The 124,125-nt window shown below is 44.8% G+C and overlaps 3 protein-coding genes, 1 non-coding gene and 1 pseudogene across 7 annotated transcripts; 3 read left to right on the top strand and 2 right to left on the bottom strand.

The window, feature by feature from the left end:
* Positions 1 to 7,828: 7,828 nt before the first annotated feature.
* Hacd3 (3-hydroxyacyl-CoA dehydratase 3) lies at positions 7,829 to 45,754 on the top strand. Its single transcript, XM_038321686.2, has 11 exons — positions 7,829 to 8,113; positions 19,318 to 19,360; positions 25,874 to 25,947; positions 26,707 to 26,871; positions 28,763 to 28,814; positions 31,498 to 31,608; positions 35,694 to 35,821; positions 39,133 to 39,245; positions 40,492 to 40,598; positions 41,048 to 41,179; positions 44,232 to 45,754. Exons 1-11 carry the CDS (start codon positions 8,027 to 8,029, stop codon positions 44,306 to 44,308), a joined length of 1,089 nt encoding a protein of 362 aa, XP_038177614.1. The 5' UTR covers positions 7,829 to 8,026; the 3' UTR covers positions 44,309 to 45,754.
* LOC119810861 lies at positions 34,754 to 34,855 on the top strand. The gene has a single exon (XR_005284807.1). It is a non-coding gene; the product is annotated as a U6 spliceosomal RNA (small nuclear RNA).
* A 141-nt stretch (positions 45,755 to 45,895) lies between the features above and the next one.
* On the bottom strand, positions 45,896 to 76,608 carry Ints14 (integrator complex subunit 14). Of its 4 annotated transcripts, none has more exons than XM_038321681.1 (13): positions 76,507 to 76,608; positions 75,278 to 75,550; positions 72,794 to 73,072; positions 70,414 to 70,521; positions 65,847 to 66,002; positions 64,862 to 64,980; positions 64,325 to 64,467; positions 61,244 to 61,336; positions 58,592 to 58,736; positions 56,597 to 56,730; positions 50,743 to 50,861; positions 47,753 to 47,818; positions 45,896 to 46,847 (listed from the first exon to the last, which is right to left on the bottom strand). In XM_038321681.1, exons 3-13 carry the CDS (start codon positions 73,013 to 73,015, stop codon positions 46,596 to 46,598), a joined length of 1,557 nt encoding a protein of 518 aa, XP_038177609.1. In that variant the 5' UTR covers positions 73,016 to 73,072; positions 75,278 to 75,550; positions 76,507 to 76,608; the 3' UTR covers positions 45,896 to 46,595. The 4 variants fall into 4 exon arrangements, with proteins under 4 accessions (XP_038177609.1, XP_038177611.1, XP_038177612.1 ...); XM_038321683.1 differs by lacking the exon at positions 76,507 to 76,608 and adding an exon at positions 76,182 to 76,493; XM_038321684.1 differs by lacking the exon at positions 75,278 to 75,550 and having other exon boundaries at positions 76,507 to 76,585.
* A 5,401-nt stretch (positions 76,609 to 82,009) lies between these two features.
* Positions 82,010 to 82,886, bottom strand: LOC119809402 (annotated as a pseudogene).
* A 6,632-nt stretch (positions 82,887 to 89,518) lies between these two features.
* Slc24a1 (solute carrier family 24 member 1) lies at positions 89,519 to 114,398 on the top strand. Its single transcript, XM_042054722.1, is given in 15 exon segments — positions 89,519 to 91,312; positions 101,623 to 101,676; positions 102,769 to 102,877; positions 106,428 to 106,511; positions 107,441 to 107,532; positions 110,747 to 111,047; positions 111,138 to 111,385; positions 112,094 to 112,169; positions 112,172 to 112,182; positions 112,990 to 113,037; positions 113,039 to 113,087; positions 113,090 to 113,150; positions 114,143 to 114,239; positions 114,241 to 114,357; positions 114,360 to 114,398. Coding segments are annotated over 15 exon segments (3,180 nt in total).
* The last annotated feature ends 9,727 nt before the right edge of the window (positions 114,399 to 124,125 follow it).

Below are 124,125 nucleotides of genomic sequence, written 5' to 3'. Positions count from 1 at the left end.
AAATATTTTACATTGGCATAGATTTTAGTTTATTGATATAAATTTAAGGTTAATTTTGTTATACTGTATATGTATTTTTACTCTTGTTTAAAGTATTGTGTTTATACAGCTCAATTAAAAATTTAAGGTATACTTAAAATGCAAATTTACAAATAAAACAGTTAATCATCTATAATAGTCAAACTTATAGTCATGTTAATTACAATATAGGTTTTCTAGATATACAAATATATATATATATATTTAGATATTCTTTAAACACTTCAAAGACCTACAGAAAATGCCATTTAAAATGTTTTAATAACTTAAACTTTTTATGACAGTGAGACACTCTGCTCCTTGCAGCACCAATGTACTCCAGAGAAAATGATGGGCATCAAAGAAACTCTGGAGTTTATTTTCTTCATGGCAAAACTAGCCATGTGGGCAAAGAAAGTGCCCTTGCTCCAATTGCTGACAGTTACTCTCCAAACTAGACCAGCAGGACTTAAGAAAGGTGACTGCCGAGCTTTGTCAGGACAAGGTAGGACAGTCCTTCAAAATTACCTGCTTCACAAGAAAGTCTTTCAGATATGCTAGGCCTAGTAGGCGAAAGATGGATGCCCCGATATTACAGAGGAACCTTGAGTGACTGCCCAGGCAGCCAGCTGTTTCTGTCATTCATTTCTCACATTTTTTGGAAGTTGCTTGCCTGCACTTACTGCTTGCTTGGGTGATATTATTTCCTCCTTGGGTCTTTGATGGAACTGAAGACTAGATAGGGCTGGAGAGATGGCTCAGTGGTTAAGAGCATTGCCTGCTCTTCCAAAGGTCCTGAGTTCAATTCCCAGCAACCACATGGTGGCTCACAGCCATCTGTAATGGGGTCTGGTGCCCTCTTCTGGTCTGAAGGCATACACACAGACAGAATATTATATACATTATATATATATATGTATATACATATATATATATGGTGGTTTTCTAAGAAGTCTGAAGGGAAAAAAAGACTAGATAGTTATACTTTTTCTTAGTTATGATATACAGGTAAATTAAATATAAAACTTTAGATTCACCAATATGGGATAAATATTTTAATTTTGTCAAATACAAATAAATTAGATATTATAACTGTAATTCTTACTTGATAACTGTTTTATTATTTGTAATTTGCTATGTTATAGTTTAAACCTTCCTTTTTGATTAAATGGAAAGGGGGAAGTATTGTGGGATAACCCTTCTGCACACTGTAAATATATGTTGTTCTTATTGGTTGATAATAAAAGCTGCTTTGGCCTACAGCAAGGTAGAATATAGCTAGGCAGGAAAGCCAAACTGAATTGAGGGAGAGAGGGGACAAAATTGGGAGAAACTTGGGTCAGCTGCCCAAGAGACAAGATACCAGCAGACAGGTAAAGCCAAGACTATGAGACAATACAAAGACAAATAGAAATGGCTTAATTTAAATGCAAAAGCTAGTTAGTAATAAGCCCGAACTACGGTCAAGCAGTTTGCAATCAATATTAAGTTTCTGAGTGATTATTTAGAAGCAGCTGCAGGATGGGGTGGGACAGAGAAACCTCCATTTACAGTTCCCCACTAGATGTCTGGGTTAATACAGTTAATTTCTCTCCCTTAGTGGTTTAGACAGACAAACCTGCTTTTGGTTACTGGTTAGATGATTCATGCCTACATGAGAGAGACCCCAAATAGCTAAATTCAGCACCTCCCTCTGACCCTTTCTTCTTTTCGGTTTCATGCATGGTCTTATGCAGCCCAGGCTAGCCTCAAACTCCATATATGATCTTGAATTCTTGATCCTCCTGCCTCCACCTCCCAAGTGCTAGGATTATATGAGTGGACCACTAGGCCTGGGTTATATGCTTCTGTGGAGTCAAGCTAGGGCTTTGCGTATGCCGGACAAGTAAGCTACATCCCCATCTTCACCAGCTCCTCTCCTTAAAGACCTTCAAGCATTAGAAGAATCTATAAAAAGGTGAACTTCAAGGCCAGTCAGAATCTCTTGCCAACAACAGGAAAGTAGGCTTAGGCCCTGGCATAGCCTTCACTGGTGTCAAGGACAAAGTAAAAGCTTCCTGCAGTAGCGATGACTGATCTCTGAGCAGGGAGACCTGGGCTAAGCAGGGATAAGAAGGTTGTGTCTAGAGGACACTCAAACCATCTTCTTTTTCATTCGATTGACATTATCTTAAAATCTTTAGCCCCATCCCTCCTCAGCTTGGCACTGCCTTCTTATCCCCTCACCCACCCTACCTTCTTGCCCTTTATAGCTACCCTTGGTGTTGCTCTCTCCTCTAATTCCTTCTCCTTTGTTTGTCTGTTTGTTTGCTCTGGATGGCCTTGAACTCAGAATGTAACCAAGGATGACTTTAAACTTCTGAACATCCCAAGTGCTGAGATTACATGTGTTTGCTACTACTCCTGATTTCTGTGGTGAGGGGGGTCAAATTCAGGGCTCTGTACATGCTAGGCAAACATTCTACCAACTAAGTTACAATTCTCTCTACTAAGTGCTCTCTTTGATCCCTTGAATTTTCTGGAAAGATGGGTCCATACTGTAATGGTTTAGATATAGTGGCACAATTCCCCAAGGGGCAGCAGCAGGCCACAAGAGGCAGCGGGGTCCTACCACCTGAGGCCTCTGTGGGTCCCAGGCAGGTGGGAGGCAGCAGGTGAGAGACCTTGAGGGGTTTGCTGGGGCATCTGGTCTCACAAATGATGGAGGACTCTCATTGGTTAATAAAGAAACTGCCTTGGCTTTATGATAGGGCAGGATTTAGATAGATGGAGTAGACAGAACAGAATGCTGGGAAGAAGAGAAGTTAGTCAGACGCCATGCCTCTCCTCAGTGAGAAAGATGCCATGGAGCCAGCTGCCAGGTCAGACATGCTGAATCTTTCCCGGTAAGCCACCACCTAGTGGTGCTACACAGGTTATCAGAAATGGATTAATCAAAATATGAGAATTAGCCAATAAGAGGCTAGAACTAATGGGCCAGGCAGTGTTTATTTTTTTATTTTATTTTATTTTTTTCGTTTTTCGAGACAGGGTTTCTCTGCAGCTTTTAGAGCCTGTCCTGGTCCAGGCAGTGTTTAAATGAATACAGTTTGTGTGTTGTTATTTCCGGGCTAAGCTAGCTATGCAGGAGCCGGGCAAGATGAAAAGCAGGCCTGCTCGCCTCGTCACTACACACAAGGAGCTGCTGCAGCAGGTGAGATGGATAGATGCCATGCAGAGAAAGTGGGTATAGTGAGTCATGGCACCAATGTAACAGCTATGATAAATTGTGGGTGGGAGATCTTAGCAGGTCAGCGGAGCAGCTGGTCCCACAAGGAGCTGCAGATAGATGCTATACAGAGAAAGTGGGTATAGTTTATTTAGTGGGTTATGAAGGGGAAAGGAAAGGGGGAAGGAGAAAATGGGGAAGAAGAGAGGCACAGAGAAAGATGGAGGGGGGAGGAGAGAAATAGAACAGAAGATACCTCTTCAGGAGGGAGATGGAAAGAGAGAGAGGGCAGGCTGGAGGAGGCGGGATATCCGCTTCCCTCAGCAGAAGGGGAGGGGTTAGGAGAGGGCAGGGCTTGTCTCTCAAAGGGATAGGGTACACAGGTGATAGACCAGGCCAGCAGATCATAACACAAACTATGTTGTGAGGCGGCCTGCTGCAACAATACTAGATCTGCTTCTTTGCAGAAAAACTTAGAAACAGATGCTAATACTGCAAAGAGCTGGGGTTGCAGCAGAGTGCCTGTCTCACGTGCACATGGGCCCTTGGGATTGAGCCTCAGCACTGCTGAGATGTAGATGTAGACATAGGAATGATAAGAAGACTGAGAGGAGGAGAAAAATTGAAGAGCAGTATATCCAAGTCTCTTATCAGATGGACACAGAAATTCTGGCCCAGAAGTTATGTTACAGTTATGGCCAATCCAGGATGACTCCGTGCGTTCCATCCCTCCGAGCTTATAAATTAGCTAAAACAAAATGCATTTCATGTTTCAGCAACTTTCACCTTATAGGAAGAGTTCAGCAAATAAGTCATGGGTTTCAAATACGCCAAACTTATTGAAAATACCAAAAAATATGTAACAGGATTTCCAAACATTGGCAATAAATGTAAACTTATTGAAGCTCCATAAAACTGCTCGTCAGTGTTTGTTAAAGCTTACTTTTTACTTGTGACCTAGTAATTCCCATCCTAAGTGTTAGGTATATTTCTTAAGATGACCCTCTCCACTGATGCAAATAATTCCAATCAGACCAAATTAGACCAAATAAAAAATGCCCACATTTAATGCAGTGCTCCTAAACAGCCTGTGGGAGTGGTCCTGACCCTCCCTGGGGAGGGGTCCGTGCTTGGCAAGCTTTCCTGGAGGTGGAGTCTGGACCAAGGCAACTTCCAGGGGGAGTGGGCTTGAAATGGAGCTTTCTGCTCCATTACTGCTCCAAGGATGGGTACCAGGGGCTGGGTTGGTGCTTTCACACACACACTAAGTATTTACCCATGAGAATTGTCTATAATCACCGAAGATAGGCACATAAGTGTTCACAGCAGTGTTATTTATAATAGCTAGAAACTAGAAACAGCACAGATGCCCTTTAAGATGAGCACAGACCCTGTCCTTCCAGCAGCAGGAATTCAGGATCAGCCTGGGAGCTGGGTGTGGCACACACCTTCAGTCACAGCGTTTGTGAGGCAGAGGCGGGCAGCTCTCTGAGTTTGAGACCAATCTGGAGTACATAGTGAGTTCCAGGATAGCCAAAGCTGCCTCAAAAAGCAAATCAAAATACCACCCTGGGCTATATGAGACTCCGTCTCAAAATATCAAAAGAAACGAGAAAAGGAATAGTTTGTGCTACATGCAAACAATTAGTTACCACACAAAAGAAACAATGAACCAACTCACGAACCAACAAATCTTATGTGTGTTACGCTGAATGAAAGTGCCAGATAGAATTTTTAAAGTTTGTTTTATGTGTATAAATGTTTTGCATGCCTGTATATCTGTATAGCGAGAGTTGTCCCAGAGTTCTGCAGCTGGTTTGATTACGGAGCATGAGCTCCTGGCTTTGATCTGCCTTTAGTGACTGCTTTAGTGTCCACTACCTTCTGTTTGAAATATGTAAATCTTATCTGAGAGTTTCCGAGGGGTGCAAAGCCTATGAACTCGGTTGTGGGAGGTGACTCAGAAAACTGAGATGTCCTGTGACCTGGAATTGCTTTGGCGTTTGTTTCTTTGGGGAGCTTCAGATAAGAGGTGTTGGCATGCAGAAATGGACTTGCTAAAGGTGCAGACTGTATAACAATAAAAGCCTTTTGCAGAGCTACAGTCTGTCAGTCAGTCCACCAGAGGCTGAGTCCCCTGCACAGCGAAGTCTAAAATTCATCCTAGAATGACCCTGATTCTTCCTCAGACCCACATGAACCCACAACAGTGTACCATGTGTGTACCTGGTGCCCTCACAGGTCAGAAGAGGGTATCAGATACAGAGGGCATCTGGAACTGGAGTTACAGATGGCTGTGAGCGGCCTTGTGGGTGCAGGGAATAGAACCTAGGTTCTGGAAGAGCAGTTAGTGCTCTTAACTGATGAGCCATCTCTTCAGCCTTAGTAAGGCTTGTTATTTATTTATTTAATATAAGGCTGGGGCGGTAGAAAAAGATTGTTGTACAAGCATTAGAACTGAATTTAGATCCCAGTTCCCATGTGATCCCAGGGCTGGGGAGGCTGAAGTGGCTGGATCTCTGGGGCTTGTTGGGCTGACCTTTAACTCACAGAGATCCACCTGTCTCCATCTCCTGAGTACTGGGATTAAAGGAGTGTGTGCCACCACCGCCTGGCCCCAATACCTCATTTTAAGTCCAAGGTTTACAGGGTTACTGTTGTTCTTATCTTCTACCTGGCAGATTGCATTAACTGCCAACTGGGTTGCGAACTACCAGTTCCTTGGCACAGAGAGGTTCTTTCTGGGAATGTATTTTATGACCCTCTAGTTTAATAAACTCTCGTGGTTCCTGTATGTCTGTAGGATGGAACCAAAGTACTTCTCCAAAGCAAACAAAGAGTTTCCTAGTCTAATCTTTGTGCTTCTCTACGCTCTCCTTCCTCTCCTTCACACGCACGCGCACACACACACACACACACACACACACACACACACACACACACATACCGTTCACGGACCCTTCTTCCCCAGACAGCTTTTACTTTTGCTCCTACAGTTTGGCTCTCAAGGGTGCCAGTCACAGAGGTTACATAGCTGGCCATAGTTCTGTTCTGGCTTCCTCTCTTTGCATATTAACTTCTCTGTGTTTTGTGCTATCCAGTCACTGAGCTAAATGCTTCCTGGGAACAAAGCTCAGCTGGGATAGCAGCACTTCTGCGACAACAATGGAGGGCTGGGGAGATGACATTCAGCAGGTAAAATGCTTGCCACACAAGTATGAGAACATCAGCTTAATCCTCAGTGCCTAAAAGAGCCTGTCCTGGCAAGCTGGATGCCCAGACAGGCAATCCTTGGGACTAGCTGATGAGCCAGCTTGGCAAACCCTGAACCAATGTGCAGCATACAATGGATTCCAGCCCTTTGGAAGCAGGAGGATCAGAAGTTTACAGTAATCCTGCTCTCCAGAAGTTTGGAGGAGGGTCTGGGTTATACGAAACACTGCCTGAAAATAGACAATGTGGGCATTACTGAGGAATGTCGCCTGGGGTTGTCCTCTAGCTCAGCCATGCACGCACAAGCGAGCACACACACACACACACACACACACACACACACACGCATGCACAAGGTGGGAGAGAGAAATGTTTTCTATTTTCTTATTGAAGATTTTGGATGCAGATGAGACATTCAAGAAATTTAGTTGTTTTTTTTTTTTTTTTTCTTTTGGTTTTTTGAGACAGAGTTTCTCTTTGTAGCCCTAGCTGTCCTGAAACTAGTTCTTGTAGACCAGGCTGGCCTCGGACTCACAGAGATCCTCCTGCTTCTACCTCCCAAGTACTGGGATTTAAAGGCATGAGACACTGCCAGGCCATTAGTGTTGCTTTTAGTTCAGGCTTTTCTCTTTCTCTCTCTCGCTCTCCTTCCCTCCCTCCCTCCCTTTCTTCCTTTCTTTCTCCCTCCCTCTCTCTTTCAGTTAATTCTTTTTTCTTTTTTTTTTCGAGACAGGGTTTCTCTGTAGCTTTGGAGCCTGTTCTAAAACTAGCTTTTGTATACCAGGCTGGCTTCAAACTCACAGAGATCCGTCTGCTTCTGCTTCCCAATTGTTGTGATTAAAGGAGTGTGACACCACGCCTGGTCACAGGCTTCATGTTTAAGAAAGCCTTCACTGCCCAACAAACAGACTAGCCATTGGTTATAAACTATTTACATTGTCTAGTAAATAAAATAAAAATCAACTCCTTAGCCTCGCTAGCCACGTTCTGAGCGTTCAACAGCATTCTGTGACTAGTGGCCAACTACTTAAGAGCACAAAGTGCAAACTGTCAATCTTTGCTGAAAGGTGTTTGTTTTATTAGCCGACCTAGGGGTCTGTTCTGTCTATGTGTGGCTTTGAAGCCCAGAGAGGGATTGCACTTTCATCAAATGCTGAGTTCGCCTGCAATAACTTGGAAGGGATCCCTGCACCCAGCCTCTTCCACGCCGCTCTGCCTTGCAGATTAGAGCCACTCGCTTTCACATCCTAGTGCAAGGACCTTCCTGAAGCGCACAGCCAGGAAGCCTCAGATCCCAAGGCCGCCGCGCCCGCCGCTGGTCACGTGGTACTGTCCCTTTCACCCCGCCCCCTCCCCCCACCGTCGCCATCCCGCCCCCGCCCGTGCTCCCACCCGGTTCGCACCGCCCCCCTCCGGTCCTCACTGCGCAAGCGCTGGCCGCGAGCGTGGGGCATCTCGAGGCAGCCTGGTTGCGGGCTGCGGAGCGTGGAGGTTGGCGGCCTGCGTTCTGCCAGCTCCTGCGGCTCACACGCCGAAGTAACGAGGCGCAGCAAGCCGAGCCTCCCCGCTCCTCCGACAGCGTGGGCCATGGAGACTCAGGTGCTGACGCCGCACGTCTACTGGGCTCAGCGCCACCGTGAGCTGTATCTGCGCGTGGAGCTGAGTGACGTGCAGGTAAAGGCCAGGCTGCGGGCTGCACGCGGGATCGCGGCCCCGGGTACCCGCCGTCCTCCCTGCTTGTAAGCGCTCCTGCAGTGCGCCAGTGGAAGCCACGAGTGGGGTGTCCGGCCTCCTCCCAGGGCTGCAGGTGCCTTTGGGGGTCTCGTGCGTGGCCTCCGGCTTCCCCTTTGTTCCAGGCAGGCGCCCTGGGGAGCCGTATCCAGGTCCTGGAGGCACGGCCGCCGGCTCGCTGGTTGCCTGAGGTCCTCAGAGACTCTGTGGGTCTGAGGTGCGGTGTGACAGTGGCCTCCTGGGCCATGACTGGACTCTGAGATCCAGCCAGGGCGGCCCATGGACGTTCTCAAGGCCCGCCGCTGGGCTGGGGGTGGGGGGACAACCCCTCAACCGTTCAGTGGTGGAAATCTACATTCCCTCCTCCAAGGAAATAATTTCCATCCTTTCTCTAAGGCTGTGAGCTCAGCTTTGCATAAAGAAATTATCTTGTTACATTAAGCACAATTTTCATCTCATTTGCCTGCTAATGTGAGCAAATCAAATCCCTGGGAACTTCCGTGTCTCTAACGAGACCATCGAGTATTCTGGTCCTTGTGGAGCTAGTGGTTTTGGTCTGGAATGTTCTTTCTACAGCCATCCTTACTCCCTAGTCTCCTTGACATCCAGGGTAGTCGAACGACCTTTATTCTACTTTTGTTTCCTGCTCATAATTTGACACTTGTCTGTATTCATCAATTCATTTGGCATATTTTCTTTGGGGGTCTAGGTACTGGGTGTCCAGTTGAGTCTAATCTTTGCTTCTGGAATGTAAATTGTTTTCCCTTGTGAACTATGAAGATAATTCTGGCCAGAACGTCTTTGAGTAAGCATTAACATTGCATGAAGTGCCATTTAATGTGTTCAGCTAACCTGAACTGAGCTTTTCTAGAATAGGATGAATACTTCTCTTTGTTTTCTTTCTCTTACAAGATTCTTTGCTAAACCAGAAAAAAAAATTAATTTTTTTAATTTATATTTTGGAGGCAGTCTTCCTACATAGCTCTGTCTGGCCTGCAACTCATGTAGACCAGGCTGGTCTTGAACTCAGGGATTCACCACCTTCTGCCTCCTGAGTGCTGGGATTAAAGGCATGCATTACTATGTCCAGGGATACATGTTTGAAATATGTTAACAGGGAGAGCCGTGAGTGTGAAGGAAAAGGTGGAATTTTCTTTTGGAGAGCAAAGTCTTTTTAAAGAAATTTTTGGAAGAAGTCTCTCACCCCACATGGAGGTTTTATCTTTCTGGGCCTTCACATCTGCTACTCTGAGGCATTTTAAAGCAACATGTCAATACCGTGTGTAAGGTACTACAGGTTTATAGAGGGGTGTCAGACAAGCTCCCCTTTCCCAGGGCACAGACAGCTTTCCCAGGGCATTCTGACTATAAGGAAGCATATTACACAAACCATAAAGGTCTGTTCATGAATATGTCTGTTGGTAATGTTGGGGTTTGGTGTTGAAACAGGTCCCTGGCATTAAAGGAATCCTTTGCCTCTCTTTCATTGGATTGGAGGTGACTTCCAGAAATGGGATGACTTGCTGTCTACTTGTTACTGGGAGAACTTTCCAGAGCGCTCACCTGTAGCTAAAGCCAAGTTCATTGTAACTACTCTCTTCAGAGCCAGGAGTGATAGTGTCTATTAAGAGGGATTGGAGCCTTGGTGCTTGGGAATGCAAATGGAAGAGGGAGCTCACTGTAGCTTAGAGGCTGTGGGTAAACCTGTGGTTCTGAAACAAAAGATGAGGAGAGACCTACCTGAGAATTCAACCGTGGCCGAGAGAGGAGGGTGTCTGGTGTTTTTTGGCGGGCACGTGACCAGGTGTTTGTGCTTGTACAGAATTCTGCACTAGGTTTTGTCTCACTTTGCTGAGGTTCCAGAGTACTCTATTCAGAAGTTATTCTGCAAGATAGTAATGTTCAACAGGAGACTAGTCTGGTCTGGCTGTAAACTTAGTGAATGTCAAGAGCTGCCTGCTTGTTTTCTTGATTAATCTCAGGTTGTGTTGAAATGAGCTTTGGCTCAGGATTTAACTCAAGATGAAGCAATTCATTTGCTCAGTGCAAGCCATTTAAGGATACCCACTCTTGTTGGTCCTTCAGGAAAGGTTCTGGGCTGTGGGGCAGCTCTAATACTGCTTTGCCTCTGATAGCATGTCCTCCAGCTGATGAGTGGGTTTCAAAGCGTTGGGGATGATCAGTTCTGCCCCTCCCCCCAGGACGTTGGACACAGTCCAGTTGTCACATCAGTCTTCGGGTTGCAGGGTCAGTGACTGATGAGAAGCCACTGCTTTTGTGTACAGGAATTGTGTGCAGAAACAGCTTCACAGTGGCATTGTGCTTGAGGTGAGTAATAGCAAAGGGGCAGCAGGGCAGTGGTGGCTTCCATGAAGGGCAGCATCAACGGACAGGTCTGTCTCAGCCACCACAGTTGTTAAAGCCTGTGCTCAGTTAGCAAGATTTCAGTTGTTGTGGACAATGCACAGCTCTGCTTGAAAGATACCATTTTTGTCAGTGTCTGGGAGAGAAGTCATCGAAAGTGTGAGCTTGGGCCCCTTTTCTTCCATTTAATAGCTGGTGTCCACAGAAAGCGAGTTCCAGGACAGCTGGAGCTGTTACACAGAAAAACCCTTTTCTCAAAAACAAAAAACCAAACCAAACCAAACCAAACCAAAACAACAACAAAAAAAGTGATTTGTAAATTCTAGTGTGGCACCCAGGCAGGTGGGGTTATAGGGCTGTGACGCTAAGTCTCAGATGAGAGACAGACAGCAGTGGAGCAGAATGTCACTATTAGCAGGCCTGTCTACATATGAAACCTTATCACACGGTCAAGATGGCTTTTCTGAATAAACCATTCAGAAAATTGGATTAGGAGAACTATTAATCCAAATGGCAGAAAGATAGGATTCGTGTCTGTGTCATTCACAATAATCATCTTCAAGTGGGTTAGTGAACTTCCTGCGTGAAGTGAAGCTGCTGAAGAGAGCTGAGGAGACTGTGGTGTTAGACACAGAAGAGTATCCTAAGAAACCAAAGCCTGAGCCCTAAAGAAAAGGCTTGGTGAGTAAGCTTGTCCACATAGCAAGTTCCAGGTTAGCCAGGTAGCCAGGGCTATCTAGTGAGACCCAGTCTCAAATTAAGGGAAAAAAGTGTGTGTGTGTGTGTGTGTGTGTGTGTGTAAGTACACAGTGCATGTGTGGAGATCAGAGGACAGTGTGCATGGTCAGCTCTCTTCTTCCGTCCAGGGAATAAAACTTGACTGAAAGCTTTCTTGCTCACTGAGATATTCTGGCCCAAATGAGACTTTTGTTACTGTTGTTGTTTTTCCGGCCCTCAGTGAGGCATTTTTAATACAGTTAGTATTCATTGGTAAAATTTTTTTTTGAAAATCAGTTTGGCAGTATCTGGTTGAGTTGAAGATATGCTTAACTAATTACAACCACATTAGTGTGTTTTATTTCCTTTTAAGCCATAAATAGAGCAGAATGTCAGCAGATACTAGTTATGGATGGCAATGTTTGTTACAGTTTTCAGTGTTTGGTTAATTGCTTGAAATATTTCACAATAAAATTTAGAAACTCTAAATTGTTCATAATCACAAAACAAAAATAGTCATAAAGTGGTAAACTCGGTCCTTGGAATTGATTCAGGTACAAGGCCATGTACCTAGGTACTTGATGAAAACATGAAATATGAAGGTGGTATTTTCAGGTTGCTGTGGGCGCACAGGGCATAGCTTGCTGAGTAAAAGCCTTGTCTAGGTGAGTGCCATGGAGGAAATAGAGAGTGCTGAAGTGGTCGGGGCGGTTCTAAATTAAGCAGTCAAGAAAGGCTTTATGGAGCCGGGCGGCGGTGGCGCACGCCTTTAATCCCAGCACTCTGGAGGCAGAGGCAGGCGAATCTCTGTGAGTTCGAGACCAGCCTGGTCTACAAGAGCTAGCTCCAGGACAGGCTCTAAAGCTGCAAAGAAACCCTGTCTCGAAGAAAACCAAAAAAAAAAAAAAAAAAAAAAAAAAAAGGCTTTATGGGGAAATGATGTTTGAACCTAGAGAAACTGGAAGGACAGAGTTATGCAGGAGGCATGGAGTAGGACTGGAGTTGTACTTCAGAGGAAGAATGTGTTCTTTGAATGCTTGAGAGGCCATGGGATTGATCCTTCGTGTCACACACAAAAATAGACAAAGAGGCACAACTGAGGTGGGGGGCAGAAAGAAAAGAAACCCAGAGATACAATATTCTGACAAGTGCCCAGACTTAAACACAGGCCTGGGACTTGGAGGGTTCTGGGGGAACAGAAAGGACATTAGTATGCGCCGGGTGTTGTAAGGAGAAGAGGGAGAGGGGGTTGGAGGTTTAGAGATGTGGGTCATGTAAACTCTTGTTGCCATGACGAGGAGCTTGGCTCTCATTTAACTATTGAGGAGTTTTGAGCAGAAGGATTACTCCCTATGATCTGTGTTTTAAAAATTGCTCAGGGGCTTGCTGGTACAGTTCAGTGGTAGAGTACTTGACAGCCTGTGGCAAGGGCCTGTGTTTGCATCCCAGCACCGTGTGTGTGTGTGTGTGTGTGTGTGTGTGTGTGTGGTTCTCTGCATCTGCTCTGTGGCTTTTAATGGGGCATTATGATGGGAAATTATAAGGGCATCGCCCTTTCTTTCTTTTAGACAGGGTGACCTTAGGCGGGCTCTGTAGCTGAGGATAACCTTGAGCTTCTTTTCCTCCTGCCTCTACCTCTGGGTAGAAGAATTACAGAGCTGGCTTTGGAAGACCATTTTTTTTTTTTTCTTTTTGAAGGTTTATTTTTACTCTATGTGTATGGATTTTTTGTCTGCATGTATGCTTGTGCACCGTGTGCATGCAGTGCCTATGGGAGCTATGGGGGGCATCAGCTCTCCTGAGACTGGAGTTTAGACAGTTTGTGAGCAGCTGTGTGGGTGCTGGGATCAAATACAGGTCTCTGGAAGAGTTGCCAGTGCTCACAACCACTGAGCCGTCTCTCCAGCCCCTGGGAGAGCATTTTAAAAAGGAGGATATTATAATAGTATGGATGAGAAATAAGGTGGCTCATCTAGAGATGACCGTGGAGCTGGAGACTGTGAACACAGCGAGATGTGTGGAGAGAAATACATCCTCAATCAAACAGGAAGGCTTTCATTTTGGGGAGGGAGAGAAAGGAAAGAATCAGCATCTAGCCATAATGCAAGAGTCCCTTTTTGGACATAAACAATTTCCACATATAAACAGTTTTAAAATATGAGCTAGTAGGCCAGGCTGTGGTGGCACACGCCTTTAATCCCAGCACTCAGGAGGCAGAGGCGGGTGGATCTCTGTGAGTTAAAGGCCAGAGCTAGCTTCAGGACAGAATCCAAAGCTGCAGAGAAACCCTGCCTCGAAAAATGAATAATAATAATAAAAAAGCAAGTAGAGTTCAGGACTTTTTAAAATTAGAAATTCATGGTACCTTAGACTTAATTGTTTGCAAAATGCACCAATATTTTATATAGGATGGAAAAGGGATTCTGTTTAAGTACATGCCTCCTCATCCGTTGGAGTGTTCTTTTGTGTTGTTTTAATTGTTGAGATCTCACATCTTCTTAAAGGTGTCTGTCCTTGTCTAGTTAGAGGCTACCAGAAACACACTTGCAACCAAACAGGTGGGGCTTATCTTTGTTTCAGTGAGCATCCCTCTGGGAAATCCTGATGTCTCATAAGAGTTTTGTTGTGTTTGTGTGTTTTTTGAGATAGTTTCTCTGTGTAGCCCTGGCTGTCCTGGAACCCACTCTGTAGAGTAGGCTGGCCTCTAATTCCGAGATCCACCTGCTTCTGCCTCCCACGTTCTGGGATTAAAGGCGTGCACCACAATGGCCCAGAATTTTTTTTTTTTTTTTTAAAGAAGCCATGCAAGGACTGGCAATGCTATGCAGTGGTAAAGTGCCTGGCTAGCCCGTGCAAGGCCCTGGGTTCCATTCCTGGTGCTGGAAAAAAATATGATCCTTGTGAAATTGTGGGATTATTACATGGAGAGAAGAGTTATTGGGAATCCTTCCATGGAAAGCAGTAGCTGGTACATTCAAGACTCCCTCTCAAGACATGGAATAAAGATGGAGAGGAGTCTGAGCTAAGTCATTGTGGGTCATGTCTGGATTCCACCTGCACGGGTCCTTGTCTCTGCGACTTCCTGCAGAACTGCTTCCTGGTTGCAGCTTCAGGCCTGCCGCATCAACTCTTCTGCACAGGTTCTCATCACACACAGGCAAAGCTAAACGTCAGTGATGTGAATGAGAAGGGCAACCCACTGTGTAGAAAGTTCACCAACTCTGCACTGTGTCGGAGGTTAAGAAAGTGGGTGTGTTGCTTTCCTTTGACTTCCTTGAGCATTTACCGAGGCTTAGGGGTATAGAGAGCAAAACATGACCAGGTCCCTGCTGTCGAGCAGCGCAAGTCCAGAGGACCAGAGAAACTAACAAACAATAACTCAGAACAGTGTTGAAAGTACAAAGGTGAGTTCAGGAAGGAAGCTGTTGGAGGTGAGGGGAAGAAGGAGGCATTAAAACTGACATCCTGCAGGCAAGGACACTTAGATGCTGTAAGAGGAGGGAGAAGCTGGTGACGCCTTCAATTCCAGCACCTGGGAGAAGTAAGCGGATCTCTGTGAGCTGGAGGCCAGCCTAGTCTACAGAGCGAGTTCTATGACAGCCAGGATTATTACACAGAGAAACCCTGTCTTGAAGAACCAAAAAAGGAGGAAGAAAACAGTGTGATTGCAAGTGCTTGCTAATGTCAGCACCCTGCGTGTGTTTTTCCAACTTAACGCTCAGTGTAGTCTTGAATGTAAGTGGGGTTTTTGTTCAACTTCCCCCCTCCGTTATTGTGTGTGTGTGTGTGTGTGTGTGTGTGTGCGCGTGCGCACACAAGACACATGTTTAGAGGTCAGGTGATAACCCAAGGAGTTGGTTCTCTTCTACCGTGGGCTTTGGGATGAAACTCAGGTCTTGGCTATAAATATCCTTACCCATAGTGCCATTTCACTGGCCTATGAGAAATCTTCTTTTTCAATTTTTTTTTTGAGACAGGGTTTCTCTGTGTAGCCTTGGCTGTCCTGGAACTCACTCTATAGACCAGGCTAGTCTCAAACTCACTGAGATCAGCCTGCCACTGCTTCCTGAATGCTGGGATTAAAGGCATGCACCACCACCTGGCTAAGTAGTCTCATTATTTTAAAAATTACAGTGGTTGAAGGGTTGTGGATCTGAAGATGAAAGAGAGAGGCAAACTAAAATGATCAAAGTAGGATATGAACCAAGATCTAACTGACTTCAAGGCCATCTTTTGCTCCTTTCTCCAGCCATGTGTCTTTCATAAGCAAAGGCTTATTCATTTTTTAGGAAAAGGCTGGCTTGTGCAAATTGGCCTTTCTATTAAAAACAAAAGCATCAAATAAAAATATCAAAAACTCTCTGGGGCTAGCCTGGTCTACATAGTGAGTTCTAGGCCACTCAGTGTCAGTGGTTAGACCCTGTTTAGAAAGAGGGTGGGGAGATGAACAACAAAAATTCAAGGAGTCAGGAAATAAGTAGGTGTGTAATTGGGAACTCAGATAAAGCTTTTGCCTTGAGTATGTTTGTTCAGTTAAGTGAACTTGAACATCAGTGTTGGCAGCCCAACAAGGTGCAGGGTATTAGAAGTTAAGGTCAGAGTTTAAAATCTCCCCAGGCATGGCATGGAATGTCTCCCCTATAAACTGTCCTTTAGATCAAAACTCAAGCTCTATCAAGGGTGTGATATGCCTCTAGAAGTCTTTCCTACACTTAGGTCAGGCTAACTAGAAGTAAACTCACTTCACCTTCTGTTGTGTGAGGCCACTTGTTTGTTCCTGGCTGCTCAGCCCCAAAATAATCACACAGAAACCATTATATTTGTAATACTGTTTGGCTAATAACTTAAGCATATTTCTGGCTAACTCATATCTTAAATTAACCCATCTCCATTAATCTGTGTATGTCCATGAGGCTGTGGCTTACCAGGTAAAGTTCCGGCATCTGTCTCTGGCTGGGCTAAATGCCTTCTCACTGACTCCACATTCTTTCTCCCAGCATTCAGTTTAGTTTTCCTCACCTAGCTAAGTTCTGCCTTGCTATAGGCCAAAGCAGTTTCTTTATTCATTAACCAATAAAAGCAACACATTAACAGAAGGACCTCCGACATCAATCTTCTTATCCCCAGTTGCTTGGACACTGAACAAAATAGAAGTCCTTAGGAGTTAAAAACTGGCTCGTAAAAGGTGATACTGCCCAGTATCACATGTGAGGGCATCAAGAACATCTCATGACTTCATGTTCAAGTAGCAGGGGCCTTCCGTCCCCAGTAGGAGTAAGTGCAACGGGGTGGTAGTGCATGTCTTTAATCCCAGCACTTGGGAGACAGAAGCAAGTGGATCTCTGTGAGTTTGAGGCCAGCCTGGTCTTCCAAGGATAGTCAGGGCTACATAGATAGACCCTGTGTCAACAAAATCAATCAATCAATCAATCGATCAATCAATTGATCAATCATAAAGAGCAGCCTCCAGCTCTTCTCTAGTGCAGCTATGCTAGTATCATTTGAAACCTTTAGGCAAATTTATTAGCTCATAATGATACATGTTTCAGTGTACCAGGTAGCTATAACAATATTAAAATTCCGTTCACCTAGCAACACAGCCTTCTTCCATGTAAGTTACATCCTCTAAAATTATTACTGTCACAGGGTCTCCCCCCCCCACCCAGTTTTGGATTTGTTTCTGAAATAAGCCTTTTGAATTATTAATTTGTTTTTCAAGACAGAGTTTTACTGTATAGTCATAGTTCTGGCTATCCTGGAACTCACTCTGTAGACCAACCAGGCTGGCCTTACGCTCGAGATACACCTGCCTCTGCTTCGTGCGTGCTGGGATTAAAGGTGTGTGCTATCACACCCAGCTATTTTAAATGTATATGGTTTATGGTATTTTCTCTGTGTGTACATCTACGCACCACATGCACGCCTAGTTCTTGAGGAGGCCAGAAGAGGGCATCAGATCCCTTGGGGCTGGAGTTACAGATGGTTGTGAGTCACCATGTGAGTGCCGGGCATTGAACCAGGGTGCTCTGGAAGAGCAGCTAGTGATCTGACTTGCTGAGCCATCTCTCTAGCCCTGTATAAGCCTTTTGAAAACTGAAAGATGTCCTTCCGTGACCATCACCTTTGAAGAGGTTGAACCTAACATGCACAGTGTGCTGCTGGGCAGGGCCTGCTCTATTTTGGCTGAGTTAGCACCTGAAACCTCTGGCTTACAAACATGTTTAACCACCTACTTAGCTTGTGGTATGGCCAAGTATGTCAGCCTTGCTTGGACATATCTGTCTGCCTGAGGAGAGAAAATCAGGGCACCCAAGCCTCTTTTGGTCCCCTACCCAATGGAATTAGGGCATGTGGAACATAAGGAAAGACCTAGGTTGGAAACTTACCGCTAAGGCATCCCAGAACTATATAGCCTCCATGATAATATTTACATAGAAACCTGTATGTTGGATTGGGGAGTATATATAGCTCAGTGGTAGAGCACCACACCCCAGCATGCACAGGGCTCTGAGTTTGGTCTCCAGCAGTGTGAAAAACCAAATAAATTAAAATGTGCAAAACATGCCTGTTTATCTTACTAATGACCCCCCCCACGATATCCCAGAAATGTAGCCCCCCTTTTCTAATGGTTGACATGAGACTAAAGTCATCCTTGCTATATTTAGTGGAAGAGATTATAGATTTAGTTCAGTTTTCCCTCTGGGACAAATCTTACTTTTCTCTCCTTATCATGTTTTGGAAACACAATACCAGAAGATGAGGGACCCAGTTCCCAACACAGCTCCTAGTGAATTCTTGGGAGTGGGTCTGAAATTAGGATAGAGATTGTTGTCTTGCATAATTCCAACGAGTCAAGGCAGGGTCATCACATGTCCTCAGCATTATGGGTCTGTGTACTGAGCAGATGCCCTGGTTTAAGCTGGGATCTTATGCCGCTCTGCTGGGCTTGCACCTTCAGATTGTCTGGAGATGTAGAATACTGGGTACTGAGGGTGGCTGGGGAGTGGCCAGGGCACAGGAATGCACTTGGAGAGTTGCGTCTTGGTGCTCTGGCGCATGACTGCCTGTATCCTGTCTTGGATGAAGGTATTTAGTTCTGTCTGTCCTCCTGTTGCAGAGACTGCCCAGGTTCTGGCCCCCTGTGTGAAGTTGGACATGCACTCAGTTTTCACTAGGCACAGAGCATGTAGGTGCCCATTGACCTGGTCCACCCGCTCTCCCAACGCCTCCCAGTCTTGGTGGTTTCCTTTGATGAGTGATAGAGTACAGAGAGCTGAGAGTCAAGCAGAAAAATAGAGGTATCAGTTACGATACTGGGACTGCACCACCTCTCACATAGCCACCGTGAATTGTTGGTAGGAGATGAGCTTTTTTATCCACTGGAAAAAGCTTTAGTTTTTCCTCAGGCTGCTGAAGGTGTGCATTAAAGCACTTTCTGGGGACAAACTAGAAATCTGGAAAATTTTGAGCCTGATCCTCCTTTTCAGTTGGAAGTTGAAGGGATGTGGAGCCTGAGGCTGTTCGAACCACAACAGTGTGCTTCGTGTTTGTAGACGCTATTGTGAGCTCAGCTCTGTTGTAATTGTTGTTTTTATTTTGGTACTTCCCACTTTGGTGAAGGTGTTCCCAACCACTCTGTTCCCATTGTGTTTGTGCTCAACTCAAATAACCCTTGACTGCATGTCCATTTTCAGTCTTGTTCTTTACTCTCTTCTCACGGGAAGTGACTCATCACTGGGTGATCAGGGATGCAGCCTCAGAGATTTGTCTGTTCCCCCATCCATCTCACATAGCCTCTTGCCTTCCTAGCCATCCTTCTAATGGACTGACTCACAGCCTAATCATTTTGCAGTTAGAGCAGTTCAGAGTCTTTGGAAGAGGATGTAATCAGTTAGGTGTACCCATAGACACAGAAACCTGCGGAGATGTGAACAGACTCCCCACTCTTAGTGCCGAGGCACAGGGTAGGAGGTCAGTCTCCAGGAGGAGGAGGAGGGGAGGAAGTTTCAGCTTTGTTGTAATTTCTCCACATTAAAATGTCTCGTGTCCCTGGTCTCTTTTCACAGAACCCTGCCATCAGCATCACGGAAAACGTGCTGCATTTCAAAGGTTAGTATCTGGACAGATGACCGCAGCCCTTGGTAGAGATCACAAGGTTTCTCTTTTTAATTTTTTCTAAAAAAATAATTATTTTATCTTTCTGTTTATTATTTTGTTTTTGAAACAGGCTCTCATGTTTCAAGTATGTAACCTTGCATTGCCTGAAACTCAATATGTAGATTAGGCTGGCTTTAAACTCGTAGAGATCCCTACCTGTGCCTCCCAAGTGCTGAGATTAAAGGCACATGTCACCATACTTTGCAAAAACATTTATATTTTAGAAGCGGTGTGTGTGTGTGTGTGTGTGTGTGTGTGTGACCACAAAATTTGGATGAGTGGAACTGGAGTCACATATGGTTGTGAACACACACATGGGTGCTAGGAACTGAACTCTGGCCCTTTGCAAGAGAAGCAAGAGCTGTTTATAACTGCTGAGCTGTTTCTCCAGCCCCAATATTGATTTTTAAAAATCAGAGTTTTGGACCATCTGGATGACTCCCTATAATCAAATATTGCCACACATCAGTGACTGTGTCTGTGACCCAAGCTGACATAGAACCACTGACACAGTGCACAGACAGACATGCAGGTGACACTCATAGACATAAGTAGTTAAATTTTAATTTATCTAGAAAAAATCCAGTTATAATGAAAACAAAGATAGACAACTGTTGTTGCTGGTATTTTTTTATTCTTTATTCTTTTGGTCTTTTTTTTGGAGGGGGGCTGCCACCCAGCTCCCAAATGAATACACAGAGGCTTATTCTTTCTTATAAATGCCTGGCTTTAGCTTGGCTTATTTCTAGCCACATTTCCTTATCTTAAATTATCCTGACTACCTTTTGCCTCTGAACTTCTTTCCTTTTCTTACTTCTGTGTATCTTACTTTCACTCTTACTCCTGACTGACTGGGTGGCTGCCCCTGGAGTCCTCCCCTTGCTCTCTCATCCTTCCTCCTTCTCTGCCTGCCTGCCTGCCAGCCCCGCCTATCCTTTCCCCGCCTCACTATTGGCCATTTAGCTCTTTATTAGAACTTTAAGTGCTTTAGACCAGCAAAGAATCACAGAGTTAAATAAATATAACGTAAAAGATTGCAACACATCTTTGCAGCATTAAAACAATTGTTCCACAGCATAAACAAATGTAACACATCTTAAAATAATAACCTACATTTCTCCCTTTTTGTCTAAATAAAAATGAAAGGTTTTAACTTTTACATAGTAACACTATATACAACAAAAACAGCTATCAGGTCAGAATTACATTTACCATATTCAGTCCATTTGTATTTAACAAATTCAGAGAAAACACTCCCATCCATCCTATCTTAGTGACTCCAAAGTTTTATACCTAACTTATTTTCTATCATAACTAAGGAAAACTATAATTATTTAGTCTTTAACTCCATCAAAGACCCAGAAGGATGTAATATTACCTAACAACAGAGACATCTTGTTACCTGGACAGTCACCCAAAGTTCCTCTTCAATATTAGGATATTTATTTTCATCCTACAGGCCTAGAGTATCTGGCAGACTTTTCAGTGAAGCAGGAAATTTGAAAGGTTGTCATGCCTTGTATTGGCAAAGTTAGTCTCTTTCCTCTGGGTCTGGCAGACTATCTGGCAGACTTTTCTATGAAGCAGGAATTTTGAAGAACTGCCCTGCCTTGCTTTGGCAAATTTCAACAGTCTTTTTCCTATGTGTCCTGCATGTCCAGTCTGCATAGCACATTGTCAGCAGTCAAAAGCAAGAACAGTTTCTTTGCCCAGTGGCTAACCTTGCCACAATGAAAGCAAGATTCTATGGAGTTTCTTCAATGCCCATTATCTCTGAAATAAATTGATACTGCCAGGAGCAGATATTTCTCATTGTAATGAAAAGTCCTAAGTTAACAAAACATTAGAAATTGTATATATACACACACACACACACACACACATATATACATATATATATATATGTCTGTATGATCTAGAAAACATGCCTAAGATATGTACAAATTTGACTGTTATAAGTGACTACTAATAATATGTTTCTGGATTATCCTCAATAGTTTATAATAATAGCTTTCAAAAACTAGAATTTTGGTCAGGTGGTGATGGTACATGCCTTTAATCCCAGTACTTGGGAGTCAGAAGCGGGTAGATCTCTGTAAGTTTGAGGCCAGCCTGGTCTGCAAAGCCAGATACAAAACAGACTCCAAAACTACTAAGAGAAAACCCTGTCCCAAAAAGTAAAAAAACAAAACAACTAAAATTTTACCTTACATTTTTAAACGAACTGCATAGGTACAATACTTTAAACAAGAATAGAAACATATGTACAATATATTGTAAAAATAACTTTAAATTTGTATCAATATACAAAAATCCTTTACACAAAAATAGAAACATATATACATTGTAACAAAATTGACTTTGGATTTGTATCAGTATGCTAAAATTCATGCCAATGCAAGATATCTAAGATGAATAGTCGTCTTTTTATCCTTTATGTCCCTAAATTATAGCAAACATCCATAACCCACCAAATAACCAAAAGCTACTCACAATCCAACTCTTGGGAATGTGGGTATTGTGTGGGTGAAGGCATCTTTAGGGTCTATGAGAAAATTTGAGATAATGGCCAAGTTCTAAGAAGACCAGCCATGACTTTTGTTGAATCACTTGTCGAGTTTCAGGAGGTCTCCCTTGATCAAACCAGGTTCATGTTAATTGGAATGAGCCTCTTATGTCCTGTGTAAACAAAAGCAAAATCACTTCTCCAAAGCATTTTGATTCTGCTTGACAAATACATTTTTTGACTTTTTTTTAAAGTTAAGGCATTCCTAAAGTATATAGGCAGCTTTATTTCAACAGTCCCTTTTTTTTTTTTTTTTCAATTCCAGGTCTCTTAGCCGCTGTTTGCTATGAGCATTCAAAAATTCAAAATCAACACAATCTATAAGATCTAGACTCCTTGTGTATGTCCCATCTTTGCGTGGCTTATTTCTTTCATATTACTTTTACTCTCTCTTTAAAGACTTTATTTTTAAAACTCATTTTTTTCTATGACTAAACCCGTTTTCTTTCTTAAGCCTACACACCTTGAAGAACAACAGTTTCCCATCTGGACCTCTTTCACTGCGTACCTTTTAGGCATTTTTGGCTGTTAGGCTACACCTGGGTTGTCTGTGCAGCTCTGTCCGCCGGCTCCGCCTGCTTCTCAGGTTGGGAAAGCCAAGCCTAGAGCCACAGCTTGGTTGGAGGCTCGTGCCCGAGAACTGCATTAAACCTTTCTAGCTATGGAAGTCAGAATTTGTGTTGCCATAAGCGGCTTTTACTTAGCTTGCCATTTCTAGTTTCTGTTTAGCACTGCTGGCTGAACAGCAGCTCATCTTAAAGGAGCTGTTTCCTTTTTTTTATTTCCTTTTTTTCTCCTATCAGCTTTCTTAGGCCCTGCATGGAAATTCAGCCCCAAATTGGTATGCCAAAATGTTGTTGATTTTTATTTCTTTATTTCTATTTCTTTATTTCTTTATTTTTGGTTTTTTGAGACAGTGTTTCTCTGTGACTTTGGAGCCTGTCCTGGAACTAGCTCTTGTAGACCAGGCTGGTCTCGAACTCACAGAGATCCGCCTGCCTCTGCCTCCTGAGTGCTGGAATTAAAGGCCTGTGCCACCACTGCCCAGCTGATTTTTTTTTTTTTTTTTTTTTTTTTTGGTTTTTCAAGACAGGGTTTCTCTGCAGCTTTTTTTAGAGCCTGTCCTGGACCTAGCTCTTGTAGACCAGGCTGGCCTCGAACTCACAGAGATCCGCCTGCCTCTGCCTCCCGAGTGCTGGGATTAAAGGCGTGCGCCACCACCGCCCGGCTGCCCAGCTGATTTTTATTTTTCTTTGCTTCTTGTTCTTTTTTCTTTTGGGGCTCACCACCCAGCTCCCAAAGAAAACACACAGAGGCTTATTCTTACTTATAAATGCCCAGCTTTAGCTTGGCTTGTTTCTAGCCAGATTTCCTTAGTTTATCCCAACCCCCTTTTGCCTCTGGGCTTTTCCTTTTCTTCTGTGTATCTTACTTTCACTCTGACTCCTGACTGGCTGGGTGGCTGCTCCTGGCGTCCTCCCCTTGCTCTCTCATTTGTTCCTCCTTTTCTGTCTGCCCGCCAGCCCCGCCTATCCTTTCCCCCGCCTCACTATTGGCTGTTTGTTTCTGACTCTTTATTAGAACAACAGGTGTTTTAGACAGGCAAAGAAACACAGCTTCACAGAGTTAAATAAGTGCAGTATAAAAGAATGCGACACATCTTTACATCATTAAAACAAATGTTTCATGGCATAAGCAAATGTAACACATCTTTTTGTTTGTTTGTTTTTGAGACAGGGTTTCCCAGTAGCTATGGAGCCAATCCTGGCACTCACTTTGTAGACCAGGCTGGCCTTGAACTCACAGAGATCCACCTGCCTCCACCTCCTGAGTTCTGGGATTAAGGCGTGTCCCACAACTGCCTGGCAAATGTAACACATCTTAAAATAATATTCTATAATAGACAACTTACTATATGTTTGCTGAGGAATGTGGGGATCAACCCCAGGGCCTCCCACATGCTGAGCATGTGCTCTGCTACTGAACTGTATCTTCAAAACATGTCTTTTTGTCTTTCTTTCTTTCTTTCTTTCTTTCTTTCTTTCTCTCTCTCTCTCTCTCTCTCTCTCTCTCTCTCTCTCTCTCTCTCTCTCTTTTTTTTTTTTTTTTTTTTTTTTTTTTGTTTTTCGAGACAGGGTTTCTCTGCAGCTTTGGAGCCTGTCCTGGAACTAGCTCTTGTAGACCAGGCTGGCCTTGAACTCACAGAGATCCACCTGCCTCTGCCTCCCGAGTGCTGGGATTAAAGGCGTGCGCCACCGCCGCCCGGCTTCTCTCTCTCTTTCTTTCTTTCCTTTTCTTTTTCTTTTTTTTTGAGACATGGTCTTGCTATGTAGTCCAGGATAGCTTTGAACTCTAGATCTTCTTGTCCCAGCTTTCTGAGTGCTGGATTATAGGTCTGAAAATCTCTTGCTGTTCCAGTGGTCTTTGATTCCAAGGATCTAGCCCATGTTTTCTCTGTAGCTCCTGAGCAGGCTTCTTGTTGTGCCCAAGACGATTGGCTGTGTTCACAGGCAGCCAGTGGATGGGTCTCCTTACTTTCTTGCCATTCTAGTTTTTCAGAATTATTGTCTTTTTTTTTTCTTTCCTTTCTTTCTTTTCTCCTTTTAAAGATGGTATCTCTTGTAGCCCAGGCTAGCTACAAACTAAGTAGCTGAGGATGACTGTAAACTCCTCTGATCCTATTGTTTACCTCTCAAATGATGTGACCGCGTGTTTGAGCCTCCATGCCTGGCTTCCTGGGGTTATTGAAAAGTGGAATTTCCGTCTTACCTGCAGTTCCACCCACCCTGGTATACTTTCTTAAAGCCAGACTGACTTTGTTCTGTTTTTCAAGATAGAGTTGTGGCAGCGCAGGCTTTAGGGTTCCGCCTATGTGCTGTTCTTTAAGGAATGTGTGGTCTTAGAGTATAATCGCCACTCAGCAAATATTAGGCAGGTGTACTGAAGGGGCCAGAGGAGGGAAGGGAAACCTGAGGGAGTCAAATGAAGACAGCAGAGAGCAGAAGGGGGGGGGTGTTCCATTGACTTGCTGTGTCTAGTGGTCACCGAACCTGGGCAAAGATCCATGTCCTGGCTCAGGGATGGCACGGCCACCTCAGGGACGGTTCCCGCAGTTCTGCCTCTCCTCTGCCCTGCTAAAGGACAGTCGTCTCTGTTTTCATTTGTGTCCCTGGTTGGGAGGCTATTAGATTAGAGCCGTTCTTGAGATAATTCAGCGTCTACCCTGTAATTCTCTCACTCATCTCTCTCCCCCCCATCTCTCTGTCTCTTTGCTTTTCCTCCCCTCCCCCAACTCTGTCTTTCTACTGGAACTTGATCCCAAGCATTGTGCATACTGGCGTATTCTCATGGACTCCACATTCCAATCCTGCAGCCTGCCTCAACCCAGTCAGGATGGTACACACACTGATTTTTTTTCTGCTCAGGATTTAGAATCAAAGTAAATGTGAAAGTTAAATCTCATCTATGTGCCTCCTTGGAACTTCTTTGTTCTTCTTTCTTCTAACTTCTTCCTTCTTTTCTCCTTCCTCTTCTTCTTCCTCTTCCTCCTTCCTTTTCCCCTGTTATTTTACTGGGTATTCTTCAGACTGTATTACGGTAGCATAAATAGTCCCAAACAAGACCACAAGAAAGCATACAGAATTCAAGTTTGCCCTCGGGATGGCTTATCCGTCTGTCGAATTGCTCTGTCCTCGTGCTCCCCTACTCCCATGCTCCCACAGACAGGTGTGCGTGTTGGGAATTGAACCCCGCTCCTCTGGAAGAGCAGTCAGTGCTCTTAACCACTGAGCCATCTCTCCAGCCCCTTGCCTTCTTTTTCAAAGCAATGTAGCAGGCTGATTTTTGGGTGGCTTTGCTCTGCTCAAATTCACAAAACTCCATATTTCTTTTCTTTGAAGCTCAGGGACATGGTGCCAAAGGAGACAACGACTATGAATTTCACCTGGAGTTCTTTGACCTCGTGAAGCCAGAGGTATGTTCTCTGCTTTCTCATAGCCTTTCCATTTAGGAAGTGCATACTAGCAGTTAAGTGAAAGAAAGGGCAGGGTCTGAGGATGATGAGCAAAGGGGAGAGAGTGGTACCGTTCTGTTTGGAACAGAGCTCTGGTGTTAGCTGCAGAGGGATGGGAAGGCTGGGGGCCTGAGCTGCATCTGCTTTTGGCCATTATTTGTCATGTGAACTTCCATTTGCTCACGTGTTAGATGAAGGCTCCGGTGGAATCTCTAGATCCCTCCCAGTTCTGGCAGGGGAGAGTAGGGTGACAGATGGTTGACGCCCTCCCCGTGAGGTTTTCATGAGACTCTGTCACTCTGGCAGTCAGGATAGCAATGAGCAGAAAGGATGACGGTAGCTGGTCTTGACAGAAAATTCTGGGAGTGTAAAAGCAGTTTCCTTCTTTTAGCCTCAGGAAGCTGATGATTCTGTATTTATATTTCTTGCTTGGGCACTTGGGTTACTGAATCCCTTGTGCAGAGGCTTGTTCTGAGAGAGCTCACATAGCCCTGGCTAGGGCCTGAGCACATGTCATGGGCTGCCATGGAGAGAGAGTGAGAAGCTAGAACAGAATCAGAGAAAGACTTACTCTGCTGTTCTTTGCAACTGCCCTTGCCCTATAATATTCCCCATGTGTCTGTCATGCCTTGCAGAAGCAGAGAAGCTTCTCTGGAGCCACTCCAGCATGGTGCAGTCAGTGCTGGAAGGGAGTTCTGACACTCTCACCTTCCCTCCTAGCCGGTGCACAGGCTGACCCAGAGGCAGGTGAACATCACAGTCCAGAAGAAGGTGAGCCGGTGGTGGGAGAGGCTCACGAAGCAGGAGAAGCGCCCACTGTTTTTGGCCCCTGACTTTGATCGCTGGCTGGATGAATCCGATGCAGAGATGGAACTGAGAGCCAAGGTGAGTAAGCATGCTAAACCATCATTACTGAAGATGGAAATCGCAAGGGTTGATGGGATGGGGACACATTACACACTGGCTGGGAGGCCTGGTGACAGGATCGTAGGGTACTCACCATGGAAGTGTGGGAGGCTGCTTCATTCGGGGTTCCCGTGGTGTTTACTTGAGGGTCAGGTCAAGGTGATAGTTGCTGTGGGAGAGGTAAAATGCCATTCTTATCACATGTCAGAGCACTGCTGGCCAAGGCAATGCTTATCTGGGTCCTCTCCCCACTCTTCGTGGTGTTCTTTGGAAGGAAGTCGCTACGTGGATCACACTTTCAGAGTAGGGAGCTATGTCTCCATATCATTTGTTTGAAAATTCTCTACATGAAAAATTCTCCTGTTCTCATTTCTTATTCAGTCATTTCCATTATTTTATGTTTAGGATTATAATCTAACACTGTTCTCATTGATCAAATCATTCCTGCTGTGGGTATTGGAGGCTCTTTCACGTTGGCCACTCATTCATTTCCCGGCCACTCAGACCTAAAATAATCACACAGAAACTCTGTTAATTGCAATACTGTTTGGTCAATAGCCTAAGCGTATTTCTAGCTAGCTCTTAGATCTGAATCAACTCATTTATATTATTTTATATTTTACCACTAGGTTTGTGGTTTACCTGTACTGGTGCACAGGTGTCTTTCCTCCAGCGGCTACATAGTGTCTCTCTGACTCCGCCTTCTCTCTCTCTATGTTTCTGTTTGGATTTTCCTCCTGGCTTTACTCTGCTAAAAGTACTTTTCTGCCATTGGCCGAAAGCAGCTTCGTTATTAACCATTGGCAACAAAACATATCAACAGCATACAGAGGGGCATCCCACATCATTCACCATTGTAGGGTATTATTTTTATTTTTTCTCTTCTTTCTTTCTTTTTGGCACTCTATATAATCTACCCCAGGTGTAGCTTATATATCCTTTGCTTCAGTCCTAGAATAACCATTTCTTTAAGGAGCTGTTTTTTTCTTTTCATTTCACTTATGTGTATTGGTATTTTGTCTTCATGTAGATCTCTATCCAGAGTCCAGAAGAGGACCTTAGATCCCTTGGAACTGGAGTTGCAAATGGTTTTGAGTCCCTGTGTGGGTGCTGGGGCTCTAACCCAGGCACTCTGGAAGAGCAGCCAGTTCTCTTAACCACTGAGCCATCTCTGTAGTCCAACCTGTTTTATTTTCGGAGAGTGATATTAGCAGCCCAATCAGCTGACAGTGAGGAAATACAGGTGTGCATACTCACGCATACATATACTTAGACATGCAACTTTGTGTCTGTTTGTATATTAAGCTAAACATAAGTTTACACTGAACCTGGACATGGACATGAGCTTAGCTTCTGGGGAAAAAAAAATACACCTTATACTAGAAGTGTTGCTCTTGAAGAGGATCTGAGTTGTGTTCCCAGCCCCCACATCAGGTGGCTTACAACACCCCTCTCACTCCAGTTCCAGGGGATCTGGTGGCCTCCTCTGGCACCTGTACTCACATGGATGGACATACACACACCTAATTAAAATGTAAATAAATAAAATCTCAAAAAAATGAAATGGCACTTCCTGCCTTCAGCTGCTGTTCTTTGTTGCTCTAACAAGTCTACAAAGGGTGTCCTTTACAGCTGTAAGGGTAAGGATTGCCCCAGGCAGTCGTCTAGAAACTAGTCGATTAGCCATAGTTGAGTGAGTATCCTTTGCTCAGATCCAAAGCTGTGATCTGGGACGGTCTCCTCAGCAGAGCATGGAACACAAGGGAAGGAGGTGGCCTGAGGGGTCCGAGCTCTTTCCCTGCACCTGGCCTTTTGTAAGCATACAGGAATTCTAACTTGTATTCTTGGAAAATTTCTGTCTACATTCTAGGAGGAAGAACGGCTAAATAAACTCAGACTAGAAAACGAAGGCTCCCCTGAAAGTAAGTGGCTCCCAGTTACTGTGATGGAGTTGGGGTGGTGGCAGGGCAGGAGAGGGGGAAATTCACACAGAGGAATGCTTGGGTGAGTCTGTGTTAGCTTTTACGATATGCACACACAACAAAGCCTTACCTTTAAAGATGCTTCCTTTCTGTTTAGGACTAGCCTTGTCTGAATAAACCAAGGCTAATGTAGCAGACAAGAACCTCCGTCTCCTGGACGGACTAGGGGCTAGACGGCACCCAAACCTGCAGCCTGGTGTCTCCTCTCTCTTAAGTGTGAAGGGCTGTGCTGTAGATACCTGTGGTTATCGGCTCTCGAAATGGAAAGTGTTTGCATGTGTGTCTTTGTATCACATGCATGTCGGGTACTCAAGGAAGCCAGAAGAAGGTATTGTCTCTCTTGAAACTGGAGTTAAAGCCAGTTGTGAACTTTGATGTAGGTGCTGGGAACCAAACCAGGGTCCTCTGCAATAGCAGCAAGTACTCTTGGCCACTGCGCTGACTCTCTAGCCCCTATTCAGAGTTATTATTGTTATCATTATTGTTGTTGTTGTTATTTTTGAGATAAGGTCTCACTATAATTCCAGCTGGCCTGGAATTCAATACGTAGACCAGGCTGGCCTTGAACTTATAGAGATCCGCCTACCTCTGCCTCCCAAGTGCTGGGATTAAAGACATATGCCTGTTCTGCCCAGCTATTCAGAATCTTAGAAAAAATTTCATTTTATCTAGCCAAATGTTTTTTAGAAAGAAGATCTGTAAGTGAATATATAATATATTTGGTGATGGTACAGCAGCTGCCTGTTACACACGCTGCCTGGAAAGCAGTGGAGCAGCTTTAGTTGTGGGGCTGGGTGAGTTAGTTGTGGGCACTGTCCTCCAGAACTGGGACTCTAATGCCAGGCTCATACTGACTATGGAAAATTGCTTGTGAACAACAGAACGAGATTACTGGATCAAACCTTTGCAAGGGCATTATTTGGCATGCCATAAGTAGGGAAGGAGACAGCTTTAGAGAAGTGGTTTCCAAATTGTGTTCTCTGGTACCTCAAGGGTTTCCAGAAATGCTTTTTTTGGAGGGGTAGGTTGTTCAAGAAGCTCTACTTTAGTTTACATGATCTTGTGTTTTATACATTAAGGTTCTGAGTGTGTGTGTGTGTCATATGTGTGTTGTGTGTTTCAAATGAGTTTTAAAGAAGATTTGAGTGGCCACTAATTTAGAAAAATAGTCTTCAAAGAATAAAAACACAGTTTCGAAAGAGGATTAGTGGAGGCAGGAACAATAAAAGAAGCCAACTTGATGAAGACGCTCACTCTGCAAGAACCTGAATCCAATCTTGGAGCCCACATAAAGGAGGAAGGAGAAAAGTGACTTCATAGAGTTGTCCTCTGACCTCCACACTTGAGCTGTGGCACATGTGCTTGCCCCCTAATAATAATAACATTGGTTTTTTGATTTGTTTTGTTTTTTGTTTGTTTTAATTTTTGAGACAAGGTCTCACAAAATAGCTTTTGGCTGGCCTGGAGCTCACTATATAGACCAGACTGGCCTCAAACTCACAGCTATCCTCCTGCCTCTGCCTCCAAAGTGCTGGGCACCAACACGACTGGCCCAATAATAAAGTTGTTTTTTTAAAGGCCACCTTTGATAGTTACATTAATTTCTTTTTAGTGTTTTAAACTTTAGGTGTAGTAAAAAAAATCTTAAAATACATGAATTTTAGGATGCTAGACAAGGCTTTAGCTGCTTTTTCAAAATTTATAGTTTCCTGATGATAAGGTTCTTCATGTTTGGGAAAGAAGTATACATTTTTGTTTTATGAAGAAAAGTGTTTGGTCTGGTACTTTTTGGCCCTGTAGAATGGGCTCTTTTGTTTGCTCACACTATTAAATGTGTGGTGTGGCCACCAGCCAAGTGTTGATGAGAATTCGATGTCACAGTTGGCATGGAGCAGCCAAAGCTGAATGCCCCGCCTCCTCTCTGCCCCTCTCTTGTGAGGGCTTTATAAGGCCACACCCTTCACAACCCTGCCTGCCTCTGGCTGTATCCTCCTCCTGCTGTCTCTAAAGGCACAGTTGAGATCCTGTTGTATCCACAGAGACCTTCCCGCCGCCTCTTTCCCCTGCCTGATTTCTTTTTTTCTTTTCACCTGTAAATATTCAGAAGATGTTCTTTGAAATTTTGTGACTGTTCAGCCAATTATAAGCTCTTAGCAGCCTTCATGTCCCCATGAGGCTCTCTGTGGTGTCTGGCACACTCTGTTCAGCCAAGACCAAATCTCAGAATTATTATTTTTCAAATGTTGTTTCTATTAGTGAACTAGTTTGGTCTGCACAATCTTAAAACAAAAACAAAAACTCCTAAAACTCCAGAGAAGAGAAACCTGTAGATTATGTTAACTAGAGCAAGAACTGAAGGAACTCTGTTTCCCTACATTTGTTGCCAGGGATGGTACTTTTTCTCCTGAGCTGGCCAAGTCTATGAAAGGAGGCAGGTGGACACACAGGTTGGCAGGCAAAGTTCAACGTATTTTCTTTATGGGAGAGGGAACCCAGGCTAGGAAGACATGGGCCAGATAATTGTGTGGGAGCTTAGAACCACCCAGGTGGAAGAAAGGGTTGGAGTCCAGAGCGTCTCTCTGGGACTGTGCTGAGTAGCTCACTGCTCTACTTGGCTTTTCAGCTTTTACAAGCTTGAAGAAAGGGTACCTGTTCATGTACAACCTCGTGCAGCTTCTGGGCTTCTCCTGGATCTTTGTCAACCTGACGGTGCGCTTCTTTATTTTGGGAAAAGGTAAGTATGAACTTTCTGAGTAGCTCTCTTTGCCTTTGACACAAACAGTCACCCTGCTCTTCCTGCCCTTCCCCGTGTGTCCACAGCACTCATTTCAGTTCCTGGGGAGACAGGCTGATGGGAGCAGCCCGAGAGATTTCACTTCTGCAGATGTGTGTGATGGAGAAGAGCTACAGGCGAAGTTTCTTCAGATGTGACACACATGACATTAAGTTACTCCCCTCGTGTCTTCATCAGTGAGGAACTTCTGTGGAGTATTCACTGGTGTGACATTGTGAAGCATATGGGAAGAGTTAACAATAGCATGGGACAACACTCATGAGAGGCTAAAATTAATGTAGAAATTGTTCTTTTCGGAGGCTGGAGAGATGGCTTAGAGGTTAAGAGCACTGACTGCTCTTCCAGAAGACCTGGGTTCAATTCCCAGCAACCACATGGCAGCTCACAACTGTCTGTAACTCCATTCTAGGGGATCTGACCCCCTTGAATGGACATACCTGCAGGCAAAACACCAATGCACACAAAACAATAATAAATAAATTATAAAAATATTTTTTTAAAAAAGAAATTGTTCTTTTCTTGTTTGAGAGGAAGAAACTAAACCAGCTTGCAAACGAGTACAGTCAAAAAAGTCAGTACAGTTTTCCACTCTCTTGAGTGTGGGTGATCTAAAAGTTGAGTTTCTTTTGTAAAGTATGTGTAGGGAAAATATAACCATAATAGAAAATGTAAGCTGTTTGAGAAGAAAATGGATTCTTGTAGAGCATCCTCTTATTTGGCCCTGAATTGTCCACCTGCGGTTTGTGGCAGTCAAGCTGTTTAGAGGGGGATTTTGTTGAAAGAGGAGGAACTGTGAGTTGTTTTCTCAGCCCCAGCAGTGGGCTTTGCTTTGCATACACAGTGGTAGGCTAGGAAAGCCACACGCCCAAGAGCTTACAGCCGCCTCTGTGTGATCACGTGAGAGAATGAAGAAGTCTCAGGCGCAGTTACTCTCCGGTCTCTCTGCTATTAGCGGGACTTTATCAGAAGCCACACGGAAGGAAAACAGGGACCTTCAGATACATAAATGCTTGCCTCGTTCAACCTAAGATGGTGGGTGAATTCGGAGTGTTCTTGATAAGGCTGCTGGTTACTGGGCTGGCAAGATGGCTCAGAAGGTAAGGGTGCTTGCTGCCAAGCCTGAAAATCTAGCTCCACTACCCACATGGTTGGAGGAGAGAACCTACCTCAGGAATTGTCTTCTGACAACCACATGCATGCCATGGTATGTGTGCAGCAATATACGCGTACATGCATGCATGCTAAATGTCATAAGGAGGATTTTGTTTGTTTGTTTGTTTTGAGACAGGGTTTTTCTGTGTAGCCCTGGCTGTCCTGGAACTCACTTTGTAGATAAGGCTGGCCTCGAACTCAGAGGTTTATAATGGTACTTTTTCATTGGGACTGCCAGCCCACAAATAACGACATGAAGACTTATTATTAATTATGAAATTCCTAACTAGCTCTTATAACTTAAATTTACCTGATTTTCTTTTCTTTTTCTTTCTTTTTTTTGGGGGGGGGGGTTTCAGCACAGACTTTCTCTGTGTAGCTTTGGAACCTGTCCTGAAACTTGCTCTGTAGACCAGGCTGGCCTCTAACTCACATAGATCTCCCTGCCTCTGCCTCACAAGTACTGGGATTAAAGGCATGCACCACCACAGCCTGACTTAATTAACCTGTTTTTATTAATCTGTGTTCGTCTCATGGCTCGGTTACCTCTACTCTACTGTATGTCTGACCTTTTTAGTGTTACCCTGGCGTCTTGCTGATGTAATCTGTGTACCTACATTTCTCCTCCTCTTTCTCCTCAGAAATCCCGCCTGTCCTCTCCTGCCTAGCTATTGGCCATTTAAATCTTTATTACACCAGTCACAGCAATATATATTCCCACAGTGTACAGCTATCCCACAGCAGAGATCCGCCTGCCTCTGCCTCCTGAGTGATGGGACTAACGGTGTGTGCCACCACTGCCTGCTGTCATAAGGAGTTTGAAGGCAGCTAGCCATAGGGCAATTTGGTCCAAAAGCTCTCAAGTTGTCAGGTGTGGTGGAGCAGGCCTGATGATCAATTCTCAACTATTATTTGCTTTTCTATGGACCCTCTTAACTGAGGATTTAGATTACAAATACATGAATAATGATTGTATCTGCCAGTGGCTTTCCTTTTCGTTTTTGTTTTTCAAGACAAGGTTTCTCTTGTATCCCTGACTGTCCTGGAACTACTCACTCCAAAGACTATGCTGGCCTCAAACTCAGAGATCCGCCTGCCTCTGTCTCCTGAGTGCTGGGAGTAAAGGTGTGCACCATCACTGCCTGGCTCTTTCTTTTCTTTTTTGTTGTTGGGGTCTGGTTTTGGTTTTATTGGAGGCATTTGGAGATGTTTGTTGCTGTTGCAGTGATTTAAGGGTGCTATTTGTATTCAGTAGGCAGGGCTAGGAATCCCCCACTTTCTGCAACGTGCAGTACAGAGATGGTCCTGCCTAGGATGTCAGTGGTGCTTAACTGAGAAGTGCTGCAAGGCAGGGTTGGTGTGAGGATGCAGAAGCAGCATGCTCAGGCGGGGTTGGTGTGAGGACTGTAGGAGCAGCATGCTCAGGCAGGGTTGGTGTGAAGACAGGCCTCTCAGAAAGCGCTACCCATGTGCAAGCCTCATGTGAGCACTAGTGGACATTTTGAATTTTTATCAAATAATTTACTCAAGTGTTCTGTACTCTTAGATAACTGGACCATTTTTAGAGTAATGCACTTAGAAATGTTTCAGAGGACAACCTTATATTACTAAGGCCTTTAAAACCATTATTTCTTTTTAGTTAGAATGGATTCTCGAAATTCTAAGAATTAGTAGCCCTAAAGCTACAAACACAGTTAAAGCTTTTGAAACCTAATTTTAAGGATTTTATTTTTAGGGGATGGAGAAATGGTTCAGTGGCTAAGAGCACTGACTGTTCTTCCAAGAGGACCTGGGTTTGATTCCCAACAGCCACATGGCAGCTCACAACTGTCTGTAAGTTCAGTTCCAGGTGATCAGATGCCCTCTTCTGGTCTCCTATGATACCAAGTATATAAATGATGCACAGGAATACATGCAGACCAAGCTACCAAATACATTAGAAAATGGTAGTAATAAAATTGGAACGATACAGAGAAGATTAGCATGGCCCCTGCGCAAGGATGACACGCAAATTCGTGAAGCGTTCCATATTTTTAATATTAAATGATGCTGCTATTCACATATAAATGTCAGCAGAAAATATAGCATTACTTGCTCCTAGATTTGTGTACTTCTCAAACATGCGTTATATGAACTGGGAAAATGTGTCACACTGTATTCTAGGCATTGTTTCCCAAAAAAAAAAAAAAAAAAAAAAAAAAAAAAAAAAAAAAAAAAAAAAAAAAGAAAATGGTAGTAATAATACTAACCAACTTTGAAAGATTTTATTTTTAAAAATGTGTGTGCAAATGAATGTAGGTGCCCTTGGATGCCAGGAAGAGGGAGTAGTTATAAGTGGTTGTGAGCTTCCCTATGTGGTGCAGGGTACCAAAGTCAGGTCTTCTATAAGAGCAATGCGTGCTTCTAACTGCTATTGCTAATTGCAGTAACCTTCCTGAAACCTAATTTTAGGCAATACTTTTACCTTTGCATCTACGTGTAATTGAATTTTTCATTGCCCATATATTATATAGATGATAGAGATTTAGCTTTAAATTAGAACAGGCAATGATCTGAAAAGAGTTACCACTTTGTCTTGTACATCGATTTCTTTTTTCATTAGATAGTAACAGAATGAAAGCTAGGTGTGCCTTTTTTTTTTTCCCCAGGAGAAGAGGACACAGTGTCTTTGTGTTCACTTTCTTGAGATAAAGGGAGCTCACTCTTCTGGGAGTCCTGAAGACTGTCCTGGCTTAGGCTAGAAGCATGAACCTGACTCCATGTCTGTTTTCTCTTCCAAGTTCTTTCCCTGTAAGGCTTGGTCTACCTAGTCTGAGAACTGCCTCTGCTAGAACTCAAGGTGGACTGACCGGTCATGTGTGCTTGTGCCCTAGAGTCCTTCTACGACACGTTCCACACTGTGGCTGACATGATGTATTTCTGCCAGATGCTGGCACTAGTGGAAACCCTCAATGCCGCGATTGGCGTCACGAGCTCCCCGGTGCTGCCTTCTCTTATCCAGGTATCGACGAGTTGAATGTGAGAGTGAGGAACGAAAGAGTTCAGTGTGCATCATAGATGCATAATTTGTAGATGGGTCATAATTTGTCGTGTTTCAGTATTACTTTCTTCTTTTTTTGTTTTTTGTTTGTTTTGTTTTGTTTTTCGAGACAGGGTTTCTCTGTGTAACTTTGGAGCCTGTCCTGGAACTCGCTCTGTAGACCAGGCTGTCCTCGAACTCACAGAGATCCGCCTGCCTCTGCCTCCCGAGTGCTGGGATTGAAGGCTGCGCCACCACCGCCCGCTGCCATGTTTCAGTTATTGGATATGTTTGTCTGCATAGAATGGCGTAATTTATTTCAGCATGGAGGGAAATTTAATTTTTTTAAAGTCAGGGTCTCTCTAGTACTGGCTGTCCTTAAATTTGCTCTGTAGACCAGTTTATCCTTGAACTCAGAGATCCTCCTTCCTCTGTCTCCCGAGTGCTGGTACTAAAGCTATCCCCTACCATACATGGCCTTAGAGGAAAACTGTAAATGTTTTCCAAAGCACATTTTCCCTCTGCTGGCCTGTTTCGTTGTTTCTCACACTTTCATGAAATGACGACGTTATGAAGAACTTTAGGGTTGTTTGATTTTCCAGCAGGAGCAGAGAAGCCTATTTCTTGCTTTGAATAAAGAATTCCTGCCCCCTCCGCTCTTTCTGCAGTGTACGTAGGTGGCTTTAGCTGCTAAAATTCAGCATCTAGGAAGGTTTTTTGTTCCCTCCAATAGTTGTTACCTCAGTCATTTTCAGGAATGGAGCACCAAGGTCTTTGATCCTCCTTGTCCTGCTCCTTAGCGGGTCATGTACTGTGCAGAACATTGCCCAACTGCAGAGGCAAACAGTTGGCTCCGGTTGCTGGTCTCATCTCAGTGCTGATTTTATGTGCACTGTGTGCTTGTCTGCTCTCCCAGCCGTGTGTTCCCACAGGGCAATTGCTTGGCAAGAGAGGTATTAGTTAATGTGGCAAACTTTATTACTTAGGGGTTTTTCTGCCCCTAGGAACAGGCTGTCTGTTTAGTTTAAAAAGTAACAAGAGATAGTGTGTGATACAGTAATGTAGACTTTGCCAGCTGGAAGGGACAGGCTCAGAGTCACCATTATCTAGGAAGTGCCTTCCACATCCCACACGGTGGGTGTGAGCGTGTGCCCTGACAGGGCTTATTTTGATTTATTCGATGGCTGAATTTGCCACAGCAGGTTGACTGGAGCACTTAACATGTATTGTGGGGTTACAGTGCAGAGTGAGGACCCAAACCACCTCAAGTGACAGTTCCTGGATACTGAGCAGGAATAATAAGAAAGCAATGGAGACCAAAAGCCTAGGAAGCAAAGGAGGATGTTCCTTGTTGCTCTTTGAGAAAAGATTAAAAAATCAGGCCCAGTAATTAGCTGAAGTGGTTTAATGGAAAACATTTTCTGTATAAAATAATCATGGATCAGTAGACTAAAATGTGCTTATTGGCTTTGCGAAAATACCGTAGAGAATTCTTTTTGAGGAAACTCAGCAGATTCAATAGTGGATGTGCTCTGCTAATGTAGACAGAGGAAGGAAATACCTACTTAGGTCAGACGACTGAGAGACGAAGTGACTGGGCATGCGGAGCTGGGCTGGACACCCATCTGCAGCACCACAGAACTTACTGCCTTGGTTTAAGGTCTAGGGGTGTGAAGTAGAGAAATGAGAGCTGTCCCTCGTAGAGCAGGGGCTCCAGGGAGCAGTCTGTGAAGGTGAAATAAATAAACCTGCCGCTCCCAGTCTTGTCAGCAAAAACCTTTTGTCTGAAGGGTTGGCCCTTCTAGAGGTGGGATGTACTGTTTATGAGCTGGCATGGTAGCACAAACCTGTAACCCCAGTCTTGGGAAATTAAGACGGGAGGTCTGAGTGCAAGGCCAGCCTAGAGTAGCTGGTGCGACCCCAAGTCCTCCAGAGGGATCTGTGATAGAAATTACAGCGTAATACATACAGCATGAATTCTAAAAAGCTAAACGATAGGCATATAGGGGCCGGAGAGATGGTTCAGAAGTCAAGAGTGCTTGCTGCTCTTTCAGAGGACCTGAGTTTGGTTTCCAATACCCATGTCAGGTAGCTCACAACCATCTAGAGCTCTAGCTCTAGAGTGTTCCAATTCTGCCTTCTGGCTGCCATAGGTACCCACATTACAAGTGGCACACACATACACATAAATGAAAATAAATCTTAAAAAATTTCCGTGAAATAGCATATATGTAGAACACATACACAAGCAATAGTCTGTGCAGACAAGCAGTGGAATGATACGCACAGGACAGCATTGTGTACAGTTCAGCAGTTACTGAATTTGTAATGCTCTCTCCCATACTGTGGGTTATGCAGGCACCAATGTTCATTGGCAGTATCCTTTGTATTGTGCTTGTGTGTATGTATGTGTGCTTTTGATACTGGAGAAACAGTAATAACTCAGTGTTCTAAGGATCTACCAAACGTGCTTAGGAAATGCTTTTGAAAAAAAAAAAAAAGAAATGCTTTTGATACTGGAGAAACAGTAATAACTCAGTGTTCTAAGGATCTACCAAACGTGCTTAGGAAATAATGAGTTGTACAGAGCAGAATTTAGCTAAAGGATGCTCTTGGTTCTCTTGTCAGGAATAGCGTGATTCTGCCAGCAGGCAGGATGACCCTGGGTAACAGCTGTCTGGTAGCAGCCCTGATGTGTCTGGAGACAACTCTGACAGTTGTCTTTTTACATTGGAAATCTCCCCATTTGTCCAAACAACCAAACTTAGGGATTTCTCTCTCTGTGAAACATGTTTAATTGCTCAGAGTGTAACTCGAGTCCCTGAAACTGTAAGTTGGTGGGGTTTCTGCTCAGGGCTGGATCTGTTTTGTGTGTTAGCCAGACTGTTATTAAAGGCTTTTCCTTTATTAATCTCTAATTGGTGGAGTGATTTCTCACTGGGAAGGCATGTATCACTTTAATGTACACATTATGTAGGTGATGTATTTCTATACACAGAAAAGTACCTATTTATTGACAAAGACTGCTTGGATCATTTTTTCCAATACTGTAACAAGGAGCCATGAATGGCTCAGTGGCTAAAAGCTCCAAACTGAGCATCTCCTGTGGTAAGAGAGAACTGAATCCTGCAAGCACACTCATTTCCACCCCCAATAAAACCTTAGCACAGGCTTTAAAAGTGGGCATTTGTAGGAACACGCTTGCATATGCTGCGGACATGCAGACAGATATAGAAGTAGATGTGTACATAGATACGATATGTAAATTTTCTCTTTTGGGTCTTTTTTAACAGTTTCTTGGAAGAAATTTTATTCTATTTATCATCTTCGGTACCATGGAAGAAATGCAAAACAAAGCTGTGGTTTTCTTTGTGTTTTATTCATGGAGCGCAATTGAAATTTTCAGGTGGGTAGAAATACTTGCCCCTCTCTGAAGTGGATGTTGTTGCCTTGACTGGAAGTTTCATTTGGTTTGGGACTAGCATTATACATGTGAGAATTCCAGCTCCATCAGCAAGCTCTGCACCGATTAGAGCCCAGGCTGTAGGTAACAGAGAACTGGAGAATAGAAGACCCGTCTTACTACAACCTCAAGGTCTCACTGTTGGGTTGCAAAGACCCAAGGCCCAACCATGAGGGAAGTACTTGAGAAGGCTCAAGGAGCACAAGGTAGGAGCAGCAATCCGGGTGGAGGGTTAGTTAGTCGCCTTCCTGATGCATGGTAAGCTCTTACTCAGGAGTATTCAAGTCTTGAGCTTAGCTTAGCTATTTTTTTCCCTTTTGAATTTTTATTAAAAAAAATAACTTTTGAAAAATTGATTCAGTGCCCGGTATAGTGGCATACATCTGTAATTCCAGACTCCAAAGGCTGAGGCAGGAAGATTGCCATCAATTTGGGGTCAGCCTGATCTGTAGACAACAGAATCTATCCAGTTGTGTTCCTTTTTAGCCACGCCCTCCAGTGTCTGCTTCCCCAGATTGCCTCCTCAGCTCTAGATGTGAGTAGTGATAGTTTGAGAGTTTATGGTGCACCGGAAAGAGGCAGTGGTGCTTGGCTCATGTCTCAGCTGTGCCTGGGTCTGTACCCTCAGGCATGCTGTATGCACAAGTATGAAACAGATTGAAGGTCCTTGATTTTAACATTTTCTATTTGGGAAGAAATGAATTTCTTGTGATGTTTCTTTTTAAATTTTTTTTTCAGTCAGGGACAGTGTAGCCTTGACTGGCCTTGTTACAGTAGATTGGGCTGTCCTTGAACTCAGACATCTGCCTGACTCTGCCTCCTCTGTGCTGGGACTAAAGGCGTGCACTGCCATGCCTAGGGTGCTGTCTCTTTTAAGGCTGAGCATTTCTGACTCCAGATTAGAAGCTTTTTGAACATTTCAGGACCATCTGTTTATCCAGAGGTAGAGTTTGGCATCTCTACCCACTGGGAACATAGATGAGAACAAAGCCAATTAGGTTCTAAGCATCCAGCGTGTAGCTGAACAAAGAAGGTTCCTTGAAGAAGACACCGAGCCTGCTGTGGAGTTGGAGTGGAGTCTGTTGGGGGTTTGTGAACAGCTGACCCACATGCTGCAGCTGGCAAACCCTTTGGTGTTTGTGAGTGCTCATCCAGGGTCGAATTCAGAACCGAACTCTGTTCCCCATAGGTACCCCTTCTACATGCTGTCCTGCATCGACATGGACTGGACCGTGCTCACGTGGCTCCGTTACACTATGTGGATTCCCTTGTACCCCCTGGGATGCTTGTCAGAAGGTATTTTCAGAAACTTTCTGTCTCATAGTGTAGCTCCCAGGGGTGCCCCAGGGGTTTAAAGGCCATGTCTGCTTCTGCCAGCCTTGGTCTACTCAAGGTGCTGCTGAGACTTTGCAGGGATTTCTTTTGATGGCCTCTTTGCATACTTCTTGTGCTGTTCCAGAGATGTGGGGCTCATTTCACAAGGCTTGGATGAGGGGGCTCAGGAGCTGCATGCTATCCTCAGTATCCCAAAGTGAGATCTTATTTCCTGACAGGCCCATAGCGAGTGGATCAGGCAGGGTCCGCCCATGCGAGGGCTGTTCTCAGCAGTCTAGAGGCAATGTGAGAGGTCGAGGGAGGAGGAAACAGCTCCTGAAGCCTCAGGCTGGACCTGAGGCCTGAGCTGCTGGAGGCTGTTGCTTCATGCACCTGTTCCATTTGCTTCTCATCTGTTTGTTTCCTTCCAGCTGTGGCAGTGATCCAGTCCATTCCAGTATTCAACGAGTCAGGAAGGTTCAGTTTTACTTTGCCATATCCAGTGAAGATGAAAGTCCGCTTTTCCTTCTTCCTTCAGGTTTACCTTGTAATGTTATTCTTAGGTAAGTACTAGCTATACATGCACATTTCTGCCATGTGTTAGACTGGATAGCCAAGCGGTTCTGTTTCCAGCATCCTTGTTGCAGTTCTACTTCTGAAAGAGTGGCGGGGAAGGTTTTCTTGAAAACAGACCGGGTAGGAGTTTGCTGCATGTGGAGATCTTTTCTTTTTGGTCTGAGTAGCTGAACTATGACTTTCTTGGTCACTGGGAGTCTCTCCGAGATATGGATATTGGGGAAACAGCACAGGTTATCTCTTGTTCTAGAGCAGTAGGAGACAGCTATGCTGCCTCTATTCTGACTAGCGTGAGGGCTGAGCCACGGCTGCTTAAGCACAGGAATTTGAGCCCAGTCTCAAAAAAAATTGAGAATATAAGATGGGCAGTCATGCGCACGCCTTTAATCCCAGCACTCCAGAGGCAGAGGCAGGCATATCTTTGTGAGTTCAAGGCCAGCCTGGTCTACAGAGCAAGTTCTAGGACAGGCTCCAAAGCTACAGAGAAACCCTGTTTCAAAAACAAAAACAAACACGTTGAAATAGAGCTCCTGTCACATTTCTTTGAGTGGCACATTAATTCCTCATCCACAGGTTAGGAGGTGGAATTCTAAGCTGGGCAGTAGTGGTGCACACCTTTAGTCCCAGCACTCAGGAGGCAGAGGCAGGAGTGACTTCTAGGACAGCCAGGGCCACACAGAGAATCCCTGTCTCCTGGAGGAAGAAGAGAGAGAGGTGGAAATGCAGCTGGTGGCAAGGGAAGGAGGTAGTGATGGCCTCTTAGGTTGTTGGAAAGCTTCCTGCTGGTCACGACCACCTACTTAGTAATTTAGGTTTGTATAAAACATAAATTCTAGATTAATTCATATAAGTTAAGAACTAATGGGAACAAGAAATAAACCTTAGGGGGGCTGGAGAGATGGCTCAGCAGTTAAGAGCACTGACTGGTCTTAACTCAGAGGGCCTGAGTTCAATTCCCAGCACCATCTGGTGTCTCACAACCATCTATAGTGGGATCTAATGCCCTTTTCTGCATAATGGCATACCTGCAGATAGAGCACTCATATACATTAAATAAATAAATAAATCTTTAAAAAGAAACATATTTTAAAAACCCTTACTTATTTGAAAGGTAACTTAAAGGATTCCGTTTAAATGTCTGTTTAGATTCTTTCTACCTATCTATCTACCTACCTATCATCTATCTATCTATCTGTCTGTCTGTCTACCCACCTACCCACCCACCCACCCACCCATCCATCCACCCACCCACCCACCCATCCATCCACCCACCCATCCATCCACCCACCCACCCATCCACCCACCCATCCACCCACCCACCCATCCATCCATCCATCCATCCATCCATCCATCTATCTATCTGTTATCTTAATTAGGGTTTCTATTGCTGTGAAGACACCATGACCATGACAATTGTTATAAAGAAAACTTTTAATAGAGGTGCCTTGTTTACAGTTTTTGACGTTCAGTCCATTATTGTCACGATGGGGAGCATGGCAGCGTATAGTCAGATGTGGTACTGGAGTAGCTGAGATGCCTACACCCTGTAGGCAAAAAGGAAGTCAGCTGAAAGTCACACTGAGGGAAGGAGAGACCTCAAAGCCCACCTCCACAGTGACACACTTCCTCCAACAAGGTCATACCCACTCCAACAGAGCCACACCTTCAAATAGTGCTACTCCCTATGAGATTATAGGGGCCAATTACATTCAAACTACCACACCTGCTATATTTGGCTTAGTGGATTTAAATAAGCATAGCTGTCTACGTTGCTGGTAACAGCAGGTTCAGCCACTAGCAGCTGAAAAGAAAGTATTTCTTTAAATCATTTAAATCAATTTCTGAGAGCCAGGGAGTGGCCTAGGAGGTGCTTTTGGCTTCAGGTCTCATAGACTTTGAGTCAGAGGCCTGCTGGGGCTGTAACTTCTAGATTAGACCTCATATGCGGGAGCATTACTTACTCTCTATGTGGCTGCTCCTGACATGTCTTTACTGAGAAGAGGGACAGCCAGAAGCCATAGCACCTTCTGTAACCTAATAGCAGAAATGCATGCCATTATCCAGATTGGCAAGGTATGAAATACTGGAGGAGAGGGGTCATAGTGACCATCTTAGAGGCTGCCACTCTGAATGGCAAGAACAGTACCGTACCCTGAGGAGTTAGAAAGCCTAGTGATCTGTCACTTAGTGTGGGAGACCTAACTCCCTTGGGATTCCCCAGGATCTAGTAATGACATCGGAGTCCTGTGTGGCGGCTCATATTTATAACCACAGCAGCAGGGAGACTAAGGCTAGTCTGGGCAATAGAGTAAGGCCATCTCCAAGAAGGGATAGGACTATTTTCATATGCACCGACTCTGTTATCTTTCCTTTGTGTTACTGTTGTTGAATTTGCAAGGTGTGCATCCTTCTTCAGAATGAAGAAAATCCAAAGTCCCAACTTCAAGTCTTAACCAAGTAGTGCATATTCGTAGGTCAAGGAATTTTCTATACCATTTTCTCACAGTAAGTCTATGGAGTGTTTTTATCCCTGTTGTACAAATGAGGGAACTGAAGTGAGACTAAGCTTCAGAACTTACTGGCCAAGTAGAATTGGAACTTGACTCTGAAATCCTGTTTCCTCACTACTGTGTTGTCTAGACTGTTGCTTACTAAATGTGTTCTTTTGAATAGCCTTGCAGGTTTTGATTTGGGCATTTCAATAAACGCTGAAGGAGAAAAACAAGCAAAAAATTTTTGAACTTAATCATTTATGTAAGGATATAAACTATTGATGATTGTATCAATATTAAAATGCCTCAAAAAATGAGATAGGCAGTCAGGTGATCAGATTATAGGAGATAAAGTATGATTGAAAAGTTAAATCTAAGTTGTCCACTATACAGGACTCATCCTTGTCTAAACCTGCACGGCAGAGCATTAGGGGACAGCGCAGTGCAGTACCTCTGGTGGGACCTTAAGATGTATCTATCAATGGAGTGCTCAGAACCTCCACTTCTGGTCACAAAGACATCTAATCAGTGTTTTCTTTTTTTGCAGGGTTATATATTAATTTTCGTCACCTTTATAAACAGCGCAGGCGGCGGTATGGACAAAGAAAGAAAAAGCTCCACTAAAGAGAAATTTGGTAGCTTTGTGCCCATTTGAGCTGAATCTATGATTCTTACCATTTTACCTTCTTGTACTGATGTAAAAGTTATTGTTTTATTATTTTTTAAGTAAGGCTATCTCCTTTCCCCAGTAATACTCCCGAACTTACTGTATTTTATCTTAGTATTGTACTTGCATGACATGGATTTCTGGTATCTGACAACAGGTTCATGCTTCTGTATTTACTGACAGCTAGACTGCCCTACACCTTCACGGCAGTCTGCTCTGCCCTACAGGTACTGTCCATCTTTACAGTTAGGACATGACTACATTTCTCCACTGAAAATGATCAAGTGACCCAGGCAGGACCTAATATATATTATACCCCAAGGGTTACTTGTGTAGGGGGTAGAACTGACTTTTTGAAAATCAGGTAAATTTGGTCATTGATTAAGCATTTTTGAGCCAGAGTAGGGCTGGAGAACACTTTGTATTTGATGTCTTTTACTTAAAGACTTTCATTATTACAGCACTTAGCAGCATGGGCATCGAAGAGGCAGAGTGATTTAAAGAAAGCCATCAGAACCTGGGAACATCATGAATATTTCCTTCCTAGTTAAATCAGAACTGTCTGCAACACTGGAGAAAGAGGGAGCATTACTTTCAAAACACTGATATTATAAGTTCCAAATGTGAACGAATGGCTTCAGGGGTCAGAAGGAAACATATTTGGGAGCTAGACAGGTGTTCTAATGGGAGCCCGTGGCAAATACTACAAATACTAAAGTAGGCCAGACACACCTACCTACAAGCTGTCTGGGCTGCGCACACAGTCAGCCTACAACTCTTTTGGACTAGCTCACTTTCTTGTGTATTTCTTTGAGTGATCGGTGAGACTACCTTTTTGAACTTAAGACTCCTGTTTATTTTTATTTTTTAAAACCTGTGTGCAGTGGGAACTTGAGCTGGGAAATCACCAGGATTCCTGCAGGAAACCCCCCAAAAGGGGAACTGAATAAAACCTAGACCTTAGGGTTGGCCATTGTACAAGATGTCGTCAGGCTCACTACCATATTCCATGTAAACCTAGTGATGAGGTAACACTAGAAACAAGAGCCAAGGGTGGCAGCATCCAGATCTGCCACTCTCACTGTTCTTGGGGAAAGGTGACTTGTGTTGTCTCAATGAGCCTAAAGTGGATTAGCATTAAGCTGGCTGGTCTGACAACTTCATCTCATTGAAGAGTAGTTTCCAGGTTTGCAGCTTCTGTCAGTGCTTGTTGGTAGTGCCTTCTGGGCGTTCCTTCCACTGGCGGTGCGACTGACCAGGCAGGTCAGCTTTGCAGCCAACTGTGGTGCTGCATCCTTGTGCAGAATCCCATGTTCTAGTTGCTGTTAGCATCCCCTTTGTTGCTGTCTGAGAAAGTGAAAGATTGTGTATTTCTATTAAAACATTTACAGTCAAAATCCTAATAATTTGTGTTTAAAGATTATTTAGACTAACAGTTTTCAAATGGATAAAGTCTTTGCGTAGGCAAATATCGCCTAGTACTTCAGCACACCAAACCATAAGCAGCGGGCGACACAGCCTTTGGAAGCCCGACTTGTCAGTGGCTAGGACCTGGCTGAGGTGCAAATCTTGATTGTTGTCAGAAGCTAGGAAGTTATTATAGAACCCAAGAAATGTCAGGACTTAGGAATATGACATTTTGGAAGCTGAATTATATTCAAGGGATAAGATAGAGCAAAACAATGTGTTTCTAAATGAAATCATTTTATAGAAAATCAAATATTTAATTTTCATTTAAAAACATGAACAGGAGTGACTTTACACATATGTGGCTACTGTCTAAAGAGCTGTACCTCGGGACACACCAGACACACCTGTATTTTAACAAGCTCTGAGAAAAATCTTGAAACTTGGTGGCATCGGGTTTGTACTTAGACAAGTTTTAGACATCTGGATTGCTCATTCTAAGCACAGTAGATAAGAATGTCCTTATAACTTTTTGGATGCGGGCAGGCCCTTGCTGGGCGGCTTCCTGAGGGGGGCAGTGGAGCTCTGTCCTCATCTGTCCAAGCTTCTCAGGAGTTGTGCTCAACATGAACCAAAAGCTGTTTCGGACTGAGCCCCACGGAGCTAGTGTGAAAGCCCCAGACAACCACCCTTCGGACCTTTCTCAGACTGTAGTAGAGACATTCAAACTGGCAGTGCTGCTTCTGAGCCAGCTCGAGGTCCTTGGATGGCTATTTGGGGCTGAATGGCTCATTTTCAGACAAAATGAACAGAGAAGGAAAGCTCCAGAGGTTAGCATCACATTCGTTCAGTGCTGCTCCCTGAGAAGTCCGTGTGCAGGGGTGTGATGTTGTGGTCATATGCAGCATACTCAGAGGTGCCGGTGCTGGCCAGCTTGAGCTGCTGGGCAGCGTGGGTGAGTTGGAACGCGGCATCAGGGTGGGCTGTGTCAGGCAGCAAGGTGCACTCCCTCTCCAGCATGTCGGCCACTCCTTTGAGCAGGTCCAGGAAACCAAAGGCTAAGGCAGCTTTTCGTAACCTGTTCAGCTCCTGAAACAGACAGTTTTCTTCATACAATTTCCAAGCACTCTGCTTTAAAGTCAGTTCTTTTTTTACCTCAACTTAGGAAGGATTTCTTTAAATAAGAACCAGGGAGAGCCGTGTGAGGCGTAACTGGCAAGTGGTATCTGCAGCGTGCTCAGCAGTAGTTAGTCAGCAAGCTGATCACCATTAGTGTGCACTTATGCCAAACCCAGGAAGCACCTTTCACACAGCATCCATGCCAACTAGTTTCTGTCTCCTAATCGGGCACGGGAAAGGCTTGCTCCAAGTCTTGGCCTTGTAGCCTGGTGCCTCTCTAACATAGACTTGGAGAGTGAGTGACAGTGAGCACATTTGGGGGCAGACCAGAGAAACACAAAGCACCCCATTAGCCACTAGGGCGAGTTGTGGGCAAGCTGAGGAGCCGCTCTGGTCTCAGGCCTTGTTTTCCCAGGAAGGAGACCCCTATCCTCATCTACTTGAAAACATGAAGCAGCCAGTTGCAGGGGCCCTTTCAGTTTCTCAGACATGGTGCTCGTTATACTGTATTAGGGAAGATGAATGATCACCTAATACCAAGTCTTCCTTCTTGAACTGAACACAAGTAGGACATAGATTGCAGACAGGCTGCAGCTGCGCAGAGACAAGAGCCTGAATGGATCACAGCTTTGGGGGGGGGGTCTGGCTGGCTGAAAAGCTTTCTTATTGAACTCTGATTAAAACTGTATTTTGTCCAGTGCCCCCAGATTGTTAAAGGCAGTAAGATGATACCCAGACAAGGCAGGTGTGATATCCAAGAGCTGCTCACCCGAGGCTACAGGAGCACCTCACTGTAATCACGTGGTGCTCACTCACACTTCTACCCCCGCACTCTAACTACCATGGTTTTTCTACTATAGTTCTGACAGTCTCACCTTATAGAATGTCTGTGTTTTTTCAGGGAGCTTCCTTGCATTTCTTAAGATCTTCTGCACATCTGTCTATGAGGCATAAAAAGAATTCAACGTTAGAATTCTGTGGCTTTAAAGAAAAAAAAGGGGGGCTGGAGAGATGGCTCAGTGGTTAAGAGCACCGCCTCCTGGTTTAAAGGTCCTGAGTTCAATTCCCAGCAACCACATGGTGGCTTACAACCATCTTTAATGAGATCTGGTGCCTTCTTTTGGCCTGTAGGCATGCATGTAGACTGAATATTGTATACACAATAAATAAATAAATCTTTTTTTAAAAAAAGGAAAACCACGGTGGTGGCGCATGCTTTTAATCCCAGCACTCGGGAGGCAGAGGCAGGCGGATCTCTGAGTTCGAGGCCAGCCTGGTCTACAAGAGCTAGTTCCAGGACAGGCTCTAGAAACTACAGGGAAACCCTGTCTCGAAAAACCAAAAAAAAAAAAAAAAAAAAAGGAAAACCAACCCAGTAGCTTATAAGAACAGACTGTCAACATGAAGAGTCCTTCTAAGATGATATTAGTATTCTGCTCAACAATGGCAAAAACACCTTCCTCCTTTAAAAGGCTTGATAGTAATTAAATCAGTCGTCTCATAGAATAGACCCAGTGCACCTACACATCTATGGATAGAACACTGACGGGGAAAGAATAACTTGTTGAAAATTGAATGAGTGCAAAAAAAGAAAAAAGGTGAACCTTTAGTTCACAGGACATTACAAAAAAAGATCAGCTCAAAATGGGGCTGGAGACATGGTTCAATGGTTAAGTGCACAGGAGTTTCCTGTCTAGAACTAGGTGGTGCCAATGACCACCTCACAGTATACACTGCTGAACCTGTATATTTTTAAATGGATGAAATGGTAAATTTAATGTGTATGTTACTAAAGTAAGAAAACAAACAAAAATCCAGGGCTAAAATAGTGATTCAGTCAAAGTAGCTCTGAGTCTCCTGGCCAGGAAGTGCTGGGTCAGGGACAGACAAGGAAGGAACAGAGACAAGGCTACAGCCCTCTTAGTCAAGGCAGGATTGCTTCAGCCTCTAGGGAAAGGTCTCAAGGAGCCAATGCAGTCAACAGAAGCACTTTGTCAGCTGGAATGCCTCTTCTCAGTGCACTGAGCTTAGAGAACCTTTTTTCTTTTTTCAAGACAGGATTTTTCTGTGTAGCTCTGGAGCCTGTCCTGGAACTAGCTCTTGTGGACCAGGCTGGCTTTGAACTCACAGAGATCTGCCTGCTTCTGCCTCCCGAGTGTTGGGATTAAAGGTGTGTGCCACCACTGCCTGGCTAAGGTGCCCAAAGGAAAAGGGAGTTTCCCAAGTGGCTGTTACAATAGAAATAAGTGGCTGTGTCAGTGGAAGGAGAATGGTCCTCAAGTGCCTTGTCTGAATGTGCCATGCTTAGGGAACAATTATAACTCCCTATGGAACTGATTTGTGAATTATAATGTTATGTGGCTGGAGCCCCTAGGAGGGTAGTACCATTTAAGAGAACAGAGGAACCCTGGCTTTTCTCTGGTCTCTGTTTTGCCTCTTGTTTATCTACAAGATAAACAATTTTGCTCCTCTATCAGTTTCTGCCATGATGATATCACAGGGCCAAAGCTCTGGAGACTTCCAAACCCATGAGTCCAAACAAACCTTTTCTGTCTATAAACTGAACACACATACTCTGGCTTGGATTTTACTGTAGGGATAAGAAATAAACACACACATGTGCGCTTGGATTTTACTGTAGGGATAGAAGAAATAACCAGAAGATTTAGGCCTTTTTGAACACTGTGGGGAACTTACCCTTGAGAAGCTCTACCCACACCTGGGTCTATCTGACATTTTGTAACTCTTAAGAGAAGTCCACACTAACCATATGCTCTTAGGCCTGTCTTTCCTCTATGCACACCTCATTCTTGTAACCCTCAGGCCTATATTAAAATTATTAAACTCAAAAAAATTATTAAACTCTAACTCTGCTTCATTAAAAACAAACAAACAAACGTAATGGCCAGGTGTGGTAGTGAAGGCTTTTAATTACAGCACTCAGGAGGCAGAGGCTGGGGGATCTTTATGAGTTTGAGGCCAGCCTGGTCTACATAGCCAGTTCAGGACCACTAAGGCTACAGTGGAGTGAGACCCCGTCTTACCCTGCACTCCAAGAAAAAACCCTACAACTCAGCATGTGAAGACTTTTAAACTCAAGTCCAGTGTTAGCCCATGAGGCCCCACCCCTAACCAAAGCTCTACAGCAACTAATCATCATTTGGTGAGGGAGACTCAGTTTTCCTAAGGGACATGGCCTCTGGTAGGTTACTCATGCTTTGGTGCATGGCTCTACACCCATGTGTGATGTGGGCAGCACTAATTGGATTTGCTAGGTTATTTTAAAAATTAAAAAAATATGAATTTAGGAAGAGGGTACGTTGGGAAGGACCTGGGAGAAGTTGGAAGGGAAAGGGGTGGATGTGATCAAAATACACTGTACTGATGTGCAAAATTCCCAAGAAATAGTTCTAAAAATCCAGTGCTGGGAAACTAGGTGTGACGTCTGTAATCCCAGCACTTAGGAAGTGGATGCAGGAGGATGAGGCATTCAAGTCCAGCCTGGACTGTATGAGACTGCTTCAAAAATACAAAATAAATAAAATAAAATCCAATGCTTCTCTGGAAATGGTGCCATGCATCCTGTTAATAGACAAGAAAAGCTGTACAAGCCATTTGTTGTTTTTTTGGCCATGATAGCAGGAAGCCCAGAACCAAAGTTCTCAAATACAATTACAATTTTTGTTATTGCTCTAAACTTTGTAAAAAATGATTTCGTTATTTATGTCTCACTGTAGGCCATCTCATATCCTTTTGGGAAATAAGGACAGGCATTACAAGTAAGTGAATTACATAGCATCAAAGAAGAGAAAAATCAAATGCTTTCACTGCCCCCAGCGGAAAGCAATGTGAACACTGTCATTACCTGCAGGCCGCTGGGTTTGATCCAGACAGTCACATTCTGGGCATAACTGCGTTTGTTTTTGGGCTGCAGGGGGAATGGACTCTTGTTGTCGTCCTCCCCATAAGGGTTTTCTTTAGCATCTTAAAGAAAAAGACAATTTTGAAAATGACACCTGGAGAACACAATTACATTTCCAATTAGGCAATTAGCTTTTTGAATCACCCATCATTATTCAAGAAATTGCATTAACTCCAGTCATGTTGGAGAACCTGCTCTCAATAGGCAGGTCACTGAATAGGAGAGCTAACAATCAGAGGGGACCTAGCTAGATGAAAACCAGCTTAATGTCCTTAAAGAAATCAGCTTCATATTAGCTTTATACATAAAGGTCAAAGGGGCAAAACAAGCATACACACTGGGAGAACACAATTTAAAGCTACACGCACACAGTTCTAGAGTTTAGCCCAGAACACTTCACCCAAACTTCCCATGGTTCGAGAAACATCACAGCCACCAGTCACTCACTCAACACTTGGCCTAGACCTCAATTTTATATGTTCCTTAATTTTAAATTTAGATAGTCTATGTGGTTAGTGGCTATGGAGTCACACAATATATAGTCAAGGCAGATAAAAAAGCTGGAGTTGTAGTGTAAGACCTTGTTTCAAAACACTAACACAACGCACAGAAATTCTGACAGTCAAATTCTTTAAAGCCACTGCAGTTTTGTAGTATGCAGATCAATGCTTCCTGAGTCAATGGAATCACTATACATTTACAGAACATACACCTAGAGGCTTCCTTTGCCTTTTGTTACCATGGTTTAGGCTGGACAGAGCAGGAGATCTTTCCTACCAGTTCTGGAAGCTGAAGTTCTTTGCCCAAATTACTCATGTTGAAAATTGGAATTAGACCAATTTGTCAAACTGAGCCCAATCCCCCTCCCCCCCCCCCCCCCCCCACACACACACAAGGTTTCTCTGTGTAGTCCTGGCTGTCCTGGAATTTGCTCTATAGACCAGGCTGGCCTCAAATTCAGATATCTGCCCATCTCCACCCCTGCTCTCCCCCCCGCCAGTGATAGAATTAAAAGTGTGGGTCACCATGCCAAGCTGAGCCACAAACTTTGTTTTTAATTCTCATATATTATACCCCAACCACAGTTTCCCCTCCCTTCTCTCCTCCCAGTCCCATCTCCCCCATCTTCCTGGATCCACTCCTCTGTTTCCCTTCAAAAAGGGCAGGCCTCCTGGGATATCAATCAACATGGCATATCAAACTGTGGTAAGACTAGGTACCTCCTCACATATTAAATGAGGAACCCAGTAGGAGAAAAGGATCCTAAAAGCAGGCAAAAGAGTCAAGAGACAGCCTCTGCTCCCACTGTGAGGCCCAAATTATTTTGGATTTGGTCATTAATCAAAACCCCTGCTAACAGTAGCACTCAGGAGACAAAACAGGGCTGCTGTGAACTGAAGCCAGTCTGGGCTGAGTGGACTCAACCTCACAACTGACCAGTCAGCTAAGCAACCCTCTTCTCCACTAAAAGCTTTGCTCCAACTTTTTAGATGTATTTCCATTAGTACTTACCAATATAGAAACCCCTTTAAGCCAGGCCAAGGTCTCCCTAGTCCTGTCTCACACAACATCCTTATTTCTCCGAATTCCTTGTTCCCATTCATGATCATTGCCTGCGTTGCCCAGAATGCTCTCCTGCCTCCATCCATTCATTTATTCATCACCTACAGCAAGATCTCTGTATATAACACACACTGTGCTAGGAATTGTGCCTAGAGAAGATATTTATTTATTTTTGGCTTTAAGGAATACAAAGAATAATTATTTAAAACAAAAGAATTATTATTAAATTCCAATTAGGTGTGTCTCCACAGAGTCACCCAGAAAAGCAATAGCAATAGCTATTAAAAACAAGCAAGGCTCAAAATGGTGGGCATACCCACGGTTTCACAGTGATTCAGTATACTGGTTTCCCACCATTCAATACTGCTGTTCCCTACCTACTCCATTTAACCTGTCTATATTCCAGGACCAGATGCTAATCTACTCACCTGTGACTGGCTCAAGTTTTTCTGACAGTGATTTCTTTGCATCCAGTTATTCTATAGCATTCAAGGTCAGTACCAAATAAGCCTACATCTAGCCAGAGCCTCTGAACTTTGTTTGGAACTTATATATGGTACTTTCATTTGCGGAAACTTGCATTAACAGGAAATACTGCACTTATGAAAGAGAACAAGAAAATCTGAGAAGATATGATAATAGAAATAAAAAAAAAACCATAGGTGCTCGGTAAAGCTGAAGATAGAGACCATAACAAAACAGGTGGGAAAATGAAAGCGGTGCCTACAGCACTGCCCCAGAAGAGGAGCAGAGAGGGAGGAAGGCCAGAGAACTCACGTGCTCAGCACGGCTTCAGGAGATGAATGTAGACAGCAATAGCTACAGCTCTCCTCTGAAAACTCAGAATACCAGAGGTACAAAGGCACTAGCAGGCCAAACTGCCAATCAAGTGTGAGAGAAGAAATGAGATGTTTCCAAATGTGCAAGATTTCAAAATAGACACGTCACTCACAGCCTTCCCTCAGCCAGTCACGAAACAAGAGAGAGCTAAAAAGACATCCTTCAAAAGTCATGTATGTCCCAGCAACATACATACCTACCCCATCGAAAAATACAAAATAAATTAAAACTTAGCTATGTACCTGTGTTGCTTAGGAAGGTAGGTAAAAATACCAAAAGAAACAAATGACTGTCTCTGGGGCAGAACTAGGAAGGATTGATAAAAGCAATGTATTTGTATGTTCTGCTCTGGAAAACAATAAAAACAGCACTTGCAATTATATGCCCACTGTGCATTACACACTTTACGCATATTTTCTGTTGAGGTTTGAATGAGAAATGTCATCTGGGGAACCTTTTGGACAGGACGAAACCAAGAAAGATTGGGCTTTATGGGAAAGAGACTTGAGGGTTACAGGCCAACTCTACCAGCTTCAACTCTTCCTGATCCATGGAGACGAACAAGGTTTGCCTTAAGTCCCCAGGGCCACAGGCAGAGGAACTCCAGCTGTCTCCCTTTCTTCGTCAGCATGGAGGGCATCCTCTAAAACCTGCCTTCCACTGCCTAGTCAGGTCCTCTACCCCAGAGACGAGAGCTACTACACTGCCTCGGCAGCCCTCAGCACAGGCGTTCTTACTGCCATCTCTAACCTTGCCAATCCCAATCTGAAATTAAATAAAATGGTCAATTCTGCAGTTTCTTGCTGTTGCTAAGTCTTTTTTCTGGGGAGCTGTAAACAATGCCTCTTCCTGCCCTGAAGCTCCACATAACAAACCAAGGCACAATTCCACCTAAATTCACCCTGGGTAACTAATAAGTTTACTGATCTTACTTACAGAACATAGGGGAAAGGTTACTTACAGGAATCTAGGTGTTCCCCGGCCCCAAAGGGCCAGTGTCTTTAGCAGCATGTATGGCTTTCTCACAGCTGCACTGATGGCCCCCTTCTTTAGTTCTTTCCTGCTTATATACTCTAGCCTGTCCTAGGAGGTCACATGCAATTAGGGCAGAATTGCATAAACATGGTGTGTATGTGTGTGTGTATGGGGGGGGCAGGTACTCTGATGACAGTCCCGTGACCTTTCTGCCCCTCCTTTTATGAGGGAACAACAGTCATCAAACCCAGCTGGGATGATCTTTTACAAGTGGACACAGCTGAACCTATAAAGAAGTAGTTTGATGGGAGGCCAGTCCTGTACACCACTAGTGCAGTGCTTGACAAGCTGAAGTTCAATAATGTTAGGTTTCTTAGTCCCACTGAAGAGGAGAAAAACCATACCAATACAAAAACAGGCAAAACAAAACAGTCAGCTTGGTGTTTACTGCCTGAATGTAAATCTCTACATGTGGGGCCCAGAAAATAGAATTTCTAGTTTATTTTTATACATAAAAACTCAAAGGGGCTGGAGAGATGGCTCAGTGGTTAAGAGCACTGACTGCTCTTCCAGAGGTCATGAGTTCAATTCCCAGCAACCACTTGGTGGCTCATGGCCACCTGTAATGAGATCTGGTGCCCTCTTCTGGCCTGCAGGCATACATGGAAGGAATGTTGTATACATAATAAATAAATCTTAGCTGGGCGGTGGTGGTGCCCGCCTTTAATCTCAGCACTCGGGAGGCAGAGGCAGGTGGATCTCTGTGAGTTCGAGGCCAGCCTGGTATACAAGAGCTAGTTCTAAGATAGGTACCAAAAACTACAGAGAAACCCTGTCTCAAAAATCTAAAAATAAAACCCTCAAATTTGTGAGCTACCCTTTAAGTAACCCCACTCACTCTCACCCTGTGGCCCAGAGTGATCTGCTGTAACTAAGAGTTCTGTAAGAGTTCTGCTGTAACTGCTGCTTTCCTTACCTGACTCCTGCAGGGACTGCCTCTAGGCACGTCCACCGGTGTTTCCCAGGCTCAAATAAGATGAATAAATGTTTACCCCAAGGCTACTCTCCTATTCACTTTCAATTCATAGACTGTTGTGGTGGTTTCAGTGAGAATGGCCCCAAAGGCTCATATATTTGAATGCTAGGTCCCCAGTTAGTGGAACTGTTTGGGAAGGCTTAGGAGGTGTGACCTTATTGGCCACATCCAGATATATGAGGTACTGAGGATTGAACCCAGAGCTTCATGCATTGCCAGACAAGTATTCTACCAGCACTAGCCCTGGAGTGCAAATTTTATTTGTATCTCTTACCTGTATTAGGGACACCAGCATCTGCACACATCCCCTAACTGCTATCCTGAGTGCTGTCCTAATACCAGAAGGGCTGATCATCCTGCTCAGCTATACTGCCCATTATCTGCAGAATAGTCATTTCAGAGCAGGCCTAGTCAGCTCTAACCACAGCCAATGTCTAACCTACCTTCTGCCCCACCTGATGTGCTCAGAGTGTTACAGCTTCTTCCCTTCCAACAGGTATTCGACAGCCCTTTCTTCATCAGTTCAGCAAACTTTTCAAAACTCAGCCAGTGTGCTTCTGCCCTATGAAGATCTCCCAAGTCACAGACAGCTGATCTGATCACCTTGCCCTGGCTACCCTGACATGCTCTCTGTTGAGTCCAATTCCCATCAGCCTTGGAAAACTCCAGCTACCTTTTATCTACCTGGCACAGAACAGATAGATGTTTCTGAACTGGAAATGGAATCAACAGGGTCAAGGGTAAGAACAGCAAAGTGAGAAGGAGGAACAGTGTAAGTAGTGAGGAGGAGGAGACAGTGGTCTCTGCACATGCTGAGCTTGATGCTGACAATGCAGCTGAGAACTGGAAACACGACATATGGACGTGAGGGACACCAGCTGAGACTCAAGGAGAAGATCTGGGAGTCTGAACCCACTATAGCTGAAGAAAGAACCCAGAAAGAGCACAAACAACAGGAGAAAGCAAAGAACATTTTGGAAATGGAGGCAACAGGAAGACAAGGAGACAAGAAATAGGAAAGCCAGACAAAACCCAGTAGCAACATCTCTCAAGTCAAGAGAAAAGCATTTCCAGAAGGAAGAGGACTCCATGCCCTAAGAATGACTGACTGTACAAAAGAAAAACCGAGTTTTCTATTCAGAGCAGCCAACAACACTACTGCCAATATAAATATCGTCAATACAAATATATATATAATAGTCAATATAAACAAAGATACTTATTTTAGTCAATATAAATATTTGTTTTCCTTGAGCTGAGAAAGTTAGATGCAAGTCTCAAACACTCTGAGGTCCTCTATGTATGCTCCAACAACACCCAAAAACATTCAGAACAGCATAGAGACAACCAAGCCAAGTAAGTAGAATCTGGTCTGGGTTATACCTGAAATGGGACCCAACTGTGCCATTTTCCCAAGCCATGGGAGAGGTTCTGGGCCAGGCTCAAAGAGAGACATCATGAGGTTTGACTTCTTCTTGCTATCAGCTTGCGAGTAGAGCATCCCATGCCATTCAGGACTAGATGGAGAGAAAATGGAAGAGCAGACCATCAAGTCTAGGACTGTCAGGTTAAGAAGTCTAGGTTCTGCCAGACGGTGGTGGCGCACGCCTTTAATCCCAGCACTCGGGAGGCAGAGGCAGGCGGATCTCTGTGAGTTCGAGGCCAGCCTGGTCTACAAGTGCTAGGTCCAGGACAGGCTCTAAAAAAGCTGCAGAGAAACCCTGTCTTGAAAAACCAAAAAAAAAAAAAAAAGAAAAAAGAAGTCTAGGTTCTGCTTTTTGTTGTTGTTGGTCTTATTTATTTTTTTTTGAGACAGAGTTTCTCTGTGGCTTTGGATCCTGTCCTAGAACTAGCTCTTGTAGCCCAGGCTGGCCTTGAACTCACAGAAATCCACCTGCCTCTGCCTCCCAAGTGCTGGGATTAAAGACGTGTGCCACCACTGCCCAGCCCAAAGCCAAATCTTAAACCCCCAAATGCACATAGTATTTCCAACTCTCTGAGACCCATATTAGTTAGACAAAATTGTGTGTGTACAGTGAAAGCAGTTAAAAGAAAAAAAACTTGCAAAGCACAGGAAGCAGCAGTCCAAGCACAGAGGAGTAAGAGCTAAGGCCTCCTGAAGTCACAGCAGTGACACTACAGGCAAGGTCTTCCAACAGTCAGAAAATATCCTAGGCCCCAGCCCCTGAAAGGACCTTAGGTGATTCTCATATCATAAGCCAACAGTAGCTTGGGTGCCAAGAAATAGATCAGGAAACTATTAAGGGCACTTGTACTTGCAGAGGACCAGCACCCATATTTGGCAGCTCATGACCACCTGTAACTCCAGTTCCAGTTTCTGGCCTCCATGAACCTGCACTCGCCTACATTCTCACACACACACACACACACACACACACACACACACACACACACACACACACACACACACACACAAATAAATCTAAGAAAGAAAATAACTATTCTTTTTGGAATTTTCACTTAAGCAGAGATGGAGACATACTTCCTGTGGTTAATCTTAACCTTCTATTCTTTTGTATCTGTCAATCATGGCCAGAGGGCTACCTCCTCTTTTCCAACAGGTAACACAGGAAGAGAAGCAGAAGGCTATGCAGATTTCATGACTGCAGGGAGGATGAAAGCTAGTTCTTTCCTCACAGGGCAGGAAGTCAACAAGGTGGTTGCATGAGTTCTGTAAGAAGCACGTAGGTTAAGAACTCTGGCTCTTCAGTTTATCTTTGTGACCTTGGGTGATTTCCTCTGTCTCTCTAAGCTTCGGTCTTCTCACCTCATGCAGTGCTGAGATGTTAGTTAACATACATGATATACTCAGGAGGAATGCCTGGCACATGGCAAATGCTCAATGTTAGTAGCATCTCTCTATTATAGTTCTATTTTCCCATTTTATAGAGGATGAACCTGAGTGCTAAGGTGTTAAAGTAAGTCACAGAGTCCTATAACCAAAACCCAGGAAAGCCAAACAGGATTTAAAAAGAGGAAAACTTGCCAAGTATGGTTGGTATAACTGCAATCCCAGCACTTTGGAGACTGAGGCAGGTGGATCATGGGTGTGAGACTAGCTTGGGTCATACAGCAAAATCCTCTCTCAAAAAATACAGTAAATATATGAATAAAAAAATTAAGAGGAACACAGAGAAAGCAAAGACCATACAATCAATGTAATTACAAAGGTAGTTTCACACTTTTGGGGATGATAAAGAAGCATAAGATAATGGAAGTAGGAAAGGACAGGGAAAGGGAAGTGGGCAGGGAGAGGAAAAGGTGACCAAGATCTTCCATTTCTTTCATCAATGTCTGTGAAACATTTCACCTTATCGTTCCCTTTGTGTCAACCAAATACAAATGAAATCCTCCTACCCTAGTTGTACAATTGCCACCATTCCTTCCACTTTCAGGCTACCATGGAGCAGCACACAGAAGTTGGGTATTTTGCCAGCGATCTGATTGGCTGAATTTTCATCTTCATTGTCATCAGTGATGCCAGTACCCACCTCATCACCTTCTGTAAGACAGATGAGCAAGAAGAGTTAGCTACAAAACTAAACTCTTGACTGTTTCTTGCCTTGAAGGGAAAAATACATGGAGCTGTAAAGAAATATTACAACAAGTTAGAAAAACACAGTTTTTCAGTAAGTAACCATATAAAGACTTTTCAAATAATGTATTAATCCTATGTATATGAAATATACAGAACAGGCAACCTACAGAGAAAAGGAATATTAGGATCCATGGTTAATAGGGTCTCCTTGGTGGGCGATGAGAAGGTTCAGAAATGGAAGGCGATGATGACTGTACAAATGCTGTAAATATACTCTGAGAAGACACCACGTGGGCTGGGTATGGTGGTGTACACCTCTAATCCCAGCACTTGGGAGGCAGACAGGCAAATCTCGGAAAATTTGGAGCCAGCTTGGTATAAAAAGGACAGTCAGGGTTGTCATATAGAGAAACCCTGTCTTGATAAACAAATAAGATACCACTTAATTATATTTTTCTCTTTTAAAAAAATGCACATGTACACGACCATGTGTGCAGATGCATGTGCATATGTGCACATATGTGTGGAGGCCAGAGGACAATCTCAAGTGTTATTTTCTGAAATTCATCCACTCTGAGCAGGTTTTTAACTGGCTTGGAGCTCACCAATGAGGCTACAAAGGCTGGCCAATGAGCTTCCTCCTGTCTCTTGCCTCTGTAGCCTTGGGATTAAAAGCTTCTGTCATCCTATCTAGATTTTTCTCTTCAAAACATTTGTTTGTTTATTGAGACTGACCTACCCCAGAGTAGCTGGTCTATAAGTTTGTACCCACTCAGTTTACGTAGGTGACCAAACTCAGGTCTTCGTGTCTGCAAGGCAAGTTCTTTAACAACTACACTACTTCCCAGCCCATTTAAAAAACAAACAAACCAACCAACCAACCAACCAACCAACCAACCTTTCTTTCCTTTTTTGGGTGCTGGGTATCAAATTTAGGGCTTTAGATGTGATTGACACGTGCTTTACTACTGAGTTCATGTCTTCACTACAATTATACACACTTTAAATGGAGGACACCTATGGTTTGTGAGTGACAGTCCAGGGACTGTATAGAATGGTTTTGTGCCATTCCTGTGGGGATTCAGTGAGATGCCATCTGGAGGCTTGCGACATCAACTGAACAGAATCAGACAAAGTGTTAAGTGTGGCCTCTGCTGACAGTCCTTATGCACCAGACACAGCTAAGCACGCAATGGTTCCTGTACGAACTTCTTCCCTGAACTTCCCAACTCCAGGTTCTCTCCCATGCTGCTGTAGGGAGTCTTCCTACAGGTAGCGTTCCTCTAGAACAGCCGTCTGCTCTCTTGTTCGGACTCTTCACTGCAACAGGCGGAAACTTCCAGTAGAGATTGGTATTCAACACTCCCTAAAAATACTGCCCTGTTCTGCCTTCCCTTATTTGTCCTTGTTTGTTCCCTGCTCCCAATACTGTGCTTATTTTCTGTCTAGTAATTATATAGGCATACCTGCCATTAGGGCAATCTGGACTTTCTATGAGAACATAAGTTCATAAACTCAATGATTCCAATAAGCTGCTATGCGTGAGTATCAAGATTCTGCTTGTAAACTGGGCATGGGGGCTCATGCCTGCATGCCAGCACTCAGGAGGCTCAGGTAGACACAGTGTTCTGAGTTTGAGGTCAGCCTAAGGTACAGAGTGAGACCTTAGCTCAAAAAACAAACAAAAGAGCCGGGCGGTGGTGGCGCACGCCTTTAATCCCAGCACTCGGGAGGCAGAGGCAGGCGGATCTTTGAGTTCGAGGCCAGCCTGGTCTACAAGAGCTAGATCCAGGACAGGCTCTAGAAACTACAGGGAAACCCTGTCTCGGAAAAAAAAAAAAAAAGAAAAAAAAAGAACACCAAATGATTCTTGCTGTGAATGTGGCTGAGATAACGAGGCAGTAACAGGACATATGATTCAGTAGGTGGAAGTCTGACTTGCTACATATGTTCCTTGAAGAGAGCTGGGAAAAATGGTCAGTTTCGAATACAGAAAATGAACATTTCAAAAAGCTAGAGGTTGGCATATTTCAAAGGGATGCTGAATTTGGGGACATGACTTATAGTTCTTAGAGAGGATGATCTGCAATGACGCCTACAATGGAGGTCACAAGCATTCAATAACATTTTGTATCGTGTTTCCGACATGCTTGGCAGCAGCAGAGCAAAGCAGGTCTGTCCTTTCTCCTTCTCTCTCGGTTCCTAGTAGGAAAGCTTTGGATGGGGACCTAGAACTGTCACCTCTCCACGAGCACACAACCCAGTGCACACTGTAACACCAGGGGTTCCCACAGTGGAGGGCAGCACCTTATCTAGTCTGGTATCCAAGGCAATACTCAATTTCTAAAATTCATTTTATTTCTTTTTCTTTAATTTCCGTACAGTGGGCCAGCTTACCACCTAACACCGCAGAACTGACTTTAGAGAACATGAAGTTTCGTGTGAACAAAAGATACGAGACGAGAACTCACCTTTGTTAAGTGCTATGGGCAAGACCAAATGCCTGGATAAAACTGGGGGGCTGGAAATATCAGCTATGTCAATAAAGCCCACTATTTCCAAGTCTGTAGGGGAGGAATAAACACAGAATTATTCACACTAGGAAACTACATTGCCGTCGATGTGTGAGATTCTATAGACACTGTCTTACGGCAAAGATTTCAAATACGAGACCTGGAAAAATTGTTAAACTTTTCTCAGGATCATGAATAATTTCCATTTTAAGTAGATCAAACAATAATGACTCTTTTATTTAATGAATTCAAGTTTTAAAATAAAACTACGTAAACTTTACTTTTATGAGGCTAGGGCGTTAACCAAAGCAAAAGCTTAAAGGTCAAATTCCTCTGTATAATCAAGGGCAGTGAAAAGGGGTGGAAAATTAAGCACCTACAACACTCTTATTCAGCCTTTGGAAAGTAAAGCCATCACTTTAAGAACACTTCTTTGGGGTGGGGGAGACAGGTCTCACAGTTAAAAGTGCTTGAGCACAAAGACTTCAGTTAGGATCCCCAGCACTTCCATAAATACAAAACCAAAAAACCAGGACATAAAAGATGTGCCTGTAACTCAGGATTGAGGGAGGTCGACAAGAGGAGCCTAGCAGACTGCTGGCAGCCAGCAGAGTTTAGGGAGACCTGTCTCCAGGTGACAAGCACGGAATGATAGAGAAGACCCCAATGTCTTCCTCTGGCCTCTATATATACCTGCATGGACACTGCACCTGCACACTTATGTGTATATATCACAGCCACACTCAAAAAGAACATTTCCTTGAGAAAGAAATACATTCTATACAAAATCAACACGATAATGATTCATGCCCTTTATAGCAGCTATACTATAGTCCCAAATTATTTCCTGAAGACCTAAAATGGATAAAAGTTCATGGGTAGGTGTGGTGGTATACAACTTTAACCCTAGTACCCAGGAGACAGAGATTGGTGGATCTCTGTGAGTTCAAGGCTGGCCTTATTTATATGGTGAGTTCCAGGCCAGTCAGAACTATCTAGTGAGACCATCTCAAAACTAAAATAAAAAATTAAAGTTAAACAGAATTTTTGTTTTGATTTTTTTTTTTTTTTTTGAAACAGGGTTTCATTGTGTAGCCCTGGCTGTCCTGGAACTCACTCTAGACCAGGCTGGCCTCGAACTCAGAGATCTACCTGCCTCTGCCACCCAGTGCTGGGATTCAAGACGTGCACCACCACCACTGGCTGAACCGGACTTTTAATAAAATGTTTGGTTATATAAGCAATTAACACAAAATTATGAAAACACTAAAAATTGTAAAGAAAATACTCACTATTCTTCATAGAAGGAAACCTCTAACAGTATTTGTTGAGTTGTTCTTTTTTTTTTTTTTTTTTTTTTTTGGTTTTTCGAGACAGGGTTTCCCTGTAGTTTCTAGAGCCTGTCCTGGAACTAGCTCTTGTAGACCAGGCTGGCCTCGAACTCAGAGATCCGCCTGCCTCTGCCTCCCGAGTGCTGGGATTAAAGGCGTGCGCCACCACCGCCCGGCCATGTTGAGTTGTTCTTAAATTTTTCTTCTAAGCCTATCAACAGCACAGCCATATTAGCAAAACAATCTAAAATACCAGACCATGCCAAGTGACTACTCTTCTAGTGCACCAGGGTATGTGCTTCCCTGGAGACCTGCTGTCAGCACCTCCAGAGCTAAGATCTAATGCTGACAGCTTTCAACTGAGTAGGAAAGAGCCTGCAACAAACACTTTAGTGATCTAGGTAGGAATTACACAAGTATCTTAAGGCTAAAAGTTTATATTGGAAAGAAAAGAAATATTCAAATAAAGGGCAGGAAGGAAGTATAATTTAATTGGTTTGAAGGCAACAAAACATTAGGTGCGGTTTAATATACTCTGTTACAATTAGACAGCCAAAAGCCAAAGCAAAAAGTCTGCTCACAGGCTTTCATTCTAAAACAAACATTTATTTATTACACACTTATTTTTAATCATTTATTGACTGGGCAATTATCTGTTGAGCATCTAGTAAGTGTCAGACTATAGACCAGTTATCAAGAAGACAGACAGTGGTGATATCCATCCCTAAGAGCTTTGGCATGCACTCATCTCTTTCCTGCCTGCCATTTTTCACAATTCAAGGTTGTTAAATGCAGCTAGGCATGGCGTCAGCAAATATGTACTATATCAAAGCAGGAGGACGCAAAAGCATTTTGTTTTAGTTGTAATACAAGAAGCAGAGCTGGAATGGTTCACTCCATCAGTGACTGACTGCTTCATTCCCTACACTGGGTCAGTAAGGACTGGAAGAAGCAACTTCCAAGGTCACAGCAAAAGTCACAGACAAGTCTACCAGACAACTCTCCAAATACCACCTTAGTTATGATGCTAATTAATCTCAGTATCTTTACTAAGAATCATCTCAGCTGGGTAGTGGTGGCACACACCTTTAATATCAACACTCAGGAGGCAGAGGCAGGTGGACCCCTGTGAGTTCGAGGCCAGCCTAATCTGCAAGAGCTAGTTCCAGGACAGTCTCCAAAGGTACAGAGAAACCCCGTCTCGAACTACCCCCCCCAAACCAAACAAACAAACAAACAAACCAAAAACCAAAAAAGGAATCATTTCAAGTGACTATAACAGCTCACCTGGGAGAACACTAGACTGAAGATACACCTTATCATTTGAAGTCAACCTGGCCATTATTTCTTTTTTTTTTTTTTTTGGTTTTTTGAGACAAGGTTTCTCTGTAGCTCTGGAGCCTGTCCTGGAACTAGCTCTTGTAGACTAGGCTGGTCTCAAACTCACAGAGATCCGCCTGCCTCTGCCTCCCGAGTGCTGGGATTAAAGGCGTGCGCCACACCACCGCCTGGCCATTATTTCTAACCCAGTAATATGTAGTTACAGTGACCAGAGATTGGAGATTAACTCAAGATCTCACCATGAAAGACAATAACCTGCCACCTCTTAGGTAAGATAAAGATAACAGGAAATAGATAATAGAAGGGTAACAGAAACATAATAGAAGGATAACAAAAAGATAATAGAAGGAAGTTTCAAAAAAGTTACCTGTGTTAATGACTTTAGGGATAGGATCAATTTCTTCATCTATAACAAAAGGCTCTGGCCTGGGGAAGACTTGTACATCAGCCGTTAGGTGGCCACACTTGAGAACAGCATGGAAAGGTGTGTACGCCAGATCTATCAGCTTTCTAGAATATGTTATAGGAACAGTGAGACGACACATACACAAGAAATCCTTAGAGATTCAAATTCTGTTATTTTTTCCCATTGATTCTAAGACTAAACTCGAGTATTTGTGACAGAGGATACAAACCGACATTGTGGTAAGACTTCAGTTCAGAGAAGACCCATATACTTTAACCTTTGAAACTGCTGAGCCAATTATAAGTCAGTTCTGCAGGCATTACAGACGTAGTCACGCCTAACTGAAAACAGAGTAAGCTTTTAAACTACTACTTCCGATCACTTTATCTGAGAAAAACTAAATCACACAATCAGCAATAATAAAATAGCTATCCTTTCTGGCTGTCACTTTATAATCTGGCTTAAATAAAAGGTGAAAAGCTTTACACGTATACTCACCCAAACATAGACTGGACATTTTTCAAACACAGGGGGCCATCAATAGTAAAAATTTGCCCCTCACCATTGTTTAAGTCTATAAGTCGTTCAAGGCATTCCAAGGAGTCAGTGCTCTGAAGCTGCAAAGCCAAAGCAATGACCTCTTTAGTGAGGCACAAAGTACCAATTACTCAGTACACCAAGCTAACACCATCATGATACCTGCAGGAAATGACCGCGGTGATTTTAACAGAAATGACAAAGAAATAACTATGATTCGACTCAAAGCTACGAAAGAGTAAAGTAATAAAGACATGATACGAGCAGCACCACTTCAGACAGAGTCAGAGGTTCCAGGAAGCCTGCCAGCCTCTCCTCAGGAAGGTGCTTCTAACATGGTTTGGTAAAACCATCACCTACAGTTTTCCTTTCTCTGCTTTTGAGACAGGGGTTCACTATGTAGCCCTGGCTAGCCTAGAACCTGCTATGAATACTGGGCTGGCTTCAAACTCAGAGATCCATTTGCCTTTCATCTATATTTTACAATAGAAAAAAATTGGAGAAAAGTTACTTTTCTCAAATGGCAAAACCAGGAAGTCTAGCATTTAATAAAACATGTCTGACAATAACATTATTTTAACACCCCCCCCCCCAAATTAAAGCACATAAACTCTTTCAATATTTCTGCTGGGATGGATATAAAAATTCCTGGATAAGAGACATAATTAACACCCCTCAAACAAAACAAAACAAAACAAAACAAAAAACCCACCTGGCTCTTCCACAACCCACCAGCAAGAAGAAAGAGCCCCAGCCATGTTCCCAAGTTGGGTACCTCTGAATGTCAGTGAGCATTTGAGATGCAGTCTTTTATGACCGGCCTCGGGTGAAACCAGTGGGGACAATGTTACGGTGCATATAACGCAGCATTGTCAATCAAATGTACCAACAAAGAGATCAAGTCTAAAATTTAATCAAACTAACAAGAGCTGAGGAAAAGTCTTACCTCCTCCAAGTTGGCCATGCACATGACATACAACTTAGACGGGAAAGGGAAGGGGAGTGGGAATCTGTTGCTCTCGCTCCTTTGATTCTGAGTAGCTAGGGAATGTCGCAGTGACCCTCTGCCAATGCCAAGACAGCCATCAGTCACCAGAACAACCTGTGTAAAGACAGGAGGCTTGTACGTTAAATGCTGTATTTATTATTCTCTACTCTTGCTAGAAAGAAGCAAGGGGAAGATCTGTGGGGTGACAGAAAGATCCTATGTTCCATACATATATAAAGTGTCTTATTCTTTGAGAAGTCCAGATACATAGATGTATTTTGACGATATCTACTTCCTCACTCTCCTTCTCCATTTCTCCCCAGGCTACTCCCAAAACATGATCTCAATTTACTTCTTTCTTCTCTTTTCTGTATTTTTAAATACACCTGCTACCCTTATTCATACGAGTGTGGGGCCATCCCTGGAGCAGAGCAACCTACAAGGGGCCACACCTTCAAGGAAAAATTACTTTCCTTCCTTTCGTAGTCACCAACTGCCAATATCTCCTCAGCTATCAATGGGGCTCGTGAGCCCTTCCTGATACACCAAGGAATTTTTACTAACTTCATCTTGTCAGGTAACCACAACTGCTGTGAACTCATGAGCGGGATGGCACGTCACAGTACTCCTCCCTGTCTTCCTGCTCTCACTTTCTCTCTTCAGCCTCTTCCCCAAGGTTTCCTGAACCTGGGGTGGGAGGGAGGGAACATATCTTTATTAAAGTAGTGTTTACATAGGTATATGCATTTGGAAGTCAATGAACCGTATATTTAAAATGCACACACTATTTCATTTAATTGTTATTTTTGTTTTGTTTTTTAAAGACAGGGCCTCACTTTTTAGCTCTGTCTGACTTAGAATTCACTATGTAGATCGGGCTGGCCTCTAACTCACAGAGATCTGCCTACCTCTGCCTTCTGTGTTCTGGGAGTAAAGGTGTGCACCACCACATTCAACTCTAGTTATTTTTTGAATCTACCTTTGAACATTTAAAGGAAAAAGGCAACCACAGCCAATTTTTACTTAATAGATAAGGAATCAGGACTTAAGTCACTGGTCTAAGAAATAGCAAGACACAGTGATATGGGTTCCTCAAGGAAAGAGCCCCAAATCTGAATTGTGCTACTTCATTTCAAAGATGACAAATCCTATTCTTGGTCAACTGAAAAGACAACTACTTTTAAAATGCATCTGGCACTGTCATTTGTCCTCACTACTAAGTGTAAAAATATTTGTCAGGCCATTTTGGCAGCAACAAGACTTTTAAAAAACACATTTAACTTGTAATTTGAAAAGGTCAATAAAATAGATCTGAAAATGGTATGTGAAAAGCCATTTTCTCTTTTCCCACTGCTTCAGGGTGATAGTGAAGCCCTAGTGGACTTCCTAAGCATCCCAAGGGAAGACTAATTTAGTTCTCTTTAGCCTAGTGGGTGGCTGCACCACATGGGATACCAACACTGGCACTGATTTCTACCATAAAATATAGAATAGAGGTCCCCTGGATGGAGATCATCTTTTGGGAAGGTAGTCAATTGGCTACAGGGCAATTTCTTCTTTCAGGAACCAACAATTTCTAAATAGTGTGATTTACTTCTTATACTAGCTTTTATAGATGCCGGTGTGTGTGTGTGTGTGTGTGTACATATACACGCATGATGTGTGTAAGTGGAGGTCAGAGGGCATCTTTATGGACTCAGCCCTTTCCTTTCATCTCACATGGGTTCTGTGGATTGAACTCAGGTGCCAGGCTTTCGAAGAATGAGCACCTCACCCACTGAGCCATCCCACCAGCTGCAGACTCTATTTTATGACAGTTTACATGTAGTGCCCAAGTGAAACCCTACTCAAATAATGAAGGTACAATCTGGCTGTTCAACGTGTTGGCCAAAAAAAAAAAAAAAACCCACATTTAAATAAATTTCATATTAACTGGTTGTAAAATCACCAGGAACTATCATTTCTCATATAGTACTTTGGATTTTATACATTTAGCAAGTCTAAATGGATTTAGGCGTTCTGACACAGTTCATCTCCAATTCAGGTTCTTCTTTCCTCTTTAAAAAACAAACAAGCAATACAAAACAAAACAAAGTCTAAACAGAAGATGAAACGGTCATGTCTGTGTGTCACAAAGGTCCAGCCCTTGAAATCAGTCCTGACCCTAGTCACAGAGGAACAAATGAAACCGCTACCTGCTGACTACCACTTCAGAAAATACTGACAAAAACTTCATTTATTCAGTTAATATTAGAAAAATCAGATATTCATTTTAATATTTCAGGCATGCACATGGTACACAGACATATATACAGGCAAGGAAAATGATACCTATAAAGTTATGTACTGCTTTCCTGAAAAGAATTAATCAAAAAAAATTTGCTGTCATCTTAAAGATTTATTTTATGTGTACGTCCTACATGGATATACATGCGCCGCAGGTGTGCCTGATGAAGGGCACCCACCCATCAGCTCTCCCGGAGCGGAGTTACAGACAGTTGTGAGTTGCACTGTGGGTCCTCTGCACAAACAGCGAGTGTTCCTAACTGTGCCATCTCGCCAGCCCCATTTGTTGTTTTCATTAACAAATGTTTACTAAAGTGATTTGACTTAGCTATCTAAAGTAACACAGGGTCTTTTTGAGCTCAAGAATTTAAACAGTGTGGTTTTCACTCTAGTAAAAAAGTTTTTTATTTTTTCCAAAATTTGACTTGAGATATAATTTTCATGCAGCAAAACTGAGTGGTTTTAGTATACAGTTCTGACCACCGCATTTAATTATGTAAGCATCCCTACCGTCTAGAGAACAGGTTTGTAACACACCCTACATCGTTTTCCTTATCTTTTCAATCAACCCCAGCCTCCTACGTCTCTATGTCTTCTCAATTAACCTCTAGCCTTTCTTCACTGCCAAGCAACTTTAATCTTAAAACTATTGTTGCTGGGGTTTTCAATTTTTTTTTTATTTTATGTGTATGAGTGTTTTGCCTGTATGTGTACATCATGTGTGTACCTGATACCCAAGGAAGGCAGAAGAAGGCATCAGATGCCCCGAGACTGGCATTACAGACAGTTAGGAACTGCCATGTCGGCGTTGGGAATCAAATCCAGGTCCTCTGTAAGAATAGTCAGTGCTCTTAATCAGAGTCACACCTCACACTTTAATTTTTTTTTTTTTTTTTTTTCCGAGACAGGGTTTCTCTGCAGCTTTTTTAGAGCCTGCCCCGGAACTAGCTCTTGTAGACCAGGCTGGCCTCGAACTCAGAGATCCGCCTGCCTCTGCCTCCCGAGTGCTGGGATTAAAGGCGTGCGCCACCACCGCCCGGCCCCACTTTAATTTTTTTGTACAGGTGTTTGTCTGTGTGTATGTCTGTACACCATGTGCATGCCTCATGCCCTTGGATACCCTGGGACTGGGGTCACTGGAGTTATGAGCAGCCACGTGGGAGCTGGGAATTGAACCCAGGTCCTCTGGAAGAGCAGTCAGTACTCTTAACTGCTGAGTCACCTCTTCAATCCCCATTGTGTTGTTTTTGTAAGACAGGGTCTCACTTCATAGTACAGGCTAGTCTTAAATTATTGGCGATCTCCCAGTCTTGTCTCCTGAGCACTGGAATTATAGGTGTGTGATATGTGCCTGGCTTTACACATTTATTGTGAATTAGAAAATAAAATACTAATTATGCCATTGGAGGAAACTGACCCTCTAATAGAAAGTCATACATCATATACTGGGGCAAACTGGCCCAGAGGCCATAATCTAACCACTGTCTAGTTTTGTAGATAAAGCAACAGAGCCATGCTCATTCACTTACTATGCTATGGCTCTATCATACTATAACTACAGAGCTCAGTGAGTGGTACGGAAATCTATAAAAGCCTAAACACAGAAAAACTGTTATAATTTTCCTGTTAGCAGTATTTGTTTTCTCTTTTTAAATAAGACACTACTTCTCAAAGTATCTGTTTACACCAGACATCTAATTAATTCTCTTTCCTGTTGCTACTCTGCTTTGTTTTGATGCTAATAGGGAACCACTGTAGGCTTCACAAAAGGAGTAAGATAGCCTTTGATATTTCTCTACTTCACTTCCATACAATTTAGAGTTGAGACAGAAGTTTGCTGAATAAATACTACACTGAAGTAATAAAGACAGACCAGACTATACTGATGTTTACAATTCTACCACTCAAAACTACAATTACCCTTTCCCGGGAATGTAGTCCTTATACTCCACTGGGAGCCCGTTGTCTCTTCTATAAATGGTGCTACTTTGTAGTAAGCCGGTTACTTTGCTTTCCTTGAGGCATCATTTTGCTGCTTCATGAGCAAATTAGCACGATGTGGATTAGATCAGCTGATGAATGAGGGTGATTCAGAGCCTTTTCCAAATACTAATGGTGTAAGATATAGTTTCTAGAATGATAAGCTGTGTCGCCTGCTGATAGAATGAGCTAAAGAAAATCAAAGCACTCAGCAGTTGACACTTTTAACTTAGGGTGATGAGAAAGAATTGATCGTTACCTGGCATGGAATCGCTCCACCCCATTCTTGCTGGACAATATTGCAAACGCCAACTAATGCAGACTCCAAGCAGGTTTTGTCATAATCATCCATGTTACTCAATGCTTCCTTGTAGAATAAAAACATAAGTACTTATTGTTCTTTATTGTTTGTTATCAGAAAACACAAATTGTTCAAAGTATACATGCTACACAGGGTACACCAAGTCTCTGAGAGCCACAAAGCACAGGTTCCTTAGAGAAAAACAATGAGACAGATTTTTCCCAACTATAAAGTATTTAAATTAGCTTTCTTTATTCTCTCCTCTTATTAGGTGAGCATGGGCAGTTCCAAGCCTGTGTCTAAGTGGACTTGAAGGAAAATGAAAATACCGAAATTAAGAACTAAAACACATTACAAAAATGAAAATTACAACTGTATCCAACCTTAACCACATGTCTTTTTCTTTTTCTTTTTTCAAGACAGAGTTTCTCTGTGTAGCCCTGACTATCCTGAAACTCATTTTGTAGATCAGACCGGCCCCAAACTCAGAGATCCACTTGCCTCTCTGTCTCCTGAATGCTGGGATTAGAGACATGCACCACCATTGCCCAGCTATTACTCACACTTTAAACACCATTTCCAGCATTTATATATATCTGACTATCTTGCCACTGCCTCTTTTAAACAAGGAAACCGAGGTACAGAATGATGAAGTAACTTTCTCATGGTAAGAGGTGATGGAGCCTACATCTGAACCCCAACACACTGACTTCAGGGTTCCAGATCTTAATCATGGTTTCTCAGTGCCATATACAGCAATTCTCCAAATTTCAGAACCCTGAATATCAGACTCCTTAAGCTTAATCACTTGTGAGAAAAATAGTAAAAGCCAGGCAGGGTGATGCATGTCTGTAATGCCAGTACTCAAGAGGCTGAGGAAGACGGAGAATTGGAGGTCTGCCTGGGTTATACAAAAGACCTTGTCTTAAACCCCCTCAAAGTGAACTAGTACATTTAGAAAAAAAAATAAAATGGGGGCTAAAAAAAGGACCACCTCGAACTGCGCGGTGGGGGTGCACGCTTTTAATTCCAGCACTCAGGGGGCAGAGGCAGGAGGATTTCTGAGTTCAAGGCCAGGCCAGCGTGGTCTACAGGAGATAGTTCCAGGACAGGCACCAAAGCTACACAGAGAAACTCTGTCCTGAAAAACGAAAAAAAAAAAAAAAAAAAAAAAGAGAACACCTTAACAAAAATGTTTTCCTTACATATATATTTAAAATACTTAATTTGTGTGTATGTATATACTATACATGTGCATCACATACATGCAAGGGCAATAAGTGCTCTTAAGTAGTCTTAACTGCTGAGTCATTTTTCCCACCCCCTTTCCATATATGTGTGTGTGTGTGTGTGTGTGTGTGTGTGTGTGTGTGTGTGTAGACAGACAGACAGACCGACATATAGTATTTATGCATATAGTGTTCTGCCTGCATGTATCCCTCCCTGCAGGCCAAAAGAGGGCACCAGATCTCATTACAGATGGTTGTGAGGCACCATGTGGTTGCTGGGAACTGAACTCAGGACCTCTAGAAGAGCAATCAGTGCTCTTAACCTCTGAGCTATCCCTCCAGCCCCCATAAATATATTTTAAATTCAGTCTAAATTGATCCTTGCTTTCTAACTTGCTTAACTATCACTTAAACTATTCAGTTTAATTACGCAAATACAAGGGGGCAAGGTATTATGTTAAGCTCTCCTGGAAATACCAATGATTTAAAGATGTCGGAAAGTAAATTCTTTGGCATACTGCAGAAAAGCCTTGAAGATAACAGCTAATGGCCAAGGTTGAAAAAGTGTATCTTGGGCCCGGCAGCAGTGGTGGCGCACGCCTTTAATCCCAGCACTCGGGACGCAAAGACAGGCGGATCTCTGTGAGTTTGAGGCCAGCCTGGTCTACAGAGTTCCACAACAGCCAAGGCTGCATAGAGATATCCTGTCCTAAAAAACAAAACAAAACAAAAAAAGAAATCAAAGCTATCTGTCAGAGAGAAAAAGTTATTTTGAATTTCTGTAATAATGATTTTTAAAAATAATAATGACCACTTTTCAGTTCCTTAGGTTTATGGGAAGGCAGAAATGATGTTAGACATAAAGATGCTAAATTCTAGCACACAGAGCATTATCCTCAGATTCCAAAATCCAAGAGAAGAAAATAAAGCACATTTCTATTTCATGGCTTTGCCAGCGGAAAGCTAAGACCATGTGAACCTCATTTTCAGTTACAGATTGCATACCTAAATTCCAAGTCCTAAGTCAGTCCACAATCACAATACTGTTATCTCCCGGTAAATGTGGGCTCCGTCAAAATGTACCTACAATAACTGATTCCTGTGAGTACCTGCAGGGTGTTGTAGTCTCTTGTGAAGGGGACCATCAGCTCCCAAAGTGATGAGAAAACCACCAGTGCTGTAAATTCAAGCTTGTAGTTTGTGGCCATGTGTTCAAACAGCATTGTCAAGCCGTGGGCAGCCAGGTGCTTCCTCTGGTATTCCTCAGAGCCCTCGACAGACACAGGTCGGGTCATGGAAAGGGACACATCCATTACCACCACAGTGGGCATGATGGGACAGTTCTAGCGCTCCCTCTCAGAACAGAGCCAGCTACAACCCGAGAAATGCTGTGGAAAAGAAATAAGATCTTACATATCCTGGGAAGGAAAGTTTTTCAATACAATTTTAACCAGTTTCCTAGAAATATATGGAGGTAAGCCCCACAGAATTAAGGGAGAAGGAGAACATGAAGACTGGTTCATTGTGAGGGCCTCTGCTAGACACACCCACTAAGCAGGCATAAATCAAGGACATTAAATGCAGAAGTGCATTACATAAACTCAGGTAGTCCCTGACTACACACTTTTCAGTTTCACCCAACTTAATACAATAAATACTCCTACATCAATGCTTTAATTTATTGAAGAGCGCGTCTAGCCATCAAATGCAATGTATTACCTGACAATCGACTGGTTTTTTTTTTATTTTTTGCTACTATCTTGATGAATATTGTAGCATTAGTGCAAGGGTTTAATTCCTCTGTGGCTTGGTGCCTTTGTTTTAGGAAAAGAAAAATTAAAAATCTCTATGAAAGTTAAAATTTCTTCATGCAACTGTGTAAAAGAGTAAAAAATATAGCAATGGAAGAAAGGAAGAGCTCTTTAATATTATGAAATAAGTTCAGTATGGAGAAAATGCTTCTGTTCTCAAGAATAAAATTCCCAGACACACAGATCTGCTCATGTGGATAGAGACTGCTGCCCCTTTGTTAATCTGCAGATGCAATAAAATGTTACAGAGCTAAAATAAATGACACAGATTTAGAAAATATTTATGTATAAAGAATGAAGTTTTAAAAAAGCAGTTCATAATACATGTGTGTTTGTGCCTGCATGCATATGTGTGTACACTGCATGTGAATTCATAAAAATCATACTGTAGGTCAGGTATGGTAGTATTAGCCCCGGCTTTAATCCAAGCACCTGAGAGGTAGATTTGTGAGTTCAAGGCCAGTTTAGATTACATAGTGAGTTCCAAGACAGCCAGGACTATATAGTAAGACTCTGTCTCAAAAAATAAAAACTTAAAATAACATTGCAAACCACGATTGTACATGCCTGTAATTTGGGCTCTCAGGAAGTGGAGACAGGAGGATCAGAATTGCAAGGTCATTATTAGTTTCTAAGATGTTTGAGGTCAGTCTGAGTTATATGAAATCCTATCTCAAAAGACTAAAATAAGAAAAATCACATTGCATATATTATACACAATTAGGGCAGACTCATCAGGTTCAAAATTTAGTTTTACTAACTTAACAATAGGCAGATTTCTTGTTAGGTATATGCCCAACTATATATTCTACAATTCCTCTTGTAAGTAGGTTGTTGAAAACTGAGCACATATTGGGTCTTGGAAACAATGTTATATGTAAGGGTTGGGGATGCAGATCATACAGGAGACGCCTTTTTACCACAATGACCAGAGATACATCTCAAATATTGTAACATCTCATGTATCCAATACCAATAAAGTTAACCCAGAGAAAAGAACTGCTTTTTCAGACTCTCCTAGACATACAAATGTTAAGACAGTCTGGAAGAAAATTAAAAGAAAAACGAATTTATTTTTATTCAGTGTGTGTGTCTGTGTGAGTGCATGTGAAGTAGGAGCAGGTGCCCAGCAGAGTCCAGAGGAGGGTGTTGAATCCCCTGGATTGTAGTTACAGGTGGTTGTGAGCTGCCTAATGTGGGTGCTAAGAGCTTAACTCAGGTCCTCCAGAAACGCTCTTAACCGATGAGCCACTCCAGCCCTTGAAAGAAAAATTTAAATATGTATCCCTCTCTCTGCTTCATTAAACAATGCATGGTAAACATACCCACCCTTGGGGAGATGGATGGCCTCACCACCCAGCACCTTACTGCCCTGATTTGCTATATACTAGCATTTTTCTAAGTCCACATTGCAGAACTCTGTTCTGAAGAGCAGCTCCAAGAAAAATGAGTTCAGAACTGTATTAGTGAGCTAAGGGCGAGAATCACAATAGGGTTTGCCTACTAATGTCTACTCAGAGCTACATCTGCTCAACAGATACTTGATCCTAACTAATGAACTACCCCTAATCACAACATACACCATTCATTCATTAGCAAAATGCATTATAAATTTTAACCCTGTGACCATAGTTGCACTTCCTTTCTTCTTATTTTAGCAGAGACACCCATGATTTCTGCACTTTGCTCGGTTATGGTTTATCCAGCTCTTGTGGTCACATTTATGCATGGAGGTCTTTGTGCTTTTGAAAAGTGGAAGGTCATGGAGAATACTGCCCTCACCTCTTAGAAGGGGAAACAGATAACTCATCAGGTACCAACAAGCACTTCTAGTCCATGGAATCTGCTGTCAGCACTGCAATGGGTGACCGTCTCTAAGGACACCTGAGAAGCTGGCTCTTTCTCCTGTCTGAGGCATGTGCTTCAGGTCCCAAGCGCAACGTCCTCTGTCGTGGCCAACTTGTGGCAATCCGATTGTGTACCCAGGCTGTAAGCACTGGGATAAAAGAAAGGATGGAATGTTCCTGAAGGCTGGTTCACTTGAGTAGTCTAGACCTAGTTAACAACAAAAAAAAATTAAACCTCTGCCTACTAGCCTCGCTTTTGAGATAACACGATGTATTTCTCACGTGGATTGACTCTGATCTTCAAGTTTACCTGCACAGCCTGCCACCTTTCCAGTGGATACCATTTTACAGTCAACGTTTCAGATAACTAAGGGTCTTCTTTCTCCTGATGATACACTAAAAGCCATCAACTATATTTATAGTTCTACCCTGAAGGGGACAATTAGCCCGTCCACAGCAACTGGGGTCTCAGGAGTCTCCCTCCCAAAATGTGGTTCCACTTCGGTTTCTAAGTGCACATTCGGTTTTCCTGTCACCCTGACTTGCCCTATAGGACTCTGAGTTCTCAGATGATTAGTCTCTGAATGAATGGCCTGAAATACAGCATCCTTCATTTGGATTGCAACTGGAGAACAGACTTTTACCTCTATTTTTTGTTGTTGGGTTGTTTTGTTTTGGGTTTGGGTTTTTCGAGAAAGGGTTTCTCTGTGGCTTTGGAGCCTGTCCTGAACTAGCTCTTGTAGACCAGGCTGATCTCGAACTCTCAGAGATCCGCCTGCCTCTGCCTCTCGAGCGCTGGGATTAAAGGCATACACTACCACCGCCCGGCAGAATTTTACCTTTAAAAAGAGCCCAAAACATTAGTTGGGGAAAGAGGAGACGGAACTCTCAAGGGCCAGGGACGGAAGTCTGTCAGGAGTAGAGGGAATATAGGAGGCCTGGCCCCGGCGCGAAATCCCTCTGTTTACCAGAGCCGCGCTGAAGACCTGGGCCACATGGAAGGAGGCCGGGAGTAGGCCCGGGAGCCTGCGCCCAGAGACGGCCACCCCGCGTAGGCGGCAGCGAAGGCTCGTCGCCCGCCCACTGCCGTTTCTCCTTCACCCCGTCTCCGGTAACCCCAACCAGCAAAGAAACAACCCCAAGCCCACTGCTTCCCGGACTTACCCGGAGCACATCTCCAGCGTCGGTCCGTCAGCTTAAACCTTCCGCCCGCGCGCCACAGCCAGAATTTAAGGGCCGCGCCACACAAGGGAACCCGGAGTCTACGGACAGCGCGGCCTGGGCGGGGCTTCCAGACCGCCGGAGCTGGGTTGTAGCTCGCCGGGGACGCTAAGGGGCGCATCTTCCCCGCCTCTGGGCCACGGCGCCCAATTTCTGATGAAGCTGAGTCTTGCTCTGTTCTGGACCTTCTCTCCTTCTCTTACCCCATTCTCTGTTTACTTTCCCCCCATCTGCCTGTACCTCGCGTGCTCTGTAGACCCCTCCTGGCCAGTCTCGGACTCTTTCTGTCATAGCTTTTTTTCTGCAGAATTCTCAAGCACATCCTCGGCACAACAGATAGAATGCTCTTCCTACTCTTAACAGCTGTAATTCCGGGCGGGTGGTGGCACACACCTTTAATTCCAGCACTCGGGAGGTAGAGACAGGAGGATCTCTGTGAGTTCTGTAGAACAGCCAGCCTGGGCTACAGAGCAAGTTTCAGGACGGGCTCCCAAACTACAGAGAAACCCTGTCTTGGAAAGCAAAAACAAACAAACCAACAAAAGTTGTAATTCCCGGCTGAGTGCTCAGACTAAGCACCTGGCTGATCTGAGCCTATTTTGCGTTGAGGTCTTGGTCCCCCTCAGAACATACATAGCCCATGGTATTTCCTTACCCTGTCTTTGAGACCGGCAGAGGCGTGGCTCAGTTAGTTATTACTTCTGAGCGTCTAAGGTGTGCTGAGGGGTTTGCATTTCAAAGGTTTTGTGGGCCCCTGCATGCTCCTCTGTCTGGATGTCCCCAGCATAGTATGTGACTCAGGAAGGTCCTTGGGGGATTAGAAGTTGAGGTGGGAAAAAGGTGACTTGCTGGGGCCCAGAGAGTGCCAGTTAGTGGTAGGTAGTGGATGCCAGCAGGCCCCTGAGTAGTTCTGATTCAAAGAGCAATGCTTCACAACACCAGTGACAAGTGGAAACACAGCTTCCAGAAGGCCTTAGGCATAGGACCTTTTCTTTTCGCTTGTGGTTGCAAGTGGGCTAAGGAAGGAAAAGTCTTAGAACTAACCTGTCACAACTTGTTCTGTGGGAGAGAGTGTGGGTCTAGTTGCTTGTTCTTTCCTGCTTCCTCTCTTCTATTAGAGGTGGCAGACAAAGCCACATCAGACTCTGGGAATATCTTCACCAGTATCAAGGCACACCGCCTGCAGACTTAGCTCCCATTTGCTTGAGAACACCTTTCCGCAACCTCGCTGGTCTCAACCTCTCTAAGACCTTGTTCTGTCTGAACAGGCACGGGGCTCTAGGTAAGTAAGCTTGATTACCTAGCCCCATTTTTCATCTCCTCCTTTCAGGAGGAATCTGGCCAAGACTGTGCTGGCAGAGGAGTTATCTGTCTAGTTGCCCCAGTGTGTTGATGACTCAGCCATGGGCTGCTGTTCTAGGTCAGCTGAGATACATGGTCTTGTTTGTTACCTTGAAGTTGAAACTTAAGTTTATCTGTTTGCTCATTGCTAATCATCTGATGGGTGGTCAGATTTTTGCCAACCTAGTTCTGCTGAACAACTAGCTTTTCAGACTTAGAAAAGAAAAGATCAGTTTATTTTATTTTATTTTATTTTTGGTTTTTCGAGACAGGGTTTCTCTGCAGCTTTAGAGCCTGTCCTGGAGCTAGCTCTTGTAGACCAGGCTGGTCTCGAACTCACAGAGATCCGCCTGCCTCTGCCTCCCGAGTGCTGTGATTAAAGGCGTGCGCCACCACCGCCCGGCTAAAAGATCAGTTTATTAAAATTGATGATAAAGACAGAACTATTGCCGGGTGGTGGTGGCACATGCTTTTAATCCCAGCACTCTGGAGGAAGAGGAAGAGGACTCTGAGTTTGAGGCCAACCTGGTCTACAGAATTTCAGGACAGGTTCCAAAGCTGCAGAGAAACCCTGTCTCAAAAAACAAACAAACAAAACAGAACTATCAAGAAGAGACCAGGTAATTTAGGACAACTTTACATGTTTTGGAGATTTTTTTTCCTTTTTAGTGGAGACCCATTGAAAACCAGAAGGTTTTTCAGTGAATATAAATCAGAGAACACTGGGGAAAGGTGCAGAGTGAATCAAAGGAGACTTCCAATCTTTAGCCAACTGTTAAGTCTCTTTTTCCCGTTTGATAGGTCCCTGTCTTTACATGTTCACACACACACACCTTAAAGGAGACCAGTAAGTACCATCCCCTTTGTGATTCTCATCCCCTTATTTCCTGATTTGAAGCAGTAAACTGCTGTGACCCAGGCTTCAAAAGACAGAGTGGTTGGGTCATGATGTGGTAAAGTGAAAGTTAGCGACAGATGGTGAGCCATTCTCAGGGACTGGGTTTTTGAGGCTCACAGGGAGTTCTAGATACCCAGTTTTCTAGGGGCACTTGTTGAAAACATAGCTTCCTGCACTCTGTGGACTGAACTGGAATTTCAGGGTTTGTTCACTAAGTTCCCAGGTTTTTCATCTACAGAGAGAAGGGTAAGTAGCAAGTACAGAAAAAGTGGAAAGAAGGGGAGGGGCTCACTTCCCTTTTCCATTCTTCCCTACTCTTTCGCACAAGTGCTAGCCCCTACCCTTTACCTTCCTTCCTGCTGCCTCCAGCCTGGCCCCAACCTACTTTTAAGTCTTGTCCAAGCTCCACGCTTCCCCCTCTGTCCAGTTCTACATCCCACAGTTTCCCCAAAGTAGAAGTCTAGTGAACATGAGATATGGCCCTTCTCTTAAAAAAAAAAAAAAAAAAAAAAAAAAAAAAAAAAAAAAAAAAAAAGAAAGAAAGAAAAAGAAAACAACTATTCCAGAAGTCTGGAGGCGGAGATGTAGCTCACCTGGTAGAGCACCTGCTTAGTTTAGTGTGCATGAAGTCCTGGGTTTGATGCCAGCCGTTCTGCATCAGCAAGGCTTGCTGGAACTCTCCTGCAATCCCAGCACTCAAGAAGTGAAGGCCAGAGGGTCAGAAATTCATCTATATATGAACTTGTTAACTTCAAGGCCAGTCTGGTCTACATGAAACCCCATCTTAAAAAGAAAGAAAGAAAGAAAGAAAGAAAGAAAGAAAGAAAGAAAGAAAGAAAGAAAGAAAGAAAGAAAAAAGAAATCCAGCATGGAGCTGCATACACCTTCAATCTCAGCATGTGGGAGACAGAACACACAGATCTCTGGTTTCCCGGACAGCCTACTTTACATGTTGAGTTCAGGCTAGCCAGGGATACATAATGAGATCCCCCCCACAAAAAAGAAAAAGACAAGAACCACACAAAGATGGAGGAATAGCATAATAAATCCCTCTTCACCCAATTTCTACTCTTGATCTTCAATCTCATTTACATCTCAACCTACCTCTTCCCAATATAATATTTTGGTAGAGATAGCATAACATTTTGTCTAGAAACATTTTGGTACCTATCTCTAAGGCATAAGAAATTTTTTTATCGTGTGTTTGCGCGTGCTGTATGCATGTTCTTATGAGTGCATGGGGAACTGAGGCTCCAGGGTGATGTCAGGAATTTTCCTCAGTTGCTCTCCACCTTATCCTATTTGAGGCATGGTCTCTCAATCAAGTACAGGTCTCACCATTTGGCTAGTCTGCTAGGCAACCTGCTCAGGTATCCCATTTTGATTTTACAGAAGAAAGAAGAGGCTGCAGAGACCATCAGAGGGCCACAGATCCCCGGGTACTGGAGTTACAGATTGTGAACTGCCATGTGGGTGTTCAGAACCAATTCTGTCCTCTGGAAGACCAGCCAGTATTCTTAACCGCTGAGCCATCTCTCCAGATCCCTCCAAATAAGAACTTTAAAGAAAGCATAATTATACTGCTGCTATCAAATTTAAAATAGCTATCAATACATCTCCAATATCCTTAAGTCAGCTTTCAAATATCCAATAATCTCATGCATTACACTTTTTTGTTGTTTTTTGAGACAGGGTTTCTCTGTGTAGCCCTAGCTGTCCTGGAACTAGCTCTTGTAGACCACCAGGCTGGTCTCAAACTCACAGAGATGCTTTCGCCTTTGTCTCCTGAGTGCTGGGATTAAAGGTGTGCACCACCACTGCCCAGCAACATTTTACTTTTGTTTTTGTTTTATTTTGTTTCTTTGGATTATGATTAGTACCTAAACACTGAAATCTTTGTATGCATGATGCATGCACATGTGTGAGTGCACGCATGGGTGGAGGTTAGAGGTTGACATAGGATGGCTTCCTCAGTTGCCCTCTGTGTAATTATTTTTAAGATAATCATCACTCCAAAGTCTGGCTGACTAATGCACTCCCAGAAGACATTTACCTGCCGCTGTCTCTCCAGTTCTGGAGTTATAGGTTTGTACTATCGCATTGTGTTTTTATATTGTGGCTGGGGATCCAAAGCTGGGTCCTCACGCTTGTGGAGCAAGCGCCTCACAGCCGGATCTGCCCAGCCCCCACACACTGAAACTGTTGCTCTGCCTCTGGAAATTCTAACTCTGGGTCTCCCCCTCTGTGTCTCTTCTCTTTTCACGAAGAAACTGTGGCCTCTTTCTTTTAATTGCTCTCAAATCCTCTTTCAGTCTTTTTCAGAGCATTTGAGAAAGTGACAAAGCTTCTCTCTATTCTAAAGTCACAGCAAGGCTCACCAAACATAGAAAAGCTTTTATATGTTTTCTATCCCAATGAACTTCTTTGCTTCGCAAACAGGAGCTTGCCTTATCCACCACTGGATGCTCTCCTCACCCCTGCCCCCCACTCTCATGTGATGCTGGATATGGAAAGAAGACAGGCAGGAAGCAGAGGGGTCTTTTGCCAGTAAAGTCAAAGGGAAAAGCAGAGAAAAATTGGTGGGTACCACATTTCTGTAAGAAAAAGAACTGAATTTCTTTCCCTGGGACATTCTTTTTTGAAAAGTGTCTTAAAGTCTGCATTTTTAAAGACCCTTGTGATCTTGTCTCCTACCCACCTAGTCAGTCTGGCTACTCAGTCCTGTAAAACCTCGATAGCATCTTTAAGAGAACAAGTACATAAAGCAAAATAAAAGACTGTATAGATGACTCAGTGGTCATAACCAGAGCACTGGTTACTCTTCCAGAGGACCTGGCTTCAATTCCCAGCACCCACATCAGGCAGCTCACAATCTCCTGTAAATTCAGCTCCAGGGAGCCCTTCTGGCCTCCATCAGCACCAGCCCACAGGTGACATACACTCACACATATACATGATTACAAACAAAAGAAGTCTTTAAAATTGTTTAAAACAAAATAAACAAAACCTTTAAAGATTTCTTTTTTGTCAGCAATATTTTTTAATATGCAAAGTTCTCAATCTTTTAGTCTCATTTTTGAACCAAGAGTATCTTTCATAGGTTTAATTTATTAAAAAATTTCTATAAAAAGAAAGACAAAAACTCTGAGTGTTCTGTAATCTGTACATTTGCCCTTTTTCTTGGTTCTTTAGAGAGCACGATGCTGCTCAGCAGGCTTTGCTCTTCCTCTTCTGTCTTGTTTGTTTTCCTGGGCCGCTTATTTGCCCCTTTCTTCCCAGGCTTCCTGGGGCCCTTGCTGTGAGCCACATTGGCTGGGAAGCTAGAGACATCATAAGAGCTCTCTTTCTTCTTTCCACCAAAACCAAACTTCTGGTTTTTGTATCGCTGTTTGGCATTGGGCCCTTTACTCATCTGCTGGCTGTTAGTTCTGGCTTTTGCACCGCATCCAGCATGCTTCTGATCTCCCTCAAGGGAATCCCGCTTATCAGAGAAGTCTTTCAGGTATTTCTTGATGGCAGTCATCATATGTACTTTCTCCGGTTGTCTCTTCTGGAGGACCTCAGTCTGCACCTTTTCCCCGTATTTCCTAAGCGCTCGAAGTTGCTTGGCCTTTTCAGATTTCTCTATGGCATCCTGTTTAGTCTGCAGCTACTGTCAAATCTTTTGCATCTGATGATCTGACCTGGCCATTTCTGCAAAATAGTCAGTGGGTTGCTTGATGGGGACTTGGAGCTAATGAAGTCGGGTGATGCTGCCAGCACTGCAGCCTGGGCCTGCTGGTAGAAACTCATTTCCCTCTGGAAGTCATCTTCTAGATGAACACCTTTCTTCTACTTGTTCTGGAGTGGCTGACTTCCGGCACTGGACCCAGGGTCAAGTCAAGCCTTTCAACCCACTCCAGATCCTGTTTGAATTCAGCCAAACACTGCTTCAGACCATTCTCCTCATTCACCGCCTTCTTTGACCTCTCTAGCACAACACTGAGGCCTGGCTTCGGGAGTTCGTGGGAAAAACGCATTCTGCAACTCCTGGTCTGAGACCAGGGACTCCTCTGACTCAGTCAGAGAGCCAAGGAGTGTCCATCTCGAGGCCTCCTACCGTGTAGGGTGCGCCTGCTGCTCCACGTGCCCTGAAGACATACCAGAGCCAGCAACGTCTCCACTCGCCTCTTGAAGATTTATTTTACGTGTATGAGTATTTAGCCTGCATGTGTATAAACAGAGACTGCCCTTTCGTTCTGGCCACCCAGACCCAAATAATCACACAGAAACTATATTAATTACAATACTGTTTGGCCAATGGCTCAAGCATATTCCTAGCTAGCTCTTATATCTTAAATATTCTATTAATCTATGTATCACCACCAGGCTGTGGCCTACTGGTAAAGTTGTGGAGTCTTTCTCCTTTGGCAGCTACATGACGTTTGCCTGACTCAACCTTCTTTCCTCCTCTATCTCTGCCTGGACTTCCCACCTTGCTATATTCTGCCCTGCTATATATTATTCTTTATTAACCAATGGTAATAAAACGTATTCATAGAGGGGAATCCCACATTATCTCCCCTTTCATGTCTAAATAAAAAGGAACGTTTGAACTTTAACATAGTAAAATTATATATAACAAAACAGGTTTCAAGCAAGAATTACAGTTACAATACTTTTTGTGAGTCTAAAGTTTTATATAATTTATCTTTTATCATAACTAAGGAAAACCATAACTATAACTATTTGTCTTCAACTCCATCAAAGACCCCAGAAGGATATAATATTACCTAAGCAAACAGGAAGTGCATTGTGTGTCTGTGTACCAGGAGCCTGCCTGGTGCATCCAGAGGTCAGAAGAGGGCACCATATCTTCCAGAACTGGAGTTACTGGTTACATGTGGAGTCACTATATGGATGCTGGGAACTGAACATAGGTTCTTTGCAAGAGCAGCTACAGCTGTTAATCCTTGAGCCATCTCTCCAGCCTCTCTATCTTTTGAGCAGAGTCTCACTATATAACCTTGGTTGGCCTGGAACTCACTCTGTAGACCAGGATGGTCTGGAACTCACAGAGATCTGTCTGTCTCTGCCTCTTGAGTGCTGGGATAACAGGTGTAAGCCACCATGCTTGACACCTACTGTGAAAATAATTTATGCCTATGGGTAAACACTTAGTTTCAAAATAGATGAGATGAAAAAAATAAGCATTTTCTTTCTTTGTAGTAACCATATACATGTCTCCCTGCATCAGATATGCTCCTAGCCACTGATGGGAAAGGGCGAACTGCCAGGGAAGTGCTTGTTTCTGTTTAGTCACTCTCTATTCTTATGTAATCTTTACAGAATCGTCTGTATGTGTGCATGTTTATGTGTGTACATGTGGCTATATATGAGGACTATAAATAATGCTTTCTAACTAGATGCAACAATACTGTATATATTGTTCTGCACTTAGCACGGATCATTTTTAGCTAATATGTTGGGCGCTGGCTCCATCCCAGTTTCCTGGTGACTATAACTGGCTGCTGGAAGGTGTGCTGTCATTTATCTAACCAGCTGTCTTAGGGTTACTCTTGCTGTGATGAAGCACCACAGCCCAAGAAACTCAAGGAGGAAAAGGTTTATACGGCTTACATTTCCATATCCACAGTCCGTAACTGGAGAGTTAGACTAGGAAGTCAAGCCGTGAAGGAACCTGGAGGCAGGAGCTGATGCAGGGGCCATGGAGGGGTGCTGCTTACTGGCTTGCTCCCCATGGCTTGCTCAGCCAGCTTTCTTATTGAAACCAGGACCACCAGCCTAGGGATGGCCCCACCCACAGTGGGCTGGGCCCTCCCACATCAATCACTAATTAAGAAAATGCCCTACAAGCCTGTCTACAGTCCTATTACGGAGGCATTTTCTCGAATGAGGCTCCTTCCTCTCTGATAACTCTAGTTTGTTATAGTTAACATAAAACTAGCCAGCACACAATGTTTTTACATTTTAATTTTTGTGGACCAGTGAGATGGCTCTTGCCCGAGTACAATCCCCAGGACCCCCACAGGGGAAGAAGAGAAACACTCCCACAGTTGCCCTCCGACCTCCACAAATACGCTGTGACATCCTTGTGCCCCCACACAGACAAACACAATAAATAGATGTGATATTAAATTTTTACATTTTTGTTTATTTAATTATGGGTATGTGCATCTATGTGTGAGTACTTGCGTGTGCCACAAAGGCCAGAGGAGATGGCCCTGGAGCTAGTGTTCCAGGTAGTTGGTAACCAGCTGCAATATAGTTGCATGAAATTGAAATCAGGTTCTCTGTGAAGGCAATATTTGCTCTACACTGATGAACCATCTCTTTGTTCCCATTTTAACCCCTCCTCCAATAACATTAAAAAAATAACCCAAAGGCCAAGGCTGTGATGTCAGGGTCTGACTGATGGCTATGCTTTCCCAGGGCTCCCTCAGTGTGACGTACAACAATCTCATAGTGTCCTCAGTGTGACATACAACAATCTCATAGTGTCCTCACTGTGACGTACAACAATCTCATAGTGTCCTCACTGTGACATACAACAATCTCATAGTGTCCTCACTGTGACGTACAACAATCTCATAGTGTCCTCACTGTGACGTACAACAATCTCATAGTGTCTTCCTGGTCTTATGAATGAGGAACCCAAGGCTGCAAGGATCTAGGAAACCTGTTCTGGTCAGCCTCATTACACAATGCTCTGTAGATTAAGTTCAGTCTCTTAATACTTTTGAGTGGTTTGACACTGGGGCATTTCTCAGTGTGTCATTTGTCCTCTGGGCAGCCCCATCCTGGGCAATCTCCACTAACGCTGCCTGGAGCTGCTAAATCTCATTTCTATTGCCCAGGCCTAAAGGCATTTGAGATTGCAGCCCTTGCTGGATTCTCCCCAGGGTGATTGATTATACAGTTGGGATCTGTCTTCGTTGCTTTTCTATTGCTGTGAAGACACCATGACCAAGGCAACTTATAAAAGAGTGTATTGGGTGCTGACGGTTTCAGAGCGTTGGTTAGAGTTTGTGATAATTATGGCAAGGAGCATGGCAATAGTCAGACAGGCAAGATGCTGGAGCAGTAGCTGAGAGCTGAGATCCGAGAGAAAGAGAGAGACAGACAGACAGAGAGAGAGAGAGAGAGAGAGAGAGAGAGAGAGAGAGAGAGAGAGAGAGAGAGAGAGAGAGTTGGTTACTTCCATGAGACTAAGACAGAAGGAACTAGATGCATCTCCATCAAGTAGGATGTTGAGGACATGGAGGAAGGAATCTCTTTCTGGGGTTTTCTTCTCCCCTGAATGCTCTGTGTTGTGTAAGTAACACTTTAAGATAGAAGAAGTTCCAGGAAACAAAAACTCACTTCATCAATTGTATTCTCCGTCTCTGTGGGCCGGAGGGAACCCTGAAGAGAGGAAGTGAATCTGCCGGGGGCTGCCTTCCTTCCTGAGGCACAGGCACCCAGTCACCTGGTGCAGGACACAGACATCTGCCTGGCTCTTCCAGCAGTGGTGGTATCACCTCAGGGTTTGGCAGAGGTAGCCGTTTCTCTTTCACACTTCTGGGCTACTTAGGGTGACATGGGGCAGTGATGAGGTGGGGAGGGATTACCTGCTATTTCGGATTACAGCAGAAGCCACTCATGGACGTGTAGAAAATGAGGAAAGTCGACAGTCAGTAAATACTAGGCAGAGTCAGCGGGAACATGGCTGCAGGCTCAGGACCTCACTGTTTTACCTGAGTTCCACTGTGATCAGCTCCAAGTGGTGACCTAGAGGTGCAAGAGGCTCGGGGAGCCAACATCTTAGGTACCTTGTGATGTCCAGGCATGATCCCCCGAGGATTTCCTTTTGGCTTAATAAAATACATTCCGCTGGCAAAATGCTTTCAGGTTTGCAAAGTACTTTTGCTCCAGTCCCTCCATTTCAACTCTGGTTTTCACACTCTCCCCCACAGGTAGGACAGGTATTAATGTCTCCACGAGTCTCCACCCTTAGATTATGCTTTGACTCACAGACTGGAGCCTGGTGCTGATATCTTCTGATCTCTTAAGCCCTAGGCACTTTCCCTTGGTTTCCTCAGAGGACTTTCTGCTTCTATCCATGTCTTTCCTCCCACCTAAGGATGGAAGCCCTAAATGGCCTCGAATTCCCATAGCTTAGTAATAAATTTGAGACATTCCTCCTCTGCCTCTTGGGGGGAGTCCCATGGAGAGTCTATTCTGTGTCCCTGGTAAAAGGTCTACCCCCTCAGGCTTCTTCTGAGGTGCTGGGACTCAGAACTTGTTCAGTGCCCCATAAGCTTCTTAGGGGAGCCTGGTATTAGCCAGGATTGGATATTCTTCCCTGACATGCCCTTCATACTCGACCCTAGGGAGCTGGGGGTAGGAGAATGGGGTGTTCCCCATGGTCCAGCTTCACACCCACCCTTCGAGACCCTGGATTCTGACAAGTTTCCAGAACTTGGAAGACGCAGATGTCGAAGTCTGAAGGTAAATGGTGCACTTAGGAAGAGGGTTCAGCCGGTGTGCCAGCTCAGCTCTCCTCCACATGCACAGGGGAAGGAGAGGGGCCCTCTAGACTTTCTGTAGGCAGTACATATGGGCTGTCCGCAAAGTGCTGAGTTCAAGGCAAGGGGCAGGGTGCTGGAGGGAGACAGGCCAGGGTAACCCAGGACAAAGGAGGAAGCTCATTTATTCCCACCACTTTGGTTGTTCTGCTTTTATATTGTAGGCTGGCACCTTGGCACTTCCAGTTAGTGTTGTTTACAAAAATGCTGGGTGATACACTGAAGGTTCATGTCTGGGTCCCTTGGAGTGGTGTGAAGCTACATGAATCACACCTCTTCTCCTCTCGGGGTGCCTCACAGGGAGAGCTCTGGAGGACAGATCCTATGTGTTACTCAGACCTTTCACAAATACAGGCATTTCTAGTAATTGTTGTACAGTACAGTTGGACACAGGTTAGAGTTTTAATGGTTTTTTGCTGGGTCTGGGTCTCAAGGCCCTTTATAAAATAAGGTTTTCCTGAGGGTCTCTCCCCCTCAGCCTCATATAAAACTCATAGACTTCATATGTTTGGTATTTCAGAATTCCTGTAACCTAAATGTCATTACTATGTATATGGGCAATATTCTTACAATTAAATTAAATTTAAATGTGCTGGGATATAGTTCAGTTGGTATAGTGCTTGCCTAGCATACACGAAGCTCTGGCTCCATTGCCCCAAGTCACACAAAGCTGACATGATGGTAGAGGCCTATAGCCTCAGCACTTGGGAGATGAAGGCAGAAGGAAAAGATCAAGGTCATCGTTACCTAAATATTGTGTTCAAAGCAAGTATGGGCTACATTAAACCCTGTCTCAAAAATCACATTGAAATCAGCGGTGGTGGCACATGTCTTTAATCCCAGCACTGGGGAGGCAGAGGAAGGTGGATCTCTGTGAGTTTGAGGCCAACCTGGTCTACAGATGGAGTTCTCAGGCAGCCAGAGCTACACAGAGAAACCCTGCCTTGAAAAACAAAACAAACAAACAAACAAACAAAAATTATGTTTAAAATGTTACAGCATACGCATGGTAAAAGACAAACTAGTTGAAAGTACAGTGAAAATTAAGTCTCCCTTAGACCATGGTCCCGTTTCCCTTCTGCAGATGTCCTTCCAGAACACAGTTTTGCTTGACCTGACCAACACATATCCATGTCACAGCTGAGGCACTAAGGTCACTTATCCAGGATGACACAGCTGGCAGGCATCAGAGCTGAGAGTCCTGGCCTTTGGCTCCATGTCTCATTTTCCTTCTACCATCCCACACCATTCTGTAAGAAGCCCCAAGACTTTTAAGCTTTGTCCTCTCTGGATGAGGCAGTGGAAGTGTTTTAAGAGTCCCAAACAAGGGGTTGGAGAAATGGCTCAGCAGTTAGGAGTACTACTGACTGCTCTCCCAGAGGACCTGAGTTCAATTCCCGGCACCCACATGGGAACTCACAACTGTTTGTGATTTCAGTTCTAGGGGATCTGGCATCCTCACACAGATATACATGAAGGCAAAATGCCAGTGCACATAGAATAAAAATATATTATATAAAGAAAAGAGTCCCAAACAAACCTCAACCCCCAACAGCAAAAACCAGCAGCATGAGCGCACAGAGCTGTACTTGACTTACTGTCCACGGTGATGCCATTCCCTTCTTTCTCTTCCTATCTGTACATTAAAGTCATGCCTGCCTAGCTCCTTCTCGCCTTGGAGAAGCTGAGGTCTGTGGCCGGGGGCCCCAGTTTTGGATGTCTGAATTTGGCTTGGCCCTGAGGGGGTGCAGGGAGTGCAAGAAAGAGATGGGAGAATCCACAAAGCCCACCTGAACTCAGGCAGAAGCCTGGACGGCTGGCATGTCCCCAGGGTGAGAATACTCTCTCCTGAGAGCAGGCATTGCACCCGGAATGGAAGGCAGGGGTGGTTCGCTCCTGCAGAACAAGAGCTCCCACCACAAGGCTCTCTGTGGGATACTTTGTGTCCCTGGGACACTTTTCTAGGTGAGAGTGTTCTAGATCCCAGCAGAAGGCAAATAATTTCTCTTGTTCTCTAGGTTTGTGGATACCTCCTGGCTGGGTTTCATGGAGAAATTCTTTTCTGATTACCAACACAGATCCCAGAGCAGCCTCTGCCTCTCTGTGGACAGAATGAAAGGCCAGCTGTAACCAGACATAACTGACCATCATGGGGAAACTGATCAGACTGGGGACACAGGAGAGGCGGATATTCCGACAACCAAAGAGGCTTCAGTGGAATCGCCTCCTTTTCCTCCTGGGAATGTTGATCATTGGTTCTACCTATCAGCACCTGAGGAGACCCCAGAACCCTCTCTCAATGTGGACAAAAGTCTCTGCCCAGCAGCCGATTAAACTGGCCGGCAGGGATCTCCCTAGTGATGAGATGACAGTGGTGGGCAGGGACCCTCCAGAGGCCAGCTCTGAAGTGGACGGTGAGATGCTAGCACCCCAAAAGACCGTGACCAGGGATGAAACAACACCTAGCATAACAATGGAAGATACCCCTAACCCACCCAGAACAACCAAAATCACCCCAACATCACCAAAGAATAATTATAGCCCTAGAGCAGCTGGCACAGAAAGAAGAAAGGAAAACACTCCACCCACACCTAGCAGAGCGCCAAGCCACTTCATCTCAACGTCAGGCAGAGAGAGAATGAAAAGCTATGCCCTAATACCCAGGGGAGAAAGGAGAAACTCCATCCCAACTCACCCCAGGGAAAAGGGAAGGAAGTCTACCTCATCCCCAGGGGGTGCACCATCTGCTAACACGCCCACAACAACAGAGAAAGACAGCAAAACCATGGCAACCTATAGGCTGTGGGAGACCAGACTGCCCAAGAGAACAATGAAAGAAAACGCTGCAGTTTCTCTTAAGAGAGTGGTTCTGAACACCCCGACTTCCTTAACACATGAAGTAGAAACAAGCCTCTTGACTTCTCCAAGTTTGGTGGCAGAGAACGCCCTGGGGAGTCCTAGAAGAGAGGAACAAAACAGCTCTATCAGTCCCCAGGGAGCACTCCCACAGCACGCCCCAGCCACCTCTGAGGAGCAAGTGACAGTAAGCGCCAGGATGGGTAGTACCCCATTTACTGCGGCCTGGAGAATTAGTTATCCCTCGTCCAGAACCAGTGTGTCAACCATTAGAATTGCCTCAGCCACCAACAGGGAGCTGGCAAAGAGACCTTCCACAGTACGCAGTGCCCCAGTAACTCCCAAAGTCAAGGTAATCCTGACCACACAGGTCCACCGCTGTGTGGTTGTGGAGCCGGCCCCAGCTGTACCCACGGCCTCATCTCCGAGCATGACAAACATCCTCTTCCCAGAGGCGCCCAGTTCCAGTCCTTCAGCTTTCCCCCCTGACTGGCCAGACCACCCCAAGGGCGAGTATCCCCCGGACCTGTTCAGTGTGGAGGATCGGCGACAGGGCTGGGTGGTCCTGCACATCTTCGGCATGATGTACGTGTTTGTGGCCTTGGCCATTGTGTGCGATGAGTACTTTGTCCCAGCCCTGGGAGTCATCACAGACAAGCTGCAGATCTCTGAGGATGTGGCTGGGGCCACATTCATGGCCGCCGGAGGCTCCGCCCCTGAGCTCTTCACCTCTCTCATTGGTGTCTTTATCTCCCACAGCAATGTGGGTATCGGTACCATTGTGGGCTCTGCTGTGTTCAACATCCTTTTTGTCATAGGCACCTGCGCCCTTTTCTCCAGGGAGATCCTCAATCTCACCTGGTGGCCCTTGTTCCGTGATGTCTCCTTCTACATCCTTGACTTGTCCATGCTCATTGTCTTCTTCCTGGATAGCCTCATTGCCTGGTGGGAGAGCCTGCTGCTGCTGCTGGCCTACGCTCTCTATGTGTTCACCATGAAGTGGAACAAGCAGATTGAGCGTTGGGTGAAAGAGCAGCTCAGCAGGAGGCCAGTAGCCAAGGTCATGGCCCTGGGGAGCCTCAACAAGGTAAGGCAGTCTGGCTCCAGCTTTCCTGGGCCTCTTGGTGTGAAAGGACAGGGGGAATTAAGGACCACAGAGTAGAAAGAGCAAGACTGCATGACAGGCAGCTGCTCCGCTTCCCTGGCTGTTGATTTGTTTACAGTGTGCCTAAACCCTGCAGTTAGCCAGTGTGGCGGTGGCTCTTCCCCAGTCATCCTAGACACTGGTTATGATTGTGATCCTTATTTTCAGAAAAGAAATTGAAGCAGAAAGAAAAGTTAAAGTTTTCACCCAGGGTCACACAGCAGGAAGAGGAGTCAGAGTCTGAGTCCAGATTGGCCTGCTCTGATGTGTAGGAATGACATTTGAGTCAGCTTTGGAGAAAGAAGAGACACTAGGATATCAGACGGGGGAAATGATGATATCCGTGCACACAGAGTTCAGGGTTTAGGCAGCACCATCATGTTCCAGTATGTTTGTTCACAGGTTGGACTGGGAGAAGAGGTAGCTTAGTGGAGTCTGGGGAGGGAGATTCCCCACTTTGCCTTAACGTTGGATATGAGGATAACTCCACCTACTGACAAGTCAGCCCTCAGGCACAGCCCTCACTTCATGTCTACTAGAGTCTGACACCAGACGTGCCCTGTGTCTACTAGAGTCCTGATACCAGACATGCCCTTTGTCTACTAGAATCCTGACACCAGACATGCCCTGTGTCTACAAGAGTCCTAACCCCAGACATGCCCTGTGTCTACGAGAGTCCTGACACCAGACATGCCCTGTGTCTACTAGAATCCTGACACCAGACATGCCCTGTGTCTATGAGAGTCCTAACACCAGACATGCCCTGTGTCTACTAGAGTCCTGATACCAGACATGCCCTTTGTCTACTAGAATCCTGACACCAGACATGCCCTGTGTCTACGAGAGTCCTGACACCAGACATGCCCTGTGTCTACGAGAGTCCTGACACCAGACATGCCCTGTGTCTACGAGAGTCCTGACACCAGACATGCCCTGTGTCTACTAGAGTCCCGACACCAGACATGCCCTGTGTCTACTAGAATCCTGATACCAGACGTGCCCTGTGTCTACTAGAATTCTGATACCAGACATGCTGATCCTACAGCTTTTCTGCCCCTGTGAGGGACTTTCCTGCTTAAATTTATTGGATGATTCAGTGACTTGAAAGACAACATCATATTGGGGAGGTTATCTCTGAAAACAAATCCCAAATGGGACCTCTCTCTATCCTGTTCCTGGAGGGTGAGTCTGGGTACAAATTGGCTCACAGCCTGTCTCTCTGGTCTCAGAGAGACTGTTAGTGGGAGCAGAATTTTGCGTGCAAAGAACATAGGATTTAGCTACTTAATCCCGAGCAGTTTTGATGAGTGGGCAGGATGTCTACCAGCCTCAGCAACAGAAGGCAAGAGATTAAATTGCTTCCTTTAGAATTTTTGAACTAGCACAGTGTCCTAGTCAGAGCCTTGAAACAAGAATCAAATCCCCTGAGTTCTAACCAATGCTCCTTTTTAATTAATGGTGTGACCGGGACAAGCCTCTTCTCAGCCTTCCCCAGTCTCCAGGGGAAATGACAGTCCAGTTCATCACCAAAAGGCTCTGTCCAACTCCGACTTCCTGGCAAGACTCTAACACAGTGGTTATTCGTCTGACCTGGTCAACCATTTACTGTTTATTTACTCAGGGCACAAAGGGGGGGGGGAATGCTGCTTTGGGTCATTTGGCCCACTGGGGTTAGAACTGGAGAGATGCAGCCCTCTGACTCCCTAATCGCCACAATTTCCTGCCAGGCTGCTGCTCTAAAGCCACAGGCTTAGGGAAAGGATGACTCCTTGCTGCATAGTTTAAGCCTGGGAAGCGGGAGCCTCCCAGGACAGGATACATGCTGGAGCCTTGCTTCTCTGAGAAAATCCCTGGGCAGTGTCAGGGTAGCGGTGTTCTAAGCCCCTCCAACTCGCCTCCTGGTTCTTTGTGGTAATTCTGCTTTCATTGAGACTCAGTCCATTCTAAAATCTCTGCTGCATGAGCAAGGCCATCAAAGCAAAGCTTGCTAAGCAAGTGAGGCAAACCCCATGATTTTAAAAGAGTTTGTCCAACTCCAGAGTCTGCTCAAGGCCAATAGAAGCTGTCCTTTGCCAGCCAGTGAGCAGGGGTCACTTCCAACTGCTTTTTACTCTGCGCTGAAGCTAATTCAGTAGGATTTCAATTGGCAGTATTATGAAAGAAAGGTTGAATTACTAACTATATTTGAAGGTAAATCCAACAGTATTTAAAATTTGAATGCAATACTCTGGGACTTGCTTTGAATACTGTCCACCATGTAAGAACAAGTAACAAAAGAACTAGAGCCGTTTAAAAATGGTTTTTAGGAGATATATATATATATATATATATATATGGATTTCATTCTGGGGTGACTTTTAGCTATAGAGAGAATGAGCTACCCTCCTTTGTGTCTGAATTTAACTGGCCAAGACCTATGATCTGACCAGAGGGATGGAAGTTGTACTGTTTCACAGACAGCAGGAGGACAAGCCCTGGGGCTGAGTCCACGAAGCAGTTCTGTGCAAACTCAGTCTTTGCTCTAGCAAACCATGCCAGTTTCCAATTTCTGTGGTGCAATGTTAAGTCTGTGCCTGTCCTGCAAAGTAATTTACCTCACCAAGGAAATTTTTTGAAAACAACCTCCCCTTCACCTACCACTCCTCCTCACTGTACTGTGGCTCTCCTGGATCAATGGGTCCCTTAGTTAAACATGATGGAGAAGGCCGGGGTCAGAGAAACTGGGCTTCCTTAAGCAGCAATGACTCTGAAATAGGGTAAGTAAGAGAGAATTGGAGCAAGGCAGGCTGGGAGTCAAGGAACAGAGCTTGTGCAGTGAAATCCTCTAGGCCAGAGCATCTTGGGAAGTCGGAGTCAGGAAAGGAGAGAAACACACTGGGGGAAAAAGTCCTCTTCCTTCCTCTGAGTGACAGCAATATCAGCTTCGTCATTGTCACTGAGCAGGAAAGCGATCTATGTCCCAAAGTCTGAGCCCAGAGTCTTAGTCTGCAACAAGGACTGGCTCAGTTTCTTCTGAAATGCCAACAGTTCAGGGACTCCATTTTACTGAAAGGTAGCCAGGAAGGGAATCCATGTTTGTGAGGGGTCTATTCCATGTACAAGTGTCTCAACACTCTCTCTCTCTCTCTCTCTCTCTCTCTCTCTCTCTCTCTCTCTCTCTCTCTCTCTCTCTTGAAACAGGGTTTCTCTGTGTAGCCCTGGCTGTCCTGGAATTCGCTGTGTAGACCAAGCTGGCCTTGAATTCACAGAGACCCACCTGCTTCTGCCTCCCGAGTGCTGGGATTAAAGGCACGTGCCACCACTGCTTGGCAACAGTTTCTTATTTAATGTTAAAAACTAAACTGTAGGGGCTGGAGAGATGGCTCAGTGGTTAAGAGCACTGCCTGCTCGTCTAAATGTCCTGAGTTCAATTCCCACAGACCACATGGTGGTTTACAACCATCTGTAATGAGATCTGGTACCCTCTTCTGGCCTGCAGGCATGCATGTAGGCAGAATATGGTCTACACAATCAATAAATAAAATCTTTTTTAAAAAAACCAGATTGTAAACTGTATCTTACATATGAGGAGAGAGGGCCACAGAGTGGGCACTTAACCGGCCCAAAGTCACGCAGCCAGTCAATGATACTTAGTGATGATAGTGAATCAGTATATTAGGGTTTTAACTTAGGTGCCCTGTTAACTATCCCCTGCTCTGTGAGCAAGTCAAGGCAATTCTACAAGCCATTTATTATGTGAGGAATAAAGTTACCTTCAAGGAAGAGAATCCTGCGCTGGAATCACGAATCATGTTGCGGTTCATGTAGGTCTTCAGCCGCTGTGATTGAGGTGAGACAGCTCAGGCACTGGCAGACTCTTCCTGCCAAGGCCAGGCAGTCAAAGCCTCCTGCTTTGCAAGCTACACAGCCCGGTCACAGGTCAATGCTGTCCCTGTAGATAGAAAGTAAATAGCCACACAGCCACAGTGAATAAGTGGGAGTGGCCATGTGGTTTTCCTCTCCCACGAGAGGGCCTTGAACATTCAATTCATCTAACCTGTGCAGTCAGGTTTCTGAGCTGGGCGATCTTTTCATTTTATGAATGTTGCATTCTATCTGGAGTATCTCAAATCAGAATGAAGGAGCTTCTTGGGGACTGTGATTCTAATAAAAATGCATTTAAAACTGTTTCTAGAAAAAAATAATATTGGCCACACACACAACACACCTTTAGTTTTTAAATATTTACATCTATTTATTGCATCTGTGACATGCTTCCACATGCCACAGCACACGTGTGGAGGTCAGGGGAGTTGGTGCTCTATCATGTGGGTCCTAGGGAACAAACCTTAGGTCGTCAGGTTTCTGAGCCATCTCAGCAGCCAGCACACAGTATTTTAGAGTGTCTCTTTCAATGCTAGAGGAACATTTTTCAAAGCTAAAAACACCTAAGACAACACTGTCAGATTCACATCAGCTGGTGTAAGGTGCCTTTTATGACCCCAGTAAGGCAATGGTAAATGCTTGCACGGCTATCAACAATCTCGCTTAGCTCTCTTTGAAACTTTATACTGAGTATTGAAGCTCTCTGTGTATTGTTTCTGGCCCCAGTTGACAAATCTCTGGACTTCTTGGTTCATGTGTGGTCACAGAGAGCCAAAATCCATCAGAGAACTCACTGGCATCCAAGAATGATGGACCCCTCATCACATGTGGACTGAGGAGCTTAGTCAAAAGGACCAGCCGTGGACAGAAGAGCAGCCCTATGGGGTGCCAATAGCAAACAGGGGCTTAGCGAGATGAGTCCTTATGGAAACCCCATCTCTACACTCCGCACCGAAGAATTCCTCAGGATATAAGTTCTGGGGAAAAGCCCGGCACTTGGCCCTGAATACACTGTGGCTTATTTTCTCCCCAGCAAGAATTTTCTTACTCAACCAGCGAGACTCCACACAGGCAAAGCAGGCCTACCTACCTGTAGAGCCTGTTTTCCCATTCCTTGTCAGGGTTGATATTTAGTTTGAAGGCTCACATCAACAGCCTGTATTGCCAGCTGCTTGCTGTGGAGAAGGGAAGCTATGGACAAGAAGCAGCTATCTTGGCCCCAGAGAAGCCACTGTTCTGCAAAATAGCTCATCTTGGCGGGGCTGAGGAATGCCCTTCAACTGTTAGTTAGTCATTGACTTCCTTTCAGTTGTCATCAAGAGTGCGAGGGGTCTCTGTCTGTCTCTGTCCATTTCTCTCTCTCCTCGTTCTCTTTCCTATAGCTCACCTTGGCTTTCAACACTACTCCCAGCAGAATCCTCATTCTTTGAATCATTTTTCCCTGGCCCGGGAGGCTTTTGGGGAGAGAAATCTAAAGAGTGAGCTACAGCATAGAACTGGGCAAGCATCCCTGGAGGAAGGATCAGCACTTGCAGAGGCCCAGGCCTGGGAGGGCCTGACACATCATTGTAGTTAGTGGACAAGGCAGGGAGAATGGACCAGGGCATCGCTGGGGAGGATAGGGGGGCCTGGGAACTGGATACTGAGTTTGGGTCTCATTTGAGATGCAATAAGGGATTAACAAAGTTGTGTTTTTGGAAGGTTACTCCAAAATTTCTGTGTAGAAAATGAATTATAGGTGCACGGTGCACAGTACTGGAAGTAGGAGTAGCAACGTGTCTGATTAGGAGCTGTTTGGAGCCCCCAGTTGTCTAACTATGTGTGTGGGTTTACACATGCATGTACATGCACAGAGTAGTCTCAGATTATCCACTGGAGATGCAATGTCATGATCCCCACTGGACAAATCTAAAATTTATGACATTTACTTTATAGCTCTTTCCTTTGGCACAGCTAAATTTCCAGCATCATTATATTTGTACTTTTGAGCCATTCTTAAATAAGATAAGGGTTATTTGAATACAAACACTGTAAAATGAGGACAATCTGATCACTAAGATAACCACTAAATGACTGATGGGCAGGTAGCATATACAGCATGGATACACTGAACACAGAGATGATTCATGTTCTAGGCAGCCTGAGAATGAATCAAGCTCAGAACACCAAGCAGTTTAGAAGTTACTATTTGTTTGTTTCTGAAACTTTCCATCAGCTAGCTTTGGACCACCGTTGAAGGCAGGATACTGACCCCGAGGCGAGGGAAGCTGCATCACATAGGCACACATAGGGTCAGTTGTCTGTGGCAGATGTTCTGGAGAAGTTCTTGTCTGATCTTGGTGATGAGGAGGCAGGGGGGCAGAAGTCAGGGATGGTGCTGAGCTTTTTGGCATGAGTGCAGAGTGAATGGTGGTGCCAGATGCAAAGAAAGAGAAGCCTGGAGGGGAAATTGGTTCAGGACACTCGGGAGCTCTACTCTGGAGTGGTGAGTCTGGGAGCTTCCCTTACTGCCCAGGAGGTGGCTGTACACAGGAGGATCAAAGCTCTGTGAATGACAAAGGCCCTAAAGGGTCCTGTCATACTCATGGCCTATCTTTGTGTGATGCCTGTCAGGTCTGTGATACCATGACAAATGAGACATAGTCCCAGCTCTCCTGGAGTTCAATGGAGGAACTAGAGTTGGTCCAGCTTTGGTACCTGATACTCATTAAGGAGGATATAAAACCACGTGCACAAAATTAGGTGTTTAAAGGGAGAGAGGTCCCATAGCCCAAGCTTCATCAGATGCACAGAAAGTTCTCTGGGGTGTAGGCAAATTGGGAGGGATTCAGATTGCAGAGGGTCGGGAAAGGCCTGGGAGAGCAGGATGCAGGAGCCTGCCCTGAAACAGAAAGGTCTTGTCAACCTGTGTTGAGGATGGAGGAACGGGAGCCGTCTGTGAGGAAAGAGACGGCAGCTGTGTTGTGCAGAGTGTAGCCACGACTTCAGCAGTGTGAACATTTGAAAGAAGTGTAAAAGAAGAAGCATGCCATACACACCAAGCACTTAACATTCAAAAAAGAACGCAAAACCACTTCAACTTCTTTATGTTAATTACTTGTTGTAGTTGTAGTGTTCTTTGGTCCACTAGCTCCCAAATAATGACACAGAGCCTTCTTATTAATTATTAAAATCCCAGCCTTAGCTTAGGCTTGTTCTGCTAGCTCTTATAAATTAACCCGTTTATTTTCATCTATATTCTGTTGCGTGGCTCATTACCTTTTCTCTCATTACTGCCATGAGTATGACTGGGGACTCCACCTTTCTTCTCCTCAGAGTCTCCTCTGTCTCTGGAGGTCCCACCTAACTTCTTCCTGCCTAGCCTTTGGCCATTCAGTTCTTTATTGAACCAACCACAGTGACATCTTCACACAGTGTAAGGAACATTCTGCGACAGTTTGTTGAAATGGTTCTTTCAAGAGAACTGGAGCTCCAGCTCGGTCCTCAGCAGACCACTTTTCTGACATTTGATCCTTGAGTTTGATCTCCATTGCAGTAACAACAACAAAATTTGGCTGTGGGGAAGCGCTGGGGAAAGTCACAGGTTGGGTGTGGTGGCGCATGCCTTTTATCCCAGCATGTGGGAGGTAGAGCAGACAGATCTCTGGGAGTTCCAGGCCAGTCAGGGATGCATAAATCTCAAAAAAATCTCTCAAAAAATGAAACAAAGCCAGGCACACCTTTAATTCCAGCACAGGGAGGCCGAGGCAGGTGGATTTCTGAGTTCAAGGTCAGCCTGGTCTACAGAGCCAAGGCTACACAGTGAAACCTTGCATCAAAAGACAAACAAAACACCCCCCCCCAAAAAAGTTGTTTGTAGTACTGCACTATGGACAGTCAGGAGGCCGGTACAGAGGAAGCTCAGCTCTCTCTCCACGGGACAGCAAGGCTTCTAGAACATTGAGGAGGAACATGGTGTGATGTGCTTAGAAACTCAGTGTGCTGCGGGGTGAAGAATACACCTGAAGAGGAACCTGGATTCAGACTCAAGGACTTTCTGGGCCTGGAGGCAGGAGAGTGGAGGCCAAACTGAGCTGCCTAAGACCTGTTCTGCTGATTCCCTGGTGTGGGCAGTGAGGTGAAAGGAGGAACTCCAGCCAGTTCCAGGGGATCCAATTCCAGTACCAGGGGTCCCTTTTCTCGCCTCTGGAGCACCCGGCATGTACATCGTACAGATACACAGATTTAGGCAAAGCCCTCATTCATATTAAACAAATTTTAAAAATTAAAAAAATGGTTGACATAAAAGTCTGTTGATCTGAATTTGATTCCTGGAACCCACAAAAGTGGGAAGAGAACCAACTCCACAAAGTTGTCCTGTAACTTACACACACACACACACATATATACACATACACACATACACACACATACACACATACACACACATATCCACACACATACACACACCCTGTCGCATGTGACTCCCCCATGACAAGCATGTGTTTGAACCCCCCCACAAAACAGCAATAGCAAATAAAGCATAGTAATTTAAAGAAAGAAAATAGTTGAAAGTGTGTAAGCGTGTAACCTCAGCATTCAAGGCAGGCCAGGGCTAGAAAGCAAGACCGTGCACTCCCTTGCAAAAGGCTCTGAAGCTGGAGGTGCATGCGGAGAGGCTGCCCATGAACACAGAGAGAGGTTTTTTAGCCCGAATAAGTCTGAGCCGCAGAACCACATTAGAGCTATGCACCATGGGGCAAAGGTCAGCCCCTTGCCTCTAGAAGATTCAATGGGGGAAAGCTGGATACGATGAACCGTGAGGCGGGTAGGACCGGGAAGCTAGTGCCGTGTGAAGTCTCTCTTCTCTCAGTCCGCTTCCAGGTGTGACGTGAATAGTTAGGGGCCTTGTTAAAACCCACAGCTCCCCCTTCACCCCCAGCTTTCTGTCACTCATTTTCATGGCCATTCTTGAACAGAGAGCATCCAGAGTGTCTAGACATTCAATCCCTCCCCACCTTCCAAAAGTCCTCACATCCTAGCCCCTGGAGAAAGCCTGCCTGCCTGCCCTCACCAGCAGCACCTTCCCCATGCTCTGCTTTGCCTTCCGTCTGTGAGATTTATTTCCATTGCTTTTCTCTCTATAACCACCAGCACAGTCCCTTATAATAGCACGTGCTCAGAATAAGAGTGGCTGGCCTGTGGTCAGGTGGTATTTTCTATATTTTCAGAGCAGAACAGAGGATGAAACTGTTCTGTTTCTGGGTGGGCCTTCACAGCCAATGAGGAAGGCAGAGGGATGGAAAGATAGTCACTAGGGCAACTGTTAATAACCTTGGTGCCTAAAGATAGTACCAGAGGCCACTTGGGATTATCTATGCACCCTCCTTACCTTTGTTGAGAGCCACAGGTCAGGGGACCGGAGACAACTACATCACATGTTCCCTGCATGGTAAAAACAAACAAACAAATATAGAATCTAGTGGATGGTTATTTACTTCCATCAAGTACCCTGTAAAGGAGGTTAAAGTAGGAGGATCACCACAAATCAAGGCCAGCCTGGGTTGTATAGTGAATTCTAGGCACGCCTGGGCTAGATAGCGCATCCATCTCTAAAAATAGATAAATTATCGGACTCTAGTTGAATAGACAATTCATTATCATTCAAATGGCATTCCAAGGCTACGAATGCAAAGAAAGTGGGTCTAATGGGCTTCACGCTTCTTCATCTTGGGTGTGCAGGGTGTCTCACTCCTCAGCAGGAGCCCCCACAGCTTCCCTAAGACATAAACACTCATCTGACCCCAAAGCAAGATTTTAGAATCACGAGATGTGCTGTTGCTGTCCAACTTTCAAGGAGAAGGCTGTTTTAGCATGCAGGAGTGAGGGTGGGGTGGAGCTAAAGGGACCACAGAGAAAGCTTTCTAGAAGAATCCACCCTGACTTTTCTGAGGAGGAACCAAAGATTCAGGTTAGCAGAGAGGCCTAGAGAAGGCGTCTTTGGCATAGGGAAAAGGGCATGAACAGGTGAATCTACTCATTTACTTAATAAATATACTGCATCTTTACCATGTCTGTTCACATGCAAAGAAGTTGGGGGAAATGCTAGGACAGAAAAGAATAGGCACCTGTAAGAGGTGCACGGAGGGAGGTGACATTTAAATGGAGACCTAAAGCATGAGGAGTGAGGAGCCAAAGCAGGACCGACAGGAGGAGCCCGGGATGCCCTTTCCAGGCAGGTGACACATCTGAGCCAAAAGGTGGCCGGAATGTTGAGACATTTCCTGAAGACGGATTAGTGTTTCTGGGTTTCCCCAGTGCTACCCCAGAGAGAGGGGCAGGTTGGACCAAAGAAGCAGGGTTTCTCCATGGCATCTGCATTATCTCTTGATCTTCACTCCTGTTTGCAGCCCAGTGACGGTGCCATTGAGGAGAACGAGTCACAGGACAGCAAGAAGCTAAAGGTGGGTGTATGAAGTTTACCCAGTGGAGATGTTGCAGGCTGTGTGGTGAGGGCATCCACATGGTGCTAGCTTGGGAATTATGGCTTTGAATCACAGCTCACTCTGTCCTGAGCCTGCTGTTAACCTTAGGCCCTATATCTTTAAGACGCAGATTGGACTAGAGAAACTCAAGTCATGCTTTCCAGTCCCGACGTTGGTTGATAAAAGCTCAATTACTGGTGGCTTTATCATATCCAGATCTAAGGAACTAGGGGAAAGCTCTTGAGGGGGCAGGGCCGAAGGTTTCTGAAAGACTAGTCTAAGGCACCACATGGAAGGAGTTCTGGGGAACTTTGATAGAAAGCAGGGCAGGTGGTGGTGGGTGGGGCTTGAGGGACTGAAACATCTTCGTTTCTAAAAAAAGTCTCCAAGTCGACTGTAAAGGCCACGGCCACTAGGTGGCTGAAGAGTTCAGCCGGAACGGGATGGGGAGGTAATCTTAGGGTATTTCTTTGTGTTGCTATGAGCACGTGTGTGTCACATCTGTGTGCAGTACAGGTGTGGGTACTTCGGTGCCTCTGAAGGTCTCTGAGCACTAAAGTGTAAGGTCAAAGTGGGCTCACAGTCAGTAGTCCTGGGCGGCTAGTTCGACTCGCTCCCTGCGTGACCTTGGACATGCCACCTCCCTGCGTGCTTTCTTCGTTCCTGTTGAGGGGGCTCCCAGCATTGCTTATCCTTGGGCATGGGGCAATGACAACACAGTCAGGCACGATGTCTGGACTGTAAAGGGCTGTGACTGGCGCAACAGCCTGCCTGTGCGGATGCGGATGAGGGTGTGTTTGTAGAAAGGTTGCTTGCAGTGAGGGGCAAACCTTCCGATAACAAGGTACCACTGATCCCCGTGACCTGTTCCCTGTGAGTCTGTGGGACTCTTAAACTGCAGAAGGAGCTGGTCCTGGAGGAATCAAAGGGAGGATGAGAGGGAGTTGGAGGTGAAGGAAGCAGGGGTTCAGGGCGCGGGAAGGAGGCAGGTTGGCGGGGAGGCCATCCTGCAGCTCCTCCCCAGACCTGGCAGGGCACCTCTGAGGCCTCTGCGGCTCTCCCCTTGCTCAGCTCCCGTCCTTGCTGACCCGAGGGAGCAGCTCGGCCTCACTCCACAACAGCGTCATCCGCAGCACCATCTACCACCTCATGCTCCACAGCCTGGACCCCCTGGGGGAAGGTAAGCAAGGCCTCCTCCCACCTGCTGGTCTGCCCTATGTACCTCCCCTCCTGCTACTGGAGAGAATCTGGACCCTACAAATGCTAGTGACAGTGGGCTGGGCTGGGAGGACTGAACTGTCGGAAGGAGGGGAGTGGGCAGTGGAAGCTAGACAGTCCGGAAGACAAGGGAGAACTTAGACCTGGGCACACTAAGACAGAGCCACATGGAACATGCTCACTGGGGTCCTCAAGAAATACTCCATTGTATCCCTGTTCTGGTGTCCCTGCCTGTAAAGTGAAAGGCCTTATCCACAGCCAGGACACAAATGTCATATGGCCTATGTGGATCTGTGTTGGGTCAGATCCAATGTCCCACAGGTTGACTGGCCAGGGGTGCTTCTGGGGACACCTCCTCCACAGCCCATGGCATTTCTCTTGGCTTCGTAGGCAGCTCTGGACTCCTAGGAAGCTCGTCTCCCCTGCCAGCCAGGAGTCCTAAGGGACACCCTAGGAGATGTTGAAGGCACTTCTGGGGAGCAGAATGTAGTGTTTAAGGTGCTGAAGTTGAACTTGACAAATAATGACAGCAGTGGAGGTCCCCTTGTCTACCTCTCCAAGTCCCATCTCCCCTCTCACTTCCCTGAGCAAGATCCCACGTGTTTCTTACCCCTGACCTCCCGCCTTTCAGGACTCGCCACTTCCCAGTGAAAACCCCTTTTCTGGGTTCCCGGTGCAGAACTGAGCCCAAGCAGGAGGCCCACCAGGAGAAATCTAATTTTGGGTAAAGTCAAGGCATGCAATTAGTCAGGAGAGCCTGAATATGGTACAAAAGAATAGCCTCAGGGAGATCCTGACCGGGCCTTTCTGGTTAACGGGCACATTTTAGGATCACAGACTCTCATAGGTCCTGAGCTACCCCTTCAGACACAATATGGGCACTATGTGTTTAAAAGTGTGCTGCACTGGGAAAAGCAGAGACAAGGGCAAGGCAGCGAGCCTTCCCAACATGGGAGAAACTACCCCACGTGAAAGCACACCTGAGGAGTGGGCAGACCGGGGCAGCCTCAGGTCTGACGTCTGGGGTGGACCTAGCTTGGTTTCCAAAAGGACTCTTAAGTCATGCCTAGGACTCTAGCCAAGCCCTGAAAACAAAGAACTCTCCTGAATGGACTGTGGGGATCCTAGACCGGGCTCCTCTGTGGCCAGCTGCCCGCTGGCCTACTTGTCCTAACAGGATTATGTGGTGTTCAAGCCAGGTTGAGGTCACAGGAGATTGGCACTAAGGAGATGATCCAGCCATGCTGGGTGGGGAGAGGGCACTCCAGGGAACAGTGACAGGGGAGACCTGGTATAGGGATTGTGGGTGTGGTAAGGCAGGGGCGACCCTTGAGATGAATAATTGCAGATGTGTTCTGGTACGCAAGGCTGCTCAGAGCCGGAGTCTGAGAGTTTGCCAGTGCATTCACGCAGGAGGGGTTAGGTCTTCCCAGGCCTTTGTTCCAAAGTTATCCCAGATGTTTGCTTCCCTGGCAGCTTCCAGATGGCTATCCAGACGTTTTCACCCTTCCCAAATGGAGCTTCTCAGATCCAGCTTTGTCCACAGGAGATGTTCCCCTTTCTCTGAATTCTCACCTCCCCAGGGTGGTGTTTCTCTCCCTTGGGCCCCACGATTCTCTTCTGCTCCCGGTCAGGTGTGTGTGTGTGTGTGTGTGTGTGTGTGTGTGTGCGTGTGTGTGTGTGTGTGTGTGAGCAGCAATGGAGAAGGCATTCTACAATGACCAGGGAAATGAGAGACAGGGGCGAGTGACGAGGGCTGTGAATGCTTCCAGCCAGCAGTCAGCTGATGTGCCAGTGCCAGGATGGGGATCCCGGGATGCCCTTCTTTGATGGTGTCATTCTCTGTTCATCAGGGTGCTATAGCTCTTGATTAGTGGCCAGAGGGCCCTGGGCATTCTGGATGGAGGAGACAGGGTTGTTTTGAAGTCTTGAACACTCCAGGAAGATCAGCTGTGTGCCAGGACACCTCGAGAACCAGAAGGACCATAGCAGTGACCCTGCAAAGGGCATTTACAGTCAAGGCAGCAGCAGCTGAACGACTCTGAGGGTTTAGGGCACAGGAGGAAGGAGGAGATGCCTATCCTGGTCCAGGCAGAGGCTTCATTCCATCCGGCTTCCCAGCCCCGTACCTTCTTAGCATCCTTGCGGTCTGACTGCACTCCCTCCTCATCAGATGATCTCCAGGGTGTCTTCCAACCCAAACCCTCAGGGACGCTGGGCATTTTCACCATAGAACTGATGCCTGGGTGGAAAGTGGCGTATCACCTACTGTTACCAGTTCACCATCATCATTGTGACAGCCAAAAAGTAACACAGTGACATCTAGGGGCTGTTTTAAATACAGTCAGGCATAAATTCATCGGCCAGCTACAACTACAACTCTGGAAGGCTTTCCAGGTGAAGTGTCTGAGAGACGGATAGGCTAAGAGATCAGCCAGCTGGGCCGTCACTATAGTGCACCTGGTCAAGTGAAGATTCACACCCAGGTCCTCAGGCTCCTGTGTGTGTGCCGGATGGTGGGGGAAGCTCAAGCACTCTTGTCTCGTGACTCAAGTTGGCACTCTGGGTATACACCCATATCATGGTGTTGCCATTTTCAGAGGACACACAGGCTTCCCAAGTAACTCAATGTTCATGGAGAGAGCTAGCCTGCATTCGGGACAAAAACCATGTGGCCATTACTCTATGTGCCCATGTGTTCACCATTGTCTTGCCTGCCCTACCCCTCCCTCAAGCCACACAGCTGATGGGGGCGGATTTTAAGCTCCTGCTTCTCAGTCCATCCCTTTTCCTTCTCTACATCAAAGTTACTCATGTGAACTCCTTTGCATGTTGCCTGGCACAGTCATGTAGGGAGAGAGGGGGCCTCCCTGTCCTTTTTCTTTCCTGGAAATCAGGGCAGCCATTCTGTGTCTGCCACTCTAGAGGTCTCCAGGAAAATCTATCCCAATAAAAATGTGACACCCACTTGGAAGCTTGGTTTCTGGGCTCAAAAGGGTATGACTGAAGCTCAATCCCCTGCTGCTTCTGCAGTAAAGGGAAGGCTCATGGGCCCCCTAGAGCAGCCTGCAAAGAATGTGCTGCCCTGGCTTTTAGGAGACCCGTGAGGGGTAAGCTGCAAGGGGCCTATCAGATCATCTAGTCCTTGAGCAGCCAAGCAACCTCCCTGCCCAGCAGGACATCACTGACTGATCCTAACAGGGATCCTACTAAGCTTGGGTCAGTTGCCTCAAATGAGCCATCACTTGAGTTCATGAAGAAAATACATCCTGCAGGTTGGCCCCCAATGCGGCCATATGTTTATCAGAGAGAAAACAGGAGGAGCAATAGCTGGTTAATGATGATGGGACTTAGCCACGTTTACAAATGGAACATCAGGGGTAGGCCTTGAGAGCTCAGACACAGACACCACAGGCCTAGGCCAGCCTTCCCTGCCCTGTACTGCTGGGCAGTGCAGGGTCCTCACTGGACACTGAGGCTCGAGACAAGATGTCTTCCTTTCTCCTTCGCAGCCCGCCCCTCCAAGGACAAGCAGGAGAGTTTGAATCAGGAGGCCAGAGCACACCCCCACACCAAAGCAGAGAGCAGCCCCAACGGTGAGAGGATGGCGCACTGGCCGCAGGCCAGGTTTCTCCTGCCCCACCTCCTGTCACAGCTTGGGTAGAGCAGACACTGAGGCCCATGTCAGTCAGTGTCTCTTAGGCTCTTCTTTCAGTGATACTTTTCTGCCGCCGGCTCCCAGTAGCTTCCTCCTTGCTCTCCGCAGGTGGGGCAGGTAGGGAAAGGCGAGGGGAACACTCAGCTCCCTTTTCCTATTTCCTAAACCTCATTCCAAGTGAGACGGTGTTCCTTCTTCCTGTGACTTCTACACAAGGACATTGTTGCTGGGAGTGATCCGGAATAAGTGACCTTACCGAGGGAAGGTGACTTGGAGCCGGTGACAGAGGCCTAGCATCTGTTGGCAGCTATGACCAAGGAAGTAGGACAGCAATTGCCTCATGGGCTCTGCACACCAGGTTTACCTGACTTACTCAGCAGCCCATAGAGGGAGCCAAACAGCCGCCATTCTCTCTATTCCATAGCCAAGGAAACCAACCAAGGTTCAGAGATATCAAGTGAACTGCCCCAAGCCACACAGCCAAGAGGTCGTTAGCTTGTAGCTAACATGAGTATTTAGATTTTTTCCAGGGTCCTGTTCTCTGCAGTTCTGATCCTTGGCCTCTGAGCCGCTTGCCTTTGAACTCAGTGGGATACCTTTCAAAGGACCAGCCCTCCCTGCTCCATTTACCCAAGTAGTGCCAGAATCCCTGGTCACAATTCTAGGAAATGCCTGCAAACACAGGGGAATGTTTCCCAGATGCCATCTTGTCTTGCCTATTCAGAGGACAGAGAAAGGACCATTCCCAGTTTCCAAACAAGCCTCCTTAGCCCCTCCTGCCAAATGCCCTGTAGTTTCTCCTGCCTGTCTCTGCAGCTGCTCTCAGAACCTGCTCAGCTCTCACCTAACCCGTGTTTGTCCTTTAAGAGGAGGAGCCAGCTGAGCTCCCTGCGGTCAAGGTCACTCCAGCTCCTGCTCCAGACGTCAAGGGAGATCAGGAGGAGGATCCAGGTGGCCAGGTAGGCCCTAGCTGGAGGAATTTCAGAGGCCAAGGAAGGGCTTTCTGGCCAAAATACTTCCTACTTGAAGGCCTGAAATCCCATTAGGTTTATCCCTGTGGGGTGAACCTTCTCTGAAATCATTTGAAAATGCTCACACTTTCACCTGAGCATGAGATTATATATATGTATACACACACATATATATCATATTTTATATATGAATATATGTGTATATATGTATACACACATATGGATGTGTATGCACGACTACATGCTATAAGATCATAAGGAATTGCTAGTGTGTCAGCAAAGCAACCAGAGACTAAGTCCAGGTTGTCCCGTGGCTTGGTCTGCTGGATAAGAGGCCTTGGCATGACCCGAGGTCCTTCATTGCTGTGCTTCCTGCCTCGTCCATAGCCTGCTTGGCCTTGAGGGCCTCTTTGTCCACCATTCTCAGACCAAGTGGAATTTGTCTCCACGCTTTTCTACCAGTTCCCCATAGTCACTCACCCTCTGTCCCCAGATAGCCTTATCTAGCCTGGTATGGGTAGAAAGCTCCCTTGCCAACAAGGCTTCTCTAATGTATCTGAATCCAAATGCCCAGGGCACTCTGTACCTGACATGGGGCTTCCGCAACTGCCTCCTTGTTTTCCGAGCCTTTTCTAGTTCCCTGACCAGCTAGCAGGTTCCTGAGGACAGGACCCAAGTCTGAGTCATCTCTACCTCTACTTGAGGGAACCATCCAGCCTGGCACATGCTGTGCTCAGTACAGGTTGAGTGACTGGCAGCAAACAGACGTTTAGGTGCAGTACCAGTCCGGCCTTTTCTATTCAGCGCCCAGAAGCACACATTACATATACCCAGCAATTTTGAGACTCAGTCTCGAAGGTGTCCGTCCCCTTCCAGGATGTGAGCACCGAGCAGGCCCACTATGGCCAGCTCATGTCAAAACTGAACAAGAGGATGTAGAGACATCTGGAACCTCAGCCCAGGAAATGAAACTGAACCTCATAAGGAGCTGGGCTGAGGCCCGAGAAGGTCTCCATCTGCTGTCCTTCCTCCCTGCTTTCGCTGTGTGCAGACTCTATGACTGGCTTCAACCCTAAACTACCAGCCCAGCCTTCCAGTCCACAGGGACCAACCAGTCACCAGATCCTAGTCTAGAATCTGTTGAGTTTAAGTCACAGGTCAGGGATCCAGTGCACAGCCAGGCGACTGTGGCCCTGGGAGAGATGGGGTGCCTTCAATGCAGCACAGAAGGGAGCTGCTGTTCACCTGGATTATTAGTCCTTCCTTCCTTCCTCCCTCCCTCCCTCCCTCCCTTCCTCCCTTCCCCCCTCCCTCCTTCTTCTTCCTTCCTTCCTTCCTTCCTTCCTTCCTTCCTTCCTTCCTTCCTTCCTTCCTTCTTTCCTTCCCTTTTCCTTCTGTGTAGTCCTGTCTGTCCTGGAACTCACTCTGTAGACCAGGCTGGCCTTGAACTCAAAGACTCACTTGCCTCTGCCTCCCAAGTGCTGGGATTGAAGACGTGTGCCACCACTGTCTGGTCTAGGCATGTATTTCTAATAAGATCCCCAAGGTAACAATTTTGGGAGCCAGGGAAGGTGGTATAGCTGGTTGTCTCATACCTAATTACTTAAATGAACTGCCATCTCCAGGAAGTCTGCTCCTGTGATGGGGCCAGAGGAGGGAGGCAGGGATGATTTTAGACAAATCTTTTCACTTGTCATTCCTAATTCAAAGCCCAGGCATCCACAGATAGCAACTTTGCTTCTTCATTGACCCTAAGCTCTGGTTGTATATTAGGATAAAATAGAAAACTTTAAAAAGTTATTTCCTGCCTACCTGTTGAGTCAACATCCCCAGGGCAGGTCCTACAGCATCCTGGCTTAAGAAGTCTCCAGTCAGGCCAGGCATGGTGAAGCATGCATTTAATCCCAGCACTCAGGAGGCAAAGGCAAGTTTGAGGTCACCTCGGTCTTCATAGTGAGTCCCATGCCACCCAGGACTGCACAGGGAGACCCTGTCCCAGGTGATTTCCATATGTGGCAGAGTTGAGAATCACTGAATGTCCTTTGGGGTTGTTACGACATTTGCTACAAGTGCCATGCTTACTCCTTAACCATAGGGGCTCTTGCTCCAGGGGACAGACTGCAATGTTACCCTCAGTGTCAGATCTAATTGGGGACCACCAGAACTAGTGGCTTTTTGTGTGGAGATAGTCAAAACTCTGCAGATGAATATACTAGAACAATGAGCATGTGAACTATGGATGATTGCTTTCATCTCAGAGGTTCTAAGTCAGCTGATATATGTAGAGACAGGAAATTTGCATTTCTAATAAGATCCCCAAGATAACAATTTTGGAAGCCAGGAGCTCCTTCAGTCCTAGAATGTTAGTGGTCAAGAGGCTGAGAATTGAACTCTATCTGTTCAAATCCCAATACCATATACAAACTGTGGACCATGGGCAAGTTAATCCCTCTCTACCCTAGCTTTGTCACCGTAGTCAGATGGGTACAGATCTATCTATTGATGGTCTATGAAATGCAGCAGCTGCTATTATCATGAAGTCATTTACTATTGCACCTGGCATGTGAGAGTGTGCAACAGATAGGTAAATTATCATCATCTTACATGCGATATAAGAGTTCAGGAGCTTAGTAGACTTAGCAAGGTATCAGCCATATTAGGCAATGTGGAAGGAAGCCCAGTACATAAGACAAGGGAGAGAATGGTCTTGTTCCAGTGTGTGTAGGTTCTGTGCTCAGTGTTGGATGCTCCACTCCCGGTATGGCTAGTTAGAACAAGGTCATCTAACTCTGGCAGTCTCTATGCCATATCATGCCTGATGCTGGAGAACCCAGAAACCTTCAACTCATGAAGGGGCTGTTCTGTGAAGAGTTCTTAGACTTGTTCCATATGTCTCCAGAGGGTAAAACTATGTGGTGGTGGGCTTTGATACAGACAGTGACTTCAAATCAGCCCGTGCTGTTAACAGGGGCAGATGTGCCGTAGGTGGCGCGTGCTCCAACCTTGGAGATGACCAAATGGGACGACCACGGGGTCCGAATGCGGTGATGGGAAGTTTGCTGCATCTTTGCGCCTGTTTTCTCCTCTGAATATTTAACTGCTCAGATGCTCTGACAACAACAAAAACAAAAACAGGGAGCCACTGGGATGCAAATCAGGCAAGATTCTTACCATACATTAACCTGTTGTCTTTGGATTGCAGGGAGATGTGGATGAGGCTAAACATACAGGAGATGTGACAGGTGAAGAGGGTGAAACTCAACCAGGTGAAGGGGAAACCGAGGCAGAAGGAAAAGAAGATGAACATGAAGGGGAAACTGAGGCAGAAGGAAAAGATGAGCATGAAGGGGAAACTGAGGCAGAAGGAAACGTTGTTGAACAGGAAGGGGAAACTGAGGCAGAACGAAAAAAAGATGACCACGAAGGGCAAAGTGAAACCCAAGCGGACAACACTGAGGTAAAAGATGGTGAAGGTGAAGCAGAAGCCAATGCTGAAAATCAGTGTGAGACCACCCAAGGTGAGACCACCCAAGGTGAGACCACCCAAGGTGAGACCACCCAAGGTGAGACCACCCAAGGTGAGACCACCCAAGGTGAGACCACCCAAGGTGAGAAAGATGCAGATGGTGAAGGGGGAAGTGACGGAGGGAACAGTGGAGAAGAGGAAGATGACGAAGAGGATGAGGAAGAGGAAGAAGATGAGGAAGAGGAGGAAGAGGAGGAAAACGAGGAGCCTCTGTCCTTGGAATGGCCCAAGAGCAGGCAGAAGCAGGCAATTTACCTCTTTCTCCTGCCCATCGTGTTCCCACTGTGGCTGACAGTGCCTGATGTCCGGAGGCAGGTGAGAGTACCTAGCTGTCCCTGACTGCCCTCCTGACAGAGGCTAGGAGCCTTAGGTACCAGGAAGAGGGCTGAGAAACCTAGCTTGGTAGACTTCACCCATGAGGATGTGGGATGGGGCTGTAGCTCTGCAGGGGACCATGTGCCACACTCTGAGTCAGGAGCCGGAGACCTCAGGGTACCTTATGTCTGCCACCATGAGCAGTGTGAACCAGTCCGTCCTTGATTCTAATCTCAGTATTCTGGTCTTAGTTTGGGAACCATGGCCCTGTACCCATCCATAGTTCACAGAGATATTAGGAAAACCCAGGGTGGTAACTGCTATTTCTCCACATCGTTCTCTCTCTGTAGGAAAACTCTAATCCATCCCACCTAAAGTCCAGAGAGGGATGGGGGCAGAGGAAAGGTGCAGAAAGCAAACTCAAGTACACAGCTGGGTCTGATTCTAAACAAGCCCATAGCTCTCTCTGGCCTGGTTCTGTTGAATGCCTGCAAGACAGGGCCTGGCTCCCCCGTAACTCCTTACCGATGGCTCCGGGGGCTCCCTGGGAAAGGGCCACAGCTTCTCACAGACTGCTCCCAATCTTCCTCATTATTACCCATCCTCCAGACCTCATCGTATCCTGGAGTTCCCTGGAGTTCCCTCAGAAAGGGGGGCAAAGCCCAGGAGCTCTGCAACTCACTTCTCTTCCCTTTCCATCTCCAACAGGACTCCAGGAAGCTCTTTGTCCTCACCTTCCTGGGATCCATCATCTGGATAGCCATGTTCTCATACCTCATGGTATGGGGGCTCACCAGGTGAGTGGGCAGCAGCTCACTCTTCTTCCATCAGCAGGTCCTAGCGCTTGCCATTTAAGATGCATTCCAGTGTCCTGGACTATCGAGATCCAGTGTGCCTGTGGTCCCCACGCTGTTTGTAAAGACCTTCAAAGTAGACACTTATTCCGTCGATTGTTTCCAAGTATGGCTTTCCTATCTTAACTGGTATTCAGCTGTATCATGGCATAAGGAGGCCTCACATCCAAATTCCAGTGGACGGGGCTGGCCCTGACCCCCCAAACTGACAAAATCCCTTCCCTCTAAGTTGACTTATTTGGTCTGCTTGCCAGCATTGTACCATGGTGCCTGAGCACCATGAGACTTTGTGTTCTGCCCAGAACAAGCATTTATCACAGAGCTGTGATTGCAAGCTTTGCTCTAGGCTAAACAGACGGGCAGCACTGCCCAAACTGCTATCTGCAGCCTGGCTTAGCTCCCAGTGCACTGCATAGGTCGCATGGCCCCAGAAAAGAAATGTTATCGAGCAGATGTTGGGGAGGCAGATCTCTGGGGCATGCAGAGTTGTCTGTCACAATGACAGTTGAAGGACAGAGCTGGCGTCATTAGACTTTTAGTGTCCTCAGGGAAGAGCTGTGTGAGTCCCCCGGAGCCTGGAGCTGGGGCCTGACTCTGTCTCACCTATCCCCACCCCATCCCTGTCTTGCAGAGGGCATGGGCAGAGCCTTAGTGCTTTCTTGTCAAGCAGAGTGTCGTAGTGCTGTGAACTCTCAGATATCCCCCCCTGCTGTTGCCACGGCCTCCTGACCACTGTTGTTGTTTCCCCAGGGTGGTGAAACCATTGGGATTTCGGAAGAGATTATGGGTTGACGATCCTAGCAAGGCAGGCACTTCAATTCCTGACCTCATCACCAGTGTGATTGTTGCCCGAAAGGCCTGGGAGACATGGCTGTGTCAAGCTCAGTGGGCAGTAACATATTTGATATAACGTCGGGTGGAGTGGTGATCTTACTTTCAAAGGTATATTCAGCATAACTGGAAACTGCATTGGCTCTGTTGGGATGGTTTTCTTCTTCCTTTATTACAGATGCAACAAAAGGATATTTGTGTGGTTTGTCCTTTTGAGGCAATGACATACCCTCCTTTCATTCACCATAGCCTTAACGGTAACTGATTGGAAATTAGACAAACTGAGGAGTGAGGTCCATTCATTCCCTCTCCCAAATACAGTAAAATGCTGTCCTTTAAGGAGGCAGAGAAGGAAGGGGCTGGAAGGAGCCATGTCAATCCTTCTTCTTCATGTGCGGGCTCCTGCTAGCTCAGAAGCTTCAAATAGCCTTTTGTATAAACAAGAAACGCCCATCCTCCTGTATAACATGTTTTCCCTCCTTGGTCCCTGGTCTCCGAGGGCTGTTCAGAGCACCTGGGCCGCTTTCATATTCCCCTGGTCATGTCTTGGATTTGGTTATTTTGCTTGGAATTTGTGTATGTGAATGTTAGGGAGGAGCTGCGGGTGGTTGTAGGAATCAGAAAGATTCTGGTCACTAAAGAAAAATGCATCCCGAGGTTAGTTCTTATCAATAAAAACTGGAAAATTAGTCACACATTGATCAGGGTTAGTCCTATATACATCACCAAGCTTATGGTGGTGGGGTGGGACTCAGACCCAGGACACTTTTTCCATTGTGTTTTTTTTGAGATGGGATCTTACTTGGCCCAGTTAGACTCAAACTGAGCATCCTTCTGCCTCAGTGCCCAGTGCTGTGCTAACCGGCCCGGCTCGGAGTACTTGTTTTAACTTAGCCTCTGTGCAATGAGCCTTTCCCTAACCTGCATTTCCTAAATCAGTGACTTAGGTTAATAATTTGTTACTTCATCTTGTGTGTGGGAGAAGTAAAACTCGGGAAAACCTTAAACCAATAGCCAGCACCGGGGTGGGTATTACAAGCAGCCGCTGTTCACCGCTGGCTTTCTCTTGCAGCCTGCCTGTCCCTTGGGCTCTCTCTTCTCTCTCATCAACACTCTGCAGGCCTGTTCCGGTCAGCAGCAATGGCCTATTCGGTGCCATCGTCATGCTGTTTTCTCATGCTCCTGTTTGTGATCTTCTCAATTGCATCCTGTAAATGGAGAATGAACAAGATCCTGGGCTTCACCATGTTCCTTCTTTACTTTGTCTTCTTGGTAATCAGTGTGATGTGTTAGAAGATCGAATCATATCCTGTCCTGTATCTGTCTGACTCAGTCAGGATACGCACAATGGGCACAGACCAGAAGCCCATGCCAGAAGTTCCTGCCCCTCTTGCTACACCAGTCGAAGGATGAACCTGTGAACTGGACAGCCTGGACCTCTGAAGTGACTGCCATCATGACCGAGGCTTCTCTTTGCAAACTCCTGCAGTTCCTGGGGGATTGGTGAACACTTCCTTGGAAGGGAGAGTCCTACCACCCAGGGCCTGCAGCTCCCACAGAATCAGCAGGACAAACCCCTGCAGCCAGAGGGCTTTCCAAAGAGACCTGGGGAAGGCTGGAATACAGGCACCCTGGCTCACATTTCCCTGGTCACTCCCTTGAGAAGCCTCTGGCACAGGGATGGAAGGTGTTGGAGGGCTTGCTCTCCTGGCTACAGCCCCAAACACATGCTACCGTGTGCTATTCCTCTTGGGGCAAATGTGAAGTCACAGCAGGTCTGCAAATCGTTATAAGTTCAGATAACGAGCATAAGGAGCTAAGGGCCATGGAAGGGGCAGGAATAAATTATCACCATACCCTATAGTCCCATTGCACGACAATGGTTTCCTATGTTAAAGTCATCAGCTTTTATTACTGAATTCTGAAAAATAAAACAGGAAACAGCCTAAAATGAAGTGTATAATTTGTCTTGATCTAACGCAGAGATTTAAGAAAAAACCTACTCATGGCTATTTTAAAATTTGGTACTTTCTTGGAAAATCCATGTTTGTTTTGTCTCCATCAGTGGTTACTACTTCAAAAGCTTAGATATTTTGACACACAGCTTCCCTGCTGCTCCTCCAGGATTTTCTTGCCCAGGACTGACAACTGTCACTAAAGAGATCCAAAGGGATGTATTTGCAGAGAGGCCAATCTGCTTATAAGAGCTCTAGGGATCAGTGCTATGCTTGTATGCTAACCTTGACAGGACTGCAGAGCAGGACTAGTCCTATGTATAGTTTGGACCTGTAGACAATTTACACAGGAAAATTAAAAAATGCTTAGCACAATGATGATATAGTGATATAAAAAAAAGAGTACTGCTTGCTATGCAGATTAGACTGGCCTCGAACTCACAGAGATCTACCTACTGCCCCTGCTTCCTGAGTGCTGGGATTAAAGCATGGCTGCTACACCTGGCTGAATATCTATTTCTCTAAGGCCATAAAGGACACTGAAAAAAATTAAGGTTAAATATTTTCTATGAAATTTTATATGCTTGCATATTAAATACCATTGGTTGTTGCGTTTATAGCACCAAACTACAGAGAATGCTAGAAACAAATTTTCTTATCATTGGTTTCAGAGGTACAAGGAGCGTAAGCATCTACAGATTATGATGCAAGATTCATCTAAAGTCATAAAGATCGGAATGATGTGGTAACTTTGCAAGAAGATTGCGGGACAGGACATGAAGTAGAAACAATTGGTCATTCTGGTGTTGGAGGGTGAAGACATTCAAGTATTCATCTTTTAAGATGGGTTGTACTTCCTCAAGATTCCCTTTTTTTGGAAATAACTTTTATAAATTTCAATGAAACTATGGAGTTTACTTGTATTTTATTTACAAACATGAATGGACTCACTCCAATCTTTAGGTTAACTGATCAGAAAAGCTCAAATGAAAAGACTGATAAAGACTACGATATGTTTAATTCCATTCTCTCTCTCTGAACGTGTTGAATGTGTACATGCGTTGTAAACGTGGAGGTGACACTGGGTGGTCTTCCTCAATCACTTTCTACCCTTTCCTGAGATGAGCTTCTTCTCACCCATTAGGCTAGGCAGGCTCCTTGTTTGTCTTTGGCCCCAGACTGGGATTAGCTGTCTTTTATGTGTGTGGTGGGATCAACTCCAGTCCCTTATTCCTGCTGTACGAAAAAGTTCATCTGCTGAAGCAACTCCTACCCGGTCCTCAAGTTTCATAATTTTTAATTATCCTCTCTTCCTGGTGCTGCTTTTTTATGGAGCCTCCACAGACCATGATTGACAGGAAAGAACAATCCTGTGGAATGGAAGCTAATGTCAAAAATTCTGGGGCACCTACCTGTCGTCAGCAGCCAGCTCCAACTTGCCTCAAGGATGCCACCTTGCCAACAGCCAAGATCTGATGCTCATCAGGCCTGAGTGGTGGACAGTGAGATATTCCGCAACTATAAACCATTTAATTATCAAAACTAATCAGAATGATCTTGTATCCTTTCTCCAAAGCAGCCGAATTTCTGGCATCTTCCTTTGCCCACAAAGGAAGTTCCAACCACTCATACTGTGACAGGAAAGGACAAGGACAAAAAGGAAGCTGGGTTTTTGGCAGATGACTAGGGATTCACTGTGGAGAGGAACTACCTCAGAGGCACTGAAAACGTCACTTTAATTAACGGTTTTTACTAATGTATGTGTGTGTTTGTGTGTGAGTGTATGCAACACACACGTGGGTGACTGCAAAGTCAAGAGGTCAGATCCTTTGCAGCTGGAGTTACAGGCAGTTGTGAGCCTTCTCATGTGGATGCTGGGAACTGAATCTGAATCATCTGGAAAAGCAGCAGAGCTCTTAACCACTGAACCATCTTCTCCGTCTGCTAATAACTGAAGTTGTCTCTGTTCTTTTTCTCCTTCATGATACATTTTAAATCCTGGAGATTAAGCCCAGGGCCCCTGTCATGATAGGCCAGAGGTTCTTAATCTTCCTAATGCTGCAACCCTTTAATACAGTTCCTCATGTTGTGGAGACCCCCAACCAATTATTTTCATTGCTACTTCATAACTGCAATTTTGCCACTGTTATGAATCATAATGTAAATATCTGTGTTTTCAATGGTTCTAGGCAGACCCTGTAAAAGGGTCATCCAACTCCCAAAGGGGTCTCAACCCATAGCTGAGACCACTGTGCTAAGCAAAGGCAAGCACACTGCGTTGTATCTTTTAAGATGTGTGTGTATGCATACATGGTGTACTAAGGTGTGTGTGTGTATGCTCACATACGTGCTTGCACCTGTAAAAGTCAGAAGAGGGCATGGCATCTCCTGGAGTTGAAGTGGGTGCTCCCTGATGTGAACCCTGGATCTCGAATCATGTCCTCCAGGAGAGCAGTAAGTATTCTTAATTGCTAAGTCATCTCTTCAGCCCCAATCTGCAAAACTTCTACAAGAACCATTAAATTTGTGTTATATACTTATAAACCCCACTGTAACTTACTAAAAGCATGCCTTTTAAAAGAGATAAACCAGTATGCTATACATGCCAAGATAATGTTGAGATGGTCCTTTCATTGATAGCAAACAATCTGTAGAATTACTGGAAGCGAATTCCACCTCACTGTCTGAGCTTAGACGTCTGAGCTGCGGCAGGTGGGAGTGTGAGCTGGCAACAGTGCCTGCAGGACTGTCCTCCCTTCCCCTGCAGCTGCAGGGCTTTGATGCCCTAGCAATAGATTTGGGCCATATTTCTAAAATATGAAGTACTTCCCAATTAAATGAAATTAAAATTTTATATAATAAATGAAAATGGACCTATCTGAAAGTTTTATGAAAATTGTTTTAAAATAGCTACTCTCTATATTTTGAACATTATATTTTACTGTCACCAACAGACACGAAAATGGTTTTAACTGTTTCTTTTTTAAAACAACACTGTCTATATCAGAATTTTCATTTAACAACTGAGTTATGAGGGGGCAGGAACTGAACTTATATTGAAAGTACAGTTTGGTAGGTAAATGGAAATAAATGATTGCCCTTATAGGTAGAGCCTGTAAGTGTTCTGGGATTGGTCCCTGTGAAGGAAAAAGTGCTCTCTGAGAAAGACTACTGCCTGCCCCTAGGGGGTCAGCTAGCAACCTGGCAGGATATCCATGCCCAAGTTAGCCTGCACAATAAGGTATGCTCCTGGCCTTCAGGTCCTTCATTGTAATTAGTGATTAAAACCGAAAATGGTCCTGTATAGACTCATCCACCAGTTGCTCCATGAAAAGAAATCATTTGGAAATAACTCTTTATATACATCTTTAGAGGAGCCATCAGAACAGTAACTGTGGTGAGGCTCAGTAGAGTCTGCCTCAGAGTGTGGGTGCACAGACGTCAGACTCACACAATTCCTAGCAGACAAGTGCTCTGCTTCTCCTGTAAATAGTTTAGCAGGTGGACTGTGCTTTCCTTGGGCTTAGCAAAGGAAGGTAGTCCTGAGGATGATGAGCCCATGAGGCAGGCAACTGCTGGAGTTCAGTTCCCATAGAGTTTGCGTGCCGAATCTAAGTAGGATAAGCACATTAGCCACAGCAACCAGCCCAAGGCCTCCCAAAGGCTTGCTTCGCTCTTTCCCTTACACTGACACCAAGTGCCTCAAGCAGCCTTTAAATTATGGGTAGAAGAAATAAAATAATGACTGAACTACTGCCCATTTTAAAGAAGTATTTTCCTTCCATGAGTTATTTAGAATACAATGCAATACAAATACACTAGGATCAAGCTAATGCCTCGTTAGTTGCAAACCAATAAATACTAATTATCCAAAACACAAAGTAAAAATAAGGATTTATTGCCTAAAATGCTGAACCAACATTTTCAGGGTCATTTCTCTATATACAAAATGAGATACGACATACTAGCCAACTTTATTATAGATATACGGTTGATAGTTTTTTGGGGGTTTAAAAGGTTATAAAAGCTAAGAAAAAAGACAATCAGAAGATGAATAGCTATATACTGTGAAATCTGGCAACAGGAGTAAAATGTTGAATATTTAAAGTAGATATACATACACAGAGTAATGTTCAAACCTATGAGAGTCTTAAACAAAACTGGTACTAGCCAGGAGCGTGTTTATTTCCAGCAACTAAAACATAAGCAAAACTAAGAATGAAAAGTAAGACTTAGTTGAGGAAAAAGACATTGCTCTCCCAACACTATCGACTAGCACTTTCCCAGATGTGTATGTTCAATAAAACACTGAAACCGCTTGTGTAAATTATTTCAAAAGATGATCCTTCTTTTAGTTTTCTTTGAGCAGGACTGACTGAGTTCTGTTCCAGGTTTTAGATATTATTTTAAAAAAACTGTCTTCATACAATAATAATTCCTAAAGATTAAAAGCAAGAGAAACACAACTTTATTCAGAGGCAGAAAACAAAACTCAGGGTAGGGCTGGGAGACAAAAAATCGTGCTCAGTTTTCTGAGTGAGACGAAGAGGCCGCTTGTCTCTGTCAGACGAACTCTCCTTCCTCACAGTTTACATTTACAGAAACTGTAAGGGAACAGTGCAAGCTGTTCTCATAAGGGAAATAAAAAGAAACACAGACAAGAACCCTATCAAACCCAAATCCTGTTTGAAGGGATGTTACCACCAGTGTGGCCAGTCTCCTCTCTCAATGTTCTTCTGAGCTTGGAGAACCAAGAAACGGTAGAGTGAGGCTGGAGTGGATCCGACAGGAAGCGGCAGGTACGCGTGTGCGTGCACCAGTGTGTTCAAGTAGTTACAAGTCAGCCTCCACCACTGAACTCAAGATTCACATTTTATGCTCTCATCCACAACTTGCCAGAGGGGCAAAGCTGTGAATGCTTTAGCCTGGCTGTTCAGTGGTGGCAGGAACTGAAAGGCAGCTTTTCTGTGGCTGAACTGGTGGTTCTCAGGGCTCTAAGGTGTTTCCAGGTCAAGCATCATGTCTGTTGGCTTTGAACCCAAGTTTGAGACCACCTCCCCCCTTTCCTCTTCCTTTTAAAATGGCTAGCCTTCCTTTATAAACGACAACCTTTGCAAATGTACATACAAATACTGAAAAGACATGGATAATTTTAAAAGACAAAGGATGCTTTTTTTCTTATGCGAAATTATTTTAAAAAGTGATCTTAGAAATAATATAACTAAATAATACATTTTAAAAGTCAATTTAATACTCATGGTGTTTGAACATTGAATTTATTGTCTGATTATGTATAGTTTCTACATTTTAGATTCCATGACCTTCAGATTCTGAAGCTTGTTGAAAAAGCTAAGTTCCTCAATATGGGAAATTCTCTCTGGCTGTACTTTTAGATGGTTACTATATTTTGCTTTCAAAAAATACTTTGAATCTCTCTCTATACATATTATTAACAGAATACCCCAATAAACCATATTTCAGATACATATTTATAATACAATTTTGCTTTATACCCAATATTTTGGGTGAAATTTAGAAGAATTAGTTGTCAACTGAATATCCCCTATGTAAATTTTCACATAGATATTAACATTTAAGTTGCTATTTGGATTGTGAGCTATTTTTCCCTGGGTACTGTCTGCAATCTACTTGCAGTGGAGAGACTGGACCATGGCAGAGGCCCCCTGCCTGGCACTCCCTGCACTGGATCATGCCCTGCTTTCCATCACTCACTCTCAGTGGTCAGACTTAGAGGTGCTAGCATGCAATCTGAGAACACCCAGCACTGATGAGTTAACATTCATTCTCTCAAGTAATAAAAAAATATATAGGTAGATAAACATAAGAGATTTGCAGCTGCGCTAATTACTTCAAAGAGCAGAGACAAAGAAATAAACACTTGTTTCGTAAGTTAAATTCATTTTAAGTTTGCTATATTAAATTTAAAAATTAAAAAAATATCAACTTACTATAAACAATTTTAAAATATGTATAATACCATTTCATGGTCAAAGCATTTGAACAGTCCATGAAAACAGGAGCGATACTTGAGCTTACATTTCTGCTTAGGTTCCATACATGATTTTCTATCCATCTCTTTCAGAGAAAACCATAAAACAGTTGTCTAATCTTGTGGCAACCTAAGTCTTTAAAGAGACTTTCTCATCACAAAGTACTTAATTACTTTACAGGGGAGCAAGGGAAGAAAGAAATGGGAAGTGGCTCTCATCCCTATCAGTCACTGTTTCTCTTATGAAAGCACTCTGTACACAGCGACCCTAAAATTTCCAACCCATTTACAATGCATTTTCAAAAACTGAAGTTTAGAGTCTAAAAGGTTACTTTTGTACACTGACATACAATATATATTGAATGTATACATATACACACACATCGTAAAGGTAAGGTTTCTCCAAAGGTTTTTCGGCATTCCATCACCCCAGTACTTGGTGGCCTGTCACAGTTATGTGTATTCTTGACCTGACTGGGTGTGAGACGATCATATGCCATCTTGTACTCTTTGTCAAATGCATCTGCAAAATGTCATTAAGAAATAAAAGAAGAAGTTAATGGCTGATATTGACCACAATCAAGTAACTATAATAAAAAATATGGGGACAAAGAATATGTTTCGAGGGTATTTCTGCCATCCACAGGTTCACAAATGTCGACTTCTGAAGATGGGAACCTTAAAGTACAATGCATTTCAGAAGTAGGTAGCACAGATCAAACATCAGCGCTAAAAACCACCGAATACCATGCACACCTTCTTGTAATCTGCCTTTCATGCTCAATTAAACAGTAAGAATAAACAATGGAGCAAAGCCCCTTGTCATAGTCCCAGCAGCCAAGGTACAGCAGGAGCTGTGGCAGGAAAGACCATCAGTTAAGGCCTGCCTGGGCTACAGAATAAGATCAGGAAACCCTGACTCAAACAAAGATTACAGCTCTGTGGTGGCGCACTTGTCTGCACTGCGCTTCTCTGAAACTCTAGGTTCAATTCTTAGCACCAAGAATAAAAAATCATAGTAATTTCCCTAACAAAACAAGATTAAGGAAAAAAAAATGAACCTATAATTTCTTTACCTTTACGATTTATTTTTTTACAGTTAAAATTTAGTGCGGGTGGTCCTATCACCACCCAGCACTTGGGAGGCAGAAGCAGGTGGATCTCTGTGAGCTAGAGGCCAGCCTGGTCTAGACAGTGAGTTTCCAGGACAAGCCAAGACTACATAGAGAAACCCTGTCTTAAAAAAAAGAAAAGAAGTTTATCAGCTGTAGGAGTTCTTTGGTGGAGTTTTTCAGGTCGCTTATGTACACTATCATATCATCTGCAAATAATGAAAGTTTAACTTCTTCCTTTCCAATTCGAATCTCCTTGATCCCCTTGTGTTGTCTTATTGCTATTGCTAGAACTTCAGGCACTATATTGGAAGAGATAAGGAGAGAGTGGACAGCCTTGTCGTGTTCCTGAATTTAGTGGGATGGCCTTGAGTTCTCTCCATTTAATTTGATGTTAGCTGTCGGCTTGCTGTAAATAGCCTTTATTATATTTAGGAATGACCCCTTGTATCCATAATCTCCCAAGACCTTTATCATAAAGGGGGTGTTAGAGTACTACTTGGCAGTAAAAAACAATGACATCTTGAATTTTGCATGCAAAATGGATGGAAATAGAAACACCATCCTGAGTGAGGTAAACCCAGGCCCAAAAAGATGAACATGGGATGTACTCACTCATAATTGGTTTCTAGCCATAAATAAAGGGACATCGAGCCTATAATTCGTAAAAAAATCCTAGGGAAGCTAAATAAGAAGGTGAATCCAAAGAAAAACATATATTTATCCTCCTGGATATTGGAAGTAGGACAAGATTGCCGGACAAAAAATGGGAACTTGGGGTGGGGTGGGATGGGGGGATGGGGAGAGAAAAGTGTGAAGTGGAGGATGGGAAGAGCTTGGGGGAATAGGATGGTTGGGATATAGGATGGGTGGATATGGGAACAAGGAATTATATATCTTAATTAAGGGAGCCATTCTAGGGTTGCAGAGGACTTGACTCTAGAGGGGTTCCCAGGTATCAGGAAGACGCCCCCAGCTAGTTCCTTGGGCAGCTGAGGAGAGGGTGCCAGAAATGTCCAGATCCTATTGCCATACTCATGAATATCTTGCATATTGCCATAGAACCTTCACCTGCGTTGGATGGAGAAAATGACAGAGCCCCCACATAGGAGCACCGGACTGAGCTCCCAAAACCCTGATGAGGAGCAAAAGGAGGGAGATCATGAGCAAGGAAGTCAGGACCATGAGGAGTGCGTTTACCCATTGAGACGGTGGGACAGATCTAACGGGAGACCACCAAGTCCAGTTGGAATGGGACTGATGGAACAGGGGACCAAACCGGACTCTCTGAATGTGGCTGACGGTGGAGGAGGACTGAGAAACCAAGGACAACGGCGATGAGCTTGAACTCTACAGCATGGACGGGCTCACTGTGAGCCTTGTCAGTTTGGTTGCTCACCTTCCTGGACTTAGGGGGAATTGGGGAGGACCTTGGACTTAACATAGTGAAGGGAACCCTGATGGCTCTTTGGCTTGGAGAGGGAGGGAGTGGGGGTATGGGTGGAAGGGAGGGGAGGAGAAGGAGATGGAAATTTTTTAATAAAAAATGAGAAAAAAGAAAAGAAAAGAAGGCCGGGCGGTGGTGGCGCACGCCTTTAATCCCAGCACTCGGGAGGCAGAGGCAGGTGTATTCTCTGAGTTTGAGGCCAGCCTGGTCTACAAGAGCTAGTTCCAGGACAGGCTCTAGAAACTACAGGGAAACCCTGTCTCGCAAAACCAAAAAACCAGACATGGAGTTACAAGCCATTGTGAGCCTGACAACTTAACTCAGATCCTGTGCAAGAGCAGCTGTGCACTCTCAACTGCTGAGAAATCTCTCCAGCCCCACCTTTGTTTTTGTTTATTTTGGTTGGTTGGTTTTTTAGCTAATGTAAAAGATACTTTAGTCATGGATTGTATAATGATGGTAGTCAGCTAATATCTTCAGGCCTCACACTATAATGAGTCTCTCCATGCACTAATCTAATTCTCTGCAAGT

Source organism: Arvicola amphibius, chromosome 3 (genome assembly GCF_903992535.2).
Source record: "Arvicola amphibius chromosome 3, mArvAmp1.2, whole genome shotgun sequence".
NCBI lineage: Eukaryota > Metazoa > Chordata > Mammalia > Rodentia > Cricetidae > Arvicola > Arvicola amphibius.
Note: the sequence above shows the minus strand (reverse complement) of the source record. Positions and strands in the feature narration are given on the sequence as shown.

Coding starts and splice junctions, on each gene's coding strand:
- Hacd3 (XM_038321686.2), top strand. CDS start 8,027: ATGGAGACTCAGGTGCTGACGCCGCACGTCTACTGGGCTCAGCGCCAC. Junction 35,822..39,132: donor TGCTGCCTTCTCTTATCCAG/GTATCGACGAGT, acceptor CTTTTTTAACAG/TTTCTTGGAAGAAATTTTAT. Junction 40,599..41,047: donor CCTGGGATGCTTGTCAGAAG/GTATTTTCAGAA, acceptor GTTTCCTTCCAG/CTGTGGCAGTGATCCAGTCC.
- Ints14 (XM_038321681.1), bottom strand. CDS start 73,015: ATGCCCACTGTGGTGGTAATGGATGTGTCCCTTTCCATGACCCGACCT. Junction 70,522..72,793: donor GAGACTACAACACCCTGCAG/GTACTCACAGGA, acceptor TTATTCTACAAG/GAAGCATTGAGTAACATGGA. Junction 64,981..65,846: donor GCATGGCCAACTTGGAGGAG/GTAAGACTTTTC, acceptor TTGGCTTTGCAG/CTTCAGAGCACTGACTCCTT.